The sequence below is a fragment of the Acanthaster planci genome, linkage group LG14 (genome assembly GCF_054643075.1).
Source record: "Acanthaster planci isolate LZ-2023a linkage group LG14, COTS_SCS, whole genome shotgun sequence".
Taxonomy (NCBI): Eukaryota; Metazoa; Echinodermata; class Asteroidea; order Valvatida; family Acanthasteridae; genus Acanthaster; species Acanthaster planci.
This window is the reverse complement of record NC_141790.1, coordinates 8,296,220-8,433,034: the sequence shown is the minus strand read 5'-3', so window position 1 is coordinate 8,433,034 and position 136,815 is coordinate 8,296,220. Positions and strand designations below refer to the sequence as shown.

General features: G+C 40.3%; 5 protein-coding genes across 7 annotated transcripts; 2 read left to right on the top strand and 3 right to left on the bottom strand.

The window, feature by feature from the left end:
• The first annotated feature begins 19,958 nt into the window (after positions 1-19,958).
• Positions 19,959-25,217, top strand: LOC110985366 (uncharacterized). Of its 2 annotated transcripts, none has more exons than XM_087145862.1 (4): positions 19,959-20,084; positions 21,835-21,983; positions 23,198-23,364; positions 24,204-25,217. In XM_087145862.1, the coding sequence occupies exons 2-4, from the start codon at positions 21,911-21,913 to the stop codon at positions 24,225-24,227; spliced, it is 264 nt and encodes an 87-aa protein (XP_087001988.1). In that variant the 5' UTR covers positions 19,959-20,084; positions 21,835-21,910; the 3' UTR covers positions 24,228-25,217. The 2 variants fall into 2 exon arrangements, with proteins under 2 accessions (XP_087001988.1, XP_087001987.1); XM_087145861.1 differs by having other exon boundaries at positions 19,964-20,084; positions 23,198-23,360.
• A 771-nt stretch (positions 25,218-25,988) lies between these two features.
• Positions 25,989-34,253, bottom strand: LOC110985365 (uncharacterized). Its single transcript, XM_022246341.2, has 5 exons — positions 33,901-34,253; positions 32,496-32,659; positions 30,821-30,899; positions 29,497-29,700; positions 25,989-29,288 (listed from the first exon to the last, which is right to left on the bottom strand). The coding sequence occupies exons 1-5, from the start codon at positions 34,010-34,012 to the stop codon at positions 29,041-29,043; spliced, it is 807 nt and encodes a 268-aa protein (XP_022102033.1). The 5' UTR covers positions 34,013-34,253; the 3' UTR covers positions 25,989-29,040.
• A 6,420-nt stretch (positions 34,254-40,673) lies between these two features.
• On the bottom strand, positions 40,674-42,133 carry LOC147796811 (uncharacterized). The gene has a single exon (XM_087146035.1). It carries the CDS (start codon positions 41,604-41,606, stop codon positions 40,674-40,676), a length of 933 nt encoding a protein of 310 aa, XP_087002161.1. The 5' UTR covers positions 41,607-42,133.
• Positions 42,134-49,696: 7,563 nt separating this feature from the next.
• Positions 49,697-129,119, top strand: LOC110985346 (ras GTPase-activating protein 3-like). Of its 2 annotated transcripts, XM_022246313.2 has the most exons (24): positions 49,698-49,905; positions 75,747-75,846; positions 87,391-87,592; positions 90,440-90,516; positions 94,391-94,459; positions 97,590-97,662; positions 101,766-101,842; positions 103,164-103,268; positions 104,374-104,524; positions 105,548-105,696; positions 110,255-110,444; positions 111,099-111,222; positions 112,243-112,349; positions 112,753-112,833; positions 113,420-113,503; positions 114,560-114,633; positions 115,130-115,245; positions 116,980-117,062; positions 118,367-118,437; positions 119,133-119,222; positions 120,277-120,324; positions 121,135-121,238; positions 122,207-122,390; positions 124,124-129,119. In XM_022246313.2, exons 1-24 carry the CDS (start codon positions 49,836-49,838, stop codon positions 124,164-124,166), a joined length of 2,472 nt encoding a protein of 823 aa, XP_022102005.2. In that variant the 5' UTR covers positions 49,698-49,835; the 3' UTR covers positions 124,167-129,119. The 2 variants fall into 2 exon arrangements, 1 of the variants encoding a protein (XP_022102005.2); XR_015427670.1 differs by lacking the exon at positions 124,124-129,119 and having other exon boundaries at positions 49,697-49,905; positions 118,348-118,437; positions 122,207-122,344.
• Positions 129,120-129,212: 93 nt separating this feature from the next.
• On the bottom strand, positions 129,213-135,597 carry LOC110985347 (diamine acetyltransferase 1-like). Its single transcript, XM_022246315.2, has 3 exons — positions 133,598-135,597; positions 132,149-132,189; positions 129,213-131,392 (listed from the first exon to the last, which is right to left on the bottom strand). Exons 1-3 carry the CDS (start codon positions 133,638-133,640, stop codon positions 131,189-131,191), a joined length of 288 nt encoding a protein of 95 aa, XP_022102007.2. The 5' UTR covers positions 133,641-135,597; the 3' UTR covers positions 129,213-131,188.
• Between the last annotated feature and the right edge of the window lie 1,218 nt (positions 135,598-136,815).

Here is a 136,815-nt window from a genome sequence, read left to right as displayed (position 1 = left end):
GTAGCACAAGAACTAGCAAATTCTTATGACGACATTTCCCCAACTAGAGCAAATATGGATATGAAACTTATAAAAAAAAAGAGGAACTTGTGCTCTTTCAGATAACACCAAGATTGTCAGAATTGGATACGTTTGAGAATATTTATGCTCGAACACAGGGACCCCTTCCTGCACGGGAACAGGACCTCTTCGCCTGGGATAAAGTCAGAATTACGCAAAATTAGGAGAAAATTGACAAGAACTCGGACGCCCTTTTGGAGATATCTCCCTAACTACAGCAGATATAAATATAAAACATACATCAATCAATAGGGGAACTTGAGTTCTTCCAAAACACACTAAAATTGCCATGATTAGATTAGTTTTAGACCATTTATGTTACAATATATAGAGCCCTGTCTTGACAGTACTGAATTTGCATGGCGGAGACCAAGTCAGATTTACGCAAAAATAAGCAATCAGTAGCACAAGAACTAGCACATTCGAATGAGGATGTTTCCCTAACTAGAGCAAATATGGATATGAAACCTACAAAAAAAAAAGAAAAACGTGTACTCTTTCAGAAAACACCAAGATTGTCAGAATTGGATACGTTTGAGAGTATTTATAATCGAACACACGGAGCCTTTTTGCGCGGGAACAGGACCTGTATACCTCGGATAAAGTTGGAATTACGCAAAATTGGGAGAAAATTGACAAGAACGCGGACATCCTTTTGGAGATATCTCCCTAACTACAGCAGATATGGATATACAACATACATCAATCAAAAGGGGAACTTGAGGTCTTCCAAAAGACACTAAAATTGCCATGATTAGATAAGTTTTAGACCATTTATGCTCCAATATATAGAGCCCTGTCTTGACTGTACTGAATTTGTGTTGCAGAGACCAAGTCAGAATTACGCAAGAATAGCAATCAGTTGCACAAGATCTAGCACATTCTTATGACGATATTTCCCCAATTAGAGCAAATAAGGATATGAAACCTACAAAAATTAAAAGCAAAACATATCCTCTTTCAGAAAACACCAAGATTGCCAGAATTGGATACGTTTGAGAGTATTTATGCTCGAACACACGGAGCCTTCTTGCATCGGAACAGGACCTCTATACCTCGGATAAAGTCAGAATTACGCAAAATTAGGAGAAAATTGGCAACAACTCGGAATCCTTTTGGAGATATCTCCCTAACTACAGCAGATATGGATATAAAACATCCATATATCAATAGGGGAACTTGAGGTCTTCCAAAAGACACTAAAATTGCCATGATTAGATAAGTTTTAGACCATTTATGTTCCAATATATAAAGCCCTGTCTTGAAAGTACTGATTTTGCATTGCGGAGACCAAGTCAGAATTACGCAAAGATAGCAATCAGTTGCACAAGATCTAGCACATTCGTATGACGATATTTCCCCAACTAGAGCAAATAAGGATATGAAACTTACATGAATTGAAAGAGGAACATGTGTTCTTTCAGATAACACCAAGATTGCCAGAATTGGATACGTTTGAGGGTATTTATGCTCGAACACACGGAGCCTCCTTGCGCGGGAACAGGACCTGTACACCTCGGATAAAGTCAGAAATACGCAAAATTAGGAGAAAATTGACAAGAACGCGGACATCCTTTTGAAGATATCTCCCTAACTACAGCAGATATGGATATAAAACATACATCAATCAATAGGGGAATTTGAGGTCTTCCAAAAGACACTAAAATTGCCATGATTAGATAAGTTTTAGACCATTTATGTTCCAATATATAAAGCCCTGTCTTGACAGTACTGAATTTGCATTGCGGAGACCAAGTCAGAATTACGCAAAGATAGCAATCAGTTGCACAAGATCTAGCACATTCGTATGACGATATTTCCCCAACTAGAGCAAATAAGGATATGAAACTTACATGAATTGAAAGAGGAACATGTGCTCTTTCAGATAACACCAAGATTGTCAGAATTGGATACGTTTGAGACTATTTATGCTCGAACAAACGGACCCCTTCCTGCACGGGAACAGGACCTGTATACCTCGGATAAAGTCAGAATTACGCAAAATTAGGAGAAAATTGACAAGAACGCGGACATCCTTTTGGAGATATCTCCCTAACTACAGCAGATATGGATATAAAACATACATCAATCAAAAGGGGAACTTGAGGTCTTCCAAACGACACTAAAATTGCCATGATTAGATAAGTTTTAGACCATTTATGTTCCAATATATAGAGCCATGTCTTGACAGTACTGAATTTGCATTGCGGAGACCAAGTCAGAATTACGCAAAGATACCAATCAGTTGCACAAGATCTAGCATATTCGTATGACGACATTTCCCTAACTAGAGAAAATATGGATATGAAACCTACATGAATTGAAAGAGGAACATATGCTCTTTTAGATAACACTAAGATTGTCAGAATTGGATACGTTTGAGACTATTTATGCTCGAACACACGGAGCAATCGTGCGCGGGAACAGGACCTGTGTACCACACATAAAGTCAGAATTATGCAAAATAAGGAGAAAATTGACAAGAACTCGGACATCCTTTTGGAGATATCTCCCTAACTACAGCAGATATGGATATGAAACATACATCAATCAATAAGGGAACTTAAGGTCTTCCAAAAGACACTAAAATGCCATGATTAGATAAGTTTTAGTCCATTTATGCTTCAATATATAGATTTTTGTCTTGACTGTACGGAATTTGCATTGCGGAGACCAAGTCAGAATTACGCAAAAATAGCAATCAGTAGCACAAGAACTAGCACATTCTTATGACGATATTTCCCTAACTAGAGCAAATATGGATATGAAACTTATAAAAATAAAAAGAGGAAAATGTGCTCTTTCCGATAACACCAAGATTGCCAGAATTGGATACGTTTGAGAGTATTTATGTTCGAAAACACGGAGCCTTCTTGCGCGGGAAGAGAGCCTGTACACCTCGGATAAAGTCAGAATTACGCAAAATTAGGAGAAAATTGACGAGAACGCGGACATCCTTTTGGAGATATCTCCCTAACTACAGCAGATATGGATATAAAACATACATCAATCAATACGGGAATTTGTGGTCTTCCAAAATACACTAAAAATGCCATTCTTAGATACGTTTAAGACCATTTATGCTTCAATATATAGAGTATTATCTTGACTGTACTGAATTTGCATTGGGGAGACCAAGTCAGAATTACGCAAAAATAGCAATCAGTAGCACAAGAACTAGCAAATTCTTATGACGACATTTCCCCAACTAGAGCAAATATGGATATGAAACCTACAAAAAAAAAAACATGTCCTCTTTCAGAAAACACCAAGATTGCCAGAATTGGATACGTTTGAGGGTATTTATGCTCGAACACACGGAGCCTTCCTGCACGGGAACAGGACCTGTATACCTCGGATAAAGTCAGAATTACGCAAAATTAGGAGAAAATTGACAAGAACTCGGACATCCTTTTGGAGATATCTCCCTAACTACAGCAGATATGGATATAAAACATACATCAATCAATAGGGGAACTTGAGGTCTTCCAAAAGACACTAAAATTGCCATGATTAGATAAGTTTTAGACCATTTATGCTCAAATATATAGAGCATTGTCTTGACTGTACGGAATTTGCATTGCGGAGACCAAGTCCGAATTACGAAAAAATAGCAAACAGAAGCACAAGAACTAGCACATTCTTATGACGATATTTCCCTAACTAGAGCAAATATGGATATGAAACGTATAAAAATAAAAAGAGGAACATGTGCTCTTTCAGATAACACCAAGATTGCCAGAATATGTTACGTTTGAGAGTATTTATGCTCGAACACACGGAGCCTTCCTGCACGGGAACAGGACTTTTATACCTTGGATAAAGTTAGAATTACGCAAAATTAGGAGAAAATTGACAACAACGCGGACATCCTTTTGGAGATATCTCCCTTAACTACAGCAGATATGGATATAAAACATACATATATCAATAGGGGAACTTGAGGTCTTCCAAAAGACACTAAAATTTCCATGATTAGATAAGTTTTAGACCATTTATGTTCGAATATATAGAGCCCTGTCTTGACAGTACTGAATTTGCATTGCAGAGACCAAGTCAGAATTACACAAAAATAGCAATAAGTAGCACAAGATCTAGAACATTCTTATTACGATATTTTCCAATTAGAGCAAATAAGGATATGAAACTTACATGAATTGAAAGAGGAACATGTGCTCTTTCAGATAACACCACGATTGCCAAAATTGGATACGTTTGAGAGTATTTATGCTCGAACACACGGAGCCTTCCTGCACGGGAACAGGACCTTTATACCTCGGATAAAGTCAGAATTACGCAAAATTAAGAGAAACTTGACAAGAACGCGGACATCCTTTTGGAGATATCTCCCTAACTACAGCAGATATGGATATAAAACATACATCAATCAATAGGGGAACTTGAGGTCTTCCAAAAGACACTAAAATTGCCATGATTAGATAAGTTTTAGACCATTTATGTTCCAATATATAGAGCCCTGTCTTGACAGTACTGAATTTGCATTGCGGAGACCAAGTCAGAATTACGCAAAAATAGCAATCAGTTGCACAAGATCTAGCACATTCTTATGACGATATTTCCCCAATTAGAGCAAATAAGGATATGAAACTTACATGAATTGAAAGAGGAACATGTGCTCTTTCAGATAACACCAAGATTGTCAGAATTGGATACGTTTGAGAGTATTTATGCTCGAACAAACGGACCCCTTCCTGCACGGGAACAGGACCTGTATACCTCGGATAAAGTCAGAATTACGCAAAATTAGGAGAAAATTGACAAGAACGCGGACATCCTTTTGGAGATATCTCCCTAACAACAGCAGATATGCATATAAAACATACATCAATCAAAAGGTGAACTTGAGGTCTTCCAAACGACACTAAAATTGCCATGATTAGATAAGTTTTAGATCATTTATGTTCCAATATATAGAGCCCTGTCTTGACAGTACTGAATTTGCATTGCGGAGACCAAGTCAGAATTACGCAAAGATACCAATCAGTTGCACAAGATCTTGCATATTCGTATGACGATATTTCCCTAACTAGAGAAAATATGGATATGAAACCTACATGAATGGAAAGAGGAACATATGCTCTTTCAGATAACACCAAGATTGTCAGAAGTGGATACGTTTGAGACTATTTTTGCTCGAACACACGGAGCAATCTTGTGCGGGAACAGGGCCTGTGTACCACAGATAAAGTCAGAATTACGGAAAATAAGGAGAAAATTGACAAGAACTCGGACATCCTTTTGGAGATATCTCCATAACTACAGCAGATATGCATATAAAACATACATCAATCAAAAGGTGAACTTGAGGTCTTCCAAACGACACTAAAATTGCCATGATTAGATAAGTTTTAGATCATTTATGTTCCAATATATAGAGCCCTGTCTTGACAGTACTGAATTTGCATTGCGGAGACCAAGTCAGAATTACGCAAAGATACCAATCAGTTGCACAAGATCTTGCATATTCGTATGACGATATTTCCCTAACTAGAGAAAATATGGATATGAAACCTACATGAATGGAAAGAGGAACATATGCTCTTTCAGATAACACCAAGATTGTCAGAAGTGGATACGTTTGAGACTATTTATGCTCGAACACACGGAGCAATCTTGTGCGGGAACAGGGCCTGTGTACCACAGATAAAGTCAGAATTACGGAAAATAAGGAGAAAATTGACAAGAACTCGGACATCCTTTTGGAGATATCTCCCTAACTACAGCAGATATGGATATAAAACATACATCAATCAATAGGGGAAACTTGAGTTATTCCAAAACACACTAAAATTGCCATGATTATATAAGTTTTAGACCATTTATGTTCCAATATATAGAGCCATGTCTTGACAGTACTGAATTTGCATTGCGGAGACCAAGTCAGAAATACGCAAAAATAGCAATCAGTTGCACAAGATCTAGCACATTCTTATGACGATATTTCCCTAACTAGAGCAAATAAGGATATGAAACTTACATGAATTGAAAGAGGAACATGTGCTCTTTCAGATAACACCAAGATTGTCAGAATTGGATACGTTGGAGACTATTTATGCTCGAACACACGGAGCAATCTTGAGCGGGAACAGGACCTGTGTACCACAGATAAAGTCAGAATGACGCAAAATTAAGAGAAACTTGACAAGAACGCGGACATCCTTTTGGAGATATCTCCCTAACTACAGCAGATATGGATATAAAACATACATCAATCAATAGGGGAACTTGAGGTCTTCCAAAAGACACTAAAATTGCCATGATTAGATAAGTTTTAGACCATTTATGCTCCAATATATAGAGCCCTGTCTTGACAGTACTGAATTTGCATTGCGGAGACCAAGTCAGAATTACGCAAAAATAGCAATCAGTAGCACAAAAACTAGCACATTCTTACGACGATATTTCCCTAACTAGAGCAAATATGGATATAAAACTTACAAAAATAAAACGAAGAACATGTGCTCTTTCAGATAACACCAAGATTGCCAGAATTGGATACGTTTGAGAGTATTTATGCTCGAACACACGGAGCCTTCCTGCACGGGAACAGGACCTGTATACCTCGGATAAAGTCAGAATTACGCAAAATTAGGAGAAAATTGACAAGAACTCGGACATCCTTTTGGAGATATCTCCCTAACTACAGCAGATATGGATATAAAACATACATCAATCAATAGGGGAACTTGAGGTCTTCCAAAAGACACTAAAATTGCCATGATTAGATAAGTTTTAGACCATTTATGCTCCAATATATAGAGCCTTGTCTTGACTGTACTGAATTTGCATTGCGGAGACCAAGTCAGAATTACGCAAAAATAGCAATCAGTAGCACAAAAACTAGCACATTCTTACGACGATATTTCCCTAACTAGAGCAAATATGGATATAAAACTTACAAAAATAAAACGAGGAACATGTGCTCTTTCAGATAACACCAAGATTGTCAGAATTGGATACGTTTGAGAGTATTTATGCTCGAACACACGGAGCCTTCCTGCACGGGAACAGGACCTGTATACCTCGGATAAAGTTGGAATTACGCAAAATTGGGAGAAAATTGACAAGAACGCGGACATCCTTTTGGAGATATCTCCCTAACTACAGCAGATATGGATATACAACATACATCAATCAAAAGGGGAACTTGAGGTCTTCCAAAAGACACTAAAATTGCCATGATTAGATAAGTTTTAGACCATTTCTGCTCCAATATATAGAGCCTTGTCTTGAGAGTACTGAATTTGCAATGCAGAGACCAAGTCAGAATTACGCAAAAATAGCAATCAGTTGCACAAGATGTAGCACATTCTTATGACGATATTTCCCCAATTAGAGCAAATAAGGATATGAAACTTACATGAATTGAACGAGGAACATGTCCTCTTTCAGATAACACCAAGATTGCCAGAATTGGATACGTTTGAGAGTATTTATGCTCGAACACACGGAGCCTTCCTGCACGGGAACAGGACCTGTATACCTCGGATAAAGTCAGAATTACGCAAAATTAGGAGAAAATTGACAAGAACTCGGACATCCTTTTGGAGATATCTCCCTAACTACAGCAGATATGGATATAACACATACATTAATCAATAGGAGAACTTGTGGGCTTTCCCAAGACACTAAAATTGCCATGATTAGATAAGTTTTAGACCATTTATGTTCCAATATGTAGAGAATTATCTTGACTGTACTGAATTTGCATAGCGGAGACCAAGTCAGAATTACGCAAAAATAGCAATCAGTAGCACAAAAACTAGCACATTCTTATGACGATATTTCCCTAACTAGAGCAAATATGGATATGAAACTTACAAGAATTGAAAGAGGAACATGTGCTCTTTCAGATAACAGCAAATTGCAAGAATTAGATATGTTTAAGAGTATTTATGCTCGAACACACAGAGCAATCTGGTGCAGGAACAGGACCTGTGTACCACAGATAAAGTCAGAATTACGCAAAATTGGGAGAAAATTGACAAGAACTCGGACATCCTTTTGGAGATATCTCCCTAACTACAGCAGATATGGATAAAAAACCTACATCAATCAATAGGGCAACTTGAGGTCTTTCAAAAGACACTAAAATTGCCATGATTAGATAAGTTTTAGACCATTTATGCTCCAATATATAGAGCCTTGTCTTGATTGTACTGAATTTGCATTGCGGAGACCAAGTCAGAATTACGCAAAAATAGCAATCAGTAGCACAAAAACTAGCACATTCTAACGACGATATTTCCCTAACTAGAGCAAATATGGATATCAAACTTACAAAAATAAAACGAGGAACATGTGCTCTTTCAGATAACACCAAGATTGCCAGAATTGGATACGTTTGAGAGTATTTATGCTCGAACACACGGAGCCTTCCTGCACGGGAACAGGACCTGTATACCTCGGATAAAGTCAGAATTACGCAAAATTAGGAGAAAATTGACAAGAACTCGGACATCCTTTTGGAGATATCTCCCTAACTACAGCAGATATGGATATAAAACATACATCAATCAATAGGGGAACTTGAGGTCTTCCAAAAGACACTAAAATTGCCATGATTAGATAAGTTTTAGACCATTTATGCTCCAATATATAGAGCCCTGTCTTGACTGTACTGAATTTGCATTGCAGAGACCAAGTCAGAATTACGCAAAAATAGCAATCAGTTGCACAAGATCTAGCACATTCTTATGACGATATTTCCCTAACTAGAGCAAATAAGGATATGAAACTTACATGAATTGAAAAAGGAACATGTGCTCTTTCAGATAACAGCAAGATTGCCAGAATTGGATACGTTTGAGAGTATTTATGCTCGAACACACGGAGCCTTCTTGCGCAGGAGCAGGACCTGTATACCTCAGATATAGTCAGAATTACGCAAAATTAGGAGAAAATTGACAGGAACGCGGACATCCTTTTGGAGATATCTCCCTAACTACAGCAGATATGGATACAAAACATACATCAATCAATAGGGGAACTTGAGGTCTTCCAAAAGACACTAAAATTGCCATGATTAGATAAGTTTTAGACCATTTATGCTCAAATATATAGAGCATTGTCTTGACTGTACAAAATTTGCATTGCGGAGACCAAGTCCGAATTACGAAAAAATAGCAATCAGAAGCACAAGAACTAGCACATTCTTATGAAGATATTTCCCTAACTAGAGCAAATATGGATATGAAACTTAAAAAATAAAAAGACGAACATGTGCTCTCTCAGATAACAGCAAGATTGCCAGAATTGGTTACGTTTGAGAGTATTTATGCTCGAACACACGGCGCCTTCCTGCGCAGGAGCAGGACCTGTATACCTCAGATATAGTCAGAATTACGCAAAATTAGGAGAAAATTGACAAGAACGCGTACATCCTTTTGGAGATATCTCCCTAACTACAGCAGATATGGATATAAAACATACATCAATCAATAGGAGAACTTGTGGTCTTCCAAAAGACACTAAAATTGCCATGATTAGATAAATTTTAGACCATTTATGCTCCACAATATAGAGCATTGTATTGACTGTACTGAATTTGCATTGCAGATACCAAGTCAGAATTACACAATAATAGCAATCAGTAGCACAAGATCTACCACATTCGTATGACGATATTTCCCCAATTAGAGCAAATAAGGATATGAAACTTACAAAAATTAAAAGAAAAACATGTGCTCTTTCAGATAACACCAAGATTGCCAGAATTGGATACGTTTGAGAGTATTTATGCTCGAACACACGGAGCCTTCCTGCACGGGAACAGGACCTGTATACCTCGGATAAAGTCAGAATTACGCAAAATTAGGAGAAAATTGACAAGAACTCGGACATCCTTTTGGAGATATCTCCCTAACTACAGCAGATATGGATATAAAACATACATCAATCAATAGGGGAACTTGAGGTCTTCCAAAAGACACTAAAATTGCCATGATTAGATAAGTTTTAGACCATTTATGCTCCAATATATAGAGCCTTTTCTTGACTGTACTGAATTTGCATAGCGGAGACCAAGTCAGAATTACGCAAAAATAGCAATCAGTAGCACAAAAACTAGCACATTCTTATGACGATATTTCCCTAACTAGAGCAAATATGGATATAAAACTTACAAAAACAAAACGAGGAACATGTGCTTTTTCAGATAACACCAAGATTGTCAGAATTGGATACGTTTGAGAGCATTTATGCTCGAACACACGGAACCTTCCTGCACGGGAACAAGACCTGTATACCTCGGATAAAGTCAGAATTACGCAAAATTAGGAGAAAATTGACAAGAACTCGGACATCCTTTTGGAGATATCTCCCTAACTACAGCAGATATGGATATAAAACATACATCAATCAATAGGGGAACTTGAGGTCTTCCAAAAGACACTAAAATTGCCATGATTAGATAAGTTTTAGACCATTTATGTTCTTATATATATAGAGCCCTGTCTTGACAGTACTGAATTTGCATTGAATTGAAAAGAGGAACATGTGCTCTTTCAGATAACACCAAGATTGCCAGAATTTGATACGTTTGAAAGTATTTATGCCCGAAAACACGGAGCCTTCTTGCGCGGGAACAGGACCTGTATACCACAGATAAAGTCAGAATTACGCAAAATTATGAAGAAGTTGACAAGAACTCGGACATTCTTCTGGAGATATATCAATAACTAAAGCAGATATGGATATAAAACCTACATCAATTGAAAGAAAAACTTTTGCCCTTCAAGAACACACAAAAATTGTCATGAATAGGTAAGTTTTAGAAAATTTACTGCCCAATATATAGAGCCTTGTCTTGACTGTAATGAATTTGCATTGCGGAAACAAAGTCAGAATTACGCAAAAATAGCAATATTTTGCACAAGAACTACCGCTTCTTATGACAATATATATCCCTAACTAGAGGAAATATAGATATCAAACTTACATGAATCGAAAGGGTAACATGTGTTCTTTCAGATAACACTCAGATTATCAGATTTGGATAGGTTTTTGACCATTTATGCTGGAACACACGGAGGCTCCTTGCGCGGGAACAGGACCTGTATACCACATATAAAGTCAGAATTATGCAAAATTATGAAAAAGTTGACGAGAACTCGGACAATCGTAGCACATTCTTAGGACGATATTTCCCTAACTTGAGCATATATGGATATCAAACTTACATGAATCGACAGAGAAACACCAAGATTGCCAGAGTTAGACTATTTATTCTCGAATACACGCAGCCTTCTTTGCGGGGAAACAGGACCTGTACAGCACATATAAAGTCAGAATTGCGCAAAAATGGCAGGCAGTTGCACGAGAACTTGCGCATTCTTATGGCAATATTTCCCTAACTACAGCAAATATGGATATCAAACTTAAATCGCTAGAGGAACATGTGCCCTTCCAGATGACACAAAAAATGCCACAATTAGATACGTTTTAGACAATTTATGCTCCAGTATATGGAGTCTTGTCTTGACAGTACCGGAATCGCATTGCGGAGACAAAGTCAGAACTACACCAAAATATCAGGCAGTTGAACGATAGCTGGCACATTCTTATGACGATATTTCCATAACTACAGCAAATTTGGATATGAAACTTACATGAATGGATACAAAACCATGCGCCCTTTCAGACAACACCAAGATTGCCAGAATTGGATAAGTTTTTGACCATTCATTCTCGAATACATGGAGCCTTTTTTGCGCGAGAACAGAACCTGTATACCACATATAAAGTCAGAATTCCGCAAAATTAGTAGAAAAATGACAAGAAGTGGGACATTCTTCTGCAGATTTTCCCCAACTACAGCAGATATGTATGTGAAACTTAAATGAATCTATAGAGAAACATGTGCCTGTCATGATGACGCAAAATTGCCATGATTAGATAAGTTTAGACCGTTTATGTTCCCATATATGGAGCCTTGTCTTGACAGTACTAGATTTGCAAAGTGGAGGCAAAGTCCGAATTACTCAAAAATAGGAGAACGTTTAGAAGAACTTGGACATTCTTTTGCAGATATTTCCCTACCTACAGCAGATATGGATATGAAACTTACATGAATCGATAGAAAAACACGTGCTTATTCAGATGATAAAAAAGTTGCCATGATTAGATTAGTTTTAGACCATTTATACTATGCCCTTCCTGATGACACCACGATTACCAGTCATGGATAAATTTAATATTATTTACACTCGAGGATGCGAAGCCATGTTTGCGCTGGAAAAGGCCCTGTAACGCGTGGATAAAGGGGAAATGCACAAAAATAGGAAGCAGGACAAGAACTATTGACTTCTTTCGCGACTATTTCTCTAACTACAGCAACTATGGATATAAAACTTGCACCAATCGATGGAGAAACGTTCCCTTTCTGATGCAACAGCAATTGTTGTTGCATCAGATCAGGCGCCCCATATTTAAATGAGGTCAATGAGGCGTGACTTTATAAATCCCCTTCGTAGCACCATTCAAATGTTCAGAACTTGTGTACGCCGCTGATACATGGTGTAGATTCTTGTGAAATTCGTAATGTCATATAAGGACGACTAAAATAAATTCGATCCTGAAAATTATTTGACAATTTCAGGGATTACTTCAACCAAAAATAGTCTCGCCAAGAACAGTAACAAAGCTGATGAAGTTTGACTGAAGAGGCTTAAATACAAGTTGGAAGCAAAACATCTAGCTAGACCAGGGATTTCATCACAGTTCGAATTCTGTGGTCCACTTGAGATAACCCACGACAAACTCAAGATCGTCCTTCTGAAGTCTAGTGATATTCAACAGACAATAATAGTTATAATAGAAGCAGAAACTCTGGTAGAAGTCAAAAAGAAGAAAATAAAAATAGCAGACAATGACAAGGTAGGTTGAACTACTCTAAAGAGCTTCAAAAAGGAGGTTGCAGTCCGTCATCGGAGGAAAAAAAGAGTCCGAATAGCAGAAGAAACAATCTGGAGAAAAAGGAGCTGGAGAGCAGAAAGAGAAAGAAACAAGACCAACTTTTCACATAGTTATGCTCCCAAACCTACCCACCCTTCTGCAAATTGTTATTTTTCGGAGGTAAATTCCCTCGCATGATTTACAAAACGGAGCTATGTGTTCGTTCATAATCATATCGGTTTAAACACCAGCTTTCTCCCATACTTTCAAGAAAAATAATAATAACAATAAAATATAAAGCAGATTTGCCCACACAGCGTACGTTGATGTTTGTGCTGTGCATTAGAACGAAACTGGTTTTGATATGAGCGCAGCTAAGAAGCATAAGGATCTGGCCTTGATCGGATGGACAGTACGAAAATGTGTCAGATGGTCAAGTGGGTCATATTCAAATAATATCAACGAGGCATGGCCCACGTAAATCCCCTTCCGCAGCAGTCACTAATAACACCATTCAAGTGTTCAGGCCTTGCGTGAGACACTGTCTTCGTTTAAGTTCGATTCTTGAGGGCTTTTGCATTAGCTGCTGCGGTTTCTTCTGCTTTTCTCTTTTTGGGGGATATTGTACCAAATGCTGACATCTGCTACAGCTGCAAACTGGCAGTCCACTGGGCGAGAGAGTGTCCATTCGCAGTCGACGGTTTTACAAGGGTCAAACCAAGAGCCAGATCTGCCCTTCTCACGACCTTCTACAACAGACACACACGTGCCAAGTCCCCATTTCCAAGAGAAAAGTTCCAATTTTTGCATCCACTCATTTCTTGCAAACAGCTGCTTGTCTGTCACAGCCATCAATGCTTCCTCTTCAGGGTACACCGCTGGACTACCAGGACTCTCTAATCAGTTTGTCCTAATTTGGCAAAGTGCTTGGAGGTATCATGCAATTACGATTCCTGTGGCATGTGAAATCTGATAACAATCAAAGACAGACTGAAGAGCATAACAACCTGTATAACAGAAGTTGCAAGTACAGAAACAGACCAGCAAGAAATAATTGTAGACATTTTAAAGTCTTGTGTAAAGAATGACATCCGTTTAGAAGTAGATTGGATACCGATAACAGAAAATGACTTATGTGAGCAGATGTGATGGGTGGTGTAAAACATTTTTTTCTTTGAAAGGATTAGTGAACTGTAGGGTCCATATACTCATGACTGTTTCTCCTGTTACTATAGTAATCACTTGTCTCGATTTTACTCTAGATTTTAAAATTTTGGACCTCCAAAGCTGATGATGCATTCGCGGAAGATTGGTCAAGAGACATATTCGCTTCTGTAAGGCCAAAGGAGCGTTCGTATTTCCTCAGTGGCCCTCTTTGGTTTTCTGACCAATTCTGTGGTATACTTACAAATCGATAAAAAGAAGTTTACGATAGCAGGTTCCATAGCATTGGAACATGGGAAAAAATTCCTTACTAGTAACTGGTAAGTTTAAAGACACTTTCAAGAATTTTGTTAGCCAAAACAGAGGGTATATGTATATTTGTTGAAATGAAGATTTTTTGCTTGTATAAGAAAAATTAAAAATTGAACTTGTACTCCCTATTCAAGATGAACTCACTGTAGCCTTTTTACTCGACGTAGAGTGCACACCAGCTTCAGGAAATGATAACTTCTAAAGCAGCAGCCATAAAACATTCCCGTTAACACAAAATGGAATCCAATAGATTCTCCTGCAGTACAACGATAATTTTGTAAATGGAAGAAGACAGCTTTACAAGTTTCCTGTGCAAAAAGGCCAACTGTCTCTTGAAATGGTTAAACGCGTTAGTGACGAATTTGGAGGTCCTATCACAAACTTAATAGAATCAAGATCACGTGTTACGTTGCACTGAAGTGCTTTTTACTCCTCAGACATGATGAAATCGCAAAAATGAACGCTTACTATTTCCAAATTACGACGAGGAAAGGATTTATCCATTTCATTCCCTGTTCCAAACCTACGTATTTAGAGACGGAAGCACAGCCTTTCTCTCGGATACTGGTGACAATTATTCTCCAGTTTCCATTCTCAAGAAGTACATGTAATATGTAATATTTACATGACACGTTCATTTTCACAGCAATTTCCGATCACTCTAGTATCCGTGATTACAAACCGCTAACTAATAAGCCACTCGGCTATACGTGATGTATAGACGTTTTCTAGAGGCACTTAAATAAATAGGTATAAGTAACCCAAACTATACTTTTGCACAGTTTGAGATCAGGAGGTACCTCGGATCTGGCAAAAAACTGATTGTCCAGTATGGGAGATGGAAGACTGCATGCATAGAAACAGATACGTCGACAGGGAAATTTGTTGGAGGTTGGATGTTTCTAAAGGTTTAAGCACTGATTCAATAGATCCATCGTTTATATTTATATTGTGAGCCTCGTTAAAAATTAGTATTAAGAGTGGATTTTTCTGAACGTATTAATATTCTTAATTCGAAGAATGTTATTACTATTATGCCTAATATGTCAGCACAAGAGAAGAATTTATCTAACTGTAAACTATGATTTCAAAAATAGGAAGAGGTAGAAGGCAACAACTTTTGCCTTCTTTTGCTGATATTTCCCTGACTACATCAAATATGGATATAAAATTTACATCAATGGAGAGAGGAACATGTGCCCCTTTCCGATGCTGGCACAATACGGGTGATTCACCGTGACAATAGTGTTCCCCCAAGAGTTTGCAAAGTGTTGACCAATCAGAGAGCGCCAAAGCTGTCGACCCTTTCCAAACGGCCATTGGGAAACAACTCTTGCCATCTTTTACCGATAACCCAGTAAATCCATAAAATACGGATATGAATTTTGCATCAAAGGATACACGAACATGCATCCTTTTCGATTTTGCCAATTTTTAATACTTTTTATACTCGAATACAGGGAGCATTATGCGGAGACAGATCCAGTATGTTTTGGGCCAAGAAAAAATTGCACAAAATACGACCGCAGAGGGCAACAAGCCTTGGCATCTTTTGAAGATATATGCTAAACTACAGCAAATAATTATGTGACCCGCTTTTTGAAAATCAGTCACATTTCACCAGAACCACTTTGGAGTTTAAGACTCTTGAAAGAACCTTGCACAGTGTTTCAGCAAAAGGAACCCTCGAATTTTAACCTATACACAAAGTCCATTTTTAGCATACCTTACTGAGTGACATATCAATGCAAAACACTCAAGTCATTCAATCTTATCTAGTCAAAGGTGACTGGATGTAAAACTTACATCAATAGATACAGGTGACCTTTCTGCATTCCACCAAGATGGACGGATATGGACTTTTTAAAGACATTTTATACTCCAATACAAGGAGCAATATTTGGGAGAATTGCACGGCAACACGAAGAACTAGGGCAACAATTCTCGCATTCACTTACCGATATTCCCTTAACTACAGCCAATATGAATGTGAAACGTACGTCAATGGATAGAGGAATACGAGTCCTTTCCGATGCCTCCACGATTACCAGATTTTGCTTCTACCTACTGGAAGCAAACTCCACTAACAGGATGTACTACATGTAGCAGACGTGTCCTGGCTAGCGGATTAATACTAACCCCCTAGGGTGTACGTTAAATCATACTGAAATTGGAGGATTTGGAGCTGTTAGCGGTTAATAGTGGTTCTCCGAGGATGACAGTAGTTAGATCCATGTCATGAAGTTTTGTCTTTAAATGTAGTGACTTGGTGTATGTTTTTAGGCAGTATAGGTTCCAGTCAGCCATGGTTGTTGATCCTTTTAAACGAGTGAGCAAAGGAGATGGCGCATGACTTCTGGGTTTGGATCTTTGCATCAGCTTGAGTGATTTGATACTTGTCAGTGTTAATGGCTACCGTGTCCTACGGTGTATGGAATAGACAGACGTTTAAGAACGAGCAATATACAGGGAGCCATCATTTCGCGAAAGGAGGACCAGCATGGTGTGGACACAGGGAAAATTGTATAAAAATACAAAATAGGGCAACAAATCTTGCCTGCTTTTGCGGATATTTCCCTAACTACAGCAAATATGGATATGAAACTTACATTAATGGACAGAGCAACATGTGCCTTTTCGGGTGCCACCACGATTGAAAGATTTGGAGAATGGTCAGACTTTCTATGTACGAATTTTGTGAGCCATCTTCGCACGGGAAGAGGTCCTGTAAAAGATGAACAAAACAATGCCATAAAAGTACGATGCGATAGGGCAACATCGCCTTCGGCAACCACATTACATGTGGCTATTAAACTTACATGAATGGATAAAAGAGCATGTTGCCTTTCAGGGGCCATTACGATTGCCTGATTTTGTTCAGACTTTTCATGCTCGAATATAGGGAGCCATCTTTGCGCCGGAAGAGACCTTGGAATAGAATACCAGAATTCAACAAAATAAAGAAACAAACTGGATTACAACTCTTGCATTTTTTTCACGGCTATTTCCTTAAAATTCCTTCAGTGTCATTTTTGTACAAATTAAACAATTTCTTGAGCATACAGTCGCTAGGTCGCTGAAATCGTTAAATGTTTTATAAACCTATGGTTTTATTCTTCCCCTTTTTCCTCAAACTGTGTAAGAAGCACCTCGATTTTCCTCCAGAAAAAAGCTGGCCTCCCAAAAATTCGGTTCTCTCTCTGCTTTTGAATGAAACCGCTTGGGCGTTAGAGCCACAAGAACATGTAAGAGATTTCCAGACAATTATGTAATCAACTACACACAGTTTGGTTTCTCGGATCAATACTTACTTCATACTTCTGACTAAAGCTGGATTTAACGTTTTTAGAGCTCACTATTTCGCGCTCGAAATCCGAATTTTGGAGACATCGATGACAGCTTGCATCCTGAGGTGACCCACCCTTGTAAGGAATTTCAGTCCGGGCCTTCCTTCAGACGGTAGGTTTACGCTTATTGTTTGCCAGTAGACGTGCACGAGCTTGCGTAATCGTACTCTGAATCATTCTGTATTCGAAACATTCAAAAAATCTTGATCCCACAAACGTCACTAAAAGGTCACGGTACAGAACAGCATAACAATAAAGCCAAAGGAAACCACTCTTTTCAGCGAGAATCTACACCAAAGGGATTCGTATGCCTTTGATACCAGTCTTATAAATGCAGTTCACAGAACTAAATGAATTCTCCATTGACATTTAGTTTAAAACTGACGTTTAGTTAAACACTGGAAAAAATAAAAAGAACACAATTTTATGTACATGCAGTAGCAAAATGTTAACATTGAAAAAAAAATTACAGTTTTACTGTACATGTACGCATGTACAATTATGAACACAAAACAATGCGAGATCCTGTAAACGAGCGCAAGCCTTCCTGACAATAAAGTTTCAAATTTACGAATTGATTTGTTGATTTACTTATTTTGTCGTGCTATGTCAATAGTTTTTCTGAAATTGGTGTAATGACTTCAACAAATGAAAACGACACCCAATGACTTAATTAAATGACCATCTCTGGCACACCGTCACCCGTTCAATGCAATTCTGTCCCTGTAAAGGAATCGGAAATATTTGTGGGGGCTGTAAAGAACAAAAGGGACAGTATGGGCTCAGTTGGGTTGTGTAGGAAAACGCACCCTAAAACTTAAAGTTCCCTTTGGTGCATACAAGCGCTCGATTGGCATTGCAAAAGTAATCTACTTTGGGAAAACGATTATATCTATTTCAAGAAAATGTTAAAGACTTGAAAAATGTTATCAGCCCGTGTAGCCTACGCCAACATTTGAAGTGAGATATGGGACGGATAACAATACTCAGGAATTCTTTCCAGAACCGGAAATGACTGCCAGTACATTTTTTTAAGAACGGGGGGGTGTGTTTCACTGTTTGGCCTTGTTTAACACAGAAGGAAGAAAGGAAGCCTTCCTATGGCATTAGCCGAAGCTAATAGAGCCTGGAAATAAAAGGTCACGCAGCGAGCTCCCGGAACCTTCGCGCGTTCCGCCTATGCGGATTTTACATTGGGCCGATAAATTTTGGAAGAATAATTCCTAACTGAAACCACCCCATGAAACACTCATGTTGGAATTTTATCGTTGCCTTCCTCAAGTAATATTTAGGAAAAGTCATATGGAGATGGGTAAGGAACGAATTTTCTTAACAACCCATCGCATCGTATCGATATCGTACCTAGGTCTCTACGTTCACGTAGGCCTACGTTTGTTTTTACTGCCCGTGCTTACGTGAAAACGATATTGTACAACGTTGCAAAGATTTACCTACCTGCAGTCGATGGGTTCCAGATTACGCCATTTTCCGTGGGTGTGGCTGGCCTTGATTTATTAACCGATTTAGCTTTATCCACAGTTAAGTGTTCCTAGTAGATTGTTCTTTCAGATCAAGCAATAAAGGCGCACAATTTGTCATAACTGCAGGGTACACGTCGTCTTAAAGATGACATAAAGACCATTGCAGACAGGACGTAGTAGCCAAAATACGACATTTGCTATGGGTGTGGCTGGCCTTAGTTTTGAAATCGATTTAGCTTCATTCAAATTTGAGTATGCCCACAGACATCGTCTTCCTCCTTTTGAAATAAAAGCATCAGATTAAAGTATGTGCCGTTTACTTTTGTAGAAATGCATAGGTTAACTGTAGCAGCGCCAAATCCAACTCATCATGTTCTAGAAAAAGAATTTAAGTAGTATAACCAGTACTTGAAAGAAAACGAAAAAAATTTACATTCAAAATTTCGTTGTTCATAAAAAAAATAGTTTACGCAGAAGTTTATCACGTAAAATTACATCATGTGTTCCTATGTGACGAGGATTCGTATTTATAAACCACATACTGGTCGGTATATTTTGAAGAAATGTGGACCTCCATGCACTTATTCTAGCGTCTGAGACTCTAACCAAAATCGCGGCTGGGTTGAGGCTGGAAAATCGGGTCCAGATCGCGGCTAACTTCAGCCGGGTAAAGATTCCCTGACGACATAATGTCATCATCGGGTCTGGTATCCAGCTTCATCATAATTACGTGCGCTCTCGATCGAAAACATGTACATTCGCAGCGCTAGCGCGGCATGGCATGTTCGAAAGCGTCGCTCGTGAGGTAAGCTTGTGACACGTCTGATGCTTAGAACTAAGTGAAAATTTCTTAATTTAATAAACAAATGCAAATATAGGCCTATGATGTCACTTGGGGGATTATAGGCTTAACCCCCTTTTTTGTCATTTTACGGGTCCATGTCATGAACGTTGACCTTGTAAAACTGGTCATTCCTCTCCCTACCCTAGCATTGCCTTGGCTAGGCTAGTAATGTTGATGGCCCATGATGGCAATGCAGTCTTTATAGCGCTGACCGTATGTTTGGATAATTCGAATTGTAAATTGAGAGAAAATGTGACTAAATTTCTTACTGATATTAACCAGCCATCATCAGGGCCATGCAAATTTGTCTCCACCACGTGTCGTGTGTTAAAACATTCACAGTTTCCCCCATAATTTTCCTCGAAACTCTACCCTCTTTGAACAAAACCAACTTGGGTAAGTGGGGGTATACCCGATCGAGGGGAAAACCCGATCAGCCGTGATTTTTTTCATGTAGTAGGGCCTACACTGTTCATTTGATTCACGTCACAGTCTGTAGGGCCTACAGACTGTGACATGAATCAAATGACGAGAGCATAGGCTATGGAGCAGTAAAAATCCAGATTTTACCGGAGTAAAATCCAAATTTCTGCTAGCAAAAAATTGGGTTTTTGGAAAAAGAATGGTGCAACTTCAAAAAATCCGAAAATTTACAAGCAGAAAATGGGAAAATGGGGTTTTCCACTTTTGGAGCATGACAGTAATTTTTCCACTTGGAATTTGAAGTTTTTAGTTGTCCACTTTTGACGCGCCACAAGAGTTGTTAAAGTAAAATCCAAATATTTGCTAGCGAAAAATTGCATTTTTTGAAAATGCTATACGCTAAGTCCAAAATCCCGAAAATCTACTAGCAGAAAATGAGAAAATGGGATTGTCCACTTTTGACGCAAGTAGTAGGCCCTACTATATGAAAAAAAATCACGGCTGATTCGGTTCTCCCCCCCTCCCCGATCGGGTATACCCATACTTACCCCTTTGTATTTATTAATAAATGAGCATGAAGTCATAGCCATCCACCAAGGTGAATCTGGATGTTGAAAAGTAGGTCACAATCCCTTTATATTAAATGGGGTCCCAAAGTTTAAGCCCCTCAAGCTCCACTTGACCAGTTGACACCCTGTGTACAAACCCTAGTGAGTAGTGGCGCTGGTCTTTTTTGTCTTTTCCTTTTTTAACAAATGTCGAAGTGATTACCTGACCTCATATGTTCACTGCTAAATTTGACTTTTTGGTACATTCCACTTCTTTCAGTTCAGATAGCTTAGGTCACTGCAGTGAAAAGTCAGTGGCATCTGTATCTGGAACAAGCACTTTCATTATACATGTAATATGTGCCATTTTGTTCAAGCTCCCAGGGTAAAGGAACATGCGTTGCCGTGCTGAGGTGCATGTTTATTGAAAACTTTTGTGCGTCCAAGTCATCATGCTGGCCATTCATATCATGTCACAGTTTATTCAGTTACTGGGACACTGCTTAGGTGATATTTTATTTGTTGTCAAAGGCCTGCCAGCCCGCAGGGTGAGAATTAATTTTGACACAATTAATATAGGTTAGTTGTGCATCATGGAAGTAGGAAAACCATGGAAACATATGCATCCATAATGAGCGACATACATGTATGAGAGGGATGAGTCATACATTCCCGAGCCCTCTCGATTCCAAGTACATGTATGCTCAGGAATGTACATGTATGAATTCCTGTGAATTTAGGCAGAGAATAACTGGGGACTGATAGCCTGGATGAGTCTGGGATCTCTAACAAGCTGTTTGGTGAGCTGACACCTCAATGATCTTCCGCTTCAAGTTCATCGAGGACTTCCACCTCCTGGACAGCCTCAATGTACAAGGACATTTAGAAAGTCAGTGCACCCAAATACTACTCCAAAGATTTTGCTAGTGGGTATATTTGGGCATGTCTGTGGGGCCCGGGCTTTTGTGGGATCAAGATACCGGTAGGCCTGCTAGTACTAAGCCTTGGAACCTTTAGCTTGGGCCACTTGCACTTCAACTATGTTCACACAAACGGCCAGTGCACTGTCCTGTCCATGAACAATCAGACATGGACCTCGAGCTGAGACTCGGCAAAACTGCTCAGCCGTTCATCGGAACCAGCATAGCCATTCTTTTTTTCAAAGCCCTTGCCTCTTTTCCAGTTTGTTTAGGAGATGGTGTGTAGTTTGCTTCAGGAAAGATCAAATATTCCGAGTAATCTATGGACCATGTTAGTGCCACAGCTTTCAAAAACATAATATCAGTGATAGATCCAGCATCTATGAAAACGGGGAAGGAGATGTGCCCACAGCAGAAACAAAATCCAAGCATACAGTGAGGTAATATTATCTCATATAGCCAAAGTTACCCGTCTTTGCGTGGTGTAACCAGTTACCACCAGAAAAGAAAGAGAAAAAGACAAAAACAATTAAGAACAAGTGATAGAGGTGGGACATTGTTCTGTTTGTGCCCTCCCCCATGGCAGATCCAGGGGGGCCAATGGGCACCTTGCCCCCCCCCAGTAGCGAATGAATTTGTTTTTTAAGAGAGTAAGGTATTTTCCATTCCATATCATTTCAAAAAGCCTGGAACTTGAAAAGCTCTAAACTGTACCCTTGACCCCTCAGAAGGGCCATAGAAGGTACTTAACAACTATCTGAATTCTGTAGTAAAGATTGCGGTAACACCATGTATTTATCTCTTCTTTGAGTATGTGTGGTTCTGAGAAGAATCGGGGAATAACTCAACGTTTCGAACAGTGTACTCTGTCCGTCCTGAAGACGGACAGAGTACACTGTTCGAAACGTCGAGTTATTCCCCGGTTCTTCTCAGAACCACACATACTCAAAGAAGAGATAAATACATGGTGTTACCGCAATCTTTACTATAGATCTAGTTTCTTTCACCATGAAAACCTTTAAGTCTTATAACTATCTGAATTCTTCCCCCCCCTGAACTTCGGCTCTTGATCCCACCCTCAGTGTGTCATTTGTTATCGTGATCAAAATTTCTTCGGAAAGAATGTCTCGATTTGTTGACAGTTTTTGATAATGTATAGCTGTTTTTTATTTCTGCTGGTCAGATACATGTACATTGCATCCGCAGAAGGTGATGCCGAACAACCCAGCTGGACTAGTCAACTTTCAGGTCTACTCCAGGAAGGCTGAGGTCAGTAAGGTCAGCAAGGCTGATCGGCACAAGAACTGGGTCCACAACAAGAACTCCAAGAACCTGCCGCTCAACATGTGGGTACGATTTGTTCTGGAGAGTATCTTTTTTGTGACAATTGTCCATCTGTTTTAACGGACACATTTATTTGCCTAATGGGTGTGGTGGCCCAGTTTGATTTCCACATCAAAGATTTCCCACTGCTTTACATTTGAGGCCTGCGAGGAGCCCCAACTCAAGGTGAATCTCATCAGGGTTTATTGTGAAATTATGCTACATTATAGTGCAAAAGACAGAAAGTTGTGACTTGAACCACGTAAACAGATGAAAATCTGTCAAGAAATAAGCGTATTCAAGTTCTGCCTGCGTGTTTAGTGATTTTTGATTCACTTGTTTAGTTCTCTGCTATGATGTAGAGAAAGGCAGTTAGCAGGGGGTTTGGGTGAAAATGATTTACTTTCAGTTTTAAATTGATACAAGAAATCCTTGTTCTAGCTGGAGTTACAAAGTTGTATGGAGGTTTCTCATGCCAGTTTGTGTTAATCTTCTATTCTGTTTATTTTAATATCAATTATATCCTTAATTTTGTCAACATTATCGAAGTTCCCTCTTGCAGAACTTAATGCTTATCCTGATTCTTGCAATTCCCATTGCCCTGGGAATGCAATCAGGTATTAAGTCAAGCACTTAAGGAAGGAATCACTCTTGAATATGGTGTTTGAGGTGATCAATATTAATAAAGCCTCTCGATCTTCGCCCTACCTGTATATGCCATCATAAAAACATTGTGAAATAATGTACAGAATATCAAGGTTTTGGGGGGTGAGGGTTGCAGGGAAAAAAATTCTGGGGGGGAGCACTCATCATTGATCAGCAACAGTCTGATGCAATCTGACGAAACCCTTTCTCTGAGGTATCAGGAAACAGCAGCTCAAGTCTGGTAGGCCTGAAGCATGCTCTGGAAATCTTCAACTACTGTTCCCTGTTTCTCTTCATGGTGGAGATCATCTTAAAGTGGATGGATGACTTCATCTCCTTCTGGAAGAATGGCTAGAATATCTTTAATTTTTTGGTGACAGCTGGGGTGAGAAGCTTCATAAAAATTATAGATGTGACAATCCATGAGTTTAGGAAAAAAGTGACAAAAGTTTGGGTAAGAAGTGGCAAAGAGCATTCTGCTTACATGAGAATAAAAGCTTCCATCATCTTTTTGATTAGAAGAAAAAAATGCAAAATGGCTGATTCAGTTATCACATCTTCATAGACTCGTGCATTTATTTGCTGCATTTATCCTGAGGTAAAAATTTGTCACATCCTGTTTGTGTGCATAGTCGAAAATGCTAGATTGGTGTTATGATTCAGTGATTCTGTACAGGTCTGTAAAGTTTCACCCTACTTTGATGCAGTTAAAAAGTATAGTTTTTAATTCAGGGCTGCTTTTTTTCTCAAATTCAGAATAATGTAGGTTCCAGTACCTCAAAGCCATTCAAAATCTAAAAAGAAATTTTGTGAATTTTAGCACATGTAAATTGCACATCAGAGACTTGTTCATATTTGGAAAGCTTCAAATTCAGGTTTTGTTTTGTATTAGTAATAAATTATGAAAATTTTTAACAAGTGACTTTTTGTCTACAGTCATTTGTCCCCGAGATTATCGTGCTCACTGTGGGCGACGTGAAGGAGCTTCGAGTCATTGTGAGGAATCTCTGAGTCTTCTGCATCCTGCGTTCACTCAAGATGGTGTCTTGCTTCCAGCAATCTGGCTTTAAAAAATTGAGCAAGCTAATGAGCATCAGGATGGCCTTTAGTTCAGCGCTGCCTTCACCTTCTTGGTGTTTTAATTCTTGGGAAACCTCCAGATGTAAGAATATCATGTTTTTTTTCTCAGGAACATAGAAAATCAACGAATTTCACTGCTCCAAAAAGCCAATGCTGTATAAAATGACTAAATAACCAAAGAATTACATGTACATCAGACATCTCGTTTCCATCATAAAATTGTGCTGGTGTCCAGTGTTCGGCCCTTAACAATAATAAGCAAAACCAAGTGGAGAAAGTGAACATACCTGATAGACTATGGGGGTGGGTTAGGTCACTTTCATGTGCAGACTAACTTAATGCGATGATAAGCAAGCAGAATAAAGCATATTTAATTGACCAATCATGGTAGATTCGCATCAAATTGTCCAATGTCCCATAGAAAATGGATTTGGGACACAAAGTCTCAGAAAAACAAAACTCAGTACCAGTGTTAATTGTATTCAAGTCCAACACAAGTCATTCAGTCTTTATAAGCCAATTCACAAGCTATTCAAATGAGCTGTAACAAGCATTCTTAAAATTATTATTTTTCACCCTGTTACTTATGACTGGCCTTGTGAAGAACTTGTAAAAGGACTGTGATGGACTCAATTACAACATTGCTCAATACTCCACCAGGATATCCAAGGGGCACATGATTGGTCAGTTTGGTTGGATGTGTGGCAAGATTTCCACATATGCCCTGTTTGAAATCTTCAGCCAGTGCATCACAATTTTTCACACAAAATAAATTTTTGTACACATCATTTTGCTAGGCATGAGCATCTGGAAATATCAAACCTGATAAATGTTATACAGTGGATTATAAATTACATATTTAAACTTCCCGGGATGTGATCAACCTGCGGCTGTTTGAAAATAATGTGGAGGCCTGAAGGTGTGAATACATGTAAAATATTTATTCCCATACAAAAATTCCGGAAGATTCTGGTTACATCTATTTTTGTAGTTTATTTTTGTGTACATTAAATATATTCATGGTTACATATACATCCCCATGTGCATGATTGACCCGGCTGTTGGTCAAGTCAAAAGTTCTGCCCATTGACTCAGTGGCTCAGGCCTGACCTAGGGTTTGTTAACTGAACCGTCACTAGTCTGATGAAGTGATGAATCAGCACATACACGTGGCCATTGAATCTCGACAGTGATTTGCACTTTGATGAAATTTGTACTTTTAAATTAATTAGTGACCTTCCATTTCTCTCCCTGCCTCCCCCACTAGGTGATTATCATACTACTGCTTCTCTTATTCGCTTACAGCTTCAGGTAATGAGGATCACTAAGTACAATATACGGCTCTAAAGTACTAGTTTATATACTCCAGGGCGGTCAAAACATGTTCAATTTTTAGAATTTATAATGCAGATATCTCGTTTAATCACTTCATACCAGATGATGCCGCAACGCACTCCGGGAAATCTGTATATGGTGCTGCTTGATATCTATTCTTGTCCACAGGCTTGACTGATTGCCATTGAATTCATGCCGGTGCACACAGGCTCAAAATAGTTCGTGGACGTTAAATGCGTGTGCTGCCCTCAAGCAGTCTTGGGCCAAGGCCAGTCCCGGTGGTAAATATCACTCTGCGACATAGTCACAGAGTTTTGAAAAAGCAACACTGTAAGAATATCAAACAAATCTTGAACAAATGACCACCATGGGTAAGCATTTTAATTAGCCCAACTTTGTAAAGAATTGTGTAGTAGTGTGTGTAGTTGTAGTATTTTGTCATAGTACAAAATTAGTTTTTTCAGTCGGAAATGATACTGTGTTTAAGACAAGTGCGATTCGGAAAAATACTCTCAGCAGGTGGATAAGAAATCAACCATTGGCCGTGCAGTTCAGTTTTATTCTCTGATTTTACTTTCTTGCCCATTTTGATCATCCCGTGGCTGGTACCCTACAGCACTTTTACCCATGCACTGATCACCCTGTTCTAGCTCCTTACTTTGGACCAGTGGTACATGTACATGTACAAGATCCTGATGGGCATGGGGAAGGTTGCCAATTGCTTCTTCACCACCTTTTACCTCATGTTTTGGATCTGCATCGGTTCTTTAATCTTCCGCAACAAATTTGTTGCGATCATGGGTGAAGGAACAGTCTTCCGATTTGACGTTACACAGTCTATAGAGAGTTATGTAGGGTTATTTGTGTGGTATATAACGCAAATTGTGTGCCAGCCAGGGCTGTCACACACAGTGCAATGGGCCTCAAGCTGAACAGAGAGAGAGGGTGTTGTTTTCAATAGGCTCCTCTTGTCAGAATTGAACTTCGCTGGTTCACAAATGACTAGGAAATACATTATTTTTGATTGCATCACTGCCTACAAAATGAACACTACCATGGACAACATGGTTCAGATCTTTTCAACCGATGAGGTACTGCTTAAGTGACCAGAGGTTGCCAAAAATAGATTCTGCATCAATGTATGCACTGCAAGGGAGGCACAGCCTTAGAAATCTACGTGTATGTGTAGTCCTATGACTCAGAGATGTTGAGAGTGCTGAACATGCACTATTACCCCTGCACATCATACCCACAAAGCTAAGCTTCCTTTGTGATAGGGACATAATATTTAAGCAGTTGATACAGACTTTTAGCGTCCTGTTCATAACTATAGTAGCTGCTTCCATATTTTACGACAATGTTGGACGAATTCCGATGTTTGAGAGGGTGGCCTAATATAACTTTCTCCAGCCAACTTTCACAGCATACAAGAAAAACGGTAAACCTCAGTGGTTTTATCCTCAACGTGTTTTTCTGGGTACATAATCAGTGAGCCAGTTCAGTATTTCAGAAGGGAAGGTGCGAGCGTGAGTCGGCTTTTGGCTGAGCTGATAGGGCAAGCAAGCGCGCTCTTGCGCTCCGCTATTCCCAAATGACCTCGGAAGCAACTTCGTTCCCATGGGTACGATCTTGCAGCTTCATGTTGGTTCCCACCATGCCTTGCGCGATCAAGTGAAGGAACGCGCACGGAGCCCATGGAGTCTAGGTTGCCTCGGGAGCGCTTCAGTTTGGGCAAGCGCTGTCGGAATATCGAATTGACTCGAAACTTATTTCTCTTTCTTACTCATCAGCTGTAAACGGTCTGTGCAATGCGATGTTGAAAATTAAATCCTAGAAAATGCACCTTTATTTACCCTTACCTGTACTTAAACTTGTACTATTTGTAAACTAGATCCAAGCAGTCTCCTGACGATGGACAGAGCATACTGTCCCAAACGTTAAGTATACCAACGGTTCTTTTCAAAACCCCACATACTCACAAATACGGAGCCCCTAAGGGGACAGGCACAATGAGAATTTTTTTTGAAATTGTTCCTTCGAATGATTTTTCGTTTTCTCGAAATATCATTTCATTTGCTCGAAATATTGATTTAATGACGTCGAAATATTTTTGTGTAATTTTAATTTTCATGTAAAAAAGTGTGGTTTCATCCCATACCAAGTAAGACATCTTAATTTTGTACTTGCACCACTAACATTGGTCAGATCTTTATAATATTTTGCAGCCTTTAATTGTATTTTCTTTGATTATTGGTAGTTCTAATTCACGAAAGTAGGACCGTATACAAAAGCCTTCTCAAAAATCGTTTTCACTAAGCTAATGCTTGGTTACATATAAAATGTTAGCAGAAAACGCCTCATGTTAATTGAACGAATAGTTTTCACCTGGGGCAACATAACAATGATAGCGGTATCGTTATTCAGTTCTCAGGAATATCATGGAAGCGACACATTTGTTTTCAATACTATTTTGAAAACAAAAGATGCAAAATAGGTTTCACACATTTTAGAGGAGTAAATGGCTGCATAAAATCTACATCTAAGAAAAACCACCATGTGAACCCGAAGATCCTAAAGTACAAGAGAAATAACTACTGCCAGATTTCAACGTTATATCAGCCTTTTATCAACGTAAGTAGTGAATTACAAGACACGGTTTCTGAGGATTTTATTCATAGTTGCCACCTTTTCCAAAGGGCCTCCGATAGTGCTCTTAGATCCACGTAACCCGGGAAAGCATCCCGATGGGGGATCGAACCAGTAGGCAGGGTCCTCGATACCGTTTTGGTAGTCGCTGTACTGGTAGGCGGAACTTAGCTTCCGGTAGGGGCCCGCGGTTGGGCTCGCGTACCACGGGAACATCGGGTGGCTTGGTGGGACTGGATCCATTACTGGGGGGTACGACAAAAGGGGACCGGGAAAGCCTCAAATTGTAGCATGCATGCATAAGAACAGAGCCCCTGAGGGGACATACAGATACAACATCCGTATCCTGAATAAGTTCCATTCCCACACTTTTTTGTTACCTCGCAATTTTTGCGCTCTGAAATACACTCATTGTTTCGTTGTTCTTCCAGACTGGTTTACCAACACACCCACCTGGTAGCCCTCTGCTACTTCCCCTGGTGGTCTTTTGGACGGCAAATATCCCGAGTTGGTACGGTATGCACCCCTCGGCACCTACCGAGTACCGCACCAGCAGGTTGAAGCTCGGGGAGGAGCTGGGGATAAGGAAGTGGAAGGAGCTCACTGGGAAAGCATCGCCGAGGCCGATGGGCACTGTCTCATCAAATGTCGCAATGGCTGTCGTTTCCGAGAGAACGGAAAACGGGCGAAATGATAATCAAAACAATCACAGATGCACCAAAAGGCAAGTCACAAAAACAACAAATGATTACGAAAGAGAATGCAATCAGTGACCGAGGGCAGATCAAAAACCCATGGGAGGGAGTCAGAGCTGTTTTTTTTTCTAATTTTATTATTCAGGGATTTAGACATTTATGATAAAATCGTTTATGGTCTTTCTGAGGGTGAGTAAAAGGCATGTTTTTTAAAGCAATTATGGAAGGAAGAGAGAAGTGAAATAGAACCCCCAAATCGCCTTTTGCTGTTATTCCTGACGAACTAAAAAGTTTGCCTCATCGCACACCAAGTCAGTAACTCGAAAAATGAGCTATGAATAACATGATACACTTTAACCTGATTCCCGGGTGGATGGGTGGGTGGGTGGTTGGTTGGGTGGGTGGGTCTGTGTGTGTGGGTTTGTGTGTGTGTGCGTGAGTTTGTTTCTGCATGCAATTGGGGACCCTGAACAATAGAGGACAATAAGGGTCCCCTATTGACAACCGTGTACAAAACATATGGGTGGTCTTCTAAAAAAGTTAAAGTACGAACAATAGGGGGTACCCAGTTGTGTGTGTGTGCGAATCGGAGCCCTGTTAGGATTAAAGGCATGGACTTCACCACAAACACTACAAATGAATAGGCCTAAGCACAGCGTCTGAAGAAAGGCATTTGGGGGAAATGTCATTTCACTTGTCTGATTAGGAATCCTCCGATAGTGTCTTATCGGGTAGTCTGAATAAAGGTATGGTCACATTTGAATATCCCAATGAAAACTGGAGAGTTCACGGTGATTTTTCTGGCATTTTACTATCGCTAACTTGGAAATTTCAAAGCCATTGAATTAGCACGTGACGGAATTAGCGGAGTCAAATTTATCGGCCCATGGAAAGTCCATAGCTGAATGCAAAAAGTCCAGGGATATCCATACAGAAATGAACATAGCCAATTCAACGAGGTTTTCTGTTCCGCTTTTTTGAGTAAATGTCTCATTCTCGTTAGACGTAGAAGCCGAGACTTTTTATCGTGAGTCTGTTTTCAAATGAAGGACGGAAAGGTATCCTTTATAATCTTCACTTACGTGGAATACACTGAGGCAAGAAAGAATAAGACAGATGCTTGGTCGTGCAATGTCCACCTTCGATGATGTACTTCTTGCCCTGAAATTGCAGTAAACAACACAATACACGTAGTGGCTTGGGTACTGATAGGTCTTTGTTGTAGAGGCAAGGAGGCTGTTGTAAATGGGAATATTTACCCAGCATGATTGTGGTAATGAACGAGACAAGCACACAGTTGAAGCTAAAAATTCTTTTGTGAAATAGATGGACACTGGTATCCAAAATATGATATGGTTAGAGGTTGGATAGTCGATATTAGCTCCCCGCGGTATTGGAAGTTGAGGAGTTATAGTTCCCGAGGCGAATTAAACCGAGGGAACTTGTCTGTCATTTTCCATTATTGAGGGGAGCTAATGGCAACTATTCAACCGAGAAAACTCATGTTATATTTGTTTGATACCCCATTATACCTCATATATAATACCTCTATGAAATACGACGCATTTCTTTGTGGTAGCCCACATGTGTTGCCATCTTTCTTTGCTCGTCGCCCAGCTCCCGCACAGGGCGCTGGGAAGGGCTGATGGCCTTGCACAGATCTCAGTGAAGGAAATACGTCACACGGGGTCGCAGCTAACGACGCGCAGAGCATTGTGGGTAAATTTCTGCCAGGTGAGCTAGCTCAATGTGGTGGTTGCCAATTCGATCGATTTTCTTTTTCTTCCTCATTGCAGAATGTATTCTCACTGCACTTTATTAGTTCATCCAAAATTGATCAAGATAACCAGTGATTTGAAATATATCACCAAAAGACACATGATCAGTAATACTTAGTGAAAAGAGAAATTACTGTGATTATTTCAAGGCCATGTTTTCATCATATAAGCCGACACTTTGACCGTGCCGAAATCCATTGCGTTTGGCCAAAAAGAAAAAAAAAAGAAAGAAAAGGAAAGAAAAAAAAACCGTCAAATAACGCTCAGCTAACAGGAAGTGATAAGGTGGCGGTCGGAAGCCATGCACAAAGTAGCCAATCACAGTGCAAAGCCATCAGCCCTTCCCAGTGCCCTGTTCAGGCGCAGGGCGACGAGCGAACAATCTTTCGTGTGCATATAATTTATGTGTAACACCATGAACAGCTACAACAATGCGCGTGAGTGCCACACCCATAGCTCGACTATCTTTCTTCGAACTCACGTTTGTCGGCGATGGTTGGACCAGTCTAGTCAACTTTTCGCGACCGGTCTACCAAGGTTGGTCGCGTATCGCGTCGTTGGTTGTCATAAACCGTTTGTAATAGCACATTGCAGATAGGACCAGTTATAAGAAATGTCGGAAAAAACAGTGTTGCTAGTAAACGACCATTTTCACTTTTAATTTTGCTCTTCCTGCTGTGACCTTTTCTCCCTTTCGGCCTAATAATGACCCGACAACGGATGACTAGGGTCATTTCCACTTCAACCCAACGTCACGAACCAACCGTTAGTTAACTAGTGGGCCTTCATCGAACTTGCCTACAGGTACCCGTGTGATAGTTCATCTGGGCATGCTCATTTACTTTTTTCGTGGAAGTGAATGGCCCAATGAGATTCGGCTCTCGATCTTAAATATGTATGATGTATAGAGACATATAGCAACATCATATTAATGCTTGTACATGTAGTTATGCATGCGTACAGTGACATGCCATCTTACCTTTTTGTAGTCGTATATCAGCTTCGTTTTTTCAACAACCCCTGTGACGTCATTATAAACCTCAGTAATCTCAGCTGTTTTCTCGTTGATTTCGTCATAGGCCATCTCGGTTTTTTTCTCAAAGACGACAACAGTTCCATTACCCAAGACCGTATCAATAATTTCTACATGTAAAAAAAAATTCCACGGCTGAATACACCATTTACAAATACCAAAGACAGTTTAGCCATTCCTGCATGAAAGTCTAGCTCCCATCACGTGACCGGTCTTAATGAACGGTTGAAAGAGACGTATAAAAATGGATCTATCCCGGAAAGTGACGTCAAGTAGAACCAGTAAATGCCGTACGAAAGAATGGAGTATGCGGGCGCATGGTTCATGTGCTGGTTCTCGCGTTAATGCTTTTTACACACATAACTGTAATGTACTCTCACAAAGCACAAGCTGGCTATGCACCGCCTGTGGTACACGCCACGGGCGCACCAATCTCCATATAAGGAGATTGTTTTAGACTATTAGTGAGAGGAATATACCATAACATGGCTAGAGGGGTGTTTGCATAAAGAGGTAGAACTGTTGAACAAACCGTTGAAAGTTTATGACTTTTTAAACCTGTTACTCAAAGGTCTTTAAATGGGAATAAAATACTTACTTGGCTGGTCTTAATCATCGATTAGGACCTGCCAAGCAGATACAGGAGTTATCAATGGAACATGGTAACGTTCCGGGGATCAGTGTGTGAAAGAAATTACCGTAATTATTTCCCAATGTTATGATTTTAAGGAAAGACTATAATCATGTGTCGGCCATCTTGAGTTGAAAGCGGGATAACACTTTACATTTGGGGAACCTGACAGTAAGAATAACAATAAAAAATTTTAGACAAAATTTGTGCCAGATTTTGTTGGAAATATTATTGAAAATAAAATTTCCAACAAAGTGTTATAATATGTGATATAGAGCCACATTTAAGAATATGGAAGTGAACTTTGGAACCCCAAATAGTCTGGCCCACCGTCCCATTGATGTGATAGATCCAGGCAACAAGATAAAATATGACATCACCAAAAAGTCTACTGATGAGTTTTGCGTTGAAAGATATTTTGTGGGTGGGAAGACTAGTTTCAATGCGTTGTTTCTGGACTGGCAGAAGTTGCAGCCATTGCGGACCTGGCTATCATTTGGATTTTTGCGATTATGAATACCGTATTGCCGAGAGCTCCTTAATTAAAATCGAGGTACAAGGCATTAAAATACACTGGCGCACTAAGCAACTATCACTCTACTACTTTACTAGTACTCAACAAGTCACGCGTGTCAGGCCATTTGATTTATATAAATCAATATCAGTGTGATTAGCAAAAAGCTCGTCTACAAAAAGTTTCCCAAAAAAATGAGCAAATACCTAGTCGGGCAACGAACTGCTTGGGATAGCAGCATGGTGTTTGGCTGACTGCCGAGACGGTGCCGACCAGTACCAATGCCAGAACCAATGTAGACACACGGGCCAAGGACATTTTGTCCCCCACTTGCTAGTCCCACACCTTACGCCGTTAAATCCTCAGGACGGTGAGTAGCCCCTAAGCCAACTCCGCTGTATTATATGTAGTTAGTGGTGACAGAACTGCATGCGACACAACAGGCAGCAGAGAGCTAGACAACCTTGAACGGCGAATTGTGCACTAGATTTGCTCACAAGCACTAAAAGTTGTTCCAGTCTTGCAAGCCCATAGTGCATGTAGGCCTGGACCTACTGAGATTTTTTTTTCGTTTTCTGTAGCCCATTGTGCACAAACCACCTCCATATCAAGAGAAATGGTTGATGCAGCAAAGTCCCTGATATTTGCTTGTTACGAGTGGCTGGCTCTTTTGAAATACCAAATAATGAACTGAGGACGTTGATTCGAGGTTATTCGCCACCACAAGGTGGTGTGATTAAAAGGAACAAGCTGACACAAAGACCTGTCTATGATGTTCCATATATGCCGTCTGGTCTGATTTTTCAGCCGGCGTCGCGTTTTTTAATAGGCATCGCGTTTTTGGTTGGGCGTCGCATTTTCAACCTGCGTCGCATTTCAACCAAAGTAGAGACACTACTGCGAAAAACACTCCCTCAGGCAGCAACTCTGCAGGTTAGCGAATACCAACCAGGGTGAACAAAAGGCCTACTGGGTTTGGTTTTGACGTATCTTTACGTAATGACAGCAGTTAGCAATTGTAGGAACTTGACCGAGGTCATTAAAGGGCTGTTAATTTATTTACCTGCAGCTATACTAATCGACAAATACATGCTAATACAGCCGTTTCCATAATCATTAAACATATGTAAGCATATCTTTAGTAATCCAGCCCAGTCAACAATGTCAGGTCAGGTTCATATGGAACACCGTAACATAGGCTTGTCGCGTATTACCCGATCGGATTGTAGCACGCAAAGGCACCTATTTGCACATATGTGCCTCGTATTTCGTGCATGTACGTATAAATGGCCACTCCGCGCCTTCTGCATACACGGATTTACAACGCGCACTGAAAATGAGTTTATGGAAAGACCCAACTGAGTGTGGAAATATTCTATACCAGTTAACAAATGAGCAAGGGCTAGAGCAGACAAAATTTATTTTCAAACGTTTATGAACAAGATAATCCATTTCCGAATGGCAACACTTTACAGAACAACACTCTAATGCCATGACCAGACTGGGAGCAGCGGCCATAGCTGGTCCAGAGCTGTTTATTTAGAGTCTCCTTTGTTGGAACCAGAATGGTAGATTATGGGTTGGTGCACATGAACAGTTAGCAAGCAATAATTACATGCTCTAGTGCACACATAATGAGCAACCATTTGGTTTCAAAGTTGGAAGTTGGCGCTACTCAAAAGTACTCTCTCTTTATACATAGCTGCGAGCCGGCCTCCAGTGGCTCTTCAACGACGTAGTTCTCCAGACTCTTTTCCTATTTATTGGTGTTCTGTATCAGCGAGTCTCACATCTCAAATCTTTATGTGCTTGTGACGCGTATAAATGATAGTTAATCAAGTTCAAGGAATAGCTTTTTACTATCAATTTCGAAATAAATCTAAAATTTGAGATACGTGTACCTTGAAATGGATTAAGAGTTATCTTGAAATGGACTTTAGAGATACTATAACCCGACAGGTTATATGAATCGACACAAGAGGATGACTTGAGACAAAGTTGTACTGTAGTTGATGTGGTTTATTCGGCTGGCTCGATGTGCGGCTCTCTGCCCAATTGCCAGAACTCATAGGGATTTTATACATTTGCTGGACATTCCATTTTTCATCCATCATACAAGTTTCCTTGCCTTATTAGGTATTAGCTACTAGTCTTTGAATATTAATACAGCGTGCATGAATATGTTTGGTTCATTTGGATTTGAGGGTAGGGTTAGTCAAATTAATGAACACTGACTTTTCCTTATAAGGCCAGTGGGCTGCCTCATGACCCATCCGGTCCAGCCCTGCTTTCCTCCCCAAGGGCCTTGTGGTTCAACTAGTCATTCCTTAAGTGAGGCTCATTACTTGGAAAGTGGTTCTACTGTTGAAGGTCAATCCGTGCATTGAACTTAGGTAGCAATACAACATGTGCTATTGTAACCTGGTGATATGTGCCCTCCCCTCGAAGCTTAAGTCTCCCGACTTAATAAGGAACAGAAACAACATGTAAAAAAAAAAAGAAAAGCAGTGATAAAACGTACTGGTGACCCTAAGCAAACAAAAATTAGTAATAATAATAATACATTAACAAAAGTCGAGAAATAAAAACAATAGATAACTTCATGAAACCACAGAAATATAAGAGAATGAGTGTACAGGCACTGCAATCATGTCCATGGCCGGCATATAGTACGAAGCAAAGAAGGTAACAAACTGACAAATACTTAAGAAGAATGAACAAATAGCTATTAAAGATTAGAAGGTACATTACATAACTACGGTGAAAATTCATATTAGGACGTTATCAAAAAGCTAGACTATCAACTACAAGTACTGAGGCCCGAATACAATTACGTTCATCTTCTGCGATACTGTGCCTTAGATCGTTTGGTTTTTCGTATGTGGAAGTCTTGGATCAATTCGGCAGGAATATTTTCTTCGGGTTCCCAAGTTGTTTTGTCGTACCCTTTCCACTTTACCTGATAATGACGCTTGCCGTCAATAATGGCAGAGCGTCTGAGACTATGAACGATAAACCAATCACTACGACCTTGGTCATTAACGGCTGCTGGTGTATCGCCAGAGGGTTGTGTGGGACTGCCCAAGACAACGGGTGGGAGGTATGATTCGTGTGCGATGTCAGACTGAGTGGGTGTAGAATTAGGTGGGTCCTGCGCAAGGTCACTTAAAGTGTCATTGCCCTCAAACTCCTCAGCACCCAGCTCAGTGTGGCCGTTTAAGCCATCAGGAATGTGAACTGGTCTGTCCTGAGGATCATGGTATTGCTTCAGCCGATTCGCGTGGACTGGGGACAACATAAGGTTGTTATCGCTGCACTTGCGAAGTTTGTAGGTGAAGTTGTCTCGAGCCACGCAGATATAGTAGGGACCTAGCCACTTATGGCACATTTTGGGCGATAAGCCAACTTGACGTTTCGAACAGTACAACCATACTTTTTGTCCTTCTTGATAAGCTGGGGTTTTAGATTTCTTGTCAAACTGGGCTTTGTATTTTGCTTGTGACGTTTTCGTGTTTTCTGCGGCAATTTTGCGCGCGGTGTCGAGGTTTTGCATGATACGCTCAAGTGTAGGATTTGACCGGGCACCGGCCTGCGCTTGGGGTAGCAATGCGGTATCAATCGGCAGATGACATTCACGACCAAATAGAATCATGAACGGGCTAAGTTGTGTGGATTCAGTGGCTGGTGTGCTTCGATAAGCGAACATGACACTGGGAAGTAACTCCACCCAGTTTGATTGGTCTGGCTTGCAATAAGCGCGAAGGGACTGCCAAATGAAACTGTTCATGCGCTCACACGTTGCATTCGTTTGTGGATGATAGCTACTGGTCTGAACTTTGGTGATCTGAAAGATGTTGCACAACTGCTTGATAAGTTTAGACATGAACTGCGTTCCTCTGTCAGAGAGGAGGGAGGAAGGAGCACCGTATCGGCATATTATTTCATTGTACAGTATTTTGGCTACTTCCTCGGCATCCTGCGTCTTGAGGGGGAAAGCTTCGCACCATTTTGAGAACGAGTCGACAATCAAAAGAATGTACTTGTACCCCTCAGGAGATGGCTTCAAAGGGCCAAGTATGTCAATGTGTAACCTGGAGAACACCTCCCCTACAGGCAGTGGTCGGAGGGGCGCGCGCTGAGCGTGATGGTTAACCTTTATGCGTTGGCAGGTTGTACATGACTTCACATAGGCTTCAATCTGAGAAAACATTCGGGGCCAAAAATATTTCTGGCGAATACTGTTGTATGTGCGATCGATTCCCTGGTGTCCTCCCAGGACTGAGTCGTGATATGCAAGGAGTACGTCATGGTGTAAGCATTGAGGAACGACTAACTGTTTGATCTGTCTGTCAACTCTGTGACCTTTGCCCCTGGGATAATAGTAATGAAACAATACACCGTCCTGTACGACATAATCCTGAACTTCAGCGACTATTCGTCGAGCAACATGAGCATCGGGCGGCAAACTACCATCCTCTAAATACTCAATGTACTGACGTAGGGAAATATCACGTCGCTGGCGAGCTTTGATATCAATGGATGGGTCCATCAAACTGTCTGGGTTATCGATAGAACATACGGTTTCCTTCTCCGACATAGCAGCGTACGTCAATTTGTATTCGTATGTTTCCTCCTTCCGTGATTGACTGAGCGTGTGGATCTGATGCACAGTGTCTACCGGGAGTGAATCTGCCTTAGGGGTTTGAACTTGAGAGGCGCTGATGGAATATTGTCGACGGGAAAGGGCATCGGCATTACCATGGGATGTGCCAGATTTGTGAACAATTTCAAAATCATACCCCTGCAGCACGATAGACCAGCGGCCTAATCGACCCATTGCATTGTGTATAGATCTGAGCCACTGCAGAGAAACGTGATCTGTATGGACACGGAAACGTCTGTTAGCTAGATACACCCGATAAAACTGAATACCTTCGACAACAGCTAGCCCCTCCCTTTCAGTTATAGACCACTTTTGTTCAGCTTTTGTGAGTGCTCTCCCACCGTACTGAATCACAATCTCCTTACCGTTGTCGTCGGTTTGAGAGAGGATGTAACTGATTGCAAAGCCACTAGCATCAGTAGCGAGAATGAACTCACGATCAAAATTGGGATAGCCGAGAACTGGTGGGGAGATAAGTGCTTGTTTCAGCTGGTGAAAAGCACGATCACAATCTGCCGTCCATACAAATGACACGTCTTTCTGTAGGAGTCTGTTAAGGGGTGCGGCTATGTTGGCATAACCTTTCACAAACCTACGATAGTAGTTACAGAGTCCTAGAAACGAACGAACTTCTGATGGGTCTTTAGGGATAGGGAAAGTAGTAACCGCTGATGTTTTGGCGGGATCAGTCTTAATCCCCTGCTTCGATATGATGTGCCCAAGATAGGTAACCTGTTTGGCAGCAAAGTGGCATTTTTGTGGTTTCAATTTCAAGTTTGCACAACGGAGCCGGTCAAAGACTGCCTGCAAGTGTTTCAGATGTGTGTCAAAATCAGGTGAGAAAATGATAATGTCATCCACATACACGAGTGCAAATTTCCAAGTCAGCCCACGCAAGACTTGGGTCATAACCATTTGGAAGGAAACTGGTGCATTCATGAGACCAAATGGAAGTTTCTTGAACTGGTAATTGCCACTATGAGATGTGAAAGCCGTTTTCGCGCGGCTATCTTCATCCAGAGGTATTTGCCAAAATCCTGACGCAAGATCGAGTACAGTGAATATCGTAGCATGGGATTCACCTATGGTATCATATACATCATCAGGTCGTGGTAGAGGGAAAGACATGGGTTTTGTGACTCGATTGAGGCGACGGTAATCGATAGCAAAGCGGAATTCGCCATTCTTCTTTTTCACAAGAACAACCGGGCTAGCCCAGGGTGAGGTTGATGGTTCAATTATGTCAGCGTTGAGCATATCTTGGATTTGCTTGTCAATTTCTGCTTTGTGAACAGGGGAAGTGCGATAGAAACGTTGGTGGATTGGTTGTGCGTCACCCGTGTCTATTCTGTGGTGATGAATATTAGTGGTACCCAAATCAGTTACATCTTTCGAGAAAACCTCCTTGTTCCGAGCCAAAAATAAGATAAGTTGTTGCTTTTCATCTGATGTTAAATCAGAATCCTCCATAGTGATAGCAAGTTCCTCTACAATGTCAGGGTGCTCAGCACTTTCGGTCACGGTTACAGTGTGTTTGTGTGTCACATCTGTTTGTTTAGGCTTAACCGTAGGGGTATCTTTTCCGCCGACCTCAAAGCTTTCAATATACATATCATCAGAGAGTGGCTCCCAATAGCCAACCACTTGGTTACGTTTTATCTGCACAGAATTGTCAGAAGGATTCATGAGCTGATATACAGATTTACCACAAACAGATTTAACAACACACTTGGCGCCAACTAACTGTGTGTCCTCATACAAGGTTGGAACAGGTTCAATAATGCCGTATTGGGCCTTAACATTTCTACATTGAACAGGAAGTACAGTCTGTGTTCTGGGTGCCAATGATACATTACACACTGCCCGGACAGTTACCTTCTTTGCCTCTTTACCTACTAATGGAATAGAAGGGGAATCGGGGAACACTACATGATTTTCCTCAAACGATATCTTGGCCTTATGCGCTTTCAAGAAGTCTACACCAAGAATGATTTCGTGGTTCATAGTTTCCAGGATATAGAATGGATGTTCAAAATTCTGCTCTCCAATAGAAAGCGGCAGAACAACCTTGCCCATAACTCTAGTTACATGACCAGCAACACCTGAAATTAAGGGCACATCTGAATGGCCCAAAGGGAACTGATCTTGAGGAAAACACTGCGCGTATGTATTTCTAGTCATGCATGATATTAACGCACCCGTATCGAGTAACGCGAATCGTTTATCGGAGCCAATTTTTACCTGAACTAAATTGCTTCCGCCTGACATGGCAGAAACATTAGTCAGGTGTGGAACCGGAGATGTCTGATTTTCTAGTCATTGATTTGACAGGTGGATATCATTGACGGTGTTAGATCGGTTACGTTGGAAACACACTCTAGCAAAATGACCAAACTTACGACAATAGTTACATTCAATACCCCAGGCCGGACATGTTTGCCTACTTGTACACTCACCTCCACATCCACGGCACGGGTACATCATCATCGGAGGCCTAGTCGGTTGTGCTTGCTGCTGTCCTCGGCCTTGGTGTTGGCGCAGGAAAACTTGGGATCGCTGAGGGCGGAGCTGATTCTGTCCTGCGTTTGGTAGTTGTTGGGGCGTTGGCTGGGTGGCAGAGATGGTTGTCAGCTGATCTTTCAGGGCGGTTATCTGGGCTGTTAAATGTTTAATCGCCGAGTTGACTTCGGTGGAAGGTGTTTCGTCTTGTGTGTACGTTGATTGCGCTATCCGCGCTTGAGTCACCGCCTCGTCCACGGTCTTTGGGTGAGCCTTGATGACGTATGCTCGAATGTTGGGGCGTAGTCCTCTGATGAAGGCCTCCATCCTTTCCTCCGGTGACTTCTTCAGTTGACAGCACAGCTTTTCTATGTCCACCAGGTACTTCTCGACCGTTTCGTTCGTCTGTTGCTTTCGGTCGGCGAGCTCTGAGAGTCTAACCCATCGCATGCCTTCGTGGGGCTGATACTTTTTGAGAAACGCCTGCTTGAGTGTTGCAAAGGCGGCCTTAGTCTCCCCAGGGAGATCTCTATACCAGTAGCTAGCGGCACTTGAAAGATAGAGAGGAAAATTGCTGGCTTGTTGTGCTGCAGTCCAAGTCTTTTGAAGACCATATCTCTCGTACCGGTCAAGCCAAAGCTCGGGATCCTCCGAGTCATACCCAGTAAACTTTGGGAGGATAGATTCGATATGTGCTGTACATGCCATGGCTGATGAAAGCTGTTGCTTGGACTTCGATCGTGTGATCATGAAAGACTTGACGTAGAGAGAGCTACCCGGATTCTCCACCAAATATAACCCGACAGGTTATATGAATCGACACAAGAGGATGACTTGAGACAAAGTTGTACTGTAGTTGATGTGGTTTATTCGGCTGGCTCGATGTGCGGCTCTCTGCCCAATTGCCAGAACTCATAGGGATTTTATACATTTGCTGGACATTCCATTTTTCATCCATCATACAAGTTTCCTTGCCTTATTAGGTATTAGCTACTAGTCTTTGAATATTAATACAGCGTGCATGAATATGTTTGGTTCATTTGGATTTGAGGGTAGGGTTAGTCAAATTAATGAACACTGACTTTTCCTTATAAGGCCAGTGGGCTGCCTCATGACCCATCCGGTCCAGCCCTGCTTTCCTCCCCAAGGGCCTTGTGGTTCAACTAGTCATTCCTTAAGTGAGGCTCATTACTTGGAAAGTGGTTCTACTGTTGAAGGTCAATCCGTGCATTGAACTTAGGTAGCAATACAACATGTGCTATTGTAACCTGGTGATAATACCTTGAATATGGTTTCAAGATATCTGCAAATGGATTTCATATTTCAATATCATTGCTCAAAGATTTTAAAATACCAAACTTTTTAAAAGATATCTCTCGAAATAATTTGCGATGTCTGGAAATTATCAAGAGCTACCGCTTTAATACAAGTGAAGGTCACTTATGCGTACCATGCATGTTTGCTGCCTGCGTTAAAACAGGCCGAATTACAATAAGGCATGACCCAACCTATCAAAATAGATCAAAGATCTCCTTGCAAATTGAAAAAAGCTCCAACAGTGAAAAATCAATTGAAGAATTGAATCGTCAACCCCCCCAAAAAACCTCTTCGTCGGGATGCAAAAACTGTGTCATTTTTTGGAAACAAAGCGCTCCGTTTGCTCTCTCTCAATTTTATGCAAACTAGAACTGAAGAAAAATTGACATAAGGCTTCTTTCTCTTTCATAAAATCCTCGTAAGGGCTTACGGCTCCCGGGTACTCTTATATATACACATGTACTCGATTTGGTGCAAAGCAAGCCATGCAGGAACAAAGCTCGAACGATGGGAACATACATGTAAAATGACTTTAAAGTCTCCTTTTTTAACGTGTATAAGGACACTGTTAAATAACGTCAAAGGATGACGTTAGATGCAGGAGGTATGCTTTTTCGGTTTTGCCTTTTATTTTTGAAAAATTGCTGTCAATTTCCCAGTCTTTGGATGCATTCTGTGCATACAATTTCAGCTACATTTCTTTGTCTAAATCCCCCATTTTATCTAATTATAGGTACATGTATATTGTAGTTATTGTAAGACTTCACTGTAAATACCGATTGAATGTTATGTGCAACATCTACCCTTGCCTGTACAGCAATGGATGTGTACCATGTACATCTGTATGGAGTGTACCGTGTAAACATGTTTATTATTTGAAAAATGTTAACTATGAAAGTAATATTAGCTTCATTGATAAGTAACCAATTTTGGGGGGACTGGGGTGAATTGGTTTTCAATTTGTTTTCCCGCATGCCTAGGAATGCAGGTTTTAAGAAGTTGCACATTTTGATATGAATAACACCCCCACTTCATCTATAATTAGTCTGATTTGAAAGCAAACCTCTCATATGAAAGTGCACTCTGCCGTGTATCTAATATGTCCCTTGACATTTCGTTTGGCATCATCATCAGGATCGATTTCATGTATCAAATAGAATGTACACCAAATCTGAGCTCACAGGTCACTGCATTTTTCTCGTTATTGCACTAATTCATGCAAGAGCTGTCATTCAAAAGTCTAGTTACACGTGACAAAACTGTAGTTGGTTTATGGAGTGTGTATACATGTCTGTGAACTTGAAGTAACTCGATACTGTGTTGTTGAGAGATAACTTATAGACGATGATGAGTCTTCAGGAGATTAAAGAATTTCTTTTATATTCTTCTCCATTGGTGTCACACGGAGAGTATTTCCAGTTGCCAAGGCGTACTAAAAGCAAGGTCTAGCGCAAGACTTGTTTTTTTTTTCTGTCTGGTCTCAGTGTCCTTTCACCTCATTGAAAAGGTCATTCCAGATGGACTAAAAATTGTTGACTTATTGAAGGAGAAGAAAACAAACAATCAACGAGTGAATCCAAATGCATACATGTGCAAAACATAAAACGAACAACGCCTTTCAGATTACTTTAAAGATTAAAAGAAAACCTCAGTGAAGCGTGACTGTGAATTTATTAGAAACCTAAGGGGAAAAAAGTCCGTTCTCACGGGAACAAAAATACCACCTATGATTTATACGGTTAGAAAAGAATGAAGGTGTCAAAAAGCAACAAGTAAAGAAAAAGAATACAATTATATGTCAGGAAAGCATTTACAAATGAATCTCAAATTTGTAATGATAATGCATTCCCATGAAGAAGAGAGAAGCGAAGTAATCAACTGCATTAAGAAACAGATACGGGCGATTCACAATGGTGCGCGTCCAATTGCAAGAGTTTGCAACGCGTTGGCCAATCACAAGCCTTGAAATCTGTCAACCCTTTTCAAACGCGAATTAACTCGACAGATTTTGTGTATTGTGGTTGGCCGACGCGTTGCAAACACTCAGAGGCGCACTTTTGTGAATCGCCCGTATTAATCATCAAAACTATAACCCCGTCTCTATACATTTTTTCGGATCCGATACATTAGTGCATGGTGATCAGCAGAGGGCGCAAGTTGCAGTTACGGGGCCAGAGCGAGAAAGCACTTGGCTGGTTCAGTCGTTCAGTGCACGGAGTGAACTTTTGAAATTAGTTAAGCCGTCGGAACAAGTCGCGTGCGACTTTGCAAAAATTCTAGTATGTGATCTCTTGACCATTTCATGGGATGCTTCAATAATTTATCTCAGGCTGGGTTTCATATTTCCAACGTGCATATAATCTGCATTCGTGTATTACAGCTCCAGCAATAAAGATCCGTTGTAACCGTTGAAGCACACTTTGCTAGAAATTGAGACCCTTCTATAGCTCTACAGATCGATGTCCCTGGAAGCCATTTGCGTTTCCCAGGAGATGTGTAGCTCACTCACTCCTGCATGGAGTTTAGTTTCAGTACTAACATGTTAAATAAAAGCATTTGTACAGCTATCTCATCGTGGAATTCCTCGAAAAAAATTGGGCATTTCGATCGGCAGGGAGTGAAATGCATAGTTCCGTCTAAATGTTATCTGAATCAATATCATTTGTGACCCGATATAAAGTGGTTTTAACTTGGGCATTTAAACTGATTTCTATTTGATTTTGGCATGACTTTTTTTATTCGGGAAATAATTTTCAATTGGGAGAGATAGGCCTATTTTCTTCGAAAAGGGACCTTGGCACAACGAAAGCATTTTGAGAAAGGCTTTTCGAAAATGTGTCTCAATGGTAATAATAATGAAATCATTTTGGAAACATTTTTGAACACATGGTATGCTGTCAATGAAGTTTGAGATGTCAAGGTGTACCACCAATCTAGAAGCATGGCATTCCAAATCTTCATTCTCAAACAAAAATTAGGGGGGGGAGAAGTTCATATGTTATATATTGTTTGCACAAATTTCGTCTCGTTTTGCATCTGTTAGGTGCACTATTCAATCAAACCGATCCAGTACGTGACATTCCAGCTGAACTCCAGGCATCCAAGACAGAGGATGGGGACGAATCGAAGACGCCGTCCGCAATTTTGCCGCTAGCGCCTGCCGCCTTCCTTCGCTATATAGCGGGCGCGTGTCCCACTGTAGCCCGTGGGACCGCTAATTCTTGGGTGGGAAAATGTGACCTCGTCTAATCGACCGTACCGCAAAGGCTTTGGGAGTGTATCAGAGAGAGTAGGCCTAGGCAATGATTTTTCTCGGAAGCACCACAGTTCTTTTCAATTTCGTGTTGTCATATCATATCACGTAGCGTTCCACCGAACTGTTAAGGAATAAGAACCAAACGATCGCGAATGACGATTTGAAACCGATGACTGTTCCCAAAGATGTCACATTCCCGTTGGTTATGAAGAGGCCACCCTGTGTTTACAAACATCACGTACCAGTAACTTTCAGAAATTGAATGTACATGTGGCGGACACTGTAAAAAATATTTTATGCTTTTCGAAGATTGATAATCTAACTTTTGAGGCACACTTAGCAATTTGGGGAGTATTCTGGAAAACTACTGCGATACATAGGCCTGAAGGAGAATAAGTGGTAACGGTGAGTCACACTTCCAAGTCACAAGGGGAGCCTTCCAATGAGGCTCTCCATAGTACCACCATGACGGACGGAACAGAGTAGACTATCCCTTCTTCCATGGATCGACAAATTCCGCCCAAGTTTTCCACAGAATCGTTCAATTACCTTGGTTCTGCATGCATGACCCCTGCACATGAATCTATGCAAATAATTAACTGCATCTGCATGTCGTCGAAAGTTCGCGCTCCAATTATTTTATTGAACTCTTTTTTTCTTTCTATTTTCTTTCTTTTTTCTCCGTTCTCTTACACAGCCCGGCGGTCGTGGCGCCGACTCAAGCTGAAACTGCAGACGTTGCACATACAATTCGATATTTTGCCAGACGTAGTTTTTCAGCTGCCAGAAAATCGATGTCAAACGGCAATTTTTTGGCCGATCATGTATGTATTTTTAACGACGTTTCGAGAAATGTGTCTATACAAGCCCAAGCCAACCCGCAAACTGACAAGATCTGTGCATGCCCTGACAGCTTCAGACTTCGCTGTTATACATATTTTGGGAGAGGATTGAAAATGAAACATTTCCCTGATTATCTGCAAAGCCACGCACTTGCCATGTTTATGCTAACGATGGAAATATTTGCCGGAGCATTTGTTTCAAATTATATACCTCACCTGCTGTTGTATTTGATGCGAAATTCTACCAACCTTTGGCAGCTGTTTTGTTTTGTTTTGTTTTCTTGAAAGCATTTTTAAAAAATACAGCACGTTTACAATTTTGACCAGTGTTGGGTATTGTCACTATAGTTCTAATGGGCAGGCTGCATTGCCATCGTTCAACGTAAGTTAGGAAGAAACCTATAAAAGCTGCTACATTCCAAGATGCCGAAATAAGCCACTTGCGTGTTAAATTTGAATAAAATCTGGTGCACTGAGTTATCTGACTGCATGTAAACATGACGATGTGAATTCCCAGACTAAAACACTGTTGCCATACCTCGTGATTCGGAGCAAGCTTTCGCATAGCGACCACCATCTCTTGAATGGACTTGTTCCTTTGTGCCCTTCTTATCCATTGAGAACAGTGTGCTTGTTGCAAGGCGTCTCTTATGTAACTAAGCAAAAGCTTGCCCCGAATCACGAGGTATAGCAAAAGTGGTTTTAGTAAGGAGGATTCAAGTTATGTTCACGTGAATTTAAAGAACCGAGTGTACCAGATTTGGGTGAAAGTTAACTCGCAAAAGGCTTGTTGGCAGTTTATACACTTGAAAACCGCAAAACCTTCCTCAGACAGAGAAAAATACATATGATGTCAGTGCAGTCATGTCGGTCTAATTGCCACCGCATGAACTGGTGTTTATATACTTGGCCTTTTTGCCCCATCTGACTAGGTTGCTATGCATTGCAACACGTAGTTCACCGCATATCAAGAGACTCAAAACCTTTATACATGTGCAGTCGCCAATATAATCATTTCATTCGACGTCAGCCAGTTGAAAAATGAAAAGGCACCGCTATTTGTCACGCATCACAGCAAATTAACGATTGGCATGGCAACGCTACCGGTACGTAGGAACTGCATAATTATGGGAGAATACTTGCAGTAGGTAGTTCATGGTCGGTGTAATTATTTTAGTGAAATGAAATAACCGCGGGAGTGCTCAAGTAGTGGAAACACAAAATAAGTACCTGAGAAATTTCACAAGTGCCTGTCATTAACTTAGGAGAGGATAAGGAGGAAGGAAAAGTCTCTGCCAGCTAAACATCTCATAATATTGCCTTTTAAAAAAGTATATTTATATTTGCACGACTTTTATAGTTCGGTTTAGCCTTGAGATTGTTTCAAGCATTTTGTTCGAGTGGCAGTGACATGAAATTGACTAGTTCCATTGTGTGGTTTTGTTGTGGATAAATGCTTTGGCATATTCGACGATGAAAATGACAGGAACAGTGGCGCAGTCCAGAGGGTCAGACTTGCAACAATCCCCCTCTTGCCCCACTGCCTCTGAGATGTCACAGAACAGGAATAACATTACATGCCCAAGATGTGTTTTGCAACGGGCGCGGTTCTACAGGGGACTGGGGGTTCCAATTTTTTGTGTAGCACAGCGCAGTAGCAAAAGTTAAAAGCTGATGTCATGTACAAAAGGTCTAGACCCCCCCCCAAAAAAAACCCCTGGTGCTAGAACCGCGTCTATTCTGCAACTGCATTTCAATGTATGGAAGCAAACAGAAACTTCGAGACTGGTTGATTTTGTCGGAGATTCCAACAGCAGCAGCACTAGCACCGGAACCAGCTCTCCCTCCAAAAAGAATCAAGGTCTTCCGGCTAATGTGAGGGGAAGGCAAAGTACCCATCAGCAGTGAACTGACAATCAACGGTGAAAGGATCACAGGTATTTTCGAGCAAAGTGCTGATTTTTTCCCCTTTCCCTCTTTCTTTTTCTCTTTACCCCCCCCCCATTTTCTCAGTATGGGACGCACCCCCTTGCCCTGGCCCCCACGTCTCCTGTGTGCTTGTGAGGCGTTGAACCATGGTTGAACTTCAGCATAGTCGTGGATTTTCACCCTTTCTTTCCCTTATAACCCCCGTCACTCAACTCCCATTACTTCTATCCCGTGTAAAGCCCCAATGAATGCCAACGAGCCTGAGAAACTCAACACTCCCCTGACCTCTCTTGGCGGGAGTGATCTCTCAGCTTTCCAGTGTAATTTCCACCCTCATCGTCATGCGTAGGACGACAAAAAAGTAACGATTACTCCCGATCGGCTGTGTCATATTGCCCAATCAGCCGACGACACCACACAGAATCCTGGACCCGCTAGCAGCCGTTGTTGAGTGGATCGAGGAGGCCCTGGGAAGAATATCTGATATGCCATGAATATTATCAGGCTGTATTTCTTCTGTGATTGAAGTAAACTGTCTGTGAGCGTGCTGTAACATCAACAGTCTGGTATTGCAAAAGCAGATCAGTTTCTATACATACAAAGTCTGTTTAGTGAAAGCCTCTGAATAGCACAATAAGTTACCAGCCAAAAAAAAATTACTGTGTACTCGGGTTCCCAGCTGATGTTTGCTTATACGACTGAATTAACAGTCCCGCTAAACCAATCCTTGTTCTGCATCGCATATTGTCAAGCAGAATAACTTCGGTTCTCACATTTTTCACCTGGACAAAAAAAGTTGAACTGACAATCGGTCGTTGCTATCGCCTGACTAAACCGTACCGTTAGCTAAAATCTTCCAAGCCTAGACAATAAGGCGCCACGCCTTCTAAGGTGAGTGCTGCTGCTGCTTTAGTGTCATCATATGGAGCTAATAGCTCCATGGTGTCATAGAAACAGAATTTTTAAGGGTAGAGGACTATCCACTCTGTGCAACTTGTCATGTTTCGGTACCTTTTTTAAAATTAATCCATTTTACCCCTCCCCAAGACCCCATGATTCCAAGTGAATACTCGTTCTGTACTACATACGCAGAGTTTTGTGAGGTAAGTGAATTGTTTCCGACCCCGGAAGTCGGTGCATCCTGGATTGTGCCATAAGTTTCCTCCAATCACTTAACACCTGTTTTGGAATAGTCGATTAGTAAAAGGTAGTTTCAAATATCACGAAAGGCAGGGGGAAATATAAATCCAAACTACCTTTTTTTCTTTGGCATAGTTACGGTAACTGTACATTGAATTGAGAATTAAACATTACAAAAAATCATGTGGCAATTCTCTTCGCTGAAATAATTTCTTAACGGGCTCCAAAATAGTAACATATACCATCCTGCAAGTGTCGTTTGCGTCAAGAAAGTGCCCACCCCTATAAAGCACTATGTTGACTTCCAGGACTTCATACTCCAGGCGTGCACACACTAACCCATTGTGATGTGCAACGCATACGATATGTTGCGCATCCACAGTTAACGAACACTGCACGGCAACGGTGTGTAAAATTGTTGCAGGTTGCTCTGTATTTCCTATCAAAAGCAGCGATTTCTGCCGGAGTTTTTGAAGATAAACCGATTAGTCTGGAATGGAGGAGGAGCTGGACGAAGGGGATATATCAAAAGTTCGTATTCTGGAGAGCTTGCGCATAAATATCGGTGAGCATTTCAGCTTTTTTGGGGGTGTTTGTAACGTCGACTGTCGATGTCAGAGCATGGTCAAAGTCATGCTGCTCACAAGAGTATTGTCATTAACGTGTGCCGTACTTGTGTGGCACCGTTACTGAGCTTACACTAATAAGAAGTAGGCCTAGGATATCTGTATGGTTGTGCGCTTACGGTACCGTTTAGCCACCTTTATTAGCTCTTGATGTAGGCTTCTAAAGTTCTAGATAGGCGAACTGAACAAAGTTGTATATGGACTAACCGGATTTTTGGAAAGAGTTCCAAACTTCCATGTACGGACGCCACGTGACACCCTGTGCACAAACCCTACGGGACTGGTCTGAAACATTTTCAGTGTTTTCTAATAGAGCGACTTGGTTTTTTTCCCTCCTAAATTGAACTTTTCTTGACATGTTTTTGCCTTCTCACGACTAATAAGTAATAGGTCACTGTAAGGAATAATTACTGGTGTCAGTATATGGAACTCTTCCGTACTTTTTCGCATTGTAAGTTTTGTGTGAATCAATGAGAAAATACAGGAATTTTTTCTGTGTCATGAGTTGTTTTTTTTCTCAGTTACAGACATGACAGACCTAGACGTGTACAGAGGCCTCCGTTATGTTGTATGCAATTGGTCGATCTACCATGTCAACACAATTGCCCAAATTCTTTGTGTGATAGGTCGATTTTGTATAATTGAAATCTCCAAGTTTACTGCCCATTTTTGAAATGATCTTCACAATCAAGAAATAGAAAGAAAAGGCTGATGGTGAATTTTTCGACAAATCATGCACTAAGATCTAGGGATTGGTACTTCCAGAACTGTAACGTGTAAGGCTATCTGTAAGGTTTGTATAAACCTTACAGTTCTGAATGTAGGAATCGCACAAATCAGTTGATTGCACCCAGCATTTTGGCTCAGTGTATGCTACATATTCAGCACATAGCATCATGGTGGTAGGAAAACATCATGGAGGCTTTGCAACTAAAACTTTCTTGGGCTAAAAAATTTGTGTAAAATTGTACTTAGTAGAAAGGAAATAAACAAAACTATGTGGCCTGCAGACAATTTCATTGGGAAATCTTGTTGGCAGAAACCTTCAATTGCTCCCTGACGTCTGCATGTGACCCTAACAGTCATAATGTTCCTAGCTTCATAACCTGCTGTCAAGTCTGGGAAGAGTGACGCCAGTAATTATTCCCAAGAGTGACTTATTTGCCATCAGAAAGCAGGATCATGTCCAGAAAAGTTCAATATAGGAGGGAAAACACCAAGTCATTCACTAAGGAAACACTGTTACGAACAAATTTATACGAACATAATTTTAAACAAGATGTAATATGCAGCTTGGTCTTGGTGGTGGTTCCACTAGGCCAGGAGTTGAGAAGAACACCATAGTTTGGGCAGACATTCCCATCCTCTCAAGAGTGAAGAGAGTCCAATGAAATACATCTTTTTATGTGTAGGCTACGTGTTTACACTGCCTATTGCATGTATTGTACGTGTATGCCATACATTGTTACCACACAATGAAATAGTAATCTAACACACATTAAACAAAACATTGGGTGTCACCATTTCATGTCAGTTGTTTTCACACAGTTGCAAATGTTCTGTAGAAAACCCCTCTGTGTTTGTGAATTTAACTTGGAAGCCAATTTTGCAGTTTAATCTAGGAGTTAATTCATCTGGATGTTGTATTCAAGAAAAAAAAATGTCAAAGATGGTTTTTATTAAAAAAAAAACAAAAATGAAGATCTCCCTGATACAAGGTACATGTACACATGTACATGCACATCTTGAAATCATCTGGTTTGGTGTTCCATTTGGATAGTTTGCTAATTGATGGTAGGTACATGTAATTCTTCATGCAACACAAAATGGCAATCCCATAATGTTTTGTACATTTCATAGGTGTTCTTGTAAGTTGTACTAAATGCTAATGTGTACATGATGTACATGTATGTACATGTAGGCCTACAGACTAAAAGTTCAGTGAACTCCATGATTGGACAGCTAAATTATTAAGGCCACAAGAATCCATTCTAATGCGTTTCTCGGGCAAGGGAACACCAAGAATATGAAAGCACCAACTTTTTCAGTCTCAATTTGGGAATTATGCACCAGTCTCCTCCCCAAGAAAGCACATGAAAAAAGAAAAATATATCAACCCTGATCAACATCAAAAACCCCCATCCCCTCAAGCATAGGGAATATTATTAGAATCAGATCATCTCATAATTTAGACTAGTAGGAAGATGCGAAACTGAAAAACCAACTCCTTTTTACCAGTACTAATAAACAAAGAGGCTTTTTCATTGAGGTCATTGCCCACAGTGCACCAGGCAGTTCATGGCAAATCCTGGATCTGTTTATTATCTCTTCACTTCCGACTTTACTTGTGTACATGGCATGCAAAATGTGTGGATTGTACACACACTGCTTGTGCTGAACCTACATGTAATGATGATTAACACTGCAGACAAGAGTAATGCATCACTTTGTTCCAAGGTCATGTCTGGAGTGCACTGTCCTACTGTGCAAATCGCATTTGGCGGGACTGTGAGGAATATTTTAAATCCTGTGAATATCTTAACAAATTCTACAGGGTTTCACTGTACAGTTACCTAAAGGTCGCTACATGCCTCTGGTACATCCACACATAGAAAGTACTCAGTACAAAGATACATATTTTGAAATACAGCTTCATGGAATTGTGAAATAAGTCAGAGCCAATGTTTGTGACAATCTGAGGGCATACGTGTGTTTCCAAATTGTATCATGTCAGGAAAAAACTTTCCCCTTTTTTACGGATATGCGCAGCTTCCAACTACAATGTAAGTGGCATTGTTGATAGCTGTTTGACTAATTTCAACATTATTTAGCAAATATCAAAATTGAGGTACATGTAGATGTTGTCTGTGGATGTACCAATAATTTGCGTGGTCGTAGGCATGTCCATGTACATGTACATGTTTCTATTATAACAGCCTTGTACCCTGTCAGTAGACTGTAGCACCCTGCTGAATACAGTGGTATCCAACAGGTTGAGCAAACAGGTGTTGACTAACTTGTGGTTTACCCAAACACTGTTCCCAAAGTTAAAGTGTAAAGTACCTGGTACTGGAAATTAAATAGGTATCATACATGTACATGTATGAACCTCTATTACTGATGAACTTGGACATGGGTCCTACATGTAGGTCAATTTAAATATTTACAAATGCACAGTCAACACACCTGGGGCACTACATGTACACATTGCTGTAGACAGTGTGGCCAATCACTGGGGAACTGGGTACAGTTTCAGAATTGCCATGGTTCATGGCAACCCCTGAATACATGTTATCTTAAAAGCTGCCACACTGTAGGTGTTTCCTCACTTGCAAGGTCAGGTCACCTGTCTACTGTGTGTTCTGCACCCAAAGAGTCTTGAACCTTGGCCCACCTGTTTTCTTGCCAAGTTGTGACCAAAGAGCTTGACCTCAACCCTATACAAAGGGATGGCACCCTCCCCGTTACATTCTGTGAGCATGATTCACATGAAGGGCAAGACAGGGGTGTGAGTGCACAGAATGTGGCACTTCTATACCAATTTTGTTCACAGAATATTATTACATGCACATATAGTACATGTACTGTACATGTACATGAAGGCATGTATTGTTGGGCTATAACAACCTGCCCAGTCCAATGTGTCACTCCACCATTTCCATGTATTAACTACATGTATGTGTATCTGTTCGTTATGTTACCTAATCTGGCAGTACAGTACTAGTACACATGTACATGCACATGTAGGAGATACCAGTATGATACATACATGTATATGACATGGTCTACATGTCAACCAACTTCCAAGAACTTTTTGGTTTCATTTTCTTGTTTGGTGACCAGACCTAAATCTGGTCACTGGTTAGTGGCACATACAGATGTACATGTACATTTGCCAGGTATGAATTCTGTCCTCGGCTAATACAGCACATGTTTCAGTGTTTGTCTACCTTTCGTCATGTTGATTGAATTTCTCTGAAGTGAAATATCTGAACATCAATAAATTGATTGCTTCCTCGCACTGATGCGACAGCGCACTGCGCACTTCCCTTCTCCAATTCCATATAAGTGGTGCCAGCTTGCACATGTACAGGCCCATATTTTCAAATCAAATTGAGCAAGGCTGTGAAAACATTGGTACCATTGTAGTCTCTGCATACTGTACAGTTCCCCCCATGTTTTTGTTCCTAGTTTTTCTTTTTGAAAAATGGGAAGCTGAGAATGCAAATTGAATCTTCCCCACTCAATCATGCTGCATGAACTTTCAAATCAAATTTTTTGGAGGCTGTAAAAACTACACAAGTGGTTTGTTTCCCTAAAAACTTGAAGCACTCCGCGACAGTTCTTCATTACTAAACGTCGGTGTTATGTTGTTAAAGCTTTTTTCCTGTAGAACTTTGAACTTGTAAATCAAATCTGAATGGCTTGCTCCACCAGATAACTGTGGCAGTGTCAATATTTGTTGTGTTTCACAGTTGTTAGCATTATGAACTCGGATACAAATGATCAGGAGAAAGGAAATGAAATTCAAAATAAAAAGTTAAAGGCTAACAGCACCCGATATTGTTCCCATAACATTTCCTGTGTAACTAGTGGATGCCAGTTCTTTGAGTGAACTGTTTGCACTTCATATCTAATACTTGAGGTTTGTATTTCAGCTTTGGATCCAGCAATTACAGAAGGGAGGGGGCATGGGATCCCCTTGGGCTTCCAATGTGTGTGACATGTACTACAAACACATAAAGCCATGTACAGTCTGCTTTATGCATGCAGCAATACTTGCTTGCAGCACTGTGTGACGTGCGTGTGCTGAACGATTGCAAACTAACAGAGCCATCGTTCAAAACTATTTCGCTGGGAGAATCAGAAATGATTCTATCATTCCTGTTAGGTAGGCCTAATGTTTGATTCTTTTCGTTTCATTTTTCTCACAAATGGCAAAGTATAATTATAAAGGAAACTCATGCCGAGGAGTGTTATACAGATGATTTCAGGCGTGCAATTATCAGACCTGCCAACTAGTACAATTTTGGCATATTCTGTACGAAAAATTGATGAAAATACGACCGTACATTTTTATCACCGTAAAATACGGATTTCAATAATTTTGACACGGACAGAAAAAAGAGGGTGCTGTGTGAAATCTAAGCTAAAATAGCTAAAGCAGCTGCAAGTAAGACTGAGCCACATGTTACATGGTTCGATATCGCGAACTCGTAAAGTAGCACTGCAGTCCTGTCAGACTCTCTCACAAACAAAATATACACCCAAGCCACAGCCAGGCCATGGCAGCAATGTGCACACCAACTGACCAAAATGAACTGTTGCGTAAATGCAAGAAAGCAACTGCTGTGAGCAACACCAGGAAATTATAAGGTCCATTCAAGCCCACACGAGTAAAGTATTAATGTTCAAATAGTATGTACACTGTAGTCATGCAAGGTACTTGTAAGCTTGTCTTTCCTGTTTGTTTGGGAAAATACAATTTTTTACTGAAAAATACACATTTTGGAACTTCCGAATACACTTTTGCGATTCTAAAGGTTGGCAGGTCTGAATTATTTGCACTTCTCGATAGGCTTGCGATGGTGTGGGACTGGAGTCACAAGCCTTCAAACGAAAGGAGTGGTATAGGCCCCCTACTTCAGTTTTCAATATTCATGGCATGTCGTAAATTGGCCTGGCATATGAATTTGCGAATGATGTGAACATTATTATTGCAGAAATTTTTACATACATGTGTATGTATATCAAGACATGTTTTTAACACAGTTTGAGACAACTTTTGAAAGCTTTCATCCCTGTTCAGGCTATTATGTTAGCACAAAAAATTGACCAAACAAAATTCTGACCTACTGACACTATTTTTGAGAGGCATGTAGTCTGAAGCAGAAGTGGCCTAAACAGTGAACGGAAATAGTGTGCATGTGCGGTATCACACTGTACCATGTGCTATGCTATACCAATACTATAACCCACCAGTCTACTCTGTTCATGGCGTTCACGGACACTTATCGCCCTGTTGCATGAGCATCACGTTTCAAAAACACATCCACAAGGACTCAGTTTTTGCGATCTTGTATTTATTATCGCAAAAAGCATTATATAACTCTGATCTAAGTTTTAAAATGTACATGTAGGCTTCTTCTGAATTTTTCACTATCCCACCGGGCAACCAAGGAACCAAGTTTAGGTAGCCCGGAGCATTTTTCGCTAGAATTTGTACGCCGGGCTAGTACTATTTCAAGGCCTGCATGTACATGTACATGTATTACAATGAATTGTGAAAAAAGGGAACACAAATTAAAGTTAACAATAAATTCACACTTTCAAAGCAGACAGTAAAGTCAGCATGTGGTACCATGGAATTTCCTGCTATACATGTATGATCTTGCATGGGCTTTAGAAAAATAAACAGGAAACAAGTTTCCACCAATTTCTGATTTCCGTTTGCATTGTATACTGTTCTGCATGTACATGTATATATGGCAGGGCATCTCACTGCTCAGTGGGTGTGATGTGTACATACCTAGTGTACATGTAAATCCCATGCAGAGCAGTGTACAGCTGTGTTGTGTTAATAAACTGTGTGTCATGAACAGTCCCTCCCACTGGAACACTCACCTGATTGACCTGTCAATAGTTTACTTAATTGATTGATTTGTCTAAGAGGATAGCAGCCAGCATTAATTAAGTGCTGGCAATGGGGCTATAATCCCATTTAATGATCACAGGGGATTGGAGCCCAAATCCTGTTTGCCTTCTGGCTGTGGGAGTGAATGGCAAGGGCTTCAGGCCTGGATTTACTGGAGGTTTTGTGTTGTTTGCATCTGCCCATCAACTGATAGAATCCCATCATACAGTGTACATGTGTGCCTACTGGGTGCAGACCACTAATTCAAGTGAGAATTTCTGACCAGCTCATTAGCATTAAAAGTGCCCCCACAGTTTCTTTTGAAAAAGGAGATTGTTTGCCCCCCCCCAAATGGTGAGATTGTGTAAGTCGTTGCCAGGATCAACTCCCTGGGTCTTTGAGCTTTCTTATGAGGGCAGAAGGGCTGAAAACTATGGTTGAAAAATGGTCCTAAGTGCCCGAGAAAGTTGAGGGTTGCCACTTGAAAAATGGCTGCAATCAGACTTCGGAAAAATCACTTTTTGGGGGTGATTTTGTTTTGTGGGAATAATTAAAAATGTAATTGGTTAACCCACAAAAAATTGAAAAGAAATTGAAAGATAAGTTTGAGTTTCAGAAATCTCAGGGATGTTGGCGTGCATGCTATTGGGCCCTGAACGGTGCTGATTTTACACTGTTTTCAATGGGACTTGAATTAGTGGACTGGACCCTATAACACAGTACCTGGTAACCTGACTCCTCTTCTCTTTCTCAGGGGCATGTGTTTTCATTAATTTGTAGGTTAGGGAAATCTTTGGTATGGTAGATATGTATGGTATGTCTGGACCTTTGAGGTTAAAAGATTCAATAAAATAAAAAAAAACAATTGAAAAGAAATTGAAAACCCAGATACATGTAGTATGGAGATACGCCATATTTCTGTCTCAATTTTTTGTAGGTTTTATTTCAAATCCTTTTGATTCTTTAAGGGCAATGGTGGTGGAATGATTTTCAAAGTTTGGGTAGTGTTTGTTTGACCATCAGACATCAACCAATAAAGAACCTGCCAAAAGTGTGTGTGGGAGGAGGACATTACCTCCAAGTTGAAAAAGTGTGGTCAACATTACCCCTCCCCCCTTGAGGAGGCTCAGGTGTATTTTTCAGGATTTAGGAAAGAATAACCCAGCCATTCCTGCTTAATGTGCTACTCTTTGCATGTTCCCATACTGCAAATTTTATCTACCACTGGTCTTGTTCTTGATTGCCTGGAATTCACCAGATTTTGTTGGATTCAGTATTAAAGGTTCCTGACCAAACAAATGCTAAGCAAACTTATTGTTAACAAAATTGAAAATCCCTGCTCTGCAAAGCCAACCTACAAAAAAAAAATGGAGCTTGTTTTAAGAATCATCATGTCTCTGCATGGAGGGTTAGTACATGTATGCTGGGGGCACATTGTCAGTATTTCCACAGGCCTGTAGGCTTTACACAGCTAGGCATACATGCAAAAGAGCCACCTGACCCTGTTTCCTTGTCTAATAGCTTCTCCTGTCAGCTTTCCCTTGGTAGTACATGTACATTAAGTGCATTAAGGGCACTTTGCAAAATGACAGCACATGATGAAGTACCTAATAACAGTAATGGCACACGTCCAATTTTCATTCAGGAAGGCTGAAAGCCACCTTTTTATTGTCATTGGGATTAAATATTGATATAATGGTACACTGTAATGAGGGCCCTAGATACATGTACAGTGTACATGTAGATATACCGTTATGTAAATATTAGTTGTCTCAGACCTCAGCTATGGATGCAGAGTGCAGTATGTTCACAAGTAAGAATTGCTGTGAAGTAACTTTAGAGTTACCGTACCTACACACTGTATTTTGAGCATCTTTCTACTGTAACTTTTTGTTGTCCCCTAGTGACATTTTATGCCACAGATAACATTTCACAAATCCAGTCTTTCCCTTTAAAGGAGCATGATCACGCAGGCACTTCTACCGTGCTCCTCAACACTCCTAAAGGAGCGTGAAAATCGTGCCCCTGAAAAAATCTACGGGCACTTTACAAATAACAAACGATATGGCAAACACAGCGGATAACATTAAGGACTGTGATTCCTTTGTAACTTACGATTTCACATTTATCATATGTACGGTTATCATTTTTCATATGTCGGCCTATCATTATTGTATGAATATTTTACATTCATTGCATCGCGAGTGCAGCATTTGCAAGTGTAAAAATTCTGGTTTAAATAAAAAAACAAACACTGAAGTGATATACATGTATGTATCCTAAACCCATGTCTAACTGAACTAAAACTAAATCAATTTGCCCCAAGAACATTATAAACCATCAGAGAAAGTTGAAACAATATAGGCCCCCAGGGTACAAACAATCATTTGACCTCATTTTCCACCTCTTTTAATTGGTTTATTTTAAGGAGAGATTTGAGGAGAGCGATTTATTGCTCTCCTGGAAAATGGACTGACGAATCCTTTAAAATCAACAGTGGAGGGTTTTGAGGGATTAAGGAAGGTGAATCCCAGTCGGTACTACATGTACGTGTACATGACTCGTCAGCCAGAATAGCATGCTCTGTACAGAGATGTGTTACTGGTTTTTTGCACAGAAGAGGGATTTTGAAGGTTCAGGTGGGCTCATCAGTTCCTTGAGATGACCTTTCAGAATCTCACAGGTTGGTTTGGAACACAGCACCATTTTAAGCCTGCATGTGTAGGCCCACTCCAGCATGTCCAAACATAAGGTATTGTACTTTAATTACATCACAGTGGTAGGAAATCTGATGACTGATCTGTTAAACACGTGAGGGAGGGGAAGCTTTTGTGGGGCATGTGCTTTGTTGTTGCATCACACAGAATTGAATTAAGGGCCGAACCGTAAAAGACCTGTGCGCTGAAAGCGGAAAGTTGTCCCGAGTAAATTGTGTTTGATTGTTGGGGAGGTTTAATATATTGCCCTCCTGCGCGCCGCCACTCTGTACACGTGTCAGAGCTTGCCCATGGCATTTGGCGGACGACCGAGGAAAGGCACGATCTTAACACCAGACGAGAGGATGGAGGGAGGGAAGTTAAAAAAAATCAATCTCTGTGACAATGATCAAGGTGCCCTCTGGACCCTGGGGGTGGAGAGCCATTAAAGTGTCCTATAGCACTCAATCATCCAGGCATGTCATTTACATCTGTACTGCTAGAATTTTTCTTCATTCTTCCATACATGCTGGGAGGGAGGTCATGATTTGAAGCACAACCTTGAGATTTGACAACATTTTTGTGCGATCTTCTACCTATAGATATTGTTGCTGTGATCATGCAGCCTCAGTCCTGTAAAATCCTCTAGATTGCCACGTAAATGTTTGATACACCAGTCCTCTAAAGTCCGAGCCTATGACGTACATGCACATTGTATACCTGTACATGTGACCGGAAACCCAGCCCATCAGAATCCTCCAGCTGTTCCTTTCAGTGGTAAAGAGGTACCATGGAGGAAGTAAAGTGTATGTATAGAATCTGAGGCCTGAATTTGTGCATGGCTGAGCATTAACAACACAGTGTCTGACCCAAGACCTTGAATACAATTCATCCTTTTAAAGTGTAACCACATTTTTGCCAAAAAGCCTTTAAAATCCCCCACTCACAATACAGGTTTTACAGGGTTTATTGGAAGATTTGGTTAAGGTGGATGTAGGTTTAATGATAAGCTTAGCGTATCTGAGAGATTTAGACGCAGCAAAAGGCACGAGGTTGGCAGCAATGAAACACTGCAGGGTAATTCTGTTAGAGTAGATGTACTTTCAAACAAAATCTACATACAATGTATTACAGTACAATTTATCCCTGCCGTGCCAAAGCACTTTAGAATAGCCTATAGAGTTCTTTTTCTCTTATGATCAAAGGAATACCCAAATTGCTTTTGAATTGCAAATTGTACAACTTTTTTATTTGTAAGTAAATGAGTATTGTTACATGCATATTTATGTATAATGTACATATTTCCTGCATACTTGACACCATGGGCCTGCATAACACATACACCTGACATGTCTGTGTACTGTAGGTCAAACCCTCTATACATCCTTTAAAATCCACCACAATTTCAGAGGATCTAAAGGTAGAGAGCCAACACCCACTTATAGGACTTCTTGTTCCTTGAAACTTGAAGTACAGGTACCTGTATTTGCTTTTGGTGTGCTGCGCACCAAACGCGCAGTGGAGGATTTGGGAAGATGTGGGAAGGTGCATGTCCAGCAAAAACCCAGGGGTTAGGACTAATTGGCTTATGTTGTGCTGTGGAAGAGTGTAGAAATCCAACTAGGTGTCCGGTCACATTGTCATCTGTGACACATTCTTGTGAGCAATATGTTAAATAAGGCCGTAACGATTCACTGATGCATTGATAATTGTGATTCTGAAGTGTCAGGATATAGCATATCGATGCCAAAATGTGAATCACGATATGGGGGGATAATTAAAATATGATACATGTAAAATGTGCCGTAAGTGGAAAATAAAGTTTGGTCCAATAAAAAATTAAAATACACGTAGGCTGCCTTTTTTTTTTAATGTCACCTATACTCATGCAAGAAATAGTTTGGATGGGTTTAGCATCCGGAGAGCTCACCACACATACCTGGCAATAGCTTGCAAAAGTGACGGTCGGGCATCGTTGGTGTTATTTTGTCACGGAATATAGACAAAGCAAACGGCGCGGCTAAACCTTCAAACCGATTTCGGTGTCATGAAAAAATCAGATTCATATCGGACTTTATCCTTTCATTTGTTAAACCACACCAGTTCATCAGGTTTAGACATGCACTGTACTACCATGAGTCCATACATGTACATGTATTTCATTGTGCCACAAATTATGCCATGCTGTCAATGGGTACATGTCTTTGTATACCTTGATGAAGAGTGTAAGCGCTTAAGCTCTTTTGCCAGGAAGCATGGTCACTGCAAAAAAAACTGTTCCTGGCAAAAGGACGTAAGTACCGTATGCAACTATTTTACTTTAATGAAATATGAGGATTTCTTTGGAAAAAAATTCCCCAGTCCTTGGGCTTTAATAAGTTGTTCAAAGGTTCCTCTTTGTACAGCCTGTGTTGATTTTGTAGTAAATTTTATCCTTTTTATTAAATAAAGACAGTGTGTTTCTTATGCCCTTTTGTCGGGAACATTTTTTCTGTTGTGATCATGCTTCCCGGCAAAAGGGCGTAAGCACGCTTAATTTGCCGGGCACCCAAAGTTATGCAATTTCGAGTCATAACCAAGTAATTCGGACATGGCCAGTGTCCGAATTGACGTGCCTGGATGTGCCGTCAACGTTTTTAGCCAAAAAAAAAATGATAGTGTGCATGTTTTACACCATACAACCGATGACATCATAATCTATGAGGTTTAATGGGTGGAGTTACAGCAAAATGCAGCGACCATGACGTACACAATTTTGTACCTGTACACAGCCTTCGTCTTATTGGTTTCTTTGTTTTTACGATATGTATCGTGATACGTATCGAGCTTGCCAGTGCCGGCTGGCTGGTTCGAGTCAGACGTAGCAGCGGGTACCACAAACAGCTATTTCTATTTCAAGGATGGATTTGTGTCAGGGGAAGTAAATTAATTTTGGATTTTTGCCCTGCCCGACATGTATTTTAACACTGTATGCCCATCGTATGCCCCCAAAAGAAAACAAGAAACCACAAGTGTACTCAAGTGGGACTCAAACCCACAACCTCCTGCTTACTAGTGCAGACATCTTAACCACTCGACCACCAAGCTTGCTGGTTTCGGCTGGCTGGTTCGAATCAGATGTAGAAGCAGGTACCATGAACAACTATTCCAAGGATGGATTTGCGGTTTTCTTCACAAGCCTTCGGGTGCATACACTGAGCATACAGTATTAAAATACAGGGCAGGGCAAAAATCCAAATTAACTTACATCTCCCCAGCACAAATCCATCCTTGAAATAGTCCTTTAAGATTTGTCCGTACATTGGAAAATGTACCGTTAATAGAAGACAGTTCAGAATACAATGCTTGACTTCATCAGTTTTCCTTGCAAAGTGTAATCCCAGAGGATTTTCCTTAAACCAGTGCTGAATATCAGTTGTGGAAATTGAATCAGTGATATGCTTCCTACAAGTATTCCCAGAGGTTTTCAGCTGGAAACTGAATTGTCACAATTGAGCTTCTGTGAACAGAGAAGCCACAAAAGCAATTTAAGGGCTGGATCTGAAGTCATTCTGTGGTAAATTGAGTGAGCGGCAAGAGGTACAGGAGATTACATGTGTGCACACATACTTGCACATACACACCCATGTTGACTTGTTCTTACAAATGTACCAGTTATCAATTAATAGAATAATGAAAATATTTATCATCCATCAACTATTGAAAGATTACTTTTTCCATGTACATTCATGTAAGAGCAATTTAACAATTTTTTTCTTTAATATGTTTTTAATTTCAGTTTGTTAACACCATATCCTGGTTAAAAAAGGTACATTTTGGTCCCAGCTAGAGCTGAGTCAATTCGAATAATTCACTGTTCAAATATTTGACCTTAATTTCGATCAAATATCTGAATATTTGATTGTACTGATGGGCAGATTGTTGATGAACAAACCATGTAAAAAAATCAGTTGCAATAGTGCACACAGTTGAACATGTACATTATAATCACTGCAGTAGCTTCTCACATCTACATGTAGGAGTATCTCCAGCCATGATATAGCAAGATTAAAGAGATGAATAATACTTCTTTTTTCAGTGAATAATTTACTTCTCGAATCGTAAGATTTCTGTCGTTTTTCATTTGAATCTGCTTGAAATAAGCCTCCATAGTGCAATTTTCTCATAAAAAAACAGAAATTTGCCCTTCCTTTTCATGAATTCTGCATTCGAACATTAAAATTAGTAAAATACTATTTGAACATTTGATAATCGATTGAATATTCGGATATTCAGCACAGCTCTAGTCCCACCAACCTGATTATGAGTTTGATCGTAATGCATGTTTATATGAGGTTTTTCCTATGTACATGTACTTCTTCAAAGTGCATGTTGCTGGTAGATGAACACCTAGATTAGGCGTAATTTACATGTACATGGTACACGCACATGGAGCACTCTTGTAGGTTGTTGACAAGAGTGCACATGCGTTCAGATGGATTATATTGATGAGAGTGACTGGTCATAATCAGCTTTGATTCTTTCCCCAGGCATGCTTGTTCAGAAGGCTCGAGTGCTTGACAGAAAAGGCATCTATTGCAGCCCTGCAGGCATCAGCCTTTCTTTCTGAGGAAGATTTCCTCTAGGATGTGTGTTTAATACAGAGACATTATCTTCCTGAAGGCATCCTCTGCAATTGAAACATGGTTGAAAGAACTTGAAGTCCCACTCGGCCAGTGCTTTGCTGTGTGTGAAAGTGGTCCCTGAACTATTCCCAATGGTCCAGACTATGGGAACAGATCTATCTGATTAAAGATGAGCCTGTTTGCCTTGTTACACACTCATTACATGTAAATAGTACAATATCATTTGCTGCTGTCAGCTACATGTACACCAGTATGGCTGGTATCATACGTGCTCTGAGCTCCAAGTAGGACTCTCGTAATGTATGTAATTACAGCATATCCTCCATTACTTCAAATAATTCACATACTGAACAGAAAGTACATAAAATCTGTCTACATTGTATACATGTAAAATGTATTTTGTACATGAATGGTGTATACAGTTTCCAAACTGTCTGTTGAAACCTTCTGCTTCCATTGAAAATGCAGTTAGCCACTCTGAGTCTTCTCAAAGAAAGGTGCTGAATGTACATGTACGCACATGAATCAAGACCCTGTTACCGGGTACATGTGAACTTGAGACTAGACTTGTGTATGGACTTTGGAACTTAAGTATGTACATGTTGTTCAACCATGGCGCGGGTGTACCAATTTCATTCAGTACTGTATTTACATGTACATGTATACGTACATGGCACCAATGTTCATCACTTGATCAAATTCCATGTTCTTCAACACTTTGTAAAAGGACCGGCAAATGTGCAGCTAGTGTACGTGTACTTTGTACTAAAAGCCATTTGAACAAAAGCCCAGCCCCAGTTTATTTTGTTGTTGAAGGAGAAAACTGTGCATGTGGTACGGTTTATATGTATATGCATTGATGTACCAGTAGCAAGCAGAGATGTCTGAGCAATGATTAGGAAGTTGAAGAGGTTATGGGACAAATTTTTGTCTCCACAATGTGAATCCGACTTGCTATTACAAAATAATTGTCTCCTTACTGCGGGAATTAAGGCCTACCCGTGTACGCATACACCATAGTTACACCAGTACGCATTAGCATATGCAGTACAGGCTAAAATAAGAGAACTATATAGTTTTTGTAAAAAGTACCCATGAGGAAGCATAGTGCATCAGTTTTGCACAATCATGCAAGTGTGTATAACATGTGGCACTTCTCATGTGTACATGTACATTAGCACATGTACATGTACTCGTATGTACATGTACATGCATGTACCGGTACCTACATGTACATACATGTACGTGTAGAAACTTTTCCCAGAATTTGTTGCTTTTTTTAGAAACCACGCTGGATGGATCCGGTGCTCCTGGTATTGTTTACACTCCATGGGAGGAAGGAAATGGAATGGAATCGAAAATCTTGTGACTTGTCACAACAGTTACCAGTACGTAGCAAACATAATATTTGATGTGTTTACATTGTACAAATGATCTGCCTGAATGCATGTACAATGTACTCATCCTTCTTTTCTAAACCAAACAAGTTCCATCTGCCTGGTGCATTACAGAATGTCAGCAGTTGTCATCATAACAGCTCTGAGGATCATGTGGGTATGGCATGTATGGGTGCTTGTCCTCCCCTTCTTCGCCCTACCTCACCCCGGAAAAAAAAAGGAAAATTAGAAAGGGGGAGGTAAAAGAATAGGAGACGAGAGAAAAGAGGAAAGGGGATGAAAATTACCACTTTTCTTGAAAATGAACATGTACTGGTACGTGTACACTACTGGTACCTTGGAATTGGTCCCTTTCAATTAAAATGGTTTGTCAGTTTGCTGTTGTCAAGTGCTCTGCTGCCCGGGGAAAAATCCTGGCGATGCCCATTGGCAGCACTTCTTCCCTGTCCTTATCCTTTTTTGTCTTTTTTTTTTTCAAACTTTACATGTACCTGGTGACATTTCACTAACTTGTTTTAAAATGATGTGCTCAAAGCTGGTGCTCACAGCTGTGAACTGTTTGTGTTTGAGAAAGCCTTGGGAAGCACTTTCAGTAGGTAACCATATTGTACATTGACATTATACTTCAAGGAAATATAAACAGGTTGTCATAGCGTTCTTTTTTATTGGTTTCATTATTGTGTAGTTTAACTGTTGTATCATATGCAGTTCGATACTGTAAATGTTCATAAACATGTACCAATGGCAGTGGAAAGATTTTCGAAGTGGAGGGGGACAGTCATGAGATCATCAGACATCAACAAGTAATAGGTCAATCTGTTAAACCCCACCCCATTACACAGGCATGCAACTTTTCCTCGGATCAGCTGATTTTCTCATTTTTCACCTCACACTGGTCCCATTAGGAATTGAAAAACACTGTACAAAATGTTGGAGTTTCCTCGTTTTTTTGTTTTGTCAAAGTTGCATGCCTGATTTACAGGACCTGCAAACTCTTAAAAAAGTGGGGGGATGCTCCCTGGCCCTCCCCCTTTTGCCACCAGTGGTGCATGTACAGTACATGTATGTTTCTTCTGGGCTGCCAGCCTGTTACTACAGGTACTCCTGATTGGTTCAGAATGCAGTGAAGCTCACTTCATTTCAAACTGTCCATGCAGATACATGTATTTTGCATGTGTCTACACGTTTATGTGTAAGTCTGCATGTTAAGTGGTCTCTTTAGTCAGTGTTTCACTCAATTGCATGTATCTATGTGTCTTATTCCTACCCCCAGGCCCTTTTGCTAGGCATCTTCCTCAATCCTACAAAATTCTCTGATTGCATTCTTCCTTTTAATCCTCCAAAATCCTCGAACATTTCTTGAATGTGTTCTTTTGAGGAGTGCCCCTTGCGGCAACCCTTCAAAATCCTCTGGCAATTCCCATCATGACATGGAGGCAGTGCTGATCTTGGGACAGTGTGGATGATTTCATGTATATTACATGTACCTGGACATGAATCTGCATAGCCGAGCGTGAGCAACACAGGGTCTAGCCCATAACATTAACACAGTGCATCCTTTGCAATCAGCCACACGTTTTTGCCATTATTCCTCAATCCTCCACCATCCTCCAAAACCGCCGGCAGAAATTTGGAGGATGACAAGGAAGGGTTAATTCAAAGTCATTTTATGCACATGAAAACAAAGAGACATTTTTTCTGTTTGATCTTATCATTTCATAAAAGGGATGCTTACTAGTGGTGCTTAGTTGGCAGGGGTAGAGGCTGAGCTAGAAACCATTTAAAGGGGGAACTTGAAGATATACATGTACAATGTATTTCCAAAGTTTTCTTTGTTGGAACCAGGAATTATAGGCCTTGCACTGTAATGTACGTACATTTGTACACAGTATACCTGGTGTACACTGCTACACTGTACATTTAACACTGGTGGCGGAAGTGGGGGAGGGGCCCAGGACTTGGGGGTAATGGCCCCCACTAATATTGGTGCACTGAACCAATTCAAGCTCCACTGAAAATAGTGTAAAATCCACAAAGTTTGGAGCCCATGGCAGGCAACTGAAGTCCCTGAGGCCTCTCAAACAAAGAAACAATGTGTTGTTTGGTCCTTCAGATTTCATTTGATGTCAATTTTTACTAGGGTAACCAATGAATTTTTTAATTATCCACCATTCTTTATGATTATTTAATACATTTGTTTGGCTAATACTTTATGACTACTTAATACACTATATTACGGAGGTCTATCAATATTATTAGAAGAGGAAATAAATGCCTTTCTGAACTGTCTGTCTGAACTGAAAATAAACTCAGCCCCAAAGAAGTGAATGTTCCCAAGTCTTCTCAGCAGCCATGTTTCAGATGACATCCCTCACCTTTCTTGGGCTCTTCTGACAAATTTTCAATCACACTTCTGTCTGCTTTGCCCTCAGATGGGTGCCCCTGAATCTACAAAGATGATCCTGGACCATACTGACACAATTCCATAATTTCTTCGCCCAAACAGAGCCCTTTTTTCGAAAGAATCTGTAGGGGTACCTTTTAAGCACCTTGGCCTGGCGGAGAATTTTTTGTTAATTGGGACACTGCACCCTTTATTGCCGGACCTTCAATGGCTCATGCCTGATGGTCTCAGGAACGTCCCTCCCCCCACTTCGAAAATCGTTCTGCTGCCATTGACACATACTGTGTGTACTGTACTCAAGCATTTGACCAATACATTTGTGTTGCTTAAGATATGGATATGTCTCTTCTCTTCAGTTTCAACTTCAAGGTATTTGCTGTCAACAACCTAAAATTCAGAGCTTGGTGAACAACAGTTCCAAACAACTTTATTTTTATGGAATTAAGAAGTCACTGGACTCCTTCAAATTGATGTGTACATGTACATGTATCGTCAAGTGTACACATGCACTTGAGATTCTGCAGGCTCAGGTTGCAAAAAAGGCGGGCCTGAGCACATGTTTTCTCATCGGTGTGTTTGGCTTGCAATTTGGCCCGCTTTTCTTTGGCCGAGTGTTTTTCCGCTTTGCTGAGCCCGTATCGGAAGTAATGGATCCGAGGTCTGTACTGGCTGAGCAGAATTAGGTTTCCTCCCCATTCATTCCCATACCCATTCATCCTTCAGTTCATGATCTCCCGGCCAAGAGTCTCTGTGTCCTGTCCTTCTCTGTCCCAGTCTCATCCTGTACTAGTCAGAGAGAATGATAACTGGCTGTCAACAGCCTCCTTGCTCCGCAGGGGCAGGTTCCGCTCTCAGAGGGATTAGATTTGTGTAAATATATCCCAAGGAAACAATGGGATGGACCAGAGAGCTTATTTTGATCACTTCCAAGTGCCAGATTTTGTTTTGCAAATGGAGCATTATAGACCATACTCTAATTGATGGTGCTGCTGGCAATGGCAAACAAGCAGACAAAAGGAGAAAGAAAAACAAATGGGTTGTTTTATCTCGTGCTCAGTGATGCTGTGAAAGTTAACCCCAAAGGACTAGCAGGGATGTATGGCCTAGGATCAGTTGATCAAATATGATTAAAGTTACAACCACAGTGTCCCCACCTCACAGAATCTTCCATTTCCACCATTAGCCTTGAAGCACATAGTGGAATGATTTTCAATGTGTGTGGGGGGGGGGGATCAGTTGCGAGACGATCAGGCATCAGCCATTAATAGATCAATCCATTAAACCCCCATCCTGTCATAGGACCTGCCAAAAGTGGAGCCAACCCCCCTCCCCTTTCTGTGGCCAGTGCCTGGAAGGTCTCTTCCGTTCCCAGTTTTCTGATGGTGAAGATAAAACTCTGTCAGATTTCCTTTTAAAAGATCCATGCAATAAATTTTGCTCAGATATGCTTTTTGTTGACACCCATACTCAATCCACCCATACTCAAATCTGAGAAGGCACCCAAATACCCCTTAAAATGGTGAAACAAAATGAGATTAATTCAGGCACCAGAGTTGCAAACATACATATTTTCAAAGGTTGCATTAATAAAAATTGCACTGCAAGGACCCTTCAAAAAAGGGGCTGCAAACATTCTGGGCTAAGGACATCTTCACTCTATTGATCTTAACACTTGAGAAGTTTGTTGGGGGGGGGAGAAATGTTGCATATTGGAGCTTGGCTATCCCTGACATCAGGCTGGTGAAATATCCATTACCCTAGCAACAGACTTGGGTTTCAAAGCAAATATTTTCCCATGCTGCTCCAAGCAGACCTCCCTCGCTGGTTAGAGCAGCCTGTGGCCGGGATGAGATGCAGATTTCCTCATCCCAGCCTTGTAGAGGGGTGACAGCCCTGGCAATATTACCTCTTAGAAAAATAACAGCCCAACAGTAATATTTGCACTGGAAAGCGAAGGTGCTTGATTTTTGGAATTTGAGAGGATTTCTGTCTGAGGCAGGACACCTGTGCGCCACTCAAATGTCAAGTTCAAGTACTGCTAGGCAAAACTCTTAGTGATGAGGCATGTTTGTATTTGAATTTGTATTATGGGATGTTAATTTTGGGATTTTTATTTTCTGTAGTGGACATTCAATAACATGTAGGTCACCAATTGGATCTGGGTCTTTGGAAAATAAAGCCTATGACAACTCTATAGCAGAAAAAAATAAATTTTTACATATGAATGTTTTTCTTCAATTTTTACTGTAGTCCTACACAATGCACTGTGAAACGTTGACCTAATACACCACAGTGCAGTCTACAAAATGGTCTGACCCTGCAGAGGTCAACCAAAAGAAAAACCAAAGGCACCTGTGCAGACGGAACTCTGATTTGTTCTTGCTATCAAAAGGTGAAATTTTCTGGTCACCATTGTGCTTGAAATTCACGGTTAAATGGTACCCAACAATGAATTGGGTAAGCTACGATTTCAGTCCGCTGCACTTGCAGTGTGGTGCGTCTGTTTTCTTTTTCCCTTTCATTTACTTTTTGGAATGCCTTCGTGGACCCATGATGGAACTTGCAATTTCCAGATAAAAGCACGGAGTGCAGCTGCAAATCAAATATACATGTAGAATTCCACTTCTGCCTGATCATACCATGTACAACTTCACAGTTTACGTATGTACGTGTACATGTACAATGTAAGTGCAAAACTGCAGACTAAAAAAGAAGAAGTTACAAGTAGCTATACATGTACATGTACATGTACATGTAGGCTTACATGTACATGTACGTTCTGTTCACAAGTGTACTCAAATTGTACAAATGCTTGCAAGGGAGTTGCAGTACAAGGTGTTAGAGCATTGCCCGTAAAAATTAAAAACGGGAGTACTGTACAAAGTGCACTAGTGGATTTATTACGAGAGTATTTTGTTTTCAGTTTGTGTAGATGATTTCCTTTGATCTTTGTTTTGTTTGTACATGTACTTTGTACAGAGAGAACATGAAGTAGACACATCAGGCTTTTATAATGTAATGCAAGTACTGATTGCCCACTGACTGGAAAAACCTGCTTCACAAGCAGAATTTAATGATTGAATTTGGCCAGCTACATATAGCACAATGAACAGTGACTCTTTGCTGATGGTTGATGTGAAATGAGTCTGTGAAATATATTCTTGTACAGTAAGCCACGGTTGCCCTGGTTTCTTTTTAATTGAAGAATAGGCCTATTTAATAAGAAGCAAGTGACAGTGTGTATGATGGAATAAGTGCTCATCCCTACAAAGGCTATACCTTTGGACATACATGTACAATGTAAACGACACACATTCAAGTGGCTTGCCGGTTATCAGCTAGACTAGTGTACATGGACATGTCCAGTGTCCCAGATCAGTGGCCCTTGTGGCTCAGTTGAATTGCACTGAAGAGGGGCAAAATTCATTCATTTACATGAAGTTTGTGGCCCACAATTTTTCTGAGAGCACAGCATATAGCATGACAGCTAGAACACAGTGTAAAATATTGTGCAATTAATTTAATGTGGGTTTCCTTCTCAGCTGTTTTAAAAGCGTGTCATTGTTTTAATTCTGCCGTTTTTAATGGCAGTTCTGTGTAACAGCCTTTATGTACAATATACAGTGTACTACTTGATCTTTTGTGTACGCATCAGTCATTAAATGGCTTTCTTTACAGTGTATGCACATGTACCTAGCACAATAGATGTTCTCAATGCTTGTGTGTTAGGTACCCTTTGATGTTCCTGGCCTGAAGACATCTTTTGTTCCTTTTTTTCCTTTCAAAGAACTATGAATTGAAAGTGCAACAGGTGTACATGTACAAGGATGTAGAATGGAAGCAACTTAATGTACATACAATGTACAATACATGTACATGGTGTGCAGTACACGTCCACCCTCTTTCACATGTTTGTAGTGGTGGGTACTGTGGTGGTTTGTGGTGGTGGGTACTGTTTTTATAGTGCAGGCCTACATGTACGTGTACGTGCAGGTCTTCTGATTTAAAATTTCTTGGAATATATACAATATTTACCGAGCTGAAACTTCATCAGATATACAGTCTAGTTGTTGGCCTCCCTTCTTAAGATTTTGAGCACTGGTCATCTCAAAGGAATACACAATTGCACCAGTGACTAATGGTGGACTGCACCTTTAAACTCTGCTGCTAATCTGATTTTGTGCATACTGGCACTGGTATAGCCTACAGGGCGAACCAAACTTTCCCAACGTCACAACCTGCAATTCCTACATGCGCGTCATGCATTTCACATGCACAATTTGTCACCGTGTATATGTACATGTTTGTTACATTGTACATGTGTATCACAGGTCCACCTTACAGTGTGCAGTACGGTGAGGTACATCTGATACCACAGAGCCAAGATCAATGTTTTTTTATTCCACTTGTGAAAGCACAAAGGATATTTACTGCTACATGTGCCAGTACCAGTGCCACATCTACCTGTAATTTGTATAATTTTTGATGTAGCTTACATATACAGGTGCATGGACATAATAACTCCATAGTTTTCCTACACTTTCAGGGTTTTTTCCCCCGACACGTCTCGTTAGCCAGACAAGTGCTCATTTTAAACCTCTCACTTTACTCCATGTAAGCTTAATTTTTCCATTTCTGTTATCAGTTTGTTTTATTACTGTGGATTGGTTCCATGGGGTAGGGCATAATATCAAGTGGGCAAGGTTTGTTTTGGCTGGGGCAGAGAGTGCCTCTCACAATGGTCTCCTCAAACAATCAATGCCTGTTGTTACTTGCCTGGCAACTAAAATGTCAGCTTGAATCTCACCTCTGGGGAGAATAAAAATATGGTATCGGGCATGATGACCAATTATTGTGGGGTTGCATTTTCTTTTCTTTTTTTTTTTTTTGCTCAATTTTTACAGGGAATGTAAATGAAAAAGCTCTCCATTCAAGAGAGGCAAACTTTAGGGGTATTTAAATTGTTGCAAGTACATGTACATGTGCTTTACGTCTGCAAGGTCTCATTTGATATTGAGTGGGGTACTGGTTGTACTTTTATGTTTGTGCATTTCCAAGGACATTAAATGTTGGGGTGACATTTGTATATACGTGTAGATACAATATATTTCATAGAAAAAAAGTAGTGAAGAATTTCATAGCAGGAGGGGCACATGGGTAATATGTGCACGTGTCATTGCAAGACACATATGTCCATGTTTCATAATCCATTCCAAATACCCATTATTGTTGAATGTTCTATAACTCAGCCGTTTCCGTAGGCAACAGCAATACCGGGTGTGCTTTTTAAAAAAACTTTTTAAAGATTCTGGTTTAATTGACGTAAGTCAGGTGGTCTGCGTCACTTTTGGCTCGGGAGTAGCAGCAAATTGGACAAATCAGAAATTGGACAGGAAACTTACCATTAAAAAAAGAGTTTGCACATTCAGAATTTTGTGAGAACAAAGATGCAAAGGCCAAATGTTTTGGTATAGGTAAGGTACATACATGCACTGTATGGTACATGCACTGGTGGCGGAAGGGGGGGCAGGGGGGCCAATGGCCCCCCACTTTTTGAACTGGGGACCTTGCCCCCCCCCACTTTTTGCAGGTCCTATCAATAGGTGGATCGACCTATTAATGACTGATGGGTAATGGTCTAACAACTGCCCCCCTCCCACTTTGAAAATAATTGTTCTGCCGCCGATATGCTTACTTTCAAGTACATATAAAAGTACTTCTCTACCAAAGTTTGACTGACTTACATAGAAAGCAAGTTTACACATTTATTTGAAATTCCAGGTTATCTTCCATGTATCTCTATTTTGCAGAGAAAGGACAGGATTTCACCCAGCTACAGGCATACATTGTGAATTTAATATGTACTCATTCATGACAGCAAATTGTAACTGTATAATGAAAGTAACATCAGCAAACAGTGACTTTCTGCATTTCAGATATACATGTAAGCCAACCCCTGTCAAGTTTACACTACGTACACTTTTGACACTTTGCATCTTTGTACTTTCTGCATCTCACACGCACCCCTATTTGATTAAATGCATTGAAAAGTGCACACTTTTATACAATCAAAATTATTCATGTTTTCCTTAACAACTGAGGGCACTGTTGCTGTGAAGTCATCTAGGGAAGGCAAGGTTCAGTGCACACATGTACATGTAGGTATTTCTGTTCAAATTGTAAACCCAGAATTTACTGAAAACTGAAAACGCCTCTGAGAGGGGGATACATGTAGGTGGTTCTTTTCTGCTATGCACACAAACAACAATGAATGAGCAAAGAAGAGAAATCTTAGTCCCGGAAAATCTACCAAAACGCTGGACTTTTTTGTGTACAAACCATTGAGGCTTCTCCCCGAGATGACACCACAGTTTTGCTCATGAACATGGAAATCCACTATAGCATAAAAACCAAAAAGGCATTAAAATACCCTTTGATACAATCAAACCAAAGTTGAAAATAAGGTTTACTGATTCACAAAGGTGCAATTTACAGGTTTGTAATCAAAAACATTAATTGCAGCTACCCTTTAACACTTCAGTTATGGGGAAGTGTAAATTACATGTACATGCACGTATAGGAGAGAGATCAAATGCCTCTTGTACTGTGTACCATGTAAATGAACATCTGTAATTTTCATTTATGCATTGTCCTGTTCACACATGTTTGTGTAGTGCACTGAACCATGAATAAAGAGGAACAAAGTGTTAAATGGCATTTAGGATGAGCATACTTGTAGCTCCTAATTTGGTCCTTTTTAACCTCCCAGCTATAAATAATGTAAATGTACTTTTCCTTTTAAAATTGTAACTAACTCAAACAAATTAGAGAACAGCTGTTCGATAGTCTGGAATGAATACTTACATGTAGATCTACATGTTTATGTACATGCATGTAGCTTTCAATTGGCTCTTTGAAAAGACATGTACAGTAGATTCTAAGAGTTTTTTTTGTTGTTTATTTAAAGTTTGAAGAAAAATATGCATTTTGAAACATTTGGCGTACATTGACCAAATTCATGGAGTGGCTGCAAAACATCATGCTAAAATCTCCAAATCATGCTAAAATTCATGTTAAGAATGATGAGCTGTGTTCCAAGCTGTTTTTTTTTAGACGGAGTGATTTGATGCCCAAAATAATTGAGCTTTAATTAAGCTGGATAAAAAAATGTGGTTCCCCATTTCATCCACAACCAGTTTTTATTTTTTAAAATGTCATGACCAGACCATTTCAAATACATTCACTAAAATGTTCACATTACAATTTACAAGCAACAAAATTCATTTCCTGAGTAGTGCCTCATAGACCTTCATGTACATGTAATGGTGCCTCATTTATGCCCAAATGCCACCAAATATTCCTCAACTCTGTGGAATCACCAACTGCTTAAGTTTACATGTACATCATAATCAAAGGAATTTTATTTCTACAAATGTGGTGATATGTGGGAAGACCCCTCACATTGGTGAAATTTGTCATTTTTGTGTTAGGTACATGTACACATGTTCATGTACATGTTTATATCATAAGTGAATTCTCTGGTATGCTGTTGTTAGAACTGTTTTATTCCTGATTCTAGGATGATGTCTATAACTGGCATTAGGCTGTCATGATCAATCTTTAAAGTTCCAACATTTTATTGAGAGTTGCAAATGTTAACATACATGTTAAAAACAACAGAATTTGAGTAAAATATTTCAATAGTGAATAGTGATAAAAAATGGCAACAAAATGTCAACTTATCCAAAAAATCTCAAGGAATGTTTGCCTATTATCTTCAAATTTGGTGAGGCAATGTGATGAGTTTTTGCAGATCACATCACAACTGTACAAGTTCTAACACACTCAACAGACCATGGCAGTGCCTGCTAAGAACTAGTGAAAAAGAAGTCTACAAGGCATCTATTTCAAAGCAAAACACTTTGTTTTCACTGTGAAGTGAATTCAGAGATGTAAATTCCTTTGGGATTAATAAAATAATTATGAACTACGAAACGGTCTAACAGTTTCTTATCTAATTTCAGGTGAAGCCAAGAACCTGACGTCTGCCAAAGATTGTTGCTGCACGGTGCGTTTGGACCAGGAGGAGGTTTATCGCACGGGGGTGAAAGAGAAGACACAATGGTGGGTGGAAATCTGTGGCCATCTTGATCTTGTGCCTTGACCAAGCCTACATGTACATGTTTGGTGTACATGTACACGAGTTTGTATAAGGTGGCACCACCACATGATTGCCACCTGCTGTAAGTCTGTGTTATTCACTACCTATACCCACATCCAATGTTTATGTGCATGTTTGTTTTTAATTTTAAAAAATTCAAAGGTCTTGGGGTCTTGTACTTGTAAACCATTACCTGCATAGGCTCATACATATCATGGACTCCCAGATGTTCCCCAGATTGACTACAAATATATTTTCATTGCCACTTTTTCCATGCTCTCAGGGGAATATTCAATTCAACGGTATTAAACTTGCTTTGGAAAATTGAAAACCAGATAAAACATCTATTTTTTTGGTTTCTCTCAAAAATACAATGGTGAAAAGTCCACAGTTTCCCAGCAATTAATTTGTGTGGCAAGAAACCAACTCTCGGTCTCACAAATCACAGATCATTGCAGCCTTCCTTTGACAAGCGGACAATAACAGTGCCCTGACATCTGTAGAAGAAGACTGAATAGCATTTATTACTTGCTAAACGGAGCTGAATGTTATCAGAAGTGACAGGAGAGACAATGGGCCACAAAAGCGTTGCCAACCTGCATTTGTGGTAAACAGGATTTCTCTGGAGAATCAACGTGAAAAAAAGACACGTATGCAGTTTGCCGTGCATGAAATGCATCTACACCTAATTGAAATTATAGCCAGGAGCTGTAACTGGTTTGGAGCAAGAATAGTCACCCAGTATATAACCAGTAAACCTTGAAAGAAAAAAACACACAGAAAAGAGAGAAAAGTATACTTAATATTTGGTTATCTAGGAAAATGGGTTTTTATTTGCACAGGCATGGGTTTTTGAGGCAGATTTGTCAGAGTTTTTGGTGGAAATGTTGAGGCTTAAAAGCTGTGGACGAGGAACGTGAACAGCACTTCTCCTCAGGGAATCTAGACTTCTGAGCCAAAGCTAGTGGTGTATTTCCTCCTATGATTTCAGATATATGCAGACTTGAGAGCCTCTCTGCTCTTAAACTCAGTCTTGAAACATTGTTGCCTGCCCTCAAAAAAGTCAGAAAATGGTTTTGATCGCGGCTATCTGAGGAAGGGGTTGTAGTAAAAAACAAAATGGCACAATTTACAGACAGATGTAGCAGAATACGCTGGAAGAATTAGCTGCTGTGTATAGGATCACTATACTACTCACATCCACTTGTGCAAAAACTGTTTCAATGAGAACATTTTTTGTTTACTTTTGTAATCAGAACAGGATATCGGGATAACATTGAAATTTAAGGTAGACCGCAGGCCTGCAGCTGTATAAGTTGGGAATGTGTAAGCGTATGGGCAGTGAAGTGCATCGCACAAAGCTCTCTTTTATCTCCAATGCAGTTCTTGCCCAATGCAAGATTTCCATGAGGCTTGAGGCATCCCATGACCCACTTTAGGAAATTGTGGCATGTTGTTTTCCCCTCGGAAGGCACCAAGGGGGGAAAGTGCATATTTCCTGCTGTTATGATAAGACCTATGGTAATTATCATGAGCTTCATCCCCTGCTGCTTGAGATGTGCTGGAAGAGGCTGGCGTCCGTCCGGAGGAGCGTCTGTAACAATGATGGCATTACCATACATGTAGTTTCTCATCAAGGATTCTCAACTCATATCACAGATTTCCATTTTCCGCTGGCTCAACAGACACACTGCACACAACTCACTCACTAGCTTTGGTTTGCTTGAGGAGAATTTTATCATCTCTTTTCTGATTGTTCACTGAAAGTTCGAGTCTTTCTGTATAGGTTTTGATTCTTCTGTGACTCTTGTTCCATTTCTCTTTGTTGTCAGAATGTCATTGCCAGGAGGGAGCATACATGTACCTGAGGAAGCACTACTGAGAAATCTTGCCTACTGATAACAGAAAGTAACCAACTTGCAGCAGAAAGCTGTTTGTTGGATCAGATTTTGATTTGTGAAATTTCCATTTTTTCCCCTGTGGATCTTCTGTCAAAATTACAGTATATGTACATACATGTATATGTACACCATATGGATTTTATGTAATTGCCTCAAACTGCATTCAGGCAGGTTTTTTTATTGTCAGATAATACACAGCGTAATTCAATTATTCCCAGCCTCAGGAACAATCAGCTGCCCGATTGTATCAGCCCGACATTCAAGTCCCCAGCATCGCCATCTCGAATATATATCCTCCTTCAAAGGCACCACTGGGCTCTCCAGACTTGTCCGTCTGTATTCCCTCTCATGATGGCATCTCGCCTCCATACCAATTTATCTTCCTCATCTTCATTTGGGAGGTTTGGGATGGATAACATCTCGGCATCAAGCAGCTAATGTCTGCAATGTCCTGTCAGTGTCATTAAGCGGGTAATGGAAAAGACACACAGTGTGCAGCACTGCAGAGAATCCAAAGTGGGCATTCTCATTTTTTGTGTTTGAATCTCTCTTCTGTTTTACTCCCTTCATGAAAAAATTAACATTTATTTGCCTTCGCGGATATTCATGCATTGAACCTCCCTAAACCCTCTAAAATCCCTCCACCGTGCTGAAAGCCACATGTGTGTTTGCTTTGTTCAAAAGCTAATTCACAGAGCAACAAACCATACATGTATGTAAAGATGAGCGACAGTGCATGGCTTGGCTCTGCCTCATCCTGAACTCAGCAAAATTTGTCTGGTTTAGGAAAGAATAAAGCCGATTCCCATCCTCAGAGGTGAAAGAAAAATCAGAAAAAAATTGACAGGAAGAGCAATAAGATTGGAACCAAAAAACACAACAGGCAGAATCGTCAGGGAAAGTGATTTTTACATTTGACAATCTAGGCTGGGATGCCAAGTCCCTGTTATCATTGTGGCACACCGTACAAGCACACGAACTTGTAGTAATGGTTCATTTTATACAAGATACTTGGGTGAGCAGAGCAGTAGTACCGTACATGTGATGCATCCCCTCCCCCATTCAGTAGAAAGGTTTCCATACAGTATTTCCCATTTCCCTTACGAAAATGTACTGCGGTATAATCCTATGGTAATGTCAAAAAATACCACAAAATGTGTGGTTTTGGGGACAGTTTTCAGAAGTTTTCGGAAGGGATTGTAAGTCAGATTTTTTAAAAATGCATTTGGTGATTTTTCCTTTGACAAAATGCACAGGTACAAAAATGTACATGTACATGTACATGTACTCGGGGATGTACCTGAACTGTCCCTCGCTACATGTACAAAGATTTGTGCTTCTCTTTCATTGAGTAATATTCCAGAGGACATACATGTACATGTGTAAATGTGTACCGTGCGGACACATACATGTACATATTAAAATGAATACTATTTGGTATGCACCAAATTTTGTGTGTACATATAACATACACGCATGAAAAGATAAAAATCCAATAATGTGCATTTGTGGACAATCATATGCTTGGAAGACTTTCAAATAAAACTCCTCAACCCCTCAGCACTTTGCTGTATCTAAGCCTAGAGTTCATGGCGGCGAACTGTTGATCAGCTGTGGCAAAAGTGTCATTGGGTGCAAAGTCCGGCAAATGTACAGTGTGTTGGGTATTTTGATTTGAATCTATTGAAACTACATGTATCCCCCCCCCCAAATTAACAGAGTGCTTAGAAGTCGACCTGAAGCTACGCTTCGCCTGGCAAAGATTTCAAACAGCCTGTGATGCTTTGCCTCATTGATGTTGCGGTACTTCCTTAATTTATAGGGCTCAGAAAACATCAAGTGCACTTTGTTGGCCTGTCTGTCCAGAGGTTGATAAATTGTTAAGAAGACAATCTCCCTCAGAGGGATTGTGGTTTGTTCTGGAGGTTTTCAGAATTTTGTTTGTCTTTGAAGCATGTTAATGTTGGTTGCTTAGATGTATTTTGTGCTTTGCAGAATGCAGTTAAGCCAGAAACATATTGGTATTTTATTTCTGAATTCCCTAGATTGGAGAAGATACATTTCCAGTGATCTTGAATGTACACCTACATGTGTGTAATGACACATTTTTCCCCGTAATTAACTCCCATTCTTGCTCTACCTGTCCCAAAATGAGCCCGTTTTGGTAAATTTACTTGGACTGCACATGTACTTTTAGGGAAGATTTATACTAATTTCCATGGGTGTCTTTCCCAGTGCTAGGCCAGCGGAATGCCATTGTCAAGCTCCAGCCTTGGTACATGTACGTATAGGACTAGTATTCCTGAAATCTCAGATTCGATCTCGGAGCCAGTGTTTGCAAATGCAGCAAAGCGGTATGGCTGCAAGCTGTTTGAGGTTCCATCCTAATGCAAATAGTCATCATAAACTGTGGTTCCACGCACAAGCCTTGGCAAACATTTTTAACCACTCCCGCCTCCCCCTCAGATACGTGACTGCTCTCACGTTTCAGTGTTCTGGCTTCGCTGCTCTAGTTTGGGACCCCTGTCTGTTTTTCTAGTTGGGTAAACGGGAGGAGACAAATCAGTGAGTAATGACGTGTTGTGACCACATTGCAGTTTTTTTCTTTTTTTTGTCAAAATCATGGTGACTGCTGCATACCTAAACAGGAGGTCAAGTTTGTGTCGTTTTTATCACAGAATTACATGTGTATGTACGTATGTAAGTGCTTTTCTCCCAGGATGCAAATGCATGTTTGAAGTTTGCAAGTAGAGCCACACATTTGGAACATATACATGTACATTGCATCTGTAGATGCATGGAATGTTTACACCAGCATGACCAGTGAGGTTTCAGAGCAAAAGCAAGATTGACATGCATTTCTTGAGTCAAATTAAGATGCAGGTACCGGTATATTTAAATGTATAGGCACCAACACCATAAATATATATTACCAAGATAAAGCACGATTTGCCATATACAAGAAGGATTGGGTCCCAAGAAATGCACAGTGTTTCGGAAATGGAATGGATCCCCTGTGGCCTGTGCTTGGTCTGCGGACTGGGTGAACTAGGCGCTCTTCAAAGAACTGCAGACTCCCTACTTCAGCCTTTTACACACCTTCTGAAAATTGCAGTCTGTCAAGAAATTTTTCCCGTGGAATCTGTTTGTCCACGTTCAATGTATGTGTACACTTTTTCAGAATGGTCCTCTTCCTGTCACCTGATTGTACATGTACTGTACATTCATTTATATTTGCTTCGGGAATGGTGTTTCTTTTCACATTTTACATACATACATGTACACGTATAAGCACTGTTTGCCCCACAAATGTGTTTTCATGGAAGCATTGCATGACCACTCTTTGGTATGTGACCAGTTGCTACTTTTAAAACAATTTTTTTTTTTACAAGTGTATGTTCTTTTTCAATTTGATAAGCCATTATTTGGTTTGCGGTTTAATTCCAGGCCAAGAAGACACAAAGACAAGCCTGAGACTTCAGATGTTGGCATGCATGTCTGTACATGCACATGTACATGTTGCCCATACCAAAATGCTCGTCCATAAGCAGGTGGTCCATTTTCTATTGTTCAGACCATGCACGAGCAGTTTTCCATTCAGGCCAATTTGCAGCTTGTTGGGATGCACCAGTTTCCCATGGCAACCGGAATCGAGGTCATACACTGTATGTACATGTAGCCAGTGGACACCCAGTCAGTGTGCCAAGTTGCCAACGGTTACAAAATCACCGTGAAATATTGATTTGGCTTTACATGTACGTGTAATCATGTTGATATTCAGTCGATGAGCAGGCAAAACTGATTTTGTTGAGTTACTGGTAGTGTCCGGTACTTGGGAAAAAAGGAAAGGCGTGGTACATGTACCACTTTTTTTGTTTGCACTTCTGTTGATATTATCGAAGAATGCGCTCCAGCTGCATCTTACTTGTTCTGATATGTTGGTGTTGGAGGAACCACCTGTTAGTCCACACACATGTAGTCACATCCATATAAACTTACAGTTCCCAAACCCAATTCCAAGATGTACATGTACATCCTACCAGTGTGTCCCTCCATGTACTCCGTTTTGCTCTAAAATTTTTTGTCTTCATCCTACTTTTCCAGATGCTTGCAACACAACGGTTTGAAGCATTTTGTTCATGCAGAACATGACATGCCTTCCTTTTATGCATCAATCTTTTTCTCTATTTTACATTAAGTGAAATAAAAGGTGATCGACTTACCTGTTACATGTACTCACACTCTCAAACTTAAAGAAAAAACAAAAAAATGACAGTACACTGTACAAGTAGTTTTCTCTGTGAGTTAACAATAGTAATGAGGTTCAGTACCATGGAAGTGTGAGCTGTTTCCAGTTTTGCACAGACTTCCTCATTTGAAACCTGAAGGAATTGCATTGTTCCATGAATGTTTCATTTTGGCCATTTTTAGAAAAAACATTATTGAGGAGAAGCTGTCAAAAATGAGAACAGCACTGACCCAAATGCCATTTTGTCTGGTCTTTGCCCAGTGTGTATAAAAGGATCCGTGCAATGAAATTTTTCTTCGACTCTTTTTAGCACATCTTTACCATATGTAGAACTCCATGTATGAAAGCTGCAAAATTCTTTCAGGGTTACATAGACCTGGTAAGTGTACTGAAAAGTACATGTACACTTGTTAATTAACAAGTGTCCAAGTTTCCAGAGGGCACTTTTGCTGTGATTTAAAGCAAATTGGGGAAGATATAAGAAGTTCATTTTTAACTATTTCATGTTCAAATTTTGAACCTCAAACTTGCTCTTTCATAATACATGTACGTGTACGTAGGAGAAAAGTACAAGTGCATTGTACATTGTATTTTCACAACAATAAATCAGCAAAGAAAGGGAAAGTTACATCAGCAAAATACAAAACGATTCCAGCAGTTGTTTGTACTCAAATCATTGTGATGTTGAGGATCATGTGGTGGATGACATCCAGTTTGGGTAATCAATGTGGAAATTCACTTTAATGTAAAATTCACCAAGGCTCAAAAATATATATTAAAGTACGTGTAGCGAGACAAAAATAGGAAAGGAGGTTAACTGAAACACAAACATACAATTTCAGTGGTTGTTAATAGTTATATAGCATATGGTGCCAACACTAGATGTTAATTAAACCAAAATTTGCTAAAAAGTATTTACAGGACTAATTTTTCACTAATTGTTTACTAAGCTGTTGAATCCAGAAACTACTGGGTTTTGCCGTCTGTTGCGTACATAGCTGGCAATATGCCAGTATGATGTTTTCCTTTTCCATTTTTTTGTCCAGCCTGGCCTGTAGTCCAGTCCGGTTGCATTTCCCTGAGCTGACGGATGTGCAGTTTTAAATTTCCAGCTAATCAGCTGTCTCTTGGTGTCAGCTGACCAATTCATACTGCCGCCGAAGTGGCAGCGGAAGCACGCAGGCAAACACAAGTAGCAGACCGTATCCATTATTAAAGTATGATCTAGAAGTGTGTGTCAACATACAACCTGTCGGGTCCTGTTTGCTTTTGTTTTGTCTTGCGTTGGAAGGTGTGACTCTTGATGATTGCGTGCCAGATTGGATGTCTGTGTATCAAAACAGTGGCTGTTGCATTGTTAGACTTTTGGCCCATCTTATGACTAAATCACTGCTTGTTACATGTACTTTGTACTTCAGTGAAAGAACAATTTATATGCTTGGCCAGTCTTAAATATTCCTTTAATACCTGATGTGGAGAACGGGGGAAAGTTAAGACAAGTTTGAAAAAAATCATAAATTGCCAATGATTTTATTCTACTATTTAAACACCCTCTAGCCATGTTATGGTGAGTAAGTGTGCCTACAGCAAGTAGTCACAAGCACTTTCCCATGGAGATTGGTACATGTACACAAATGTGTTAAGTGAGGTGATGCAAAACACGATAAGTCAGTGTAGTGTGAATTTATTGTGCACACATAAACATGAAGATCGTGAACGTTCAACCAGTACAAGGCAAAAGGGACTACATGTAGGTTTTATAGAAGATAAAAATTTCATGTGACAGCAGAAGAGTTATACATGTACATGTAGGTCAACCAGGCAATGCTTTATCGGCCATTTGCATACATGTCCATGTACATGTATGTACCGGAACACTAAAACCACAGCCATGTACAAGGATTTCTCAACCAATGCAGGGTTTACTTGCAGGGTGTGGGCCTGTGACTGATGTAATGCTTTGCTGGCTGTGTTTGTGCAGGGCTTTCACAGAACTGTTGAGGAAAGAATAGAATGAAATGATGATTTTACAGTGTTGCATGAAATCCCATGCCATCGGAACAAAGTAAAATTCAAAACACACGGAAAGAACATGTACTGTACTTAACTATGTCATTTGAGTACAAACACCCCTTAAAAGTGATTTACGCAAGTTGTATCTTGTGCTGTACAGTACATGTTGTAGTGGGGACTATATGCACCTGGTCGTGCTAATTTACATCAACATAACGTCAACACGCATCAACACATGATAGTAACGTCAACACACCGTCAACACACCCAAATCACATTCTAAATTCGATAGCAATATAATGCCTAAAATACAATATGGCTAACAACAGTGGGTAACATTTGGGGGGGAAAAGTCGTTTTATTTCACGAAAATAACACCCTCCGCACAGCCACAAAAGACGGTAGCCATGTTGCCTCTCGTCAGACGGACCATACATTACGCTACAGGGGGTCACCTTTATACAGTTAACCATGGTATGGTCCAAATGCCGTGAGAAGGCAAGATGGCGCCAAAGGCGGCGCTGCTCAGAATACAATTTTTTCGCGTGGAAAAAACTCCCTTGAAATGTAGTAAAATGTAAACTCGATTAAATAAAAATTATTCCTAAGTGTATACATTACAGTTTGATACGTCTGTTTTCTGTTTTCAATGCATTTTGTAAGTGTTGAGGGTGTGTTGATGTTACTATCAATGTGTCGATGCGTGTTGATGGTGTGTTGATGCTTATTAATATGACCCTATGCACCTGTTGGATGAGGACCCAGATCATTGTTGGGACATGCTAAAGTCCCCACAGTTTTGGCCCAAATTTCCCTGTCCAAATAAATTGTTTCCTCATCGTAGTGTACCCGGTAGGCCCACCCATGCCTACTGTTAAAGTGCATGTACATATACGTGTATTCATTCCACAGCTGTAGGGACCATACATGTATGAGGGGTACATTTATGGACTTGTTCATTGTACTGGTCTGATGGTTATTTAAGAGGACTGAAAACATTTTATATACACTTGATAGCCCCCCCACCTCGGTCCAGATTTATTTACTTGTCGATGATGTTGTATTCCATAATTGCCCCAGGTATGGTTTATTATTTTTGGTTGAAAATTCTGCCTTTTTATAAAAATGAAACGATACCACAGCCACAGTCCTTTACAAAGTTGGACTTTACGAATGCTGACCCACAGTGTTTATTATGTTCAAGATTTGTGTGACATTTCTTACCACATCGTCACTTTTTTATTTTTTGAAACTCCAAGTCAAAGTTGTGGAGCAGTATTTTCTACATCACCCAGTCTCGGCTCCACACGCTCAACCTCCACAGACTAACGTAGTTCATCAAGCCCTGTGTGTGTGCAAAAACTCTGGGGGAAATCACTCAGGTGTAGAGGCGAGGACAGGCATCACCTGGCACTGCTTGCAGAATACGCCAGAATGTGTTGAAACGTCCTCCTTGTTAATGACACAGGAAATACCTCCCTTTTCACATGTCATTTGGCATGCAGTGGTAAACAGTGTGACTCTTCCAGTCGACAAGGGGTAACGACCAACACACCATGGTAATTTCCTCTGCACCATACGGGAAATCCTGGGTGGAGGAGTCTGTGGATGCGTGGCATTGGATGTCCACCTTTTGTGAACTGAAAGGTGAAGAGTCACATTGTTGGATGAAGGAAAAAACCAGGAGGCAACGAAACATGGACTTGCAAGGGATCCGTTTTGGAGTGCTGCATCAACTGCTTACTTGCCATCCGAGTGTCATATGTCACTTCCTGCCGAGGTCATAACCTTTTCCTCAGCAGCAGTTTTCACTTCAGTCCTTACATGCAACGGTATCCCAGCTGGACATTACTGATGCACAGTGTGAAATCTAAATAACTACAAATTTCACTGTTCAAATGTCAAAGAAAGACTCCTACCCCCAGAAAAAAACATAGAAAGAAGGTGCATGTGCTTTGCAAGAAATTGCCTGCATGATGCAAGTTTCAATTTCAGTCTCCACATTCCATTTTATGGAAGTTTAATTCATTTCTAAGTAGCTTGCTTAAAAACCAGTATGCACACATGGTACGAGACAAAAGGCTGCCAGTTTCAGATGGATGTCTGTTGTACGTGTATGGTAGCACACTGGCAATATCTGGTTCAAAATGATCTACATTTAGAAGGATTTTCACGAAACTGCAAACACAAAATGCACTTACAAAACCTACATGTACTGCATGCATATACATGAGCATACATGTACATGTAGTCTTTTGTGAGTGAAATTTGAATAAAATCTGGTACACTGAGTTCTTTAAACTCACGTGAACATAATGATTTGAATTCTCCATACTAAACACCGTAGTGCGTATTACCTATAGTTATTCGGAGCTTTTGCTTTGTCACGTAAGATCGAGATGTCTTGTACCAAAATGCTTCCAATGGATAAGAAGGGCTCATAGGAACCAGTCCCCTCCAGAGATGGTGGTCGCTATGAAAAGCTAGGTATAGTAACAGTGTCTTTATAGTTTGTGGAATTCAAAAGTTAATGTTTATGTGCAATCAGATAACTCATACCAGATTTTATTCAAATTGAACTCGCAAAAGGGATATTTTATTTTTGTTAGATCACTGGGGAAAAATATTCACCTTTGTCAATAAGGTTAATCAGGGCAGCTGAACAGTTTTTTCTGTTTTATTTATGTTTTCCTAAAAACCTGTTTAAAATAAAGATTGAGAATACTTGCACGTATTTGGAGACAAATGTATCTCAAATAGAACATGCTTAAGACTTGCATGCACGTGTACCCTTGGAAAGCTGTTTCAGTGCTTCCACTGTTTTTGGTTAGGATGCATTTGGTTTTCAGTCAAGCAACATTTATTTCCATATTGATGAAAGATTCCAATACAATAACATTGGACAAACAAAAATAGAGTGTACATGTACATGGGATGAAAGTAAGCATCGAGGGATAGAAAAATAGATGAAGCGATGTACAATGAATTCACGTGACTAGTCAGAAGAATAAAAATTCTAGGGTAAAAGAAGATGAAGAGCAATGTAATAGTTATTACACTTATGTTTTTATTAACGCTGAATCGCCTGTTCCCTAAAATCAGTTTGTTGTTCATACAAGATTGCAGTATTTGGAGTACATACATAGTTCCTACAGTCATCCTTTTGTATTTGAACTACATTTACATCTGTGTACATGCACAATGCACATGGTGTGTCGTGCGTTGGTACATGTATACCCTACCCAGCTTACAGGTACCATTTGCTTGTCAGTGCAGAATTTCATTGCCATTAAAGCTAATCCTGCCCCATCACCACTCTCCCCCTTTTGGTTTTTGTTGGACAGTCCTTTCTGGGCCGAGGAGACCACCTTTGACGTGCCGCGGGAGTTCCGCCAGCTCTCTTTCTTCATCCACGAGAAGGACTGGATGAAGCGGTTGGACAGCGTCGTCGGGAAGGTGGCACTGCGGAGGGACGACCTGCACCGTTACCATGGCAAGGACCACTGGTTCCCCCTTCAAGCGGTTGACACTGACTCCGAAGTTTATGTAAGTGATCTGCACAGAATACATGTACAGGTACTGCAGTGTCCAATCCAACATTTGCATTGGTTCAGTCAATGACAATACTTTGGAAATGTCGAATCAGGCAATTTAAATGTTAAATCCAGTGTTTTAAGATTTTTGTTTTTCAAATTTTTTCCTTGAAATTGTCGAATCAGAATTGTTAACGTTAAATCAAGCAATGGTGTAAACGTTGAACTTAACTTCTAAAATGCTGAATTTTACATTTAAAATGATAGAAACAACACTTCCAGACTGTTGTCACCGATTGCACCCCTGCAAATGTTGGAATCAACATTGTTAGTATAGAGCTCCTGTTTGGTGACTCATGGGATACAATTACATGTATATGACCAGTTTTCATGCAGGTATTAAGTCCTCTCGTCTTCATTTCATCTTCTCTCATCCTCATCATCATTTAAATACAATTCCTCAAACTTGAATTGTGCTCTGCTCATAGGAGGTATTTGTGCCTTTAAATATACATGTACGAGAAAGTAGGGATGTCCTGTAAGGGATTTAATTGTTGTGAAGAGACTTGTTCTTGTAACAAAACCCACAGCAATGCCAGTTTCCAAAAAATTATTCATTTCTTTGTGGGGATTGGGAAGGCACATTTTTGTTGAAATTTGTTGTCTTCAATAATTCAGAAAGGAAATTTTTGTACACTCTCACATACTAGTACGTACATGTACATGTGAAGCTTTTTTTTTAAGTTTTACCGCTGTGAAAATGGAATTGGAGTACCAGCCATTTTTGCTTGTGCACCCACTGCATCCCGACAATAAAAAAATTGAAGAGTGAAAGTCCAAACATTTATCCGTTGCCTCCCCGAAAAAAATTAATAAATAAAATGAAGCTTTAAAAAATAATGCACGCTATTTAGAATTCCCGTTGAAATCTTGAGTTTGTGTCGTTGCCGTGTCAGTGTCCATCAATTACCACATGTCTTGTCAACAAGGTTGGTAGTGTCTCAGAGCTGCTGCACTCCTCCTCATTTGCCTCAAGTGTAATTCACGAGTGTATTCTCGTTAGGGGAGGGGAGGAGTAAAGAAATGAAGAATTGCTGGATACTGCCAGTGATTCGATTTTGCTTTAATTAGTGCCTGCAGTGGACACCTCAGTAGCAGGTGTGTAGTGTCTAAGTGTCAAACAATCTAACATGGTTATGAGAAAGGACATGCCCTGCACAGATCAGATCTGTGAAGGTACACATGTACATATAATTGAACAGTTGTTTCCTCCGTTGCATATTAATTTGACACTTCACTCGGTAATGTACAAGCCTAATAAGGCTGAACAACCCCAAAAGTGATTTGTGTGTGTACATATATGGTGCAAAACAAGCGTGGCATCTATGGCTTTGCAAACTCTCTCTTTTTAGTTGGAATTAAATTTTTTTTATAGGAAGCACCGGTACTTTGAGTTAGGTGGAGAAGATACACAAATGTGAATGTGTCGTACTTATATGTAGGTGTACATGTATCCTGCAATTACGAGACTGGACAAGGTCCACATTGGGATATTGTGCTTTCATTGCGCCCGTCGCAGGTATAATGCATTGCTGAGTAGATAAATTTATTCACAGAGTGGGAAACACCTGAAAATGGAACAAAAGATGTGCTCAATGCATCAGATTTTGACCAATTAAGCGGGTCAGTATGTGCATGTAATTTTGAACAATAGCCTGTAGTTTTAACATACAGTAATTTGTATCTGAATGTGATGTGACTTAAACATAAGTACATGTACATTGTACACAGCCGAATATCGGAGCTTGTTTTAGTACTTTTGAAAGAAAATTCTAGATATTGCATTGTTAAATACATACATGTACATGTATGTGTACGTACGTACATATATGTACATGCATATACAATGTATATTCACGTACATGTACATACCTACATGCAGATATACAGACCTGTTGAACACGTGTAATGAATTGCTGAGATTACAGCACTTACATACACACCTTCAAACACAAAGAGAGTGACAGCATGATGCGTTTTTGTACACATGTACCCTCCCCGTATAGGTATTAATACATTAATCATTACACTATCTGGTTAAATTTTAGGTACCAAATCAATATGTGCTCTTCATGGTTTGATGGAGCCTTTAATTTAGTTCAGCCAACCTTGCATTCAACAGGTACAATGGTTATTGGTTAGATTTATTAATAACCAGAGGGCACCGGAAGTTTGGAATTTCTTTTTCTTTTTTTTTTTTTGCAAAAGCACAAAGCCATTGTTGCAAAGCAGAACTGTTTCAATCGCCCAGATATGTTTGTCTATGAAAATGACCCTCATTTTGGCTTAAAATCGGTTGTTTTTGTCTTGTCATTCTGTGTCCTTGATCAATATTCTGTAATCAAACCAACCAAATTAAACAAGACAAACTGTTCATACCTTCGTATATAAACAAGTCACCTTGTGTGAGATTTGAGTTCCTGTGGATAGAGTTACATGTACAATGTACATCTACAGGAACAACAGTGAAGAACATGTAATAAGCCGTATTTTGACAGCATCCGGGTGTTTAATGAAAGTGTACACAAATGCCGGCTGCCAGTGCAAACACAAAGTGTTTACCTACTGTCAGCAATTGAATTATATCACTGCCTCCTCATGGAAGCTGTTGAACTGAAGCGTGCATCAGTTTCTCAGGTTGGGATCGGAGATTTAGGAGTGATGAGGTTTCCATGACAACCACATCACCTGTGTCATTACATCAGTTGCTAATACCAATATATACCAATGACATGTGTATTCCATCTTGGCTTTCAGTTTCTTTCCCTGTTGTGGTTTGGTTCCGTTTTGTTAACTTTAGGGTCAGGTTCACGTGGAAGTGCGGACGAACGAGGGGTTGGGAGGGGACGGAACGTCAGTAAGCAAGCTGACCGTAAGGTGAGTCACCCTGGATGATCACAGCTCTGGAGGCATCATTTGGGCATGGAGTATGATTGTTCGCTCTTTGCTCCACAAGTATTGATTATAAAACCAGTCAGTTTGTTAGCTATTTTGTTACCTTTTTCAGTCAGGTAAAAAGATATCAAACATCAAAATCACTTTCTGTCTGAAGGCACAAGAGGATTGGTAAAAACTTCTAAAACTTAAATTAGCATGCTCTTTTTTTTTTTTCAAGAATGTGAGATGGACACATATGCATGCACTTTAGTCTAGATGCAAAAATATCTCGGCAAACAATGCTAAATATATACTAATACTAATACAAAAAAAGAAAAGCCATCTGTTTGATGATAATCCTAAATATTTGCCTAGAGAATAGTGAGCTGAAAAAAAAATAGTAAACTTGTGGCCCTTATAGAGACCATAGTGACATGAACATGTGCTGATTTTGAAAAAAATCAAACTATGCTTCTGCAGCAGCATTTTACAGTATACTGTTGTCATCAGAAAAACCAAGTGAAAAAACCTGAAATTCCGCGTCATGTCACTCTGAACTTGATCAGCAAAAAAGATGAAAGATCTGCCACAGGAAGGTACACCAGTGAAGCGGTTGATGTTTATTTTTAACAGTAGGAAGAAATCTTAACAGCAGTAGATAAAATCTTAGTAAAATGTTTATTTGTCTGCAAAAATACACCATGAGAATGAATAAAAAGTGGGAAACTAATCACTAAAAACAGTTGTTACAGCAGAGCAAGTAGAGTTTAAAATTACGTACACTTTTCATGTATGTGTTTTGTGACTCCATGACTTTGAAATTCTGTTAAAATGCGGACAAATCAAATTTTTATTTACATGTATTCTCCGAGGTTTGAGTTTTCAGATGTAAATGCCAGCCATCGAAAGCATCACTGCGCCACCTGCACGTGGTTCGCGTGGCCCGGCCGCAGCTTTTGTGACTAGTTTTATCCACCAAAGTTTGCCATATAAGCCACCCAGCATAAGCCGCAGAGACATTTTGCTGCGTGAGAATCAGCATATAAGCCAGAACTTATATTCTGAAAATTACGGTTTTTTGAATGAGTACATTCAAATGTAGTACTCTCAGTAGGATGGAGGGGGAAAAAAACGGAAGCTTCAATCCTGGTCCAGGTTTGGACTCCAAAAGTCTAATGTGGGGGTGAAACATTTGAGTGACAGTGTCACAATATCTGAAGAGTTCTTTCTGCCAGAAATGCCTTTGCATTGAAATTGTGGTTTACTGGAGGACGTACATGTACCTGTACATGTTCATGCATAAGTTGCATTGTACTCAGTAGGAATCTTCTCAAAGTAAAAAAAAAAAGCCTGGATTGGAAGAATCAGGAATTGAAGATTCAAAATTCACACTGATGCTTATATAAGGTTGAAGTCCAAGTCTCATTTCCCCAGGCTCATCCTGTGGTCATTCCCTTGTCGGCTGTCCCCGCGTTTCAAGTTACAGGCGTCTCCCCAGCGAGAACGTATCTCGTGTTCAATTTGCAGAATGGCCAAGGAGGCACACCTAGCTGTCCTCTCCTTACACACCTCTCCAACACCCACACAAAACCTCATCTGCATGAGTTTACATCTTAATTTGTTTGATTTGTTTGTGTCTCTGGGAACCTGCTTGCACAAGCCTGATTGGTTATGATCTTATTTGACAGTTATTGAGAGGGGCTCGAAGAAGCCATCACGCGAGCCAATTTTCGATTGCGTGCTAGCATAAATCCCAAGACCTTTTGGGCATTCCGTAGCAATGCTGTAAGAGTTTTTCGCTTTACATTTCAGCAACAGCCCCCTCCCCAAAAATATGTAACCCGTTTTAATTTAAAATTTCCCTGCAAAAGCATCTATATAACAGCCAGGCTGTCAGCAGCTAAGGGCTAAGGAACAATTCCCCCTCCAGAAAAAAACAGAGTTCCCATCTTTTTTTTTCTTTAGAGTAATGAGAGGATTTTTGGGAAATCCGTTTTAGTCCCTTTTCTTCCAGAAGCATGCAAAAAAAAGCACCAAGATGTTGCCTCACTACTCAAAAAGGCCATGGAAGGTTACTTAAAGAATTGACCAAAATATTTGGCCCGTAACCTGAAACATTTAAAGTTTGGCCTCCCAAACATTTCGTTCTGAATCTGCCTTTTTGTGCTCACATCAGGCTCAACTCGCACTTAGCGTATTTCAACCAGTGTCGTGTGCTTTGTTCTCAGATGTCCTTGCCTTTTTTAATTACTCAACTGGCTCATTGTGACAAAGCTGAACAGAAACAAAATGACCCGTGGAGGAATACAGATGTGTCCAAACTACATTAGATAATGCTCACATGGCCCATGTTGTCTGCAGTTGAGACCTCACTCATAAGATCAGCGAGATGAAGTCATTGCTGATGGCAGCCAAAGCCTGCCTTCCCCCCCTCCCACTAATCTGGGCAGGAGGAAATTTGAGACAGTCTGTTTCCATTGAGTAGGAGGCTCTTCATCAGTGATATTGACGTGTGTTTATAGTCTGCTTCACTCCTAGCTGTCGATCGTTTGAGTGGGTCGCTGTGAAGGAAACTCTTAACTTACTCCACAGTTGGGTTTTTATATATTTTTTTCTTTTCTGGAGTGTTTAGGTAGCTGACACTGCTGTGGGGGGAATTCCGATGTGCAGGGACCCCCTCCGTGGGTAGGGGGGTGTCTGGTTACCTCGCCAACGTGCCTGGATGGCCGATATTGAAGCTGAGGATGTGTCCGAATCATGGGAAACTGAATTGGATGGGTTCATTGACTCGTGGTTTATCGAGGGCCGTGAATGTGAAACTCACTCCAACTGATTGATGGAAAATTATGACTGTTTATTCAGCAATATTATCAGCCAAACTTTACTGACATTTTTACAAGGAAGACACAAATTGTCAGATGTGCTGTGTACTTGTACCATACTTTATGTGTACAATTTCAGTCACCATAAAATTTTGGTTAACATGTAAATTGAATTTTGTGCAAAATTACACTTGAGTTTCAATTACATCTATTTATGCAGAATGCATACAATAACGAAAAGTGCATGTCAGAAATTTAAGGCACCTCTTCTCTCAGTGAATGATTAAACAAAATGTATTATGCATGCTAAATGAAACTGCATATAAGTATAACCTTATCGAGAGTTGTGAGAGGGATATTCAAGAAAACAGTTTATTGCTTTAAGCGATATGTAAAATCTAACTAATGTGCAAGGCACTTTAGCAACTGCATTGATGTACATGTATTCATGTGTGCGTTAGAAAGTGTGAGAAAAATATTATGAAAAAGAATTCAAATAACAGCAACAAGTATATTTCTATCGTTAAAGAGAATGTAGTCGGTTGGCTTTTGGCAGTTTAAGAGAAAAGACATTGGAATTTTAAAAAGTAAAGATAGAACTTTCATAAACAGAACCTTTTGAAGTGTAACTGTTTTTTAAGGAGAAGTTCCCCTCCTTATAATTAACTTCACATGAAACTTTCCCAAGAATTTTCTTCTGAACCCGACACTTAACATTATGACTGTTACCAAAACAAACAACATTAACAAGAGATCTGTCAGAGCATGCACATTTGTACTGTTAATTGCTTTAGCCTGAAAGCATGCAGGACAATTACTGTAGCATGCCCTAATGTGATGTCACGGTGTGTATGTAAAATTGTAAAGAACATGGTAATATACATGTGGCCAAAGAAATGTCAAGGTTGGACAATCGCTTACATGTACCAATTCTATCCTATTACTGGTTTCAACTTTATACATGTTCCAGTCTGTTTTTCCTTTGATTATTGCTGCTTTCTGTCTGTAAAATACGCTTAAAACAAGTTGTATCCATATGAATCTCCTTGCAGAGTGCTTGAAGGGAATGGCCTGACTATCATCCACAACCAGTGTGATCCGTATGCAACAGTCACTTTCAGGTAAAATGGGACTCTTTTGTACAGTACATGTACATGTGCTCATGTCAGCACCACATTGGGGCAAAACGCAGGCCTGTGGCAGGACATGATGCTTGTCTACATGTACATGTGCTCATGTCAGCACCACATTGGGGCAAAATGCAGGCCTGTGGCAGGACATGATGCTTGTCTACATGTACATGTACTCATGTCAGCACCACATTGGGGCAAAACGCAGGCTTGTGGCAGGACATGATGCTTGTCTACATGTACATGTGCTCATGTCAGCACCACATTGGGGCAAAACGCAGGCCTGTGGCAGGACATGATGCTTGTCTACATGTACATGTGCTCATGTCAGCACCACATTGGGGCAAAACGCAGGCCTGTGGCAGGACATGATGCTTGTCTACATGTACATGTACTCATGTCAGCACCACATTGGGGCAAAACGCAGGCCTGTGGCAGGACATGATGCTTGTCTACATGTACATGTGCTCATGTCAGCACCACATTGGGGCAAAATGCAGGCCTGTGGCAGGACATGATGCTTGTCTACATGTACGTGTACTCATGTCACCACCACATTGGGGCAAAACGCAGGCCTGTGGCACTGGGACATGATGCTTGTCTACGTGACCACATTGGGGCAAAACGCAGGCCTGTGGCAGGACATGATGCTTGTCTACATGTACATGTGCTCATGTCAGCACCACATTGGGGCAAAATGCAGGCCTGTGGCAGGACACGATGCTTGTCTACATGTACATGTACTCATGTCACCACCACATTGGGGCAAAACGCAGGCCTGTGGCAGGACATGATGCTTGTCTACATGTACATGTACTCATGTCAGCACCACATTGGGGCAAAACGCAGGCCTGTGGCAGGACATGATGCTTGTCTACATGTACATGTGGATGACAGTAGTTTTGAGGATTTCACGCACACATTCTCTACAATTAAAAGAATTATGAAATGAAGCTGCTGTATAGGAAGGTGTGCGTGTATAGTAGGATTATTCATGTTATTAGCTACTTGACTGCATACATATATGTTATAGATACTGTACGTTGTTTGCATTCCTTCATAAAGTTGCGCATACACCCAATGCAAACTTTGTGTGTGTGTCCCGGGAAGGCACAGTCGCTGCTGTCCACACAAACAGAAAATTTCTGTCTCGGCTCGGAGCACAAAAACTGCACTTTGCGCTTTATGGCAGACTGAGGGAGTACAGCAGGCGACTTGCAAGGAATTAGATTTATTCAGGTTTCACATAAAAGAAGTAATTAATGTTTGTCATTCATGCAGTGGAAAGAATAATTTCAGTCAGTGACAGATTGAATGCTCCACACTCTGCCCAGGCTTTGCCTCATGGAACAGAACATTCAATCTTTCACCTCGTGAAATGGTTCTCATCATTGCACTCTTGAGCATTAAGTGTTTGTCAACATGCATGTATTTAGGGCACACACCTGCACTGTTCATGTACATGTATTTTCATGTTTTCTGTACAACTGCTCTGGACGGCTGCTCTTCCATTTCTGAATGTCATCTTGGACGTAGAAATGCACATGCATATTGTGTGAAAAGAGTCCATTTCAACATTCACAAGTTCACACGATGCATAATCCCCAAGGAGTCTACACTCCTGGTGATGAATGAAAACTCATTAAGTGTATTCATGGGCAAGTATCGTGATACAGCTTTTCGTATGGCGATGTGTTATTGTGCCCCTCTCACATTGCAAGTATCACCCCATTGTTGAATCATTATACACTCCCATTGGTCTCCTGTTACAGCCGTTACATGTATTACCACTGCCCTGACAAGTTGCTGTCCCTGCGTTCCAAATTTTTCCTGAGCCGCAGGGCCAGGGAACCAGAAAAAGCCACCGCCTTGCTATCAAATTTCCCCTTCTCCCGGCCGGATGATCAGTAATATGAGGAGTTTCCGGCATCATTTTCCCATCCCTAATTCCTCCTCAAAAAAAAAATACATGTTGCTGAGAAGATTACTCTCGATATATATGCTTTCCCTGTCAATTTCTGACAGTAATAATACCGTACCAAGTTCAAAATGGGGTCTTCTATTTCATTAAAACACTGATACGGCAATGCCCACCCTCCCCCAAGTCATTATTGTTGTTGAGCATTAGACATAGACATGCAGTCTTTGTGCCCAACTGCGCGTATCGCGCTGGATGGGAAATGATATTATTTCCTGGTTTGAATTGGAAAATCTGATTTTTCTACTGCTTGTCTTGATCACCCTCTGGGACCCGGTGCCGTGTGCACTATCTCTTTCTCTCAGCCCTGCGGGGAGACCTCTTTCAACTGTAACTCATTTTTGATAAAGAAAAAGAAAATTGCCGGCTCCCCAGGAAAGTGTGCTGGTGTTTACTGTGGGTGCACATTGATGTGAGTTTGGTTTTGGATGGCAGTTCTGATAGATGTGACATTGCAAACAGAATTTGTCAAACTCGCATCCAGATTATAAATGCATTTGTAAAAAAAATGCATGTTTACATGCAGGTTGGGGTGCAGTTCTTGTATCAACATTTTGCGAAACATTCAACCCCCCCGCCAGTATAGCGATACTAGAACTTTCTTTGTTGGCAGGAAGAGAGATTGTCCAAACAGCCTAGGCCAGTTTATATACAGGCAGTCGGCCACATTTATGAATGAGTTTTTTGTTTACGGTTTTCATGAGTCTGCTGGCTACATGCATGTAGGTGCTTTGCCATATGATGGATTACTTTATTTTGTAGTAAAATTTGTTTAATACTCCCATAAAGAGAGACTTTCCAATCTGTTTTGTGATGGTTGGCAGTCTGGTTGCACATGTACGGTACCACATGTTGAAACAAAAATTTGATTCGTCCAGATGCATATTTAATGCACTGCAGCAATTTTTTTGAGCTCACGGTCCCTTCAACCTTGCACATAAGTGAACTGGCCATCAAACACGGCACACGGAAAAGAAATGGTTTTAAATCACAACTATCTTTTTTCATGGGATATTATTTCAGGTTGTGTAATCAGGGCCAAAACAACAAAACTTCAATAATAATCTCAGCAATGGAAACTAGGGAGTTTTTAACCCAGGGGAATGTTTAATCACTGTTTTTGTGTTTGTGTTTCTTCAACAGAAATGAAACCAAAAGGACAAAAATCCGAAGGAAAACAGTGGACCCTCGCTTTGACGAATCCTTCACCTTTGAGGTGGGTGACAAGGGTTTAGAAATCTTTAATACATATAACTGCAGTGTTTAATACCGTTCATGCAAATTCACATGGCATACGTGTACATGCCACAGAATTTAAAGATTTGAAAGACATACAGCCCTGCTGTAGGTCCATACATGTAGCTGCACTCACAGCAACTTGTTTGCCTTGAACTCATTGTTTGGGAAAAAATTTGGCCATGCGGCCACCGTTCAAAATAAAGAAATGAGGACAAAACGTGGGCTGCCTTGAATCTGGCTGTTGCATAATATTTTCACTCAGCAAAGCCACACAAGTTCGGATACAGCAGTTGGAGTTTGCTGACCATGGTATAAATGTACATGTACCTGGTACAGGGCCAATGCATAATGAAAAGTGTACACGCTGCTCTGTATTGCAATACATTTAAGTCAATGACCCCTTGCATTAGTGAGGGCATATGGCACCGACAGTGTGCATTGTCGTCTCGGTGAATTCGGATTTGGTTTTACTCTAGCCAAGTTAAAAAGTGAAAGTGTATCTTACTGCTGTACAGATGGATCTTTTGGGAACTATCATGACAAAAGCATCTGTCTCGATGAAACTGAAACTTGCACACCGGATCCATGAGATTTGGTTCAGGCCATAAGAGTTCTGAACTGGAACTGGGCCAGATGTTTGGAGGATATAGGGAGCAGATTGCACATAATTCTGCACTTTGTCGCAGTGGAATGATTCGGCTTGGGCCACTTTCCACTTCAGTCTTGGTGCAGAAATTCTATGTGGTCACAGGTCACTGCATTCTGATTCACCGAGGACTCTATGGTACATGTACAACGAACGTACATGAATGTGTAAATGAAGGCGGTTTGCCATTCACAGGTGCCAAATGTACCCATGGGCATTGATAAGTTTTTAATTGTCAAAGATGTTAGGGTTGTCAACAGAATGCCCTCTTTCTGTGAGTTCTGAAATAGCCAAGCAGATAGTCACATGTACATACGTGTACATCATGTATCACGTTTGTAAATGTGCATGTATGCCTTGGAAGCTGCCCATGTGTATTTTGGCCGCTTTATCTTCAACAAAACACAGACAAGTGTTGTTTTTTTCTAGCTGTGTAGTGGCATTGTTTACACCGTAATTGTAGATTTTTCACACTTTTACATCCCTGTCACTTGTAGTCACAGTAATAGCAAGTTCCGGAAAAGAAGAAAAATCAATTTGGCCATATATACATGGAATCGATATTTTTCCACTCTGCACCCTCTTAAAATCATTGGCATATCCATAGTTAGGGAAATAATAAATGGCGTACATGTATGATATAGATGCTGAGGAGAGAAATTTTACATGTGTCAAGTAAGGCAGAGCCTTAAATAGAAGGCCTCTTAATTCGATCAAATTGAACCACAAGCTTATCACAAATCATTGTCTCTTGTTTTTTCACCACCGACAGGTCAATCAAGTAGTCGTATTCCAAATGGTGGCCACTCCATCAAAATTAGAGACATTTCCCAAGGTTTTTTTTTTTATACTAGTGGGATACCCTGCTGACATTTCGCGTCTCCACTTTTTTTTTTATTTGTTTGATGTGTACGGTACGTGTTTGTGTGTCTTTTTCTCTCCCCGAGCCCTGCGTGCAGTTGCACGCTCTTTAACCAATTTAATGGCAAAATTATTGCTTTCTCCTAAGTGCCCGGAGGACAAATTAAAGGACGATATATTTCTATGGAAACGCGAGTGGATATGGAGCATTTCTTTAAGGTCAGCTGTACCCCCTGCAAAGCAAGTGTACACATACATTTACAGTCAATGCACCCTTGCAGATTGATACATTGTACATTGTGTGTGCATTGTACTGGTTTGCCCAGCCTTGATTAATTGCCAAGTTGAGATCCGTCCACACAAGTGGGTGCTCGCCTCTGCAGACAAAGTATTAACAACTTTGATTAATGTCAGCATTTAGGGGCAGGTTTAAACTGCATGTGAGCATTTCCATTTTAAGTAGACAACTACATTTTAACTCAGGATCAGCCAAATTTCTACCCATGTGCTGTGAACATCAAGTTTCCTATGCTCAGGAAAGGGAGCTTTGAAGGTTCTATTCAAGGGTACTTTATGCACAATTTCTACTCTTTTAAGTACAGTTGATATAGATGTTCGTAGTTTTGTCAATGTAATTTAACAATGAGTTACAGCTTGTTTTATACTTTTTCTTTTTGAAATGAAGACATATACACTATTCAAAGGAACACATTTTATTATGATTGCTGTTGTTTATCTCTTTTTATACTCAAGTTCCAGACATCCTTGTGCAGTGTTTGAAATTCTCAAAATTTGTAACCCTCGTCTACCGCATTACATTAACATCACAATGTGTAGTCCGTTTCACTATGAAAAGAATGGAGATTGCTTGGCTAATGATGACAAAAGTAACAAATAATTTTAATAACGAGACCCTTTTCAAATGCGGAGAAAAAAAGGAAATCGACACTGGAACACTGCCTTTGGGAAATAAAAGCCTGGATGCATTAGTGGCACGGGGTGGATTACCCTCTCAAAGTCTTCTCTTTCCCCCATGCACATTGTATGCAAAGATTAACTTTGTTTATTTCTTCTGCAGTCTGTGCATTAGAGCTACGATAAAGAATGGAAAGTATACATGTAATTTTTACTCTGTGTACACAATTGTCCCGGTGTCTTAATATTGGTTCTAACCACTTTCTGCCGGGGACTCCGGAATCGGAGACGTATGGTTTATATGCGTGGCCAGGGTCTCGGACAAAGGAAACAAGGTCCTGTAACAAAAGACCATACTCCAAACAAAAGACCAGGCTGCTGGGAATCGCCAACATTTTTCACTGTCAAAAGGGGTGATAATCCAGCCTTGTTTTGAAACCGTATACCAGGGTTTGGGGCATTGAGAGCGAGCAGATTACCACGGGGACAAAAGCGCTCCACCACCACAGTGATGAGCCACACAGGTTCGTGAACGAAAGAAAGTTACATAACATCGCACAATCTGGGCTCTTTTTACAAGGCTTCAGGCCTGGCTAAAATACTCAGGCATGAATGAAGATCACCTGTCAACTTAGAGTAGTGCCTAAAGATTACTTTGTACAGCTATAAACGACCGTTAAATGAAATGATGAATTTTTGAAGGATTTTGAAAACGGAAAAAAATGATAGTCATGCCGGCCCAGCATCATCAACATTGAAAAATGCCCCGACATGAAGTGGTTAATATACCAAACACTCTCCACAGTGCTAGTCAGTAAGTCTGCGGTTAACATTTTAGGTTTTTTGCAAGCGAGATGCTAACTTAATTCCAAAGAGTGAAAATTCACTCCATTTGGGTGCATATTCACTTCCTCATGTTCCTCCGTTTGACACCTACATGTAGAGACCAGATGAGCTGGAGTGAAATTTCTTCACTCTAATAGATCAATACTTCAATTGAGTTTCCACTGGAGGGAGCTCTTTTTCAAACCCTTTCAATCTACATGTAAATGTGAGAGTGATTTTTACTATAGAATTTCTAGACACTACTTTCATTCTTTCAGACTCGGAGAGTACTGTCTTGACGTCCCCTTACCCAATATTTCTTTGTTCCCCAATGCCCCCCCCCCAATTGCAGCATAATTGCGCCACCACTGCTTGGGCCAGAGTGCTTGATATACAAGTGGGCCTGCCAATATCTTGGGGACTGTACAGCAATTCCATGCAAAAGTGGATTTTTTTTGTCGCACTAAATATTGACCTCATTATTAACTGTAATTTACAAACAAACAGGAACTTTCAAAAGAAATGAAAGTGAAAGGAGAAGTAATTATCTTATTATTTTCACATTCTGGTTTTCAAAAACCTAATTTTGTTGAGAATCATATGTGCTTATTACAGTGAGGTTGGTTTAATAACATCATGACAAGTTATCCACTTTTAGATGTACGGTGTGTGGCATTGCCCTGTTTATACCTACACTGTGTGTGTAGGATGATTTAATTCTGGTCATTTCATTGCTAGTATGAAGTGCACCTTTGCATTAAGCAATGGTTTGATTTTAAGATTCCATTTTCCCATTGACTACCCCTCTTTTTCATGTTTCTGTTTGTTGGCAGCTTCCGAAGGCAACTGGTGCGGCAGAAAGTAAGACAAATTCCTGCTCAGAAGACGAGACCGGCAAACATGACCTCAAGTGAGTGCCCTTCCCTGCCGTGACAAATCGAAATTGTAAGGTGGGAGGGGGAATGTTCACCTGCTCACTTGTTTTCTCCATCCGGTCGTGGACAGTACAACAATTCATTTCCCCCCAGCCCTAGTTGAATTTGTTCTGTTTTTCTGAGGGAAATTGTCCAGGGTATTTCTGTTCCATCGCAGCTTTGTTTGCGGGACCTCTCCAATTTTGTCTTTGGTCAGCCGGTCCATTCAATCAATTGCACCAATATCTGCCATGCTGTACTGCTATCAAACAGTTTTTAAGATGTTGTCAGAGCAAACACATTCCTGTTTCTTTCTTGAAAGAGGTGTTCTTGCTAACACCTGACTGTGGCTATTAAATTTGCATTTGCAGCAATATTTTTCCATAGGGTGTGCACACCCTTTAATGAAAACAGAAGCTTAAATAAACTAAAGGTTGAGACAGCAGGTATCATTTACATTAATATAAAATGCAAGCATGGCGGACTAGCAAATGAATGGTTGTGGGCACCCCTGATAAATGTCCAGGACTCTCAGGAGTACATGCAGGTACACATACATACACGGTTTGCAGGACAGCCATCTTGTAGGTCAGTGCTTTTGTTTCACAGGGTATGCACAAGCAGACAAGGGTGGTTTCCCCCCAGAACAAAAACTGCCCTGCAAGATGACTACCATGCAAAGCCTCTATAGGTGTTTCAATTCACAGTTTTCCAGTTTCTGGCCAATTTTCTAGGAGAGTATGATGACCTTAGGCCGATGTTTCCCTGAAAGATGATCTGTCCTAAATCATTCCAGGAAGCCATTGATATTTTGGAGAATAAAAAAAACAACCCTTCCACTGCCTGGCAGGCAGATACATCTAGGCTTACTGTCCTGACCACAGCGCCATAAAATGCTGATTTTGTCAACAATTTTAGGCCCACTTTATACTGATCCATAACCTTGAACTCTATTTTTAAGAACTTAAAACTTCAGTCAGTCCTCGGCCAAGCACCTACATGTATACATTTTTCAGCTCAGAATTTTTTTCAGAAATATTATAGTACGTGTTGCATATTCTTTTAAATGGAGCTGGAGTGAACGTTTAAAGCATTCAGTGATTTTGGTGAGGAAGGAGGTAAATAATGGACTCCTTTTAGAGATATATTTAAAAAATTTTTCTAAAGGTTACCTTGAATAAAGTGCAAAATGGTTCTAAGAGAGCTTATCGGAAAGGGACATGCACTTGAACAGGAAGCACTGACTTTTCAATTATGCTGAGAAATGGTCTCACTTGAAAATGCAAGAAGGTTAATGGATTTGTATATTATTTCCAGAATCGCCATGTGGAACTCAACCTCGCTTGGTGAAGGGGTCTTTATTGGCGAGGTTCGTCTAACATTGGGAACAATCAACCTGTCGAGTGGCGTGCACAAAGCATGGTAATGTTGCCATGGTTTTCCACAATTAAAAGGGAGATCAGCTTTGTATGAAAGAGAGGAATGCAAAATAAAAAGCTCTTTAAATGATTCACGCGTGCTGCTGTTTAATCTTACACAGACCTGAATTCATTTAAAAATGAAATAACTTGCCCTATAGTGCAACAGAAAGACAGCTGCTGCATGATCAAGCACACACTCCTGGCAATTCAATCTCGGGATTGATTTGGCATTCAGGTTGATCTGACTTTGAGTTGATTGGCCAGGCGGATATGCCCCTGGCATGCTGGCAACGTTACACTGATAATGCAAGGCTGTAGTTTCCTCTTTGCTTTTCCACACTGGACATGTATATTCTGGATGTACTTTTAGTGTGCTGAGAAAGCCAATTGGTATTTAACAATTGATGGGCAGTTTGACACCTGAAGTTGAATCTGAGTGTGCCATGCATCCTTGGGGAAGAGTGCACACAGATATCATGGCTGATAGACTCGTTTTTTAGGTTAATTTCTTGCCAGTAAGTCCAACAGATCAAAGTTATGACTTGCTTTGCAAGAAGTGTATGAAATTATTATGACATAACCTTTCAATACTGTAAGCTCAAATGCTCTTTCGTGGGATACGTGTATATGTATGCCATTTTTTTAATGTACATGCAATGTGCTGCATTTTCGTGATGACTTTGTATCTTGGGCATATTGTACATGTGCTGTTTCTAAATGAAGTCTTTTTATGAACAGGAGTCTGTCAAGAACATTTGGTATTTGTTAACTGGCCTTTTTTCTTCTGTTTTTTTGTATGACGAAGAAGCCATAACCTTGTATATAGCAGAGCACTTGTCCTCTTGGCATCACTATGCAAAACCATTTTAAAGAATGTGCTTTGTGCTGCAAGGCCAGTTCTCTCTGTATGCAAGACTACTAAGCATAGCTGACCCATGAACAAGCACCACACTTGCTCTGAATCACGTCCTCTCACTCCACTGTCTTCCAGCCTTGTTTCCTCCATCCACTCTCGTCTGGCTCTCATTAGTCCGAAAGAGATAGGTCATGTCCCAACTGTTTTTTGTAGCCTGCACTGTTAATAAATTTTTTTTCTGTTCTTCAAGGTACTTTTTGAAACCACGGGAGAATAGCAAGCAGAGCCGGGTGGAGCTGGGCTCGCTGCGGGTCCGCATCAATTACCAGCAGGATCACGTCCTGCCGTCCCAGCACTACAGCCTTCTCAGGGACATTCTGCTGAGATCCCCGGAGATTGAGGTTTGTCTTTTATTCTGAGTTTGTGCATGTTTTGTCATAGTTATGAATGTATTTGGTTATACTGTAATATATTTATACACTGGTACATGTACGTTCCAGTGCACCTGCGTTGCTCCTTCAATACAAGGAATAAGTGTCAAATGATGTGTTGGTTATTATCACTTTGAATGTTGAAAAGGGATTTTGTTGCAAAGGGAAATGGTTGCAAGGGGAAGACAATGCACATGTATACAATGATGCCATGTAAAATTTTAAAAGATTTTGCACAGTCCTGATGGAAGATTTCTTTTCAGCATCAATACTCAGCTGTACATGGATGCGTGAGCAAGAAACTACTATTTAGTGAAAAAATAGCTGATATTATCCTTGTCATGAAGTGCATGTATTGCGTTAACATCATGCAGTACTTCATGGAAATTAATGAGCCCTATAAGATCGCATGATGTTTTTGGCCTTTAGTCTGGTTAAAAGTTGAAGGCAAGCACACCTCCAGGTACATGTTGTATCGAAGTTGGTGCACACATTTTGTACATTTTGCAAACAACAGATAGCTTTTTTTAATTACTTTCTGTTGGATTCTGGACATGTCACAAAGTTAACAACACCCTTTTTCATGAGCTTGCTATGACAGAAGATTGTTAAAAAAGGGGAAGTTCCAATTCACAATTAAAGCTGAGTCATACGTCTCTGACATGTACCAAATAATAAAAGCCCATATCCAGACATTACAAGTTTCAAAGTCTTCCTTTTAAGCAAACAATTTTCTGACCAGTTGCCGAGTCTCACAACATGGACATCAGGTGCACTGGTACATTGTACCATACACTGTACATGTATTCACAGGGAACAAATGCCCCATTTCCTTTTCCCCACTCAAGACCCTTGACACACTGTCAGATTGCACGTGAAGAGGAAAACGTTGAATGAGGCAATCCTTCCGCATGTGAAAAGATTTTTTTCCCTTCCTTGTCCTCCTGTTCCTTTCTTTTTTTTAAAGCTCTTCTTGTTTTTCTTTTTTCAAAGCCCACCTCTGCCAGTGCTGTCCAAATCCTAGGCAACCTTGTCAAGGACAAAGTCGAGGCGGCCAAGCCCCTGATCCGATTGTTCCACCACCACAATGCGGTCGTCGCGCTCATCAAGTCGCTGGCCCGTCAGGAGGTGTCAGAGACAAGGTGAGAAAATGATGTGCTTGCGATAACCCATTTGGTTGTCGGGAAAGTCCCTGCCCCACTTAACTGAGGTATGACATCATATGGAGGCACTGTCACCGATACTAAAATCTGATAGCAAATCATGATGTGCTTACAAACTGATATTTTTTCCCTTACAGCTGTACAGAGACTTCATATAATTAGCCAGGATTTCTTAGTCACACTTTAATGGTCTTTGAGTATCTTTCTTAGGTTGTCTTCTTGTATTAGATAAATTTACAGTCATTTTCAAACATTTAGGACCACCCATTTTAAAATGCATTAACCTGAAGAAAAGCAAACTTAAACCTATCAATCATGGCAACTTATGTTTATTTTCAATGTGTAACCTTAGTGCTTTGGTTAATAAACAGCCATTTGACTACATTTCCATTATTTGAAATGTCAACAGTCTAATATTTAGCGTGCCCTTGTTTATTTCTGAACACCCATGCTTTCATACAGACAAAATGCCATACAAGACTTGCCTTTACAAAAAGTTTCATTCAAATGGTATTATATAGAACTACACTGATGTTATGCACCACTGTAAAAACATATTAAGTAATCATTCAATGAGACAATGTAATGCAGGTTCAGTGACAAAAATACCAATGAAATTCCAGGTGGTCTTAAACTTTTGCAAATGACAGTAAAGCAAAGTTTGTGCCAGAACTTGTCAGGGTCAGGTCTGTTGAATGGTCAAAGCACCTACATGGACATATACTTATGCAGAACTGTCCTGTTTGATTGACTGACCTGGCTGTTATTAATTAATGGAAATGTACAGGCCAGCAATGCAGAACTGCACTTCAAGTGCACCTGTTTGTTCTGGGTCAAACAAAAGATGTGAGCATCTTCAAACGAATACTGGCATCATGACTTGGAAAAAAACCTTGAAAATATTGGACCACGTGATTGTTGAATGGTGCATAGTGAACACAGCTGTGTGCTTCAAAAACATTTTAAAAAAAGCAAGAGCACTGAGTGACTACCAGATTTCATGCTGTGTGACATGAACTAAAACAAAACTCGTCTTCAGTGTTGTTCACAAGGCTATTTCTGATGGAAAAGTGCAATTGGTTTTTTCTAATTAACCCCCCGGGGAAGACACACCAGTCTTTGAAAATTGTTCAAATGCTATATCCTTGTCAAGAGGTCCTTATGGGAATAAGGGTTGTTTGTTTGGTTTTGTCCTTTTTTTAGTGTGAGACTGTCATTTAAGAGCTGTCCAATTATGGTCAGGTGCTTCTGGGAGAAGTGTCCTTGTCTGCCAAAGGCTGTCCTGTAATGAACTGCCTAGGGTGACAAATATCATTTCTCTTGGGCAAGAAAGAAAGAAGGACGGGGCTTTCATAGCATTGGCTGCTTTTCTCTTGGATAATGCCCGAGTCAGGGGATGTGATTTTCCCAGATTTTTTCAGGAATTTTGGATTTTTTACCCCTAAATTTTTAATTCTGAAAGGCTTCATTGTGTAAGTTTTGCTCCTTTTTGTCTTTGTAAAAAAATCAACTGAAAGATCACCTCGTTCCTATCCATTCAGAAAGAATCAATGCATTGACATCTATTGAAAGTCATGGAACACGCAGAATGAATGTTGATACTGCGCCTCTGCTTAATGTTTCATAGTTTTCTTCTGTTCTCACCTCTGTGTATTGTTGCCATTGAAATGGATCTAATGCTATTTTCAGTTTGCAGGGATAGCTTTGTTAATCACGTAAAACACATACTATGTTACATTACACGTATGTATGAGGACACATATGATATGCATAAAGCAGCAGAGCAATGTCTGGTGTGGGAGTTATTCTTGAAATTTCTGAACCCAAAAAAATGCAAAAATGATTGGTAAGCTCATTCTAGCCATACTAGCCCACAATGATAGCACAGATATCGTTTCTTTCATATGCTATCAGAATATCTGTGGCAAAAGTGAAGTTCAGTCACCCAAATTGCCACTTTCTGGCTCTGTTCCCTTGCCACTTGTACTGGCACGGCAGTGTTTTTCCCTGGTGATTTCCTCAGAGACAGAATCTTGCGGCCATGAATTAAGTTACCATTGCAAACTGTTGTAAAAAGTACATGTAGTATGTGTACATGTAAGATGACAGATGCTGAGCCAACCTTGTTGTCTGTTGTCCCCTGGTAGTGCACAAGATGCATTTTCCGGAATCCAATACTTCTTTCCAGATCTTTTTTTTTCTACTTGGCATTTTTCTCCTCTTTCCATGCTGCTTCACTAATGGAAAAAGGGGAGAATGGCACCTGTGTAAAATGCTAGCAGATCTCTCCCAGGACGAGGGGGGATGAGAAATGGCTGAATAAGAAAAAGTATGGCTTGCTTTGTTGCGGGGGTTGTGCTATAAACCTCATGCATGTCAATGAATGCATTGGGCTTCCCGGGATCACAACCTCAGCAGCGCGTGGGTTGGTCTTCCACATCCCTGGGGATTTTTTGCCACTAACCTGTAGCATGGGGATTTCAATTTTGCCGGTATGTTCATCAGTCAGAGCCTGGAGATGGGGCGGAATTTTTTTTTGTTCTTGTGGTAATGCCATGCAGGTTTGTCGCCTGCGCAAGGGCTTAAAGCATTACAAATGAAAGAAATCCTGGGAAGATAGAACTATTGGATTTGCTACATGTACACGTACATACCCTCAAGGTAATTTCTTGACAAAAAAGCGAAAACCACGAAGGTTCTTTTTCCGTGGCCAGTGAACCGCTGTTTTCTTTGTCATCCTACCATGTGCCCCGGGATGTCCTAGGATTCAAATCCTCTGTGTGAGGTTCACGTTAGTTTTGATGTACATGTGATCTAAATGACAATGTGTGGTCTACGGGGAGAGTTTTGAGATCAGACCGTGACCTTTGCCATTTGCTGTTTGAAGTGGATCATGCTCACTTGTACAAAACCTGCATTGTGTTCTTCTTGATTGTTCGTTGAAGCTTATTTGTCATTTGTACGAGCCCTGTAGAGTCAAACGGAAGAATTTACCGGTATGTGAATTGCAACAGAAAGCTTTGAACATGTTGAGCCATTTGCACACTTCTTAATTGTGACTCTTTATGGGTAGCTCCGGAGATTAGGGGTCCTTTTTTTTTTCATGTCCCTGTTACATCTGACATATTACTTGTGAAGTTCATGACATTTTTTCTAATTTATAAGAGTGATGAATTAATGCAAATTACCTGCCAAACAAATAGTAATGAGTTAAAATCAATTCTGGTGATACTTACATGTCAAATAACAAAGGTCAGATGTAACAGGGACACAAAAGTGCCACACTTTTGGACCCCTAATTTCTGTAATTACCCCTATACGTGTACATGTATCGGTGCTCCTCTTTAATGTAAACTTGTTTTCCCTTTTGGTCCAAATTATATCAGAAGTGCATGTTTTAACCAGTCAACATCAGATTTTCTTACCCGAGAAAGCTACTGGCTTGGGGTTACCCACAGATTCTTCAACCTCGAAATTGCACTTTGAGCCAACCAATCAAGTCGTGTTAATACGTTAACTGCAGAAATGAAAAAAAGAAAGTCTTAAATGAGCGTACACGTCCTCCATTGAATAAAGAAAGGAAATCATGTGTTTACACATCATCCGGCATCAAGTGGTTAAAAATATGAAAGTGTCCATTCTCTTGTCTGGATAATAGAGGGCACTGTCACTGATGTTAAATTAGGAAAGGCACTGTTCAGTTCAGATGTTTTCTGTGGAAGTTGTAAAGTTGCTTTAAATATTTTGAAATATTTCTGAGAAAATATAAGATTACTTACTGGCTTATTCCCGTGTGTGTACTTACATGTAGACAACAGTAAATCACCAAGGGATCAGAAAGTTAGAACAGATTCCGACAGTTTTTGTGCACGGTGCAGTGTACATGTAAGGTTTACTGCCTGGGATGATGTCACACTTCTGCTCTTTGTATTTGCATTTAATAAAAAGAACATATTCACTCACTATCACTTTCTCTTGTGCATCTGAATTTATTATTGGCGAGCAATTTTTGGAGGTATGCCCTCTCCGTGATAACATTTTTTGGTCCTAATATGGTCCCCTTGCTCAGCAGGTTGTGTGACATATCCAAATTGTGGGGGGGGAGTCGAAATGGGGAATTTGCCCACAGTGATTGCCTATTTTTTTTACAAGCATCCCCCCAAGAGGTGTGCTTCACTTTTCACCTCCTCTTGATATATCAAATGTGAACGGATCTCACGAAAAGAGTCTTAAGGCCAGATTTTTGGTGACGGGTAATTCTGTTTTTAAAGAAGATTGCACGAGAAAGAGCACATTGAGTTCGTTGTTTTAATGCCTCACCCATTTTATCATTCTGTTGAAAACGTTACAATATGTGGGTGAAAAATGTTGAGGGCTCTCATTGATTTACACAATGTAAGATTCTTGTACAAAAGTTGATCTTGCAACTTGCAACTCTCTTTGTTGGGTTGGGTCACATTTGTTGGTCCCACCTAAAGGACTGTGTAAGGGAGTATTGTAACACTCAGTAAGCCAAAGCCTTGTCTCCCTCTGGTAGTGATCCCAACACCATCTTCCGAGGCAACTCCCTGGCCTCTAAATGCATTGACGAATACATGCGGATGGAGGGCCTTCACTACCTCTACGACACCTTGCGGGACCTCCTGGAGAGCATCTACGACGAGCGCAAGCCCTGCGAGATCGACCCCTCCAAGCTGAAAGATGGTGACAGCCTGGACACAAACCTGGTCAGTTTTCTTTCAATGGAGGTCAGACAAAGTAAAAAACAAAGGAAATTTTTCTCTCAAGTTCTTAGAAAGGAGCAAGTGTACAGTTTTTGGACAGGAGAGAACCTAGCACAGTTTGACAGAATTGAAAACGAATGATTTTATACAAGAAAGATTGACACCCTGAAATGCATTTTGAAAGGAGTTTTGGTCTGTTTTGTTTTTAGAATGAATATTTACCTTTGCTCTGCCAAGGTAATTTTGTATCCGTCAGTCTGAATATTTTCCACATTTGGGAGCGCATTTTAGGATGGAGTAGTAGATGGCACCTACTCAAAATAGAGTGACTTGCCAATGTGCTTCAGATAATATAAGAGGACTCATTTGCCAGTCGGAGGATTGCAGCTGTCTTGCCTTGCCTTGGAGTACACACTGTGTATTTATGCATGGCAGCTTACAAAGGCAGAAGTTGAAGCAACATGCAATGACTGGGGAATCAAATTTTGAATGATATTGTGGAGCAAGGTACACATTCTCCTTAGAAACAATTGCAGGAAGAAACTCGTCAGGGGACAGTGGCAGGGGATAATTACCACTGATTTCTGCTTCAATGAATCAACATTGTTCTTGCACATTCGTCAGGCAAAGGGTCCATTTTATTCCATTCTTCCTCAGGGGAACCTTCGGCAATATGTAGAGAAAGCCTACCAGGCCATTGTGGACTCGGCCATTGGTTGTCCCATTGGCCTGTGTGAGTGCTTTTACGCCATCAAAGAAGCAGCACAGAAGAGATTCCCAGGTACACCATGAGAATGGACATTTCCACCGAGCAGTGTTTGTTTATTAGTTAGGATTATTGACTATTTCTTGTAAGAAATGGGAAATTCTTTCCAAAGAAGACCTGTGCATGTAGCTCACAAGCCTGAAGAAACCTGCAGAGAGGAAACGGGGAGAAGTAGGACAGGGTTTTTTTAGGTTTGGTGGAAAGAGCCCAGAAGAATATTCAGCTTGAAATTGACAGGGTTTGGCAGCTGACTTTTCAGGGGACTGAAAACCCATCCAGGGTGGGCTTCTAGCCCAGATTGCAGAAGTTTAAAGCTTAGGAAAGAACCACTATCAAGTTTCAACCTAGATTTGGCTCTTAATTTATAGGAGAGGGGGTTGCCAGTGGCTGTGTTTGCAGTCTTTTTTCATAGCACAACCAGTTGTGTTTTTTTTTCCTTTTGATGCATGCATTTTGAGTTTAAATTTTGTGTGGATGTGTGTGTGTGTTTGAAATGATAAGTTGGCTAATGAAGCTTCCTGATGCATTTGTGTTTGCTTGCTGATTAACTGCTGGGTAACATGTGCAAGATGTTGGTCTTAAAGAGTTGAAACATAAAGAGTTGATAAGTTGAGGGAAGAGGTCACTGTATTGCTCAGCTGAATGCAACTTTAGCAATGCTGTGTTAAATGTATCTAGTGAGCATGACAAGTGCCCTACATGTAGGTACTTGTACATGAATAATTTCACCCAGACTGTCATAGTTCCAAAAACCTGGATGTTGTCTCTACATGTATTTCTGGTTGAGTTGGGTGTCACACAGGATGTTCTGTTCCCTCGTGAACGAATTAAAATTTTTATGCTGTCTCAATTTTTATTCAAAGTTCCATGTGTTCTGCATCTTATTCCAACAGCATCTGAGGGTCATGGTTGAAGTTGTGGCATTGCATTTTAGCCTGAAAAGTTGAAACTGTACCGTATAGTGTTGAACACACATGTCCATGCATGGTTTATGGACCATTTTGTTTTCATGAACTTTTGCTCTTCATATTCCAGAGGACCCTGATGTCAAATACTCGGCAGTCAGCGGGTTTGTGTTCCTCCGGTTCTTTGCTCCTGCCATTCTCTCCCCAACGCTCTTCCACCTCAGAAAAGATAATCCGGTAGGTGGGAAACAGAGGTGAATTTTGCCACCGGTGACAAGTGTTGCTAATCTGTCGGTTATGTGACAGTGACTTTTTTAAATTGCCAGAAGCAGAGGTTTTGAGGGCCCCATAGTAGCATAAAGTATTATTAAACAATCATCGAAGACAACCAGCAAGCTGTCTGATTTTTTGTTAGGGCTGGAATGCCCAGACCTAAGGGTGCAAAAGAGAGCTTATTTTGGTCAGGGTGTGGCAAATAAGTAGGAGGAGCTTGGGGTCCGGTCCTCTGTTGTCATAATTTGGGATTAAGAAATGTCCGAAGGTGTAGACTTTTCAGTCAGCCACCTTGGTTCATGCCTCAGCAGGCCTGGAGGCAGAGATTACATCGTCGTGCTCCCTAACTTTCTTTCTTGCTTCTCAGGATGAACAAACATCAAGAACACTCAAGATGGTTTCCAAAGCAATTCAGACAATAGGTAACCATGTCAACCCAGACAAACTGGTAAGTAGTCTCATGTATACATTGGATTGGTGAATGACTTAATTGGTTGTTTTCGAATTTATTGAATGCTGTTTCTGAGACCGAGTTTGAGTTTAGGTAGTATTCTAGAATATTTGTCACTTTCCTTTAGGCCATGCGGTGTCATATAGTGCTAAGTCCCAAATGAAGGCAAATTGTTCATCCAACGAGAACAAAGTTGTAGCAAAAGTGCTATAAAGTACATGTACATGTATAGCTTTTGAGTATGGCAGCTCTTGGCTGATGTTTGCTCAAGACATAATGCTATGCGCATGGAGGGAAGAAATGAGCAAAGTTTTTGGAGCCCCATAATGAAGAGGAAGACCCATGCATTCATCAAAGTTTGGCCTGAGAAGTACTATGCCTAGGGACTAAAACACCCCAATGTCAATGAAGAATTCAAAAGTTTATATGCATCTGTGACACAAGCAAAGAACATCTGGAATGAGACTGACGGTTAGGCAAGTACAATTTGGTATAATTTCTGAAAAAGGAACATTTCAAAATAATTACAACCCTTCAGAGGTGAGGAGTTGATTGTGAGTTGACATGTGTCTGTGCTCCACAGAGTAATGTGAACTGGAAGGAGGAGTACATGAGTCCACTGTATGTTCACATTCTGAATGAGGCCCACATGGACGGAATCAAAAAGGTACAAATTAATCTGGGTATAGAATCTATGCGTTATAAGTATTTCACATGAGGTTGAGGGTGCTGGTAAAGCTTGGAGATATGCTGTCTGTTTAGTTTAACAGTTTAGAGGGTAGGGCTCAATGCTCATTTTAAGTTACTTTCGAGATTTACTTCTGTAAATGAGTGCTTCCTCCACAGACAAATAAAAGGCTTAGAATAAATGCACAGAATAAGTATTTCTTACTTTCCACTTCTTGTACATGAGTTGCAGCTTTTACAAATAAAATCATATATTAACCATTATTCATAAGTACCTCAGACAGTTTCCCTATTCAACAATGCACAAGATGACCGTGTATTAACATTTGATAATGCCCACTGAGATTCGATTATGATTATTAATGCCCACTACGTAAAAATGTTCTGGCACCTAGATACAAGTTTAACCTCTCCCTATTGCCCAAGAGTCTGTGTGTGACGCAGCACACAGAAAATGCCATGCACGCGCCAAGTCCATAAATTCCTCTGGACAATTTGCACAAAAAATATACCATAAAATGGACGGGGCTGTTCGGGAAAGTGAAAGTTAAATTCTAAATTAGAATCATAGGAAATCTACCATATCTTTTACTTAAAAGTACGTAAAAAGTAATAAATATGTGCTCGGTCCGGTCTTAAACATGTGTTTAAGACCAGCCAAGCACATGTTTATTTTTGTAGTGAAGTCTAGATCATGTTTGTAATGATAATGTTGGTAATCATTTTGCCCTTCCTCATACATTGTATAAATCAGTCTTTAAGTGATACCCTTCCAAGTCTGCTGTGAAACTTTTATTTTTGTCCAATTCAGAAACAGATCTGTAGAGACAAACCATTGTCAATTTACTCTTGCTGGATATCCCAGGTTCAAGAAAAGAGCCACACGAATGCCGCACAGTGTGGAATTTTGGCATGGTCCAGACCGTTTAAGAGAAAAATTGCCAACATAATGACCATGACCCTTCATTTCAGTTGCTAAAACTGTGCTCCTTTTGGCCACGCCACCTGTATTTCATTTGGCCTCTCCCCCTTCCAGTTTCTAGAGATCATCTCGTCCTCCAGTCAGGCCCAGGTCAAGGCCATCGAGGCACCCATCACACTCAAAGAAGGGTGAGTCGCCTAGTGGGAGGCATCCTCACTCTAATCCTAACCGAAGTACCTCCAATAAATACTTGTACTGTCCTGGCCATATGAGTTTCCACAGGCCTTCTTGGCAGTCCCGTACCCATGCAGTGCTGGTTGACGTACTCAGCAAGGAGTTTGAAGTACTGATTTTGTGTATCCTGTACATATATATACACTGTCTTTAATATGTATCTGAAATAAATATGAGTACCAAGAACATGGCCTCATACAAAATACCCTTTTAAGTTCCAAGTACATGCTTTAACGCTTTAATTTTTTGAGTGCCAGGTAATTGTTTTTGAATACCAAGTATTAATGTGGAGTAGGCCTACCAAGTTACACAAGAATTTGCTGTGATCCTTTTTGAGTTGTACATGTATGTGGGCATCTGATAGTCTCTTTCGATTACCAGCCTTTACAGAAATTGCTGTGAAAATCAGGATGCCAACTTTACCTCTTTTGCAATCTCTACCCATTGTAGGGTTATGATCAAGCGAGCTCAGGGCAGAAAGAAGTTCTTGGGATTTGGTCTGAAGAACTTCAAGAGGAGATGGTTTCAACTGACCAATCATGAGCTGACGTACAGCAAGACAAAAGGTACTTGCCTTGAGAGACAGTTACACAAACAGCACTATCCTACCTCACTGGACTCTATGCAAAGTCTCTTCTACAGGAGTGGGACAAGGAAATTGAGATGTAATAGATACCATATACACAGAGAAGCTCAGTATTTGTACACATACAGATGAAAATTTGTTGTGTATACTGCATGCATGTGATGTTGTCCTGTGTGGAAGTGCCCAGGGTCTTGCACAGAGTTAATATAGGTCTGGCTTTTATGCATAGATCCAGTGCAAAATTATACACTTGCCTTGCACAGAAATTTGCGAATCAAAGAATGCCGATAGGTTACATACTAAGGTAGGGGGGTATTTGACATAAGTGGTAATATTGGTTTTTCATTATTTCCTTTTTTATTTTCAGGACTCATAGCTATCATCGATTCTACACCACCTTTTTTATTTATATTTATCAATACAATGGGCTTGAATTTTTTTGTGAATATCGTAATAGTCTGGGTCAAGGCGTTTGTTATTCGTGGCAGCACAGTGCGCACCAGCCGCTCACTGACCTAGTACGTTCCTGTGTACATACATTATACCTGCATACATGTACACTGCAAAATCAAGGGGAAGAGCGACCTCATGCGGCCTAAGAAATATGCCAATCAGCTGAACCAGTATGAAAGCCTTGGTGCAACCATTTGCGGAAGCTTAAGTTTTCCTTTACTTTACTTTGTTACTTTTGAAGACCTCGTATGTGGATATGAATAGATGCAGGAGTGCGATGAGTGCACTGCAGTGACCAATCTCCGCTAAGAATAGGCCTACACATACGTAATACATCAGTGTGAACTGGCATGCATGATAATCATGTGTGGCGGACCTTCCGAGATGACTGCAGCACAACAAGTTATCTTGTTGCTTGAATTCTGCTACCGATAAATTGATGTTGGGTGATTTTCGTGCTGAGCAGCGGCAGCCTTAGAATACTTTCTGCAGGGTCACGACGTTTTCGTGAATTTGCCAACATGCTATGGGAAATCTGTTATTGTCAGGCTACACCTTTCTGCTCGCAGCTCCTCAGACCAGATACAATGCGCATAGCGCTAGTCATTTGAAAAAAATCAATCACAATCAGTAAAGCAAAGCAAAGACGAACTCAATCTCCGATTAGTCTGATCAGCTGACAAAAAAAATATTGTTGACTTTTCTTGTATAAATTGTATAGACATGTGCATTCAGTTAGCCTTTTACCTTACGACCTACTTGAATTATGCAGTTACTATGTAGCAGTGAACCTATCCAAAAGCTTATTTAAAATTGTCATTTAAAATGTTGTCTTTTGTATAATGATGACATTGCCCAATACAGCTTCTGTGAATGGTTGCACCAAGGCATTTGTCCTGGTTCAGCTGATTTGCATATTTCTTAGGTCGGTCTCTCTTCGCAGTGATTTTTGCAATATATGCAGGTATGTACACGTACGTGTACTAGGTCAGCGAACGGCTGGTGCGTGCTGTGCTGCAATGAAAGATGAACGCCTTGACCAAGCTTAGTATTGTATGTGCATGCTGTATTTTCTAAGTTTTTAATTGTTGTCATTTTGTCTTTTATGAAAAGAGGTTTCAAGTAATTACTTTCTTTAATGCGTGGCTAATTCTTTAGTGCTGTTTGAACTGCAACATTCATTTGCTTTTGCGTTTACTGTTATGTTTACCAACAGTTCCTTTTATCAAACCTCCCCACCTCTGTCCCTTTTTTTTTGCAGACAGCAAGCCGCTGTGTAGCATATCAGTCAACAACATTCTTGCCGTGGAGAAACTGGAGGAGGAATCATTCCAGATGAAATTTGTAAGTTAGCATTTCTGACATTTTTCACACTGGTTTTCCACACTGTGCACTTACCATTAAGGGTGCCATGTTTTTGGCTCTGGGCATCAGGCATTGGGCAAGTGCTTGATACTGACAGTGCATGCCAGTTTACCCAAACTATTGGGTTTGTGTGTAGAAACCATCAGTGATGCCTCCTTGTGAGAGCCGTGATTGAACATTAATGATGTGGTGTGCGGTCAACCAATTTTCAGTTGAATGTGCTCAAACTTGAAGTACCTATGTATAAGAGGTTGCCACATGAGTTGTGGTCCACAGATGTTTTGCTGAATCTGCACAAATCTATGGTATCCATACGCAAAAGGGTGGCATTTAATTATAACTGTGGTCAACAAAGTTTCAGTTGAATGTGCAGAGAAACTGGAGGTACATGTGTCCTTGCATCAGACGGATGCATCAGAGAGTTGAAGCTCTCAACCAACTTTTTAATTTGACTTTGCACAAACCCATACCCAAGAGTTTAAAAAACAAAGTAAAGTTAAAAGTCCAAATAAATTTCCAACAGTATCCATAGGGTTCAAGCATGTCAAGTGGAGTTGGACCACCTGAGGCAGAGTGTAGTTTGATCCCCCCTTTAACCACTTCGTGCCGGGGCATTTTTCAATGTTGATGATGCTGGGCCAGCATGACTATCATTTTTTCCGTTTTCAAAAATTCATCATTTCATTTAACGGTCGTTTATAGCCGCACAAAGTAATCTTCAGGCACTACTCTAAGTTGACAGGTGACCTTCATTGACACCCGAGTATTTCAGCCAGGCCTGCAGCCTTGTAAACAGAGCCCAGATTGTGCGGTGTTATATAACTTTCTTTCGTTCACAAACCTGGCTCAGTGCACTGCTGACCTCTTTTCAATAGGGGCCAGATTAGCGTGCAGCGGTGCTGTGTGGCTCATCGCTGCGGTGGTGAAGCGCTTTTGTCCCCGGTGGTAATCCGCTCACTCTCAATGCCCCAAACGCTGGTATATGGTTTCAAAACAAGGCTGCATTATCACCTTTTTTGAGAGTGAAAAATGCCGGTAATGCCCAGCAGCATGGTCTTTTGTTTGGAGTACGGTCTTTTGTTACAGGGCCCTGTTTCCTTTGTCCGAGTTCAGAGACCCTGGCCACCCATATAAACCATACGTCTCCGATCCCGGAGTCCCCAGCAGGAAGTGGTTAATTGCACTGCACTGGCAGAACTGTTGAAAATGTTTCACAGTTTTTGTAGCCATTTCCACCTTTTTTAAAATTTCATTGCTCAAACAGAGAATCTGTTTCTGTGCAGATGTTCCAGGTTGTTCAACCGGAGCGGGCGCTGTACATACAGGCCAACAACTGTGTGGAGGAGAAAGAATGGTAAACATCTCACTCTAATATACTGCCGTGTTGTAGTCGAGTAGCCTACTTTTTTATTACCAAGTTCACTGTCAAATATTGAACTGGCTATAAACATGCACATGGTAGCTGATAATGGTAGCTTTACAAAGCTAAAATACACAAAAGGGGAATTATTTCAGAGAAAAGTACTCCAAAAGTACTTTGACGAGTCCTTTGTAATAAAAATATATGTTATTGATAGAGAATGAACCATAGACGTTATCCCTACATATACACATCTCTGTTTTGGACCGATCAACCATAGACAGCGTTGATCTACACAGTTATCTCTCAGTTACAGCATCTAATTCTGATTGCCAGACTTGTCTACACAATAAAGGTGGTGCTTTGTTCTTGAGAATTCTCTTCATTCCTTGAGGGAAGCTGTTTTGCTACATTAATGAAGAGCAAGCCCTGTCAATATGGGCAATTCACAATAGTGCATCTGCATTTTCAAATGCACATTGAGTCAACAGTGATTGGTCGACACGTTGTAAACTCGTAGAAGCACACTATTGTAAAATGACTGTATTGCCACAGGTCAACTAGTGTCTCACGCTCGAAACTATTTTGTTCTTCTCCATTGCTGATGGAAATATGTGCCATCACTCTGCTGGGACAACAGTTTTGATTCATTACTTTTTCACTTTGTTGTCTTGTGGTTTACTGCCCAGGTTGGATATTCTGTTCAACATCTGCAAGACAAACAAGAACCGGTTGCATTACTATCACCCAGCTGCCTTCAAGAACGGCCATTGGATATGGTGAGACTGAGCATCTCCAACTTCGATTCCCTCCTGTGAAATCTTGGGAGGGGGAGGGGCACAATTTTGGCCTGAATATTGAGCACAAAATTTTCTCCTGTCCCTATAATTTGCTTTTGGCCAGCGCAGTGCACTATATTGTGTCCATTTGTGACTTCAGCAAGATTTCTGGACAAATGCCTAGGGGCTATGGTTAATGCACTGTGAAATAAAAAGTGGAGACTTGCAGTCACATGGGATGCATAAAATGATTGAGAAGTGTTCAGGCAAAAGCTACCAGTTTGGATCCAGTTCTCAGTGTACATGAAAATGAACTGCATGTGGGACATGACACAGTTTGTGCATACAAGATGCTTTAATGGCATTAGAAACCAGTGAGGTCAAACCACCCACGGACCCTTATTCATGCTATTATGAACTGGGGAACGAATAAGCACGATTGCACTTCATTTGCAGTGTGATTGTGCATGTTCGTGCAATGTACATGTATTTCGTTTTCGTGACACACATACATGTACATTGTCATCCTGAATGCTATGAATGTGCCAAGTTGACAGGGGTGGATGACTATCCAGGATTTGATTCCGGCATTTTCGGTGAGCAACTGGACGTTGTTTTGCACAGTGGCAACCAGTCAGCAGAAATTCAGGAACAAATGCTCCAAAAAATTGGGCCTTTACGTTGCAAGGTCTTGTCGCAGAGAAACTTAATGTGTTTTGCAACATTTGTAACTGTGACATGTATATTGCATGTGCTAGATCTATTCTTACAACATCGAGAAGCATATCAAAATGAAAAATACATTAACTTTTCACAGGCAGCTGTTATTACGATTAACTTCAACTCCAAGGGTTTGAACGTGTTCCTGTTGAAATGTATGATGGGTAATTCGATATCATGCAACTGGGTTACACTTTGTCATTTGGAAAAGTTGGCGTCTCTGCTGCAGGATTGCCACATCATGATCAATCATACAAAGGCATTGAAGCTGCATGGAATAATCGTATCAGTCATGAACCACTCGTCCACACCACACTCTCTTTTGTTTCAACAGTTGCAAGGCTACCTCAGAAAGTGCGCAGGGATGCACGCAGGTCACAGGGTAAGCTTTTTTCAAATTAATTGAAATACTATCAGCAAATATAATCATGCGAATGCCCGTTTCTGTTTGATTCATCACACCTTTATTTCTTTGGACATTTGTGGACGTCATGTACTTCCGGTTTCAACCTACTTTCAAGTTTCTATCATGTTATCATTTTTTTTCAATCAGTTTTGTACTTTTTTGAAATTAGTGAGGGAATAACATATATTGAAACCGGTTGAACGTATGGGACATTTAAGGAATGGGATCATTTTGTTGAGTGATAGGTTGAATTATGTGTTGTTTCATTGTTACTTTTCATCGAAACTGTCCATGAATCTTTATCTCAAAAACCATTTCAGCTTGCACAAATTTGACCTATATTTGTAGGCCTATCATATAATAGACTTGAGCATGTTATTCTGTTTAACAATCTTCAATGAAGGTACCGTGAACTGTGTCATAAGTAAATTGATTTGTGGTTCTTTGAAGAGTTTGAATGCAACGCACATTTTAGTATAGACTAGCACATGTATGGGTGAAACTGGCGATCAGTCCCCATGAACAAAGACACACAGAGCTGTACAGGCCTTCAAACAAATCTTGCTCATAGGAACTAATGATCATCCTTTTTTTTTACCTCTTTAATAATGCTTATATTCGTTTGGATGCCAAACTCACTTGTCACATAAAAATGAAGCTTACAGAAAAATCATGCCATTGCACAGAAAAACAATTGGTAGATTGTCGGATCCATTCATCATTGATCACATCGGTGTCCTGGAGGTCGAGTCAAGCATCTCTGATGTTTTTGTTTTGTTTTTGCAGTGGTCTGCCGTTGAGCATCTGCCTAGACATTGACCCAGACCGAGAGCTGGAGAGAATCCATGGTCTCTTCATGGCCAACCTGCAAAAACTTTATTCTCTACAAGGTACTGGCTTTGCGCGCACTTGTAGTGCCCTCATCTGTGAAAATGAGAGAGCCTGGGCTGACATGTTGTTGCCATGTTGCCACTGTCGGGGGCCAATTTTATAGAGCTGTTTGAGCACAAAATATGCTTCAACGCAAAAAAACCTTGCTTGATAAATCAGGTAACCAGCCAAAACTCAATGTGATGTATATTGTTTTGTGATTATATTTAGCTGTTTTTTGGTTAGCAATGACAATCAGATAGAGTTTGAGCAGGTAACTTTTGTTTATTAAGCAAAGGTTTTTTCAGCATAAGCAAATTTTGTGCTTAAAGAGCTCTATGAAATTGGCCCATGGTGTGCCCACGGCTGAAGGGCTTACCTTACAGGCTTAGGCCTATGTGTGTGTGAGTTTGTTTCTGCATTCAATTGGGGACCCTGAACAATAGCGGACAATAAGGTCCCCGATTGACAGAAGGTCCCTCATTGACAGAGGGTCCCCGATTGACAACTGTGTACAAAACATATGGGTGGTCTTCCAAAAAAGTTGAAGTACAAACAAAAGAGGAACAATAGGGGGTCCCCAGTTGCATTCAAATACACACTTGTGTGTGTATGTGCGCCCCCTGCCAATCCCATTTGAAAACTCTGAATTGAGAAGGGATTTTTTTCTATCAACTGTTGATTCATATGGAAAAGTTGATATAAAAGTGTGATGTTTAACTTTGTTTGGATTAATAATTGAAGAAATATATAGTAAAACAAAAAGAAAGATATTTCCATTTTTCCCATCTGTTTCCATATACATGTATCAAACGGCTTGCGTTTCGATCACATGGACAAATGATACTCCATAGCATAAATCGTGCATAGATACTTCCAATGCAGTTTTCTCAAAGTGTTGTAGGCGGACAAGACCCGTGGATGAATGATCTGAAAAGCACATCTGTCATTGGTCAAGTCTTGATTTTTGTTCCACTCACTCCTATAGACGCCTGTGCCACGCAAGCCGTGTACCAGGGCCTGCCTTCCTCCACCCATACCCCGGTCAGCATCGAGGACCCCAAGACCTGTTTTGCCACGGTTAATGCCATGCTGTCTGAGATCGTGTCCTTGGAGCAGAGGCACAACCAGTATAAGAAGATCAGGCAGCGACTGACGGAGTACGGGAGCAAGTGAGTAACCCCAAACAGATGCGGTAAAACAAGCTGTGCCTTCTTTTTGGGGGGGGGGTTGGATGGTGCAAGAACTCTTTGCGGACAAGATTAGAGAGAAAATCTGTTCAAACAAAATGTACTGGCATAAACAGTTGTGTTCAGATTCCATTAGCCTTTGAAATCTGCAATAAGTTATTCACATATGAGCTCTAACGTCTCCTGTGTTTATGGAAACTTCCCACACTTCAAAATTTTTAGAATGCACCTTTTTTCTAGTCAGTGCATGTTTTGTTCATGCTCTGGGCAAAAGGTTTAGGATATTTCCACTGAGCTAGTTTCAGTCAGAACTACCTGTAAAAATGATTGTCCTATTACCTTTCAAAATGAAAGGAAAATTCACATGATCTTCACAAAAGACAAACTACCCATAATGTACAATTTGGTTAAAAATCCAATCACAACGGCGCTTAAAATCGGAAAAATAATTACCATTACTTTTAAACTATTCAATCACAAGAAATTACAAGTTTTGTTATCACACAAGAAATACATGTATATACATGTAGACCTTTTTGACTGGATTGCGCTAAATGTGAACAATACCACACGTGGACAGCCTTGGTCATGGTGATTCGTACCAGTGTTGTAGTACTCGTACTCGGTACTCGTACTCGAGTACTACTCGAGTACCGTTTTCAGAGTACTCATACTTGTACTCGGACATTCAAGTACTCGTACTCGAACGACAGTTCTTGTACTCGGGCTACAAAATACTCAGAACTCGACATCCAAAAATTGTACTCGAGCATCAAAGTACTCGTACTCAATTAACTGTACTCGATGAAAAAATCCTTTAAGTTAACGTACCACGCACAGCCGTTAAAATAAGGTACAAAAATATCGACTCCAATGACCCGATATTGGATTCGGTTCTTACAACAAGAAGGCCAAACGTGGGACCATTAAGGCATACGACCCATTTGCCGTCTGTGAGCGTACTTAACCAATCACATATGCAAATTATATTGTGGTACTCCAGAATGTTTCCGCGATTTACTTTGGCATTGGTAGTCTGGTTCCTGGACCCGAAAATTTTAACAACGAACCCAGCATACAGAAAATCACAGGCATGTGAAAAATTGAGTCTGGAAAATAGACTTCGCTGCGCCGTGCACGTTGTGTCAACTGCTGCAACGCACGTGTAGTGACCTTGACATTGCTAGCCAGATCACTTGTTCTTGTAGCCATGTCATCTGCATTCGGTGTTTCTTTTACACAGTGGCAGGTCTTAAGAATCTCTAAATTAAGATAAAACTACTTTTGAATTAGAAATACTTGTACGTGTAAGAAATACTTGTACGTGTAAGTATTTGTACTTTTACTCGGCTGGCAAAGTACTCGCCCCGTCTTTGTACTTGGAAGTCAAAGTACTTGGAATTCAAAGTACTCGGCAGTACTTGGTACTCGGAAAAAAGTATTCGACTATAATATGACACTGATTCCTACATGCAGCTTCAACCACGTGCAAGCGCACGTGCGAACACTGCATGCTTGACTAGTTTATCTTGAACAGGTAGATTACCATCCCAACACTATGCACTCATTACCATCCCAACACATCATACATGTAGGTCCAGCATGATCGTTACATCACAGGAAAAAGATCTATTGTGCGTAGAGAAATAATAGTGGAATGACTCTAACCCTATTGATTTGGGTTCCGTTTCAAATTGTCTTTTTTTTTTCTTCAGGCAAAGTCCGATTGGGGACCACAACTGCAACTCATTCCACTGATGACACGCTTAATTGCAGATGTGCAGGGGGCACACACATTCCAGAGTTTTGCCTCCCACATCCCAGGCCATGCCCTTCCATCCCGCCCTCCCTCAAGGCAATGAGGTGGACTGTGACTGATGTCTGAGGGCAGCAGTTAGGTTGGACTTGGCTCTTCTTTGCTTGAGTCAGGAAGATTTGCTACAAATAAGAGAGGAAGATTAAAAAAAAAAAACTGAAAGTTGTAAGAAGTTGAAGTTAAGTATAATGCAAATTTCTGGGGGAAAAAAGACTGGTTTATCATAAAAAATACCTAAACACAAATCATGGAACAAGAAACATTGAGTTGGCTTTATTTGCTGTAAGGCATTTTAAAATGCTCAATTTTAGTAAGTCACCTGAAACTTCCAACATAATACAGAAAAGAGAGGAGTCTCTCCTCATCTGCGGAACATGGTGAGGTTGAAAAAAGAGATTCTGTTACATTCAGTACATAAACCAGGGCATTTTTTTAATGGAGAAAACTCTTTAAGCACAAACTGAATACCAAAGATACCAAACATGCTAAAAAGTACTCTGTACATGTAACAGTAAATGTATAATGTGTCGCTGAACAGCGCAGGTATTTGTGAACCATGTTCTGGTCAGATCATTCCATTTGGTTTAGACTATCACTATATGTTTGGGTTTTAGACCACCAGTACACCAAAGAATTTGACTTTTTTGTTGGACATTCTCTCCCCACCTTTCTAACTTTCTGTCCAAAGTTCCAGTCATGTCTGGTTAATGCCAGGATGTTAGTCACTACACCAGGTCACGTATTGTTTATTCCCACATTGGCCACAGTCGAAGCAAACCTGGTTTTGCCTTATAATGCAGGTGTCGACCGTGTTTAGTTCCAGATTTGGCAATACATTTGTATCTGGCCACCACATACCAACCACCCAAGCATCACCCCCCCCCGCCATGTTGTCATTGAAGAGAAGTTCATGCAGATTGGGGACAACTGAAATTGAGAAAAATGTGTTTTGTAGGTTGTATATTTTAAAACTTATCAGGGTATACAAAACTTGAGAATATGCTGGCCAGACACAGAAGTCTTTCCCTGGATTTGGTTTACTTTCCAGGCTTGATTACCTAGGTTAAAAAAGACAAAGCTAGACAAAGGAATCAAGTTGGCTGGATTGCTCTTCAGTCTTTGATGAGTTTACTCAAAGTTAACTTGCACTGATGTTGAAGTTGACCTTGAGATTATGCAAAAGACAGTGCATATTCAGCTGTTGCCTGCTAAGCTTAAGTGAACAATATTTTAATAGCCATCTACATGTAGATAGCGCCTTCTTTGATGCGAATACACAAGAAAGACTATAAAGATTAGTAAATTGGCGCTATCCCCAAGGTGGAGGCCATAGTCTAGTTGATAGTGCACCTATCTTGAGAGCAAACACAAAGTGCTACCAGCTGGGTTCAATTTCCAGCTATTTGCGTCTTTTTTTCTCCCCCAAAATTAAGAGTATTCTTGTTATTTAAATTGACTTCAATATTGAATTACAGAGTCTTGCATTTTCCTTTTTCTGATTCATGGCTCTGGAGGATTTCTTAATGGGAAAAAAGTCAGATATTGTAAAGTGGTCTGATTCCACCTTGTGAATACGCAGTAAACAACTGTGTTGGTGCAGAACCAGATTAGTATTTTCTACAGTAACAATTTTTAAGTAAAAAACTGCTTACTGCACATGTGCCTGGCTAAATATCGTGCAGTTAAATTGACCGGCAACAGCTCACAAAACGTGACACACAGGTACAGGTACCCATACTGTGAAATGTTTGTAGTGTTACCAAATTTGTCATTTTATTTGAATTTCGGTTTTTAACTCTTCTTAATGATTCCCTTTTTATTTGAACTTGTGAAATGACGTAAATGCCTATAGGTTGTCAATCTTTGTAAAGATACATGAGTAAGATTAGTAACTGATATACATTAAAGTACTACATGTCTTTATGAAATGACTACATGTATATATCTGCTTTGACCCTCAAGATTATAGCACCAATTTGCCTGGTGTTGCTTCACATCAACGCTGTTTTTTCAACTATAGAAACATTTTTGCCAACACAGAATCAGTGATTGAAATTTTCTAAAAAGTGTATTTTTTGTACATTTTTTGTACACCGGATATTGTTAATTAGTGTATTCATATTCTGAGCTATTTTTGGGACAAGAGTTGTTGCGCACAGGACCAAGTCGGAGTCACTGTAAAGATCAGCATCGTCATTATTTTTTTTTTATTATTGGCAGAGTGATGTGCCTTTGTGTAACTTAAAAATGTTCTCCAATTGGGTGGAAATGTTAGATTTATAATTCAGTGTTCCACTTTTGCTTCTTTGGTTACGACTCATTTTCACCCCAACCCTCCAACAGTGAGGACAAGAGACATGAAGCATTTTGTCAATTTTCCAGGTCTGCACTTGAAAATTGTAAAGAATCCACACAAGTTCAGACTTTTAATTAACAAATGACAGAAAACAAACTTTGTCATGTTCGTCTTCAATGAAGACTTACGTATATTCCGTACCTCTCAGGTTAATTTGTGATTTATTCTGTAAATATACTAAGTGTTATTTTAGATTGAATGTAGAATTTTGAGGACATTTTTTCTTTTATTGAGAAATTCTATCAGATTGAAACAGTCACTTGGAATAGTTGATATTGATAAGTTGATTTGTTCCAGTAATTTGGAAAAAATTTCCCTGGCCTGTTAATGTAATGTTTTGTTGAACTTGTTTTATTTACGTGCCTTGTCAAAACACTGTAAATGATTAAAAAAAATTTGAAAAAAGCAACCAGTGAAATACATGTATACATATACACAGTATTTTATTTTATTTAACTCACTTGTGTAAAAGTGCATATAAAAGAAATCTGTAAACTGTCTTTTCTTTCAACATGTATGAGGGAAGCCATTTTTTGTTTTTTAGTATTTTTATTATTTCTATTCTTTTCTTCAAGTATTTTATTTGTTTGTCTGCGCAATAAATGTACTACATGAGTTATCTGGTATTGCAGTCGAGCCCATCGTAAGTCCCCAGAATTGTAATGACTTGAGTCAATAGCTTGTCTGAGTTTGACTCAATAGCTCATCTAAGTTTTACTCAAGTCCAAATTTTGGAGACTCATCAAGTCAAACCTGACAGGTAAATGACTTGAGTCACTTCCAGCATGTGACTTGACCTGATTTGAGTCCCTCATCAGAAGACCCAACTTGAGTGAAGTTAACTTGGGTCACAAAAATAATAGCGATCTTCTTTGCAAGAAAAATATTTGCAGCAGTGACTTACAGTGCTGGTAATAATGTTCATGTCATATGATATTATCAAGAGTAAGATGTGGTATGACCACATTTATGTGTATTAATGCAGAAATAAATTTTAAAATGTCTGAAAATGACTTTCTCTCGTTTTTATTCATTATATTGATTTCAAATATTTGTGACTCAAATTAACCAAAGCTAAAACTTGACACAAATCAACTTTTTTGCCTAATGACTCGAGTCACAAAAATTTGTGACATATTACAATTCTGAAAGTCCCCACGTAAGTCCAGTTACAAGTCGGTGCACAGGAACTGTCATAAGTAACTGGGTGAAAAATGAGAAACACTTTTGTCATAGCTTATTTGAATAGTTTGTAAATTGGTTTAAGACAAGCTTGACATGGACTTGTGATGGGCTCAACAACACTGGAGCTATCTATGAAAAATAAACCCTGGTAGATTAGGAAAGGATTGAATAACAGTTTAAAGGATTGATTTTAACGGTTGAATTTAAAGTGGTTGCGACCAACAAGGGCACCATTGCCCCCCCCCCCGTTTCAAAGGAGACAAAGTATACATACGGTAACAATGGTCCTGCACCTGCTTGTGAAAGTGGTCTTCAAAAGCTGTAAACAGTTGAAGCAAGAAATGCTAGGCAGAGCATGCCACGACAAGGAATATATTGCCCAAGCCCCATGTCCCTGGGTCCGTTCAAACATGTATATACTGTATAATTAACCGTACACTTAAATAGATCTTAACATTGGCTTTATTGAATAAAATTTAAGAATGCACCAAATGTTTTTAATGGGGGGGAATTATTGCGCCTTTTTTTTTCTTTTAAGGCTTTCAAGAACACACTGCAAAGGAACTGGCAAGAACAAATGAAGTTCTGAGTAAATCTTTTTTTAAATTTAAACTCCATTTTCTGTTATTTACAATACGCTGTTTAACTTTTCTGATGAATTACCAATAATGAGTGCATGGTCAAGTACAGAGTAGTTTTGAACTTCCTGAAATTTCTGTTTACTGAAAATCAATTCAGTGTGTACAAAATTGTACAGAAAAATCTCGGATTCCACAAGAAGTAAAGTGGCTTTTGTTATGGCAGTTTTCCGTGACAAACTGTCCTGCTGCACAATTTGTTAAAAGGCAATGGAGCATGCGTGGTTCCTGTGTAAATGTAGTGCATATTTTTGAAACGTCAGGGCAGTACTTTGAAAGATTTGTAATCAACTTGACAGAAACTTCTGTGATATTTGATAAACATTCCATTGGACTTTTTTAAGCGTGAAAATTTGTATGACATAGCCAGCAAGCACCTAGATATGTACACTGAACTGCTTGCAAGGCCTAATAAGACATTCCAAAAGAAAAGAATTTTTCCATAGTTTGGTTGTGTCCTTTGCATGGTTGGTGGTCAACAACTTTAAATCAAATTTTGAAAACAAAGAAGTAAAATCTATGTTTATTTCCTAACCATACAAGTACCATGCAGTGATGGTGGGGGAAAAATTGGTGTTGCTGTTCTGTTGATTAAAAATGCAGCTCATGCAAAATTGGCCAAAATCCATTTTTTTGTGTGACTAGAGTGGAGATTGCAATAAAGGCAAGAAAGAAAACAAACAGACTGCACGTAAGATCAGTTTGTATGTATTTTATATGATGGAAACTGTCTAAAATTTGTCTAACATATCAATTTGTGATCCACAATAATGTACGGCTGAGTCAATTCAAATAAATCACTATTAGAAGATTTGACCTTCAGTTCGATCGAATAGCTGAATACTCTGTCATACTGAAAGGCATATTGTTGATGAACAAACCATATAATGGCCACTGTCTCATCGTCAGGAAGTATGCCCAGAAACTGGCAACATCTTGATAAAAAGCAGAACTAACTGTCTGGAAGACGCCTAGAATATGTGTTTAACAAACAGACTTAACTGTGGTACAATTATTGCTAAATAAGACCCAAGAAATGTAGAAAACCCCATCAAACACAGGAGCCCATCAGGGGCATGTCAGCCGCTCACTCATGCATCATGACCGGAATGTTAATACATTATCACTAATCTCTGAGAATGTGTGAAAAACTGTGGACAACTTCATGTATCACCCTGTCATCAAAGTAAAAAATGTGGCCCTTTCCTTTCAAGGTCAGGGATCAGATTTGTCTGAGTTTTTCTTGATTTCAGGATTTTTTCATCAGGATTTTCCTGACTTCAGGATTTTGAAACTATCTGTTTTTAAAACCTGAAATATCTCAATTTTACCATCTTGGTCTTTTCAAATATAAAGGTTCATATAAAACAAAAGTATGTAGAGGGTTGCCTTTAGGCAAACACAAATGTATACGGGACCCTGCACTGCTGTGGGGCCCTCAACACTTCCTGTGACTACTTCATGGGTTTTTAATTTTCTTCCAATCTCACCCCTGCAAAGTTTTATTTACAAAGCAATTCAAAGACTGTTGGTCCTTATGACGGGCATTTCTGAGATACATATTTCAGTTTCTGCAACATTCAATTCCTCTTGAATGTATATGTATGACCTTAATCATTAACACCGGTACATTATAAACACTAATGCCCTGCCAAGACCAAGCTATGGCTTAAATTTGTGATCACAAAATGTTTCTCCAGAACACCAAGATTGATGACCTTGATATTTGACTTGGATTTTCCTACGTGAAAAAGCTGCCAGGGAGGAGGTCTTTTTTCTGCAAATTCTTCAATTTTGCTATTTATTTATGACATCCATAAAATATGTTGGGAGCCACAGCTCTTGAGTTTAGGCATCAGTATTTTCATTCCTCTCCCCTTTTTTCAACTGTCCTGGTAAACCTGTGGCGCATGTCCACACCTCAACCGGTCCACATACAAAAGGTCCACAGGGTATACTGGAAGCATCAATGACCATGTGTATTTTGTACCAGTTTTTTCGATATAAAAAAGTTGGTAGTTGGGATTTTTGTATCCTTAACTCTTTTGCAAGCATGGTTTTTTTTCTCCCTAGCAGATCAGCCTACCCCGACAAAGGAGGTCATAATCCCCTATGCTCTTTTGTGTATGGTCTAGGCCCCTCCCAAATTATAATTACTCAAGAAACGCATTTCGGTTTTTTTTTGTGGTAGCAGCGTCCCTGTGTAAGGTCATCTTCTGCACTTTGACCCAACCAAGCATGACACATTAGTACGTGTAAGTCAAGTGTACACATATACGAGTGTACATGTCCTCAGTGTAGCAAATAAGGAAAACTTTGCGTAAACACGTCACCCAGTGTCAGGTGCTTAAGTCTGACTTCATCTGCAGGCTTTCAGAGGTCACTGAGAATAAATAAAAACATGTACCAAATTGAAGTTGACATGTTCAGTCCTTGAGCTATGGCAGGAAAGACCATTTCTTTGTTTCAACAGTGACACTGACCTCTGACCAGTGGGGTCCAAAAAATCAATAGGCGTGATTTGGTCCTTGTTTTGTATTTCATCTACTATCATTGGGCACTTTCTTAGAAAATTTATCCACAAAAACAGTAACAACACTTTTGAATAAGACCCCAAATTCATGCTAAAACTAAAACCACATACTGAAACTTTCTATGTGTAGATCTCTTATTGACTGCTTGGCTGTTGCTGCCTGCCTGCATGTAAGTATGATGGCTGCTGGGTAGCAGCTGGCGTGCAAGCTAATCCGGCCGATAGCCAAGTAACTTAGATGTGACATTTGCCCTAAAGAAAATGAATATTTGACCCTGCTTCAGGAACTGTGTGCATCAGTTGTTCAAAGCTGTCCCCCTTTACTCGCATGAATCTCCACTCGTGCTGTGTAGTCATATCGATGGCGTTGAAGCGACGGTAGAACTGCCAGGTGCTGTCATTGGAAGCCCTCAGGAGCCAGTTCATGCCCTTGCAGCGGTCCTTAATCCCAGCGTGCTGGATGTAAAATGGAGTGAAACTGCTCAGATAAAGAAGTCAAGTACACTTACGACCACAGGAACAGTCAACAACCCCTGTACTCTGTACAGGCCTCAGTATTCTGCAACTGAAAGTTACCCTGGTAATGGGGAATTTGTATTCTCTACATTTTTTCTTTTCCCTGAAGGATTTTTATGGCTTTTCACACAAGTGGGAAAACAAATCCATGACTTTTTACACAAGTGGGTAAACATTTTCATGCATTTTCACACAAGTGGGAAAATATTTCTCACGCCTATTTACACAAGTAGGAAGACATTTTTACACCTTTCCAGAAAATTCAACTCTCATCTTGGTAAATGCATATTATGTAAAAAACATACTACCCCATTTAAGTTAAATGCCTAGTGTGGACATCCCTTTCATTTTGTGCAGTTAAGAAAACTTGGTGAACACACTCATTTTGCTTGAACCGGGAACATGATATTCAGCTGGATTTTAATAAAATGTTTCCTTGACTGTTCTGTTCTTCTTTCCTTTACCGTACGGATGACCTTTACCCCAAAATGCCACTATACTTCTTAAGAAGGGAAAATGTCCTGTGGACAAGGGTAAGTCCACAGAACATTGGATGATCTTCCCTTCTCTGTGGGTAAGTCCACAGAATGTCTTTCCTTCCTGCATTGTGTGGACAGTCTTTTGCTAGCCAGTCCATACCAGGCATGTGAAGTTAGCACAGCCCCCCACCTCCCCCCTCACCATGTCTCCACTCACCTCAGCAACTTTCTCCATCAGAGCCTTTCCAAGACCTGTCCCTGTTTAGAACAAAACGGAAGTATTCAAAAACAGTTTGTAGTTTTTCTGGCTCTGTACATGTAACTTGGTAAAGCCACATTATAATACAGTTGGTGATTTCGCCCGCCCTTAAGAAATACACCTGCCCCTAAGAAATATATCCTTCCCCCCCCCAATTTTTTTTTTTAATTCATTGAAAAAAAAAGAAAAAATGGCCTTTAGGACGATCCCACATTCAAATTGAGTGACCTTCTGTTAAATGTATGTGCTTTGAAAACGATACATCCGGAAATCACTAATTACTCCCATTCATCTATATGTACGAGTGCAAATTCACCCAACCTCGACTCCATGGTGCAGCAAGATCGAGCCCATGGGAACGAGGTTGACATTCACCCAACCGTCAGCGTGTTTGTGTAAACCACATTGGAATTATTGGCTGCGGTTGCGGCCATGTGCAGAAACTTGTGGGAAATAGACCGGAAAGCAAGGCAGCAACCTCAATAGCTTTGTGCAGTCGCAGCCACAGCCTGTAATTCGGATGCAGCCTGAGACCTCTGCTGCATGTTGGGTCAATACTCAATAGCCGCAGCCATTCCCAGCTACCGATTCCACTTCACAGAACTACAGCACCTTGACCCTCTCTGAGAAAACCTTCCTATTTTCACTTGGCTGTACAACCTTGATCTCCTTTTGTGATGAATTACTTGCTTGTGTAAAACTCTTTCGTAAAGAAGATAAATAAAACTCATTTCATCATTGAGGAAATTGCTCTTTATTTAATAATTTCCAATCAAGCAAAGATGTCTGCTGAACTGAATAAAAAAAATAAAATAAAAAAATGCCCCCATCCCAACATGTTTTTTTTAAAGGATACTCACTAATTATTTTTTTATGTGGCCTAACATTCCACCACAGAGTACACCCTTGCACTTGGAAGTGTGTTTGGAATACTAAATACTGCTACAGTAAAGCACATGTATGTATAAATGTACATGTACATGCCATTTATGTTCACAGAAACATGACCTGCTTTAACTCGATCTTCCAATGTACCTGGACTATGAACACAGACTGTCTCCAGTTTGACTTGGGAATATACAGTAATCAAACTTTGGTATTCAGAAAAAGAGTAATGGGCCAAAGATATAAACTTCTCACCCCCCCCTCCAGAGCTCTTTGCATAGGATACCAGCAAATGGGCTGGTCATGTGCGAGGCTATATGGACATGAATGACCTTAAAAAAAGGTCAGATTGAAGTAAAACATCACAGCTGTACTCGTGTGTTTTTACCTGTATTTGAATACCAATGTTTATGGCAAAAAGCAAGCAAATTATCATTGGACAGCAAAACTGGAAAAGGTGCTGCTAGATAATGGGAATAAGCCTGGCTCTTTCAGGATTACTTTTTTTGGCTTTAGGTGTACCTCTGTGGGCAGTTCGAATGTAGAACTCTCCCAAGAAAATCATCCGTCCCTGGGGCAGTGGGTGAAGGAGTTAGTAGAGCAACCCACTATCTCTGGCTCTGCTGTATCACCCAGGCAATCGCTAGTGGCTTCCACCACGAAGAAGTGATTGACAGGGTCGTCTCCAAAGTTATTTCTCTGCCATTCTGCACAAGAGCATGATAAACACAGGTGCATCTGTTAAAGTTATTCATGGCAGATACTGTACAAACAGGAAGGGAAAATGAATACAGTGCCTTATACACTATTATGACGCGACTGCTGACAACATGTCAATGACTTAATTGGCGTTAGGCCAGGTAAAACCAAAATTACTTTGGGTCCCTCATTTTCCTTTTCCAGTCCAGCTCAACTTAAGTTTTTGATTTGACGGTCATACCCCCTCAATATACAGGTAAGGGGCAAGGAGTTGAAAGGAGAGGAGAAATAGCCATTTCTCTACATGTAGCTTTCTGATCACAACAAACTAAACAGACAGTAAGACGCAATTTAAGATAAAAATAATGTCCATGACGTGCTGAAAAGTAAGCTCGATGTATATGCCATGTGTAGACCACACTCTTTTGGCCAAATGCATTTACATGGGACGTCAAATCTTGAAATGAGGGTTATGCCAGAGGAGTAGTAGATACCGGTATTTACTAGAGCAGCCCCTCTTTCCCACTTTCCAAATTAGCGTGGGACCTAACCCACTTCCTGGATCAGCCCTTAACTTCCCCCAAAACCTGTGACTTGACTTCCCAAACAGCAATCGCGGAGCCCCGAACATACTTTCCCCCGGGACTTTTCACCGCCGGAAAAATACTGGAGGCGCGCCGGGAAAAATAAGATAAATTTCTCAACATTTTTCTAAAATCTGATGATTTTTACTTTTTGCCACTAATTTTGAATACGCTAAATTAGCCACCGTTCAAGCGGCGTGGTTAATTGCCAAAGGCTACGAATCACAACGAGATTTAATCGCGCAGGCAAAGTTCGACGTGCAAAACCAAAGGCACCGCGTTTGTTTAGTGAGAAAGACCAAGACCGGCAAACAAGTGTACAAGCCAAAAGAAATATTTATTTCCGATGATTTATGCGCCCCTTAAAATGAAAAAAAATTAATAGAAACTATATAAAAGGATATGATAAACCATAAAACAAACATTAATTGTTATTTTCGCAAAGACACGAGAAATTAAATCGATTTGATAGATTTGTACGATTGCTTTCGTTGTTTTAAATTCCAACCGTTTATGCAAATGCACCGATTGTAAAGAATGCCACGTGCAACGACTGCGCGAGATGTAACTATTGCTCCACTTGCGACGATTGCGGCAGATGTATAAATTGCGTGGCTTGTTTTAATTCATACGACTGTCAAAATTCAAATGCCTTGGACAGTTGCGTGGACTGTTACCAGTGCAGCAATTGTATAGAGTGTTTCGGTTGTACATATTGCACCGGCTGTGTGAATTGTGTCGAGTTAGAAGGAATGGATCACGTGGTGCTCGTAAACGGCAAGCATAAAAAGTTGAGGCACGCGCGAGAATACGAGCCACCGCCCAATTCAGCGACGAAACCCGACTCTGATTTAAACCAAGTTGTACTAATTATTGAATATGACGTTGACATTGAACATTTAATTAAAGTAGAAATCCCACCCAAGTTAATAGACGCGGCCGAATAAAAGTGAGAAAAATATATGACAAAGCTGGGGAAATCATAACCATGTCAACCCACGTATACATCGTTTCAGACGACCACGAGCGTCTCAATGCCGACAACTGCGATCCCAACGTCACCTATGGCCCCTTTGATCGAAGTCGATTAATCATTTCAAAACCCGTAATTAAAGAAGGCACTCACGTGAGTCAATGAGGCTCACCCATTTTTAACCATCACAACGGTCAAAATAAACGCCTGTTGATTATGACGATAGAACCCCGTTACGGCATAAACCCGCTTTACAAATACGGCACTCGAGATAAAACGCCGGAAAATTTAGTAGGGCGTCAAATCTGCCATCAAATACAACCAACTACGGCGGGCATACTTGATCACGTAAATTTAGCCGTTTATAGGTTTATTGAATCTCAAGTCGCCATCGGGTCTAATCTCCCGTCTAATACCATAAACGCCTACAAAGCCAGTCGCGACATTGATGATTTGAACAAGATCGAATATGTAGTTAAACCACCTTACACGGCTAAGAACCAAATGTACGTGTCGGACCCTGTTAGAATGCCACTTGAAGATGCTGGGTCCGACTAAGTGTCATTCCCACAGAAGTGTGTTGAGCACAGCATACCCCTCTCCAAGAAGGCCGGACGGGAGAAACCATCTGCCTAATTATTTATCTATATGTTTCCACTTTTTCCGTGGTGTTTACCTTTTCCGACTGACCATATGTTTTCTTGGCCAATCTATCTAAGAATTGGGCGAATAACCTTAAACTGACTATAAAATTGAGACCACATCCTGGTACGTGATCTTGAGAAATCTTAATTACGAAAGATGAGATCATTCCTTATCCAAGAAAACTTAGTGACTAAAGACCATACTGCATCAATTGTTCCGAGCACATGGCTCACCCGTTGAAAGAGGCCCAGGTCGCCCTGTCCTCCTCAGAAGCGATCTGAGACCTGATGAGAAGGCTGTCTGCAAGTGCTGTCTGCACTTTGCTTGTTAGACAAAAGTTGTTGAAAATTTTATCCTTTTCATCACTGACCTGTGTGCTGAGTTGGTGCAGGTAAGCCTGAATCCCTATTGTTTCTTGTACATAGATTTTTATTAAACATCTTGATATACTTTGCTTAGGTAAATTGGTTTATGGCACACCATGATCAAAGAATGAATGCTCAGACGTTAATCATACTGTAACATCCGCACTTTTTAATTTTTTCAATTCCTATTGTATGTTCCATTTCTATCGAGTCCATTTAATAATTCTTGTTTTTTTATGGGAACGATCATTTAGTGGAGATATTTTTGTACTCTTTATGTTTCACTATCTTACTATTAGGAAAGAATCTTTGTGGAATAGTTTACTCGTGCTTTAGGAGTATTTTACAACATCACTGTTTTCTGTTGAATAACTTGCGCAACCTGATAAGTGTGTGTTTTTATTGTTATATTCGTGTTCCCCTACTCGCCAACTTTTCGTCATTGGTGCTTCAAGGAAAATGGGAATTCCAGAT

Bases quoted from the DNA above. Each gene is read 5' to 3' on its own strand.
- LOC110985366 (XM_087145861.1), top strand. From the start codon at position 21,911: ATGATCTTCCGCTTCAAGTTCATCGAGGACTTCCACCTCCTGGACAGC. The intron at 21,984-23,197 runs GTCAGTGCACCC...TCTGCTGGTCAG, and splicing joins TGTACAAGGACATTTAGAAA to ATACATGTACATTGCATCCG. The intron at 23,361-24,203 runs GTGGGTACGATT...CTGAGGTATCAG, and splicing joins AAGAACCTGCCGCTCAACAT to GAAACAGCAGCTCAAGTCTG.
- LOC110985365 (XM_022246341.2), bottom strand. From the start codon at position 34,012: ATGTCCTTGGCCCGTGTGTCTACATTGGTTCTGGCATTGGTACTGGTC. The intron at 32,660-33,900 runs GTATTTGCTCAT...TTTTACATGTAG, and splicing joins GCAGTTCGTTGCCCGACTAG to AAATTATTGATACGGTCTTG. The intron at 30,900-32,495 runs GTAAGATGGCAT...CTGCAATTTCAG, and splicing joins TGATATACGACTACAAAAAG to GGCAAGAAGTACATCATCGA.
- LOC147796811 (XM_087146035.1), bottom strand. From the start codon at position 41,606: ATGATCACACGATCGAAGTCCAAGCAACAGCTTTCATCAGCCATGGCA.
- LOC110985346 (XM_022246313.2), top strand. From the start codon at position 49,836: ATGGAGGAGGAGCTGGACGAAGGGGATATATCAAAAGTTCGTATTCTG. The intron at 112,350-112,752 runs GTAGGTGGGAAA...CTTGCTTCTCAG, and splicing joins ACCTCAGAAAAGATAATCCG to GATGAACAAACATCAAGAAC. The intron at 118,438-119,132 runs GTAAACATCTCA...TTTACTGCCCAG, and splicing joins TGTGTGGAGGAGAAAGAATG to GTTGGATATTCTGTTCAACA.
- LOC110985347 (XM_022246315.2), bottom strand. From the start codon at position 133,640: ATGATTTTCTTGGGAGAGTTCTACATTCGAACTGCCCACAGAG. The intron at 132,190-133,597 runs GTACACCTAAAG...TGTTCTAAACAG, and splicing joins CATTCGAACTGCCCACAGAG to GGACAGGTCTTGGAAAGGCT. The intron at 131,393-132,148 runs GTGAGTGGAGAC...TTTTACATCCAG, and splicing joins TGATGGAGAAAGTTGCTGAG to CACGCTGGGATTAAGGACCG.